This window comes from Vulpes lagopus, chromosome 13, assembly GCF_018345385.1.
Source record: "Vulpes lagopus strain Blue_001 chromosome 13, ASM1834538v1, whole genome shotgun sequence".
Classification (NCBI taxonomy): Eukaryota; Metazoa; Chordata; class Mammalia; order Carnivora; family Canidae; genus Vulpes; species Vulpes lagopus.
The window spans coordinates 17786632-17904382 of NC_054836.1; the positions used below are offsets into that span (position 1 = coordinate 17786632).

General features: G+C 39.5%; 4 protein-coding genes across 5 annotated transcripts; 1 reads left to right on the top strand and 3 right to left on the bottom strand.

Annotated features, from left to right (window-relative positions):
* Positions 1–6692: 6692 nt before the first annotated feature.
* Positions 6693–54698, bottom strand: PEX1 (peroxisomal biogenesis factor 1). 2 transcript variants are annotated; one of them, XM_041727881.1, is made up of 24 exons: positions 54356–54693; positions 49957–50100; positions 46854–46937; positions 46327–46441; positions 45510–46231; positions 43971–44090; positions 40361–40484; positions 40037–40137; positions 39107–39189; positions 37594–37726; positions 32580–32676; positions 31793–31963; positions 30278–30432; positions 18498–18687; positions 18133–18299; positions 16587–16721; positions 15473–15537; positions 12671–12813; positions 12488–12591; positions 11523–11699; positions 10250–10480; positions 9096–9293; positions 8677–8807; positions 6693–7007 (listed from the first exon to the last, which is right to left on the bottom strand). In XM_041727881.1, the coding sequence occupies exons 1-24, from the start codon at positions 54482–54484 to the stop codon at positions 6923–6925; spliced, it is 3804 nt and encodes a 1267-aa protein (XP_041583815.1). In that variant the 5' UTR covers positions 54485–54693; the 3' UTR covers positions 6693–6922. The 2 variants fall into 2 exon arrangements, with proteins under 2 accessions (XP_041583815.1, XP_041583816.1); XM_041727882.1 differs by lacking the exons at positions 6693–7007; positions 8677–8807; positions 9096–9293 and having other exon boundaries at positions 10269–10418; positions 54356–54698.
* Positions 54699–54846: 148 nt separating this feature from the next.
* RBM48 (RNA binding motif protein 48) lies at positions 54847–62944 on the top strand. The gene is made up of 5 exons (XM_041728184.1): positions 54847–54970; positions 55980–56170; positions 58194–58339; positions 60030–60598; positions 61948–62944. Exons 1-5 carry the CDS (start codon positions 54860–54862, stop codon positions 62032–62034), a joined length of 1104 nt encoding a protein of 367 aa, XP_041584118.1. The 5' UTR covers positions 54847–54859; the 3' UTR covers positions 62035–62944.
* Positions 62945–67241: 4297 nt separating this feature from the next.
* Positions 67242–82868, bottom strand: LOC121475027 (EF-hand calcium-binding domain-containing protein 1-like). The gene is made up of 4 exons (XM_041728161.1): positions 82510–82868; positions 72960–73115; positions 69975–70079; positions 67242–67411 (listed from the first exon to the last, which is right to left on the bottom strand). Exons 1-4 carry the CDS (start codon positions 82565–82567, stop codon positions 67242–67244), a joined length of 489 nt encoding a protein of 162 aa, XP_041584095.1. The 5' UTR covers positions 82568–82868.
* A 3046-nt stretch (positions 82869–85914) lies between these two features.
* On the bottom strand, positions 85915–108411 carry FAM133B (family with sequence similarity 133 member B). Its single transcript, XM_041728107.1, has 11 exons — positions 108253–108411; positions 100686–100783; positions 98774–98852; positions 97614–97688; positions 97445–97477; positions 96953–97015; positions 96306–96398; positions 94986–95036; positions 93264–93356; positions 90893–90940; positions 85915–87493 (listed from the first exon to the last, which is right to left on the bottom strand). Exons 1-11 carry the CDS (start codon positions 108274–108276, stop codon positions 87407–87409), a joined length of 744 nt encoding a protein of 247 aa, XP_041584041.1. The 5' UTR covers positions 108277–108411; the 3' UTR covers positions 85915–87406.
* Positions 108412–117751: the final 9340 nt, after the last annotated feature.

Consider the following 117751-nt stretch of genomic DNA (forward strand, 5'->3'; position numbering starts at 1 on the left):
TCCAATCCTCTCATCCTTTGTCAGATCCCAACATGGCCTGGGAAGTGAGTAGGTCAAACTTGAAGGAGGAGCCTCAGGCAACAGAAGAACTACAATATTTGGCTTTTTCATGTGATCCCTGAAAAATACTTGTGGAGATAGATTATGAGGGTAGATGATAGACTCAGTAGGGAAGAACATAAATATTGGTTAGGGTGAATGTATTCACTTAACTTTGTTGTGATTAATGCACTTGATTTTTTTTTTTTAATTCGGTGTGCTGCTTCAGCATCTGAGAATATTCTAATGATTCCATGGTTGGGTAGCTGGAACCCAGATTCAATGACTCACACTGAATAAAGTTGATGATGCAGGCAGGCTGAGTCCAAGGCCCCAGAGGGAGGTCCTGCAGGACTAGTCATGATGGTCCTTGGCTTCACACAGGATAGAGATCAAATGTGAGCCAGAGAAAGTGAAAATGAAGTTTACGGAATAGTATATGTGACAGGAAGAGCATAGCAGATGGAGTGTCTGGGAGGAAAGGAAAGGAGAATGAGACTGTCACTTAGTGTTGGGAGTTCATATTGGAGAGGAGTCTAAGGTGCATGTTCCTCTGGGAATCCAGGGTAGTGCCCCTCCCCCCCCCCAAAGGCAGGTGTCAGGTGAACAATCGGTGTTATTCCATAAATTACTAAAGGTGGGGTGTTGATGCCTGCATCAGCAGAAGTTTGTCTGAAGCTAATGTCTTGGGACATACTTGGCAACCAGATCTTCTTAGATGTCATCAGGTATTTGGAGCCTTGGACAAAACTCAGAGAAGGGTTTTCTTGTTTCCTTATTGAAGTGGAAACATGGCTTCTTGGGCTTATTCAGAGGCAAAATATGGAACATGAAACAATGGGGCCTAGCAGAAAAAGAGCAGAGACAGAGCCTTTCTAAAATAGAGTCCCAAAAAATAAAAAAATAAAAAATAAATAAAATGGAGTCCCTTCAGCTTTCCTACCTCATCTCCCTGCTGTGGGATTTTTATCTTCCTCATTCTTAAGGGGATGTTGAAGAGCCAAGGTCTCCTCTTCTGTAGCCTCTTCAAGTTGAAAGCAATGGCAGACCGTGCCTATTGGGAGGCATAAAAATCCAGAGCTATCTGACTAAATGAAGGGCTTCTGGTTGTAGGTTGTCTCACCTGGAGCAGCAAATGAGGCCTCATCCTATGAATAGGATATCTAGGTTTGGAGGCCATGGAGCAACAGTAGCATCCACAGCAAGGGAAAAATTCCTGCTGTAATTACTATTAATGTTTTCTAGACAGTGAACCCAACCAGAGATACCTTTAAGTTTTACCTCCATGGGCCTACTGCAGGGTGACTGACAAAGGGTTAATAACCCTCCCATATTCTTTAAAAAAAAAAAAAAAAAAGGGATCCCTGGGTGGCGCAGCGGTTTGGCGCCTGCCTTTGGCCCAGGGCGTGATCCTGGAGACCCGGGATCGAATCCCACGTCAGGCTCCCGGTGCATGGAGCCTGCTTCTCCTCCCTCTGCCTGTGTCTCTGCCTCTCTCTCTCTCTGTGACTATCATAAATAAAATAAAATAAAATTCTTTAAAAAAAAAAATAACCCTCCCATATTTTAAGAACATCTTAATCAGAGGCTGATGCCTTTTTGAGCCTCTAGCCTCCAGCCTTATAGGATACTGTCTTTCCCAAGGCCATTGAACATTTGCAGGCGATAACTCCGGGAGAGACCTTTTCAGCCATACCAGGAGTTTCTGTTTCCTATGGTGGGCTTTACCTTAGTGAGGATGTGGGGAGGGATTTCATCAGTTATAGTGTTTTCTCCTCCCAAGTCAAAGTGGCTCACACTGTGTGTTTTTCATCTTCTTTCAACTCTAAAGTTCCCAAAGCGTAGCTTGAAGTTTAAAAAGCAAACTCTTTCCACCATGGGGACACACAGGGCATTCAGGCACCAGGAGGAAATCCTGTGAAGGCCAAAGAGCCCAATCTGCACGTCCAAGGGAAGGGAGCCACCCTACTTGTGGCTGTCCACGTGCTCCCGTTGTAATACAGGATTGTGGAGTCAGACACCCGCAGTGTTGGAGCCAGATAGTGAGTGGCTCCTGCGTCAAGTAAAAACTCAATCTTGATTCCTGGAGCAAAGATGGATAAAGGTGGAGCACCTCTGAATATGAAGGAGGAGTCATTGGATCAGAACGGGCTCAGCAGGACTGGTCTTTGCATCTGAAGTCTCAGCCGATGCAGGGTCCCCCTTGTTGGGGGGAGGGGCCCCTACATGGAGGGGCTCATCCAGTCTATCAGATTTTTTTGGCGAAGATGAGCTGGGCACATTCTACAATTTTTAATTCTTACAATTCTTAAAATTTTGGGCAATTCCAAAATTTTTAATTTTGGGTCTTTGAGGGTGCTAAGTGGCTCAGTCGGTTAAGCATCTGCCTTCAGCTCAGGTCATGATCCTGGAGTCCTGGGATCGAGCCCCACATCCGGCTCCCTGCTCAGTGGGGAGTTTGCTTCTCCCTCTGCCGTTCCTCCTGGCTCATGCTCTCCCCATTCCCTCTGAAAATCTTAAAGAAAATTTTAGGGTCTTGATAGAGTGCCATAAAGGCCATTGCATTTATTTCCTCTCATTTACCCAACAAGTCAAGCTGTAAGACAGTATAATTTAAGGGCCCTTCCTTTTTTTTTTTTTTTAAAGTATTTTATTTATTCATGAGAGACCAGAGAGAGAGATAGAGATAGAGAGGCAGAGACACAGGCAGAGGGAGAAGCAGGCTCCATGCAGGGAGCCAGATGTGGGACTTGATCCCAGGACTCCAGGATCACGCCCTGGGCTGAAGGTGGGGCCAAACTGCTGAGCCAACCAGGCTGCCCTTAAGGGCCCATTCTTGGTCTAGTAGTTGATACTGAAGCCAAGTTTCATTGCAGTACGATATTAATTTCTCTTTAAATTGCCCAATTTAAACTTTGTTCGAGCCTCTAGGAGGCACCCTAGGGGAGAGTCCTTGGGGACGCTCAGAGCTGCACCCATGTAGGACCAGATTGCATGTGGGGATTGTTAAATGACGCTGGGGTTTCCCTTAGTAGCACGAGACCCAGATTTTGCATGCTTTCATTTTCCTACCTTCTTCCTTCTTCCAAGTATAAAGTGACGGCAATAGCGGTTTGCATTGCTAAGGTTTTAGATGAAGTCTGCTGGATAATTATCCTGAAATTAACTGTAAGTGGGCAAAGTTGGACTTGATAGTCCAGAATAGGGAATCTGGCAAAGTAGAAGTTTTTAAAAGGCACTTAAGGAGAACCTGGGTGTGTAGTTGGTTAAGCATCCAACTCTTGGTTTCTGCTCAGGTCATGATCTCAGGGTTGTGAGATGGAGCCCCGCGTCAGGCTCTGCACTCAGTGGGGTCTGCTTGAGATTCTCTCTCCCTCTCCCCTCTCCATCTCCCCCACATATGAGTGAATGAATCATGTCTAACTCACCAATTTACTACTACCCATGGCCCCCAAAATAGTGGAGGTGTCAGAAAGTACTTCAATAACGTCTTTTTTTTTCTAAAGATTTTATTTACTTATTCATAGAGATACAGAGAGATGCAGAGACACAGGCAGAGGAAGAAGCAGGCTCCACGCAGGGAGCCCGACGTGGGACTCGATCCGGGGTCTCTAGGATCACACCTCGGGCTGCAGGCGGCGCTAAACTGCGGCACCCCCAGGGCTGCCCTCAATAAGGTCTTAAATACAGTGTGTATTTGTTAGGATTGATCCTGGCTATAATAGGAACCCTTCTCAGAGAAGTAAACAAGACAGGAGTCCAGCATAAAAAAAATCTAGGCATAGGCTATCCAGGGCTGGTGTATCACCTCAGTGATGCCATTCGGGAAACAGGCTGTTTTCATGCTCTGTCATCAGTCACCTATGGTTTTCACTCTCACATTTGCAAGATGGTTGCTGCATCTCCAGACACTATGCCCTCACTTCAGGAAGAAAGCCCACCCAAGGATTTTTACTTACCTCTGCTCTCTCTCTAGAACTATGTCACACAGCCATCATGGCTTTAATGGAGATGTGACTCAGTAATTCACTTTCCAAGGAGCATAGGAAGGCAAGGGAGAGAGTGTTGCAATGGTTGTTGAATGAGTCTGTTTGTAGAGACTGATAATTGATGGGAGATGCAATGGATAGGGAGACATTACAATAGAAATGGGCTCTCTGATTTTGGTGGGGATGAATGGATCCTGGCATAACACAGGCCAGGTGGTTGTGGCTACCATAACTAGCAGACAGTGCATTTGTTACAAGGGTCTGACCTGCAGGGTTCTTTGGTGTTGCCAACTAATTGTGGCGTCCTTAAGAACAAAATAGACAAATTGATTTTTATAGTTTAAAATTTTTCCTGTCAATAAACAAAGGTCTGATGTGAGCGGTCACAATAATGTCATGGCCCCTCCCCCAGTTCTCAGGTATAGGTCTGACACAGAATGAAGCAGCCAGGTGTCCAGTGAAAAGAGCCCTGAAATAATATCCAAAGTACTTGCTATGGACCTTGCTGCTTCTAAGTCTTCCCCAAAGGACCCAAAGCCACTGACTAGACCATTCTCCAGATGTCCTGAGAAGTAACCAGACATTCTGGGCATTCTGAGAGATACTGGTTCTGCACTGATGTTAACTCCTGGTGATCCAGAACTCCACTGTGACCTATCCGTCAAAGTGAAGGCATTGCTGCTATACTCAGGGGATAGCCCTGACAATCAGTGGAGACAGAAAATCCTCCAAAGAGCAGATTTTGAGCAGCATGTCTCTTCTGTTTTGTCAGGAGGCAGAGATGTCTGATATAAAAATCCATGCTGATCCAGTCAGTGGCTAACAACCAGGTGATCAGAGATTTAAAGAGCATGAATAGAGAACTGGCCATGAGGAGGCCCAGGGGAAAACTATGGCCAGAGTTCTTGGAATGTGCTCAGAGAATAAGAATGTGCATGATCTAAGTGAATGTTCAAAGTCCTCAGTGCTTTTAATAATCAGGAGTTCTAGGTATCTTCTCTACAGATGTCTACCAGCTTTCATCTCCAGCCCCCTGATGCTTAATAGATTCATAAACTGTGGCCACAGTGAGAGGGATGGGGGGGGTGTCTGTGTCATCCGTACAATGTGGATTTCCCCTCATCAAGGCTGACATAACTTTCACCCTGACGGCTCACTTGTTAGCGGTAGTGACCAACCATGTGGGAGTACATCCTAGAGGTTCTAGCTCAGGCCTCGTGACAGGTTGATTACATGTGTCCCTCTTCTATCAGAAAGGAGACAGCAATTTGCCCTCCCTAGAAGGGATACATTCTGGATTTGGATTTGCTTTTCTTCCAAATTTCTGCTGATACCATATTTCAAGGACTTACTAACATGCTTTGATGTCACTGTGCTATCCCATATGACCCTTGCTTTCCAATCACAAAATTCACATTAAAGAGAAGCTGGTGGGCTTAATATAAACACTCATCACCCTGAGGCAGCTGGCTTTCTAGGGAGACTGCTCTTTGTGAGGTTGGAATAGATACAGTACATGTAGTAAATCAGGGCCCATGGCCACAGTGAAGGAAGCATCTGGGAACTAAAGGGTAAGGGGGGGATAGCATTTCAAAGCTAATACCTAAGTGACCCCAAATCTCTGCCTCTATCCCCTGTGATTTGCTGACTGAGAGGCAAACAAAGGAGAAATGCAAGAGGAACACAGTGGTGACTGTGGTTGGAAGGCAGTCGGGGCTGTTTTTTTTTTTTTTTTAATTTTTTTTTTAAATTTTTTATTTATTTATGATAGTCACAGAGAGAGAGAGAGAGGCAGAGACACAGGCGGAGGGAGAAGCAGGCTCCAGGCACTGGGAGCCTGATGTGGGATTTGATCCTGGGTCTCCAGGATCGCGCCCTGGGCCAAAGGCAGGCGCCAAACCGCTGCGCCACCCAGGGATCCCCAGTCGGGGCTGTTATGGTGCTGGCTGGGTGAACACAGTCTTGTTGCTACACAGTGAAGGATGAGAGAAGTATGGATGGGACCTGGTGATAATACTGAGTATAGTAAGAGTTAATGGAAGATCTCTGTGATAATTGGAAGCCAGTGGCTCAGATGGGAAGGAAGGGTTAGATCATCTCTCCTTCAACAGGACTCCAATCCACTGTGGTGCTGGCTGAACTCAAACACAGCCTAACAGGAGAGAGAAGTCAAAAATACCAGCCGCAGCCTCAGGATTAGCTGCAGAAAGGTTACTAGTTGCCGCCTGTACATTTTTCTTTGCTGTTTCATGAATTTATATACTTCACCTAAACTTTCTCCCTTTTCCTTGCCCCTTATTGCACTACTCCACTTGGTTTGTGTTGATGGTGGCTGACTTTACACTTAGTTCACAGACTAGAGAACATTAGATAACATCATGATGGAGCAGGGTAGGAATGGACATCATTCAAGATCCTGGCATTGGAGATGGATATAGAATATTAGAGGGATATAATCCTATTTCTGGTTGAGGCAATAATTACATTTATTTGAATTGTGTGTGAAGTCTACATGTTCTGCTAGAAGAATAGATCTTTCTAAATGGTCAAAGTTGCTAAACACAATATTTGTCAAATGCAAGGAGGATGCTGAATATGTGAGCTCTAAGAAATGTATTTTCTTCAGATGAGAAAAAAATTAGTTACATCATTTGGTCAATATTATTTCACTAAGGATTTAATTTAGATTTATAGGAAATAAGATACAGAATCTGTTATAAATATCCCAATTCTACCATATGAATTTCAAGTAATCCTGATTATTACATAACCAGAGGTTTACCAGTCTGTGATTTTCTTTTTAACAAATTAAGTTAATCTATAAATTTATAGACACCATTTTTACTGTTAAATCATGGGAACAAGACAGAAAAAAACAAAATCACAAGCCTAATTTATGCTAGAGTTACTTTCTGTCCAGGTCGAAACATTGTTCCACTTTGATTTTTTCTCTTCTTTGGATTTTGAAAGTTTTCATACCTTAAAAAAATGACAGATATTTAATACATGTAGGTGCCAAAATTACAAAAGACAGAATTGTTTGTAAATAATATATTTTAACTAGGAAAAAACTGTAACAGAAATTAGAGTTCTTTATTTTTGAGCATTCCAATTCATAAGAGCAAAGGAGATAAAGAGACAAGTTAGAAAAGAGAAAATCCACATGGCAGTGATATTTTTAAAAATATTTTTAAACAAGATTTTTCTCCAAGTACACTGGCCAAGTTTAGACCAAGTTTAGAGAGGGATGATTATGCCCAGTGTTTTTGAAGGTGGTAGCAAAATGGGCCTTCTCAATATACTATTGTACAGTATTTCTGGAAGGCAATAAGCCTTGCCAGAATGTGAGTGTCCTGCGATGCCACAATTCCATCTCAGCCTCGGGCAGCTGAGGCTCTGTGCAAACATTCAGCTCCAAGGATGTTCATTAGCACATTGGTGTAACACTAAACACCTGGAAACAACTTAAAATGTCCAAATATTGGAAATTGTGGCATGGTCATACTATAAAATGACATTAAAAACAATGTAACATTTAAAATGTGAAAATTCAAGATGTATAGGGGCTGTTATACAGCACTAGTGCAGAGTGGCTTATGGAAAAAAAAAGCATACCAATATATGCTTTGGGAAGGGTGAGAATAAGGGAAATTTGTTTTCAGATTTTTCCATAATAAGGACATAAACATACGAACTTATTGGGGAGCAAAATACGCCACACCAAAATGTGCCACTCTGGCATGCAGACTATTTGGAGCTGAGGGGAATCAAGACCTAGCAGACTTGGGGAAAAGCCTTTTATCTCCCTTAACTACCCGAGATGAATTTAGGGGTCTCTCCTGGTACAGGTTCCCTATTAGCAGAGATGACTTTTTTTTTTTTCTTCCTTTGGAGCAGGGCAGACATCTGCTCTCTTATCCTCCATGTGAGGCCCCAGGACCCTGTCCCTTTCCACAGCTCAGTATGGCATCGAAACCTTACCACCTGACCAACTTAGCATTTCCTACTGCAGGGGAACCCCTGTATGCAGGACATTACTTTTCTCCTGTTACTGTCTCTTGTCAATTAACTATTAGACCAGCCAAACAACACAGGAGGGAAGAAGGGAAAATTCTCCTGCCCTTACACTGTACATACACAGGCCCACCGTAAGTACTGTGAAATTAGACAAGAAAGAGTTGTGACTTCTAAAGCCCAGGAATAAACATTTCTTGCATTGAAGTAAGTTAAATCCTTGACCTAGAATGGTCTCCAATCTATGGGGTCTAGAGACAACTGCAAGAAGGCTCTAAATCCAATGTGGGTGAACCACAGTCCACCAGTGGATAAATCCAAATGTATTTAAAAGAAAGCAAAACAAGTATATTTTTCAGAATGGTTTTGGCAAACTACGTTGTAATTATTTCGAGCTTTTAAGAAGCTTTTAAAGTTAAATCAGTTCATTATAAATAATTCAAATACAGTCAAGTGAACTGGCTAATGAAAACTCATTTTTTACTTCAACACTCTTGAAGTTTTGGGGTGTTTCCACGCACAGCTATTGTTTTGAAGGGGCCTTTTGTATGTTCAAAATCAATAAATTTAAAAGTTTAAGTGAAGAACTGTTGCCTCTAACACCTATGCTTCTGAATTTGAATCCGGTACTTACAGTTCAGCAAAATTCTTCCAGTCATCTTCGCTAATGGATGGCCTTGTGTGACTCAGAGCAGCCATTAAATGAGACTGGCTAATAGCCAGACTGGCTTTGACTGGGCCTGGCTGGTGAAGGGAGTCCTCCTCCTTAAACAAAAAGGGAAACACAAAGTTAACCTAGGGCTGCCATGAGGAAAAGCAGCAGCCCATGTGTTGTTTCTAGCCATCACTTTTTTCAAGAGGCCACACATTCCCTATCTCTAAGAGCACTAAAAACTGGTCCGAAGCACAATGCACATGACAATTTGATCCATGTGTTTCAGTCCCTTCTTTATAAACAGAGCTCATTTGCTAACCAAAAGACACCTCAAGAAAGGAGGAAGAAGTTTCACAGTCATTACAATGATCATGGGGGTGGGGAGAGGAAAGCCGTACTCCGCTCTGGCTCTGGTATCGGCCTTTGATGACACTGACGTCGGCCCGCAGCTGCTCTCTCTGTTCCTGGGTAAGTTCTTGGTAACCCTCCTGGGAAGCTGTTCTCAACACTGGAGGCCGGGAAGATGACTGCTCTTTCCCAGCAACTCCGGAAAAGTCCTGCGTTGTGGAGCTTGGTGCAGACAGGCACTGTGGGCTCTGCAGGGTCAAGTGTAGTAAGGAGAGCAGGGAGGAAGAGAGCGGGAGAGAAGTGTATGTTTATCAAGGATTAAAATAAAAATCTGAAGTAGTAAAAACCTTAACATCAACAAGTGTACATTTGAATTCATTGAAATGAAGCTATGTTCATCCTCTGTGTGCCCCAGTATGAAAACTGCCACAAGGTTTTTTTTTAATCCTTTTTTTTAAATCTACCAAACTAATGCCCTTGGGGTAGGTTCCAAATGTGCCTTATTCTTAGTTTTCTGCAGAGTTATACCGTAAGGTTTTGGAACAGCTGCAGAGAAGTTAAGAAACAGACATAAAGACTAGAACTAAAACAACAGCTTACTATTCCTGGGAATAAAAACGATTCACTTTTAGATTAAAAACCTGAATAAAGCAAATGTGCAAAAACCAAAAACATAACACACGTAAAAATGTTACACATACTGATAAAGTGAACCACTGTTAATTTTGGGAGGATTGGTGTTAAATGGTGTTCTAATTTAGAAAAGCAAGGATATTGGCCATATGAATCTCAACATATTCCTTGTTGCATTGGTGCAACAAGGTGATGGGGACATTACATCATGGTAATGGGGACATTACATCAACTTTCTCATTATCTTCAATTATCCTCATATCAGAGTTTAATATAAAATCGATCTGCTGCTAACGGTGTTTTAAAACCACTAAGGAAGGGTGAGAAACCCCCAAGATACCAAAGGTCCTCACCAGCCCCGCCTACCCTGGCTCCCTCAGGCTGCCAGCTCTATTCCCATTTCTTACCAAGGGATAAAATGACTAATCAGAGCAAGGAAAACCAGACTACTTTTGACGAACCAACCAGCCAGTGCACAGGTGGGGCTGGTCAGGAGAGAGATCACCATCCAGCTCCACACCAACCCACAGCTTTACTATCAGAACTGCACAATGGCGACCGCACAAGATACCAAGTCAGAAGAGGTTCCGTTTCCAAGTTCTGATTCATAAGAGCTTCCAAAGTAGAGCCGGTACATATTGAATTTCGATTCATCTGGAAGCATCTCGGACATCTCTAGAGAAACAAGGGACTGCTCCAAGCCACATTCCCCATCTCCCGCTGAATCGTCAGAGCCACTGCTGTGGTTAAGGAAAACCATTGAAGACAGACTCAGGTCACTATCAGAGCTAGAACTTCCATCCTAAAACACACAAAGGGACAGCAGCTGTAACAATCTAAATAATCTACGGCTCTGAAATGAACACCACAGAGAGCATTCTAACGGACCAGTCCAAGAGGCATTTTTCAAAAAAGCTCTTCTGTCATTTCTGAACAGGGTTCTTGTCCACCCTGTGTCCTCTATGATCCCCTCAGATCCCCAGCTGTCTGGGGCAGATGGCAAAGGTGTCACAGCTCTCCCACACACAGGAGACCAGCAGTTTTGTGAGCTAGCCACCACCTAAATGCTTTTTGTCCAAATGCTGTACGAGCCGCTGTTAATATGACTCTGTGACAAAGTACACTGCTATCATGTAACATGTCCAGAGAGAACCCTGGAAAGCCTCTCCAACAACACAGCATGGGAGCAGAGGGCCTGACACCAACCAGTATCCAGGAAACATGCACAGAGCCAAACTTTGGCTCTTGAGGCACATAATAAAATGTTGATTATTATCATCTCCCAAAAACTCTAACAAAGCTAGGATTCAAACCTCTGGATTTTATTTGTATGAATCTATCTTTCAACTATGAAACGATGAATCAGCCATGTGATGCTTTATCATCACAGTATTTTATAAATAAATATATTTTCTGTTAGTGAAGAGGGTGGAGATTCAGTGGTTTGCCAAAAGAAATAGCAAAAACTCGACAGTATCTGATTTAGGAATGGCAGGCCCTGTGAGAATCTCCAACAAAATGGAGGGGAGAGGAGTACACAGGAAAACCTTTCCTAGAACACATAATGTCTTTAATGTAGCGGAAGTCAAATTATCTGCTGCAAAAATTAAAATACCATCTTGAGAGGGAAAGAGGAAAAAGGCTGATGTTAGCTGTGGGGCACAGAAAGTGTGAGATAAACCTAGGATACCCTGTACCTAGTTCTTTCAGGACGAAGTGACCAAAGAATGATGGGGACATATCAGAAGACACAGAAGCCATCCACAAGTGGCTCCTAGGGGCCAGTTCCGGGACTATTTAAGCTTCAAAATAAATACTTTGCTCGATCCCCTGACAGAACTTACTTGCAGCCCACAGGACAGCAGCCGCCCATGTAAGGCCTCTAACTGGGCATTGTAAAGTAAAGCTTTCAGATCAGCTCCCGTGAAGGAGTTGGTTACTGACGCCACATGCTGGAGGTCCACATCATCTGCCAGAGGTAGAGAGTCACTGAGAACGTTTAAAATTTCAAGACGGGACACCTGAAGGGAGAAAAACCAATTGACTTAGCAAATAAAACAAAGTTAAATATTATTTCAAATTATATATTTAATTTATTTATTTATTTATTTTTTTACAAATTAACTCTCTCTCTAATAAGCTTTATAACCTGAAAAACGTACCCCCATCTACTAACTATCCTCTGGAGCTTTTTCCCTAACAGAACAGACCTAGGAAAATGAATGAAAATTAACATTCCTAACCCTTCGGTGTAAATCCTTTCCTACTCAGACTGTGTTTATTTTCTAGATTTTGGCAAATGCGCCAAGGAAGTGTCTCAAAGAAAAAAAAATTAATAGCTATAAGTGACAAATTTATACCTTTGAGTATTCATTTGTCTATTTGTTCTTTCACTCATTTATTCATTAGTTTCTACATTTGGGGACAAGAGCTGGGACAACACAGACTAGGAACGGTGAAAATCTTAACCTTTAGGTAACCTGCTTAGATGCTCGCTAGTCATAAGCTTGACTCTTAGTCTTGCCACGATAAGGAGGTGTGTGATCTTTGGACACAGGGAATGTGGACATGTGATACTTTAAGTTTCCTTCCCTTTTTTGCAACTGGCCAAGAGGGAAAGACTACAAAGTTTTCAGACTTGCAGGGAAATGGCTGGGCTTTACATCTAACCATGCCATGACCTAACTGTGACGAAGGCCTTGCCTAAAGCTGGTTTTCTAAGGACAACTTTTATTACCAGGAAGAAGTAAAGTTCACAAGAGTGTAGCATTTGTGGGGTTTTAAGAGATTCTAAGTATGAAATTATCACCTGATCAGGAGGAGGACAGTATACACATTTATCAAGTCGGCCAGGCCTAAGCAGGGCGGGGTCGATCAAGTCAGGGCGACTAGTAGCAGCCAACACATAAACACCTGTGGGGGAAAAAATATTCTTTACTAAATCCTGGTGAAACCTGTTACGATAAGAGATTTCTGCATTTACAGTTATTACCCTGTAAGCCTTCTACCCCATCCAACTGAGTCAGCAACTGGTTAACCACGCGATCTGTAACTCCTGTATTATCGTGGCCTCTTCGAGGAGCAATAGATTCAAATTCATCAAAGAAAAGAATGCAGGGCTTGGCCGCCTGCGCTCTGGGAAAAAACAAACAATATTTCATATTTGAATAGGGCTTCAGAGTTTGCAAAGGAATTATATATATCTATGTACATATGTATCTGTGCATACACATATATGTGTGTATTTATGTATTTATTTAAGTCTTCACAGCAAACCCTTAAGGAAGGTAAAGCATATGTAATTATCTTTGTTTTCAGTAAACTGGGTCTTAGACAAGTCAAGATATTGGCCTAAGATTCATGCATTCCAGACAGGGACTAAAACAAAAACCAGAGTCTTATTCAATCAATGAAATGTTTCTTTGATTCTTATTGTAAGTAAACCTTTTTTATATGCTTATTAGCCACCTTTACTTCTTTTGTGAAATACTTATTCATGTCTGTAATCCATTTAAAATTTGGCAAGCTCATTTTTTTCATATATTATAAGGGATCTCCATAAAATATTTTAGTTCTGTATATTACCTTTCTCTAAACTTTTAATTTTATTTAATAATTGTTCTAATTAAAAACAAATTCCATCTCTGGTAACAGGATGGACCAGATGTCTGAAAAATCACCCTAACAGAAAATACCTGTCACACTGATTGAAAAAGAACGCAACACATATTTTATGAAACACACTGCACAGAAAACAAATCCAGGGCCCACAAGGAACTGGAATTACCTGCTCCTTGAAAGTCTGGCAAAAGTCTCAAATAACCAGCTGGGTCTGATTGATTTTTGTGAAGATTTTTAACTAGTGATTCGAATTGTTTTCTAATTCTTTCTCAGATGGTTTCTTCTGTGCTTGATTTTAGTAGGTTATATTTTTGTCTATGTCACCTGTTTCAAGTGTATTCGCATGAAGTTTATATTATTATTTCATAATATTCCCTTACCATTTTCTACATTTCTGGTATATCTTTAGTCATGTACCCTTTTTTATCTCTAATATTACTTAGTCATGCTTGCTTTCTCCTTGATCAATCTTGCTGGAGATCTAGTAGTTTTACCAGGCTTTCAAAAATTACTTGGGTTTGTGAGCTTCTCTACTGAATTATTTTCTAGTTTATTAAATTTTGCCCTTTATTATTATTTTTTTTAGTTTAGAAATCCATCTCATGAAATGAAGAAATATAATCTTTTTAAGGCTATCAATTTTCCTTGAAATAAATTTTGCAGCATCTCACAATTTTAATAGCATTTTCTTTCTTTCTTTCTTTTTTTTTTTTTAAGATTTATTTATTCATGAGAGACAGAGAGAGAGAGAGAGAGAGAGAGGCAGAGACACAGGCAGAAGGAGGAGCAGGCTCTATGCAGGGAGCCCGACCTGGGACTCGATCCCGATCCCGGGTTTCCAGGATCACGCCCCGGGCCGAAGGCGGCGCTAAACCATTAAGCCACCAGGGCTGCCCAGCATTTTCATTAATATTTAGTACTCAGGATTTTCCATTATGATCTCTTCCTGAACCCATGAATTATTTAGAAGAGTTTTATTTTTAAATATCTAAACATATGAGAGGGAATTATTTTTCTGTTATTTATTTTAACTTGTCAGGGAATAGTCTGTATAGATATTATTTCTCTGAAAAAGTTACTGGTTCCTATGTATGGCCCATATGGCCAATTTTCAAAAATATCCAGGTGTGCTTAAAAAAGACTATTTTCCAGTTGTTGGGTACGTGTTCTACATATGCTTAGATCAGTCTTGATGACGTTTAAATCTTCTAAATTTTTACTGTTATTTTTTTTAACCTCAATATAATTACATACGGAGAACTATGTGAAAATCTTCTATGAAGGTAGATTTATCAATTTCTCCTTGCAGTTCTATCAATTTTTGCCTTCAATAAGATAGTTTCAAAATATTTAATACACACAATTTTAGAATTGTAATATCTTTGTGGTAATGTGTCATCATGTGGTGACTGCATTTATCTGTAAGAATGCCTTCCTGGGAATGTTCTGTTTCTTAAACTGGGTGGTAGATATTCAAGAGTTCATTTTACTTAAAAAAAAAAAAAAAAAAAAGAATGCAGTTAAGAGAATGTCCATATATTGGGATTCCTGGGTGGCGCAGCGGTTTGGCGCTGCCTTTGGCCCAGGGCGCGATCCTGGAGACCCGGGATCGAATCCCACGCCGGGCTCCCGGTGCATGGAGCCTGCTTCTCCCTCTGCCTGTGTCTCTGCCTCTCTCTCTCTATCATAAATAACTAAAAAAATAAAAAAAAAAAAAATAGAAAAAAAAATTTAAAGAGAATGTCCATACATCTTATAATGAAATTTTAGAATGACACAAAGTAGTTTTTGAATTTAAATATCTTACTTTCATTCTTAACTATTAGCTTCTGTATTTGGCATATTTGGCATTTCTGTATAAATGCCATTATAAAGGAAAACTATTTCTCTCTTCTATAAATTAACACCGCATGTTGCTGACTTAATTAAACTGGATAATTATGTGTTTCATATTACTGAGATTCCTTTGAATAACCACTTAGGATTTACTTTCAGCATTTTGTGAATATTATAAATATTAAATTTTGGAAATATTTGGTGATATAATCCTCACTTATGAAAACATTAGTTCTCCAAAAAAACAACAGACCAAAAACCACTGTTAAATCATAGTGTTTGCCTAAAAAAAAAATCATAGTGTTTGTTACTTAAAAAGAAGTCATAGGGAACCAACCTAATAAAAATATCCCGAACCGCTTGTTCACTTGCTCCAATGTATTTGCTGAGTAACTCTGGCCCCTATCAGGTAAAATAAAATTAAGTTAGAATTGAGATCAAATTATTTAAAAACAAAATCCTGAGTCATGCAGTCACCATGAAACAGTTTGGCAGTTCCTCAAAAAGTCACACATAGAGTTATCATATGCCCCAGCAACTATACTGCTAGGTATATATTCAAGAGAAATGAAAACATGTCCAAACAGAAATGTGTACACAAATGTTTACAGCAACATTATGTATCAGAGCCAAAAGGTGGAAATGACCCAAATATCCACCAATGATGAGTGGCTAAAAACCTGACATACCCACAAAATGAAATATCATTCAGCTTTACAAATAACTGAAGTACTGGGGCGCTTAGTAGCTTAGTTAGGCGTCCGACCCTTGATTTCAGCTCAGGGTCATGATCTCAAGATTGTGAGATTAAAATCGCCACTGGGTGCTGTGTTCAGCGTGGAGCATGCTTGAAATTTTCTCTCCCTCTGCTCCTCCCCCTTGTGTGCACGTGCATACTCTCTAAAAGAAAATCTTAAAAAAATACAAAAAATAAAAAGAATTTAAGTAGTGACACTTGCTACTATCTGGACAAACTCTGAAGACGTGCTAAGTAAAAGCAGCCAGTCACAAAGACATGACACACTACATGATTCCTTTTATGTGAAATGTCCAGAACAGGAAAAACCCGAGACAGAAAGCACATTAGTGGCTGTCAGGGGCTAGGGGGACAGGAAATAAGATGAAAACGTTTTCTGTTTTTTTTTTTTTTTTTAAGATTTTATTTATTCATGAGAGATACAGAGAGAGGCAGAGACAGGCAGAGGGAGAGGCAGACTCCCTGTGAGGAGCCCGATGCAGGACTCGATCCCCAGACCCCAGGATCATGACCTGAGCCGAAGGCAGATGCCCAACCACTGAGCCACCCAGGTGCCCCGAAAAAGTTTTGAAATAAGAGAGAAGTAGTGGCTACATAGCATTGTGAATGCATTATGTGTCACTGATTTGTATACACTTTATGATGTAAATTTACCTCCATAAAAAAAGAGAAAAAAGATAAATGCAAGACGTACCTTGACACTAATGAAATTCATTCCACTCTCTCGGGCAATTACTCCAGCTAGTAAGGTCTTCCCTGTTCCAGGAGGACCATACAACAGTACCCCCGTTCTCTGTCGTATGGGCAAGTTTGCAAACAGTTCTGGGTACTGAAAAATACAACAGTATGACAAAGAGCTCGAATCTAAAAAAATGACTATGCAGCAAAGTCACGGTACAGAAAGAATTCAGACAGTAGAACTGCCACCTTTACTAACAGAGTAATGACAGAAAATAAAATTCCCACTCAATAAATGAGTTCAAAGAAACTATGGTTGACTTTTTACCAAATGAACCATACAATACATTCTTCATAAAGTGTCTATTAACTGCCTCTGAACTTCTATGTTTTCCTATTTTATTATTTTTTTTCCTGTTTTAAAAAATAATATAAAAATACATTAAGAAAATAAAAACCAATCTTTTAATAAGTATACCGCCTTCCCCTTGAATGCTGCACAGGGCAACAGAGGATAGCTATGTATATTCAAATATACTCAAAAAAAGAAAAATAAAAGAGAAGCATGTATAATGATAACAGTAAGCTCTCCCCAGAGCCTCTGTGCTGAGCAAGCAACTGACTGCTTCTAATTACTGGAGAGCAAGAGGACTTTGTGAACTGGTGAGCCAAACATCAGGCTAATGTCAGCAATATCCTGGTCTCTTCTGTAAGGTATGCCTACTCAGTTCCCCCTGCTGACAAAATTCTAACCCCATCTCTCTCTCCATTCTAATCTGGAGAGGCCCCAAAGTCAGCCATTCTGCAGAGAGCCTCGGTGCATCTGGATTCCAATGCCCAAACCCAGCATTTGGAGTCATGATCCTGCTGGCAAGTGCTTCCATCCCTACATTCTCTCAGGCTTTAACCTGCAGTCCCAGGACCACTGGCCACGGTTTCCAGGACTTGCCATTTAGTCACATATAACTGAGGTCCTTATTCACCCATATCTCAGCTCTTTGCATGGGCAGTTCATCTCATGCAATAATCCTTACCTCTCAGATTTATGGTTCAAATGCACTACCACCTAGATTGCACCTTCTGATCTTCTGAACAATCTACTGCTGCCGCCTGTATCCTGCCACCTGCCTGGTCTATGCTGCCTGCTAACTCCGTCTCTCTAGGATTGGGACCCAGAGTCTGGAATCTGACCTAATCCCTCAGTTCTGTGGACCTAGATGACTCCTCCAGCTTATTACTACCCATTTCTGTTCAAATCCCAGCAGTCAGTTCATTCTGCTTTAGTACAATCTGAATGGTTCAAGCAAAACACAAGAATTATACAATCCACATCAAAACAGACATACTGTAAATACCACCCCAACTTTCTAAGTTATGTACAGGTAAGGAGTCTATGAAATACTTTTTAAAAATCTGTTAGAATACCAAAAATAGTGCTGGTATTTATTTGGTAATTCAGTAGATATTTGAATCAAACTGAGATTAGGCAAGCCAACACACAAAGCTATTTCAGTGGTTCTTCTGGAAGCAGGTGCTTGATTTTTTTTTTTTTTTTAAAGTACCTTGGCAGGTAACTGGATAGTATCCCAGAGTATCTGTCGAACTTCATGTAATCCACCAATCTTATCCCAGCCCAGGTCCCTTGGTTTATGCAAGTTGACATTTCGCAGAGAGGCAGGAATAAATCCTTGGAGAGCCTTTTGGAAATCCAACGTTGTTAAAACTAATTCTGTTTAAAAATAAACACAACTTCTTTTGGTAGTCTTATCTATATATGCATCTTCAAAATACTCTATCATCTAAGCTAGAGATGATTTTCTCCTCACTTGCTTATCTGAATACTAAAATAGAACATTTTAAGTCTTACTACATTAACTTTCTCTGCAATGAAAATATTTCAAACTTTGAATTTAATAAGAACACATACCTTCTCTGGTGGTTATCCTCTGATGAGAGAGATGAGAATGAATGGCTCGATCCACGAGCACTGTAAAATCTCTAGCCACAAACCCTTCAGTTTCTTTAGCTATACGTTTGAGGTCAAGGTTAGTGAACCGATTTATATCACAGTCCAGTTTATTTTTTATTACACTATGCAGAATTTCACATCTTTGCTCCTAAAAAAAAAATTCAATTTCTAATTTTACTCAAATGTAAACTTTAGTACATATATTTCCAGAAAAATCAGGTGGATATGATCTACAGTGACAGAAAGTACTGGTGGTTGTCGGCAGGCTGGAGTGGGGGAGGGAAAGATTGCAAAGGAGCACCAGGAAACTGGGGAGTGATGGAAATGTTTGCTACCTTACTTGTGGTAATGGTTTCATGGTATATATATATATATATATATATATATATATTAAATGGTATATACAGTATACAATATATACATGTTAAAACTGATCAAATTGTATAAATACCAACTCTGTGGTCTTTGATTATGCCTCAAAAAAGCTGTAAAAAAAAAATCACATTGATAACTGATTGCCCTGTCCAGTAAAAGCCTTTTTAGTAACATCTGGTTCCTTTAAGAGTGGTTTTTGTTGTTGCTCTTATAAAACTTATTTCTAAAAAGATAATCGAGGGTGCCTGGGTGGCTCAGTCAGTTGGACATCCAACTCTTGATTTCTGCTCATCTTGATCTCAGGGTCATGAGTTCAAGACCCGTGCTGGGCTCAGCATGGAACCTACTTGAAAAGTAAATAGACAGATGGATATTCAATGACCAATACCACTACCATTCTGTTATACTTACAACCAGGTTTAATACTTTCATTCTTCAATAACAATTAATTTACACAGGGTCTGAATATTTAGGGTAAGAATTTTAAAGGGGAGCCTGGGTGCTCAGTCAGGTAAGTGTTGCACTCTTGATTTTGGCTCAGGTTATGATCTAACAGTTGTGAGATATAGCCCCATGTCAGGCTCTGTGCTCAGCATGGAGTCTGCTTGAAATTCTCTCTCCCTGTCTTTCTGCCATTCCCCCAGCTTGTGTGTGCTCTTTCTCTCTCTCAAAATAAATAAACAAGATTAAAAAAAAAAAGAATTTTAAAAAAGATATTAAAATGTGCTTGTCTATCCTGGAACATACTTCTTTGAGCTCACTGCCTCTAAAACCTTCATGAACATGAATCCCCATAGGGGGCAATAGGCTATCTGTGCTTGCGATATTGTAATTTATGATTAAGAAAAAAAAAAAAAAAATATATATATATGGTTTTCATCCCTGTTTCTGGCCCAGATCTCCTAAAACCATTAGAATTTCTTAAGTTATAAGAGTGATAAAGGTGTCTTGGTATTCACACCCTTTCCAACACAGTAGAGTTTATGTTAATGAGGTGACTTACAGAAAGCATCTAAGGATGGGGGCTGGCTGCCAGGAAACCACCCATGAAGAAAGGGTTGAAACCTGCAGTCCCACACTTTGACTTCTGGGAAGGAGAAAAGGGCTGAAGGTTCAATCAATTGCAAAAGGCCAAAGATTTAATCAATCATGCCTATATAATGAAACCTCCACAAATACCTAAAAAGTGAACCAGAAAGCTTCTGTGTGCCATCGTGCTGGGCAGTAAACTTCACAAGCACAGAGGCTGCTTTTTAAGAACAGAATCTCACCTATGTATCTCTTCATCTGGCTGTTGATTTGTATCTTTCAATATCCTCTGTAATAAACTAGTAATCTACTGAGTAAACTAGCTTTCTTAGTTCTGTGAGCTACTCTAACAAATCAGTCAAAGCCAAGCAGGGGGTTGTGGAAACTCTCATTTACAGCTAGTCCATCAGAAGCACAGATAACAAGCTGGACTTGCAACTGGCAATTGATGTAGAAAGCAGTCTAAAGGATTGAGCTCTTAACCTGCGGAATCTGAGGCTGAGTAGACAGCAGAATTAAGTTGAATTCTAGCACACCCATCTGGTGTCTTGAGAATTGCTTGGCAATGTGAAGGAAAAACCCACACATTAGAATTGAGTACTAAAATCATAATGGGTAAAGAATACTGGTGCTGGTAAAGAAACAAAAAGTCAAATTTAAAAAAAAAAATCTATTTGGATAAAAAAGGATAAAGACCATATGAGCATCTCAACAGATGCAGAAAAAGCATTTGACAAAGTACAGCATCCATTCATGATAAAAACTTTCTGCAAAGTACTTCTAAGAGGGAACATACTTCAACATAATAAAGGCCTTACAGGAGGAGGGGCAAGATGGCGGAAGAGCAGGGTCCCCAAATCACCTGTCCCCACCAAATTACCTAGATAACCTTCAAATTATCCTGAAAATCTACGAATTCGGCCTGAGACTTAAAGAGAGACCAGCTGGAACGCTACAGTGAGAAGAGTTCGCGCTTCTATCAAGGTAGGAAGACGGGGGAAAAGAAATAAACAAAAGGCCTCCAAGGGGGAGGGGCCCCGCGAGTGTCCCCAGGACAGGAGAGCCCCGTCCCGGAGGAGCAGGAGCTGCACCAACCTTCCCGGGCGGAAAGGGGCCCGCAGGGAGTTAGAGCAGGACCCAGGAGGGCGGGGATGCCCTCGGGCTCCCTGGGACACTAACAGGGACCTGCGCCCCAGGGAGAGCGCCCCGAGCTCCCTAAGGGCTGCAGCGCGCACACATTGACCTGGGAGCAGATCGGAGGGGCTCGGGCGGCGGCTCCGCGGAGAGGGCTGCGCGGCTCCCGGAGCAGCTCGGAGGGGCTCGGGCGGAGGCTCTGTGGAGAGGCGGCTGTGCGGCCCGGAGGGCGAATCCAACAGCGCAGACCGGGAGCACAGGGCACCGGGACTCCCCGGCCTCCCCAAGATCCGGCCAAGATCCGCCCCTCCACCCCCCGCCCCAGGCAGAGGCCGGGAGGGCCCAGGACAGCAAGGACGCTCCTGCCCGGAGCTGAGCAGATCAGCGGCCCCGCCCCGGAGCCTCCAGGCCCCTGCAGACGGAGAGCTCCAGAGTTACTGCGGGAGCTGAATCCAGGTTTCCAGAGCTGGCACAGCCACTGGGGTTGTTCCTCCAGGGGCCTCACGGGGTAAACAGCCCCCACTGAGCCCTGTACCAGGCAGGGGGCAGAGCAGCATCCCCAAGTGCTAACACCTGAAAATCAGCACAACAGGCCCCTCCCACAGAAGACCAGCTAGATGTACAAGTTCCAGGGGAAGTCAAGGGACTTAAAGTATACAGAATCAGAAGATACTCCCCCGTGTTTTTTTTTTTTTTTTCTTTTTGATTTCTGATTGCTTCCCCCACCCTTTTTTTTTTCCACCTTTCTTTTTCTTTCTCTTTTTTTTTCTTTTTTCCTTTTTTCTTCCTTTTTTCTTTTCTTTTTCTCTTTTCTTTCCTTCTCTCTCTTTTTCTCCTTTTCCCAATACAACTTGTTTTTGGCCACTCCGCACTGAGCAAAATGACTAGAAGGAAAACCTCACCTCAAAAGAAAGAATCAGAAACAGTCCTCTCTCCCACAGAGTTACAAAATCTGGATTACAATTCAATGTCAGAAAGCCAATTCAGAAGCACTATTATACAGTTACTGGTGGCTCTAGAAAAAAGCATAAAGGACTCAAGAGACTTCATGACTGCAGAATGTAGATCCAATCAGGCAGAAATTAAAAATCAATTAAATGAGATGCAATCCAAACTAGAAGTCCTAATGACAAGGGTTAACGAGGTGGAAGAACGAGTGAGTGACATAGAAGACAAGTTGATGGCAAAGAGGGAAACTGAGGAAAAAAGAGACAGACAATTAAGAGACCATGAAGACAGATTAAGGGAAATAAACGACAGCCTGAGGAAGAAAAAGCTACGTTTAATTGGGGTTCCCGAGGACGCCGAAAGGGACAGAGGGCCAGAATATGTATTTGAACAAATCCTAGCTGAAAACTTTCCGAATCTGGGAAGGGAAACAGGCATTCAGATCCAGAAAATAGAGAGATCCCCCCCTAAAATCAATAAAAACCGTCCAACACCTCGACATTTAATAGTGAAGCTTGCAAATTCCAAAGATAAAGAGAAGATCCTTAAAGCAGCAAGAGACAAGAAATCCCTGACTTTTATGGGGAGGAATATTAGGGTAACAGCAGACCTCTCCACAGAGACCTGGCAGGCCAGAAAGGGCTGGCAGGATATATTCAGGGTCCTAAATGAGAAGAACATGCAACCAAGAATACTTTATCCAGCAAGGCTCTCATTGAAAATGGAAGGAGAGATAAAGAGCTTCCAAGACAGGCAGGAATTGAAAGAATATGTAACCTCCAAACCAGCTCTGCAAGAAATTTTAAGGGGGACTCTTAAAATTCCCCTTTAAGAAGTTCAGTGGAACAATCCACAAAAACAAGGACTGAATAGATATCATGATGACACTAAACTCATATCTGTCAATAGTAACTCTGAACGTGAACGGGCTTAATGACCCCATCAAAAGGCACAGGGTTTGAGACTGGATAAAAAAGCAGGACCCATCTATTTGCTGTCTACAAGAGACTCATTTTAGACAGAAGAACACCTACAACCTGAAAATAAAACGTTGGAGAACCATTTACCATTTAAATGGTCCTCAAAAGAAAGCAGGGGTAGCCATCCTTATATCAGATAAACTAAAATTTATCCCAAAGACTGTAGTGAGAGATGAAGAGGGACATTATCTCATGCTTAAAGGATCTATCCAACAAGAGGACTTAACAATCCTCAATATATATGCCCCGAATGTGGGAGCTGCCAAATATTTAAACCAATTAATAAGCAAAGTGAAGAAATACTTAGATAATAATACACTTATACTTGGTGACTTCAATCTAGCTCTTTCTACCCTCGATAGGTCTTCTAAGCACAACATCTCCAAAGAAACGAGAGCTTTAAATGATACACTGGACCAGATGGATTTCACAGATACCTACAGAACTTTACATCCAAACTCAACTGAATACACATTCTTCTCAAGTGCACATGGAACTTTCTCCAGAATAGACCACATACTGGGTCACAAATCGGGTCTGAACCGATACCAAAAGATTGGGATCGTCCCCTGCATATTCTCAGACCATAATGCCTTGAAATTAGAACTAAATCACAAGAAGTTTGGAAGGACCTCAAACACGTGGAGGTTAAGGACCATTCTGCTAAAAGATGAAAGGGTCAACCAGGAAATTAAGGAAAATTAAAAAGATTCATGGAAAGTAATGAGAATGAAGATACAACCGTTCAAAATCTTTGGGATGCACCAAAAGCAGTCCTAAGGGGGAAATACATCACAATACAAGCATCCATTCAAAAACTGGAAAGAACTCAAATACGAAAGCTAACTTTACACATAAAGGAGCTAGAGAAAAAACAGCAGATGGACCCTACGCCCAGCAGAAGAAGAGAGTTAATTGAAATTCGAGCAGAACTCAACGAAATCGAGACCAGAAGAACTGTGGAACAGATTAACAGAACCAGGAGTTGGTTCTTTGAAAGAATTAATAAAATAGATAAACCATTAGCCAACCTTATTAAAAAGGAGAGAGAGAAGACTCAAATTAATAAAATCATGAATGAGAAAGGAGAGATCACTACCAACACCAAGGAAATACAAACGATTTTAAAAACATATTATGAACAGCTCTATGCCAAAAAATTAGGCAATCTAGAAGAAATGGACGCATTCCTGAAAAGCCACAAACTACCAAAACTGGAACAGGAAGAAATAAAAAATCTGCCCGGCCAATAACCAGGGAGGAAATTGAAGCAGTCATCAAAAACCTCCCAAGACACAAGAGTCCAGGGCCAGATGGCTTCCCAGGGGAATTCTATCAAACGTTTAAAGAAGAAATCATACCTATTCTACTAAAGCTGTTTGGAAAGATAGAAAGAGATGGAGTACTTCCAAATTCGTTCTATGAGGCCAGCATCACCTTAATTCCGAAACCAGACAAAGACCCCACCAAAAAGGAGAATTACAGACCAATATCCCTGATGAACATGGATGCAAAAATTCTCAACAAGATACTAGCCAATAGGATCCAACAACACATTAAGAAAATTATTCACCATGACCAAGTAGGATTTATCCCCGGGACACAAGGCTGGTTCAATACTCGTAAAACAATCAATGTGATTCATCATATCAGCAAGAGAAAAACCAAGAACCATATGATCCTCTCATTAGATGCAGAGAAAGCATTTGACAAAATACAGCATCCATTCCTGATCAAAACTCTTCAGAGTGTAGGGATAGAGGGAACTTTCCTCGACATCTTAAAAGCCATCTACGAAAAGCCCACAGCAAACATCATTCTCAATGGGAGCCTTTCCCCTAAGATCAGGAACAAGACAGGGATGTCCACTCTCACCACTGCTGTTCAACATAGTTCTGGAAGTCCTCGCCTCAGCAATCAGACAACAAAAAGACATTAAAGGCATTCAAATTGGCAAAGAAGAAGTCAAACTCTCCCTCTTTGCCGATGACATGATACTCTACATAGAAAACCCAAAAGCCTCCACCCCAAGATTGCTAGAACTCATACAGCAATTTGGTAGCGTGGCAGGATACAAAATCAATGCCCAGAAATCAATGGCATTTCCATACACTAACAATGAGACTGAAGAAAGAGAAATTAAGGAGTCAATCCATTTACAATTGCACCCAAAAGCATAAGATACCTAGGAATAAACCTAACCAAAGAGGTAAAGGATCTATACCCTAAAAACTATAGAACACTTCTGAAAGAAACTGAGGAAGACACAAAGAGATGGAAAAATATTCCATGCTCATGGATTGGCAGAATTAATATTGTGAAAATGTCAATGTTACCCAGGGCAATTTACACGTTTAATGCAATCCCTATCAAAATACCATGGACTTTCTTCAGAGAGTTAGAACAAATTATTTTAAGATTTGTGTGGAATCAGAAAAGACCCCGAATAGCCAGGGGAATTTTAAAAAAGAAAACCATAGCTGGGGGCATCACAATGCCAGATTTCAGGTTGTACTACAAAGCTGTGGTCATCAAGACAGTGTGGTACTGGCACAAAAACAGACACATAGATCAATGGAACAGAATAGAGAACCCAGAAGTGGACCCTGAACTTTATGGTCAACTAATATTCGATAAAGGAGGAAAGACTATCCATTGGAAGAAAGACAGTCTCTTCAATAAATGGTGCTGGGAAAATTGGACATCCACATGCAGAAGAATGAAACTAGACCACTCTCTTACACCATACACAAAGATAAACTCAAAATGGATGAAAGATCTAAATGTGAGACAAGATTCCATCAAAATCCTAGAGGAGAACACAGGCAACACCCTTTTTTTTTTTAATTTTTTATTTATTTATGATAGTCACACAGAGAGAGAGAGAGAGAGAGGCAGGGACACAGGCAGAAGGAGAAGCAGGCTCCATGCACCGGGAGCCCGATGTGGGATTCGATCCCGGGTCTCCAGGATCGCGCCCTGGGCCAAAGGCAGGCGCCAAACCGCTGCGCCACCCAGGGATCCCGCAACACCCTTTTTTAACTCAGCCACAGTAACTTCTTGCAAGATACATACACGAAGGCAAAAGAAACAAAAGCAAAAATGAACTATTGGGACTTCATCAAGATAAGAAGCTTTTGCACAGCAAAGGATACAGTCAACAAAACTCAAAGACAACCTACAGAATGGGAGAAGATATTTGCAAATGACATATCAGATAAAGGGCTAGTTTCCAAGATCTATAAAGAACTTATTACACTCAACACCAAAGAAACAAACAATCCAATCATGAAATGGGCAAAAGACATGAAGAGAAATCTCACAGAGGAAGACATGGACATGGCCAACACGCACATGAGAAAATGCTCTGCATCACTTGCCATCAGGGAAATACAAATCAAAACCACAATGAGATACCACCTCACACCAGTGAGAATGGGAAAATTAAGAAGGCAGGAAACCACAAATGTTGGAGAGGATGCGGAGAAAAGGGAACCCTCTTACACTGTTGGTGGGAATGTGAACTGGTGCAGCCACTCTGGAAAACCGTGTGGAGATTCCTCAAAGAGTTAAAAATAGACCTGCCCTACGACCCAGCAATTGCACTGCTGGGGATTTACCCCAAAGATTCAGATGCAATGAAACGACGGGAAACCTGCACCCGGATGTTTCTAGCAGCAATGTCCACAATAGCCAAATTGTGGAAGGAGCCTCGGTGTCCATCAAAAGATGAATGGATAAAGAAGATGCGGTTTATGTATACAATGGAATATTACTCAGCCATTAGAAACGACAAATACCCACCATTTGCTTCAACGTGGATGGAACTGGAGGGTATTATGCTGAGTGAAGTAAGTCAATCGGAGAAGGACAAACAGTGTATGTCCTCATTCATTTGGGGAATATAAATAATAGTGAAAGGGAATAGAAGGGAAAGGAGAAGAAATGTGTGGAAAATATCAGAAAAGGAGACAGAACATAAAGACTCCTAACTCTGGGAAACGAACTAGGGGTGGTGGAAGGGGAGGAGGGCGGGGGGTGGGGGTGAGTGGGTGACGGGCATTGAGGGGGACACTTGTCGGGATGAGCACTGGGTGTTATTCTGTATGTTGGTAAATTGAACACCAATAAAAATTCATTTATTAAAAAAATAAAATAAAGGCCTTATATCAGTATTTGAAAAGCCCATGGTGAACATCACACTCAATGAAAGACTGAGAGCTTTTCCCCTAAGGCCAGGAACAAGATAGGGATGTTCACCCTCACCACTTTAATTCAACATAGTACTAGATGTTCTAGCCCAGCAATCAGACAACAATATCCAACAACATCCAAATTGGTAAAGAAGTAAAACTTTCACTATTTGCAGATGACAATGATACTATAAAGAAAACCCTAAAGATGCCATCAAAATTTACTAGAATCGATGAATGAATTCAATAAAGTCACAGTATACAAAACTAACATATACAAATTTGATTTGAATACAGTAATAATAAAGCAACAGAAAGTGAAATTAAGAAAACGATCCCATTCACAATTGCACCAAAACCAATAAAATATCTATGAATAATCCTAACCAAAGAGGTAAAAGACTGAAAACTATAAAATATTGATTAAAAAATTCAAGACGATGCAAAGAAATGGAAAGACATTCCATCCTCATGGGTTGGAATTACAAATATTGTTAAAATGTCTATAGTACCCAAAGCAATCTACACATTTAACACAATCCCTATCAAAATATCAGCAGCATTTTTCACAAAACTAGAATGATTCTAAAATTTGTATGGAACCACAAAAGACCCTACATGGCCAAAGCAATGTCGAAAAAGAAAAGCAAAGCTGGAGGCATCACAATTCCAGATTTTAAGCAATATTACTAAGTGGTAGTAACTAAAACAGTATGGTCTGGCATAAAAATAGACACACAGATCAATGCAATAGAACAGAAAACCCATAAATAAACCCACAATTATATGGCCAATTAATCTTTGACAAAGGAGGAATGAATATCCAATGGAAAAAAGACAGTCTCCTTCAACAATTGGTGTTGGGAAAACTGCACACACACATGCAAAAGAATTAAACTGGACCACTTTCTTTCATCATATGCAAAAATAAACTCAAAATGGACTGAAAACCTAAATGTGATACCTAAAACCATAAAAATCCTTAAAGAAAAAAAAATCCTTAGAGCAAAGGCAGTAATTTTGCTGATGTCGTTCTATGCTATATGCTTCTACATGTATCTCCCTAGAGAAGGGAAATAAAAGCAAAAATAAACTTTTGGGACTACATCAAAATAAAAAGCTTCTGCACAGTGAAGGAAACAATCAACAAAATTAAAAGGCAACCTACTGAATGGGAGAAGATATTTGCAAATAACACATCTGATAAAGAGTTAGTATCCAAAATATATAAAGGATAGAACTCAATACCCCAAAAACAAATAATTCAATTAAAAAATGGGCAGAGGGCAGCCCTGGTGGCGCACCGGTTTAGCGCTGCCTGCAGTTCAGGGTGTAATCCTGGAGACCCTGGATCGAGTCCCATGTCAGGCTCTCTGTATGATGCCTGCTTCTCCTTCTGCCTGTGTCTCTGCCTCTCTGTCTCTATGAATAAATAAATAAAACCTTTTAAAAAAAATGGGCAGAAGGGGCACCTGCATGGCCCAGTCCATTAAGCATCTGCTTTCAGCTCAGGTCATGATCCCAGGGTTCTGGGATCAAGCCCCACATTGGACTCCCTGCTCAGTGGGGAGTCTGCTTCTCTCTCTCCCTCTGCTGCTCCCCCTGCTTGTGCTCTTCTCGCTGTCAAATAATTAAAATATTTTAAAAAATGGGCAGAAGACATGAACACACATTTCTAAGACATACATGTGGGAAACAGACACATGAAAAGATGCCCAACATCACTCATCATCAGGGAAATGCAAATCAAAACTGCAATGAGGTATCGCCTCACACCTGAGAAAAAGTATTGACAAGGATGTGAAGAAAAGGAACCCTCTTGCACTGTTGGTGGGAATGAAAACTGGTGCAACCACTGTGGAAAACTACCATTTTTTGGAAGTTCTTCAAAAAACTAAAAGTAGAACTACCCTATGATCCAGTGATCACACTACTCTGTATTTACCCCTGAAAAACAAAAACACTAGTTCAAAGGGATACATGCACCCCTATGTTTATGGCAGCATTATTTATAATAGTTGAATTATGGAAGCAGCCCAAGTGCCCATCAACAGATGGATAAATATGTGGTGTATACACACACACACACACACACACACACACACACACACACACAGAAACATAACTCAGCCATAAGAAAGAATGAAATTTTGCCATTTGCAACAATATGGATAGAGGTAGAGAGTATAATGCTAAGCAAAATACATCAGAGAAAGGCAAATATCATATGATTTCATTCATACATGGAATTTAAGAAACAAAACAAATGAACAAAGGGAAAAAAAGAGAGACAAACCAAGAAATACTCTTAACTACAGAGAAAAAACTGAGGGTTACAAGAGGGAAGGTGGGGGGGGATGAGTGAAATACGTGACAGGTACACTTATGATGAAAAAATACATATATTCATAAATCTATTTGCATTTCTCAATAAATGCTCTTTCTTATTAAAAAGAAATGTTTAAGAAAGCTAACTGTGTAATGGATGTGCTCTATTAACTTGATTGTGGTAAATACTTCACAATGTATATATAAATTATATTGTACACTTTAAATATACACAACTTTGTCAATCACACCGCAATAAACTGAAAAAAATTCTAATGTCCATGATGTATTTACAGATTTCACCAATGGGAAATGAAGCAGTTTAGAATTTGTTTTTGTTTTTTTTTTCCTTTTGGATGGAATAACAAAATTTTAGTAATTAAAAAAAAATGTTTTCCAAAAACCCTTGCAAAGAGCATAGTAACATTTCAGATTGTTATAAAGGGAAACTGTGCATCTAAGCACAAAATGCACCAAATGTCACCTTTTAAATATTTGTAAGTATAAGTTTAAGGCCATAAATCATTAATAAAATTAAAAAACGAGGGGAGCCTGGGTGGCTCAGTCAGTTGGGTGTCCAACTCTTGATCTCAGCTCAGGTCTTGATCTCAGGGTCATGAGTTCAAGCCCTGCAGTGGCTCCACACCTACTATAAATAAATGTAATTTATTAAATACATAAATAAAATAAAATTGAAAAATGGTTTATATAAAGAGGGACACATCTCAACAATCTTCACAAGTAGTATTACCTGATTAGGCGGTTGAATATGTTGGACACACTGAAATATGTGAATTCCTTGAGCGGAGACAAGCCAAGGATGCAGAGAATGTTGAGACTGGCTTGTGGCAATCACTGCAACCAAACTTCCCATGGAAATAAACTCTTTCATCATATCACTCAAAGCTAGAATTAAGCAATACAGCATAAAAGCTTAGTGACTAGAAACAGATTTAAAAATTATATAGTCATTAAAAACAATGATAACCTAAAGTCGAGCTTTTAGGTGGAGTACAAAGTCCCACTCACTGCCACTGATTGAGGACCTAATATCAGCCCCACTCTAACCAAGTACTGTCAACTGAGTCTATACACTCAAAACAATGCCTCAGTGGTTTAGGGTTAGGACAAACAGGAGTCTCTGAAATAAACACAGGAGGGTGATAAAATTCCGTATCGTGCTCTGATTAGGCAAAACACAGTTCCTATTCCTATGAATTCCTGAACAATCTCCTTCCACCCTAGGTCTTGGCAGGTTTGGTTGTTAGGGTCAGAACTGAAACGGGCATTAATAATGTATATCTGTGTCCCGACCTAGAAATTTGCAGCATTCCATTAAACACTACACAATTTTGCAGATCCTACAGGATTCAAACTGTGAGACAAACATGAGTTTCTAATAATGCAAGGCACGGCAGTTGCATTTCCTATCTGTTCCAGCTCTCGAGAAGCTTCAGGCAGCTTACCTGCTGTCTAGCACTCTACCCCAGCTCTCTCTGTGAATTCTAAACTCCAGTTGTGTATTCACTAACATACCACCATTTCTCCTAGCTCTGTGCCTTTGCCTGGGGATCACACTTTCTTTGCTTCTTCATTAACATGAAGCCGCTTCATGCTAACTTCTACTCCTCCATCAAAATTCAGAGAATTTCAGTCATCAACTTCCCACCAAAAGCTTTCTCTGTTACTCCTTACCTGCCCCTCACAGGTCCCTGAGGGTGTGCTCCTATGGTGCCCTGTGTACACTTCTGGCAAAACATATCCCACCACCTCCTAGTTGTGCCACCTTGGTCAAATTACTTAATCTTTGAACTTCCATTTATTCATCCATAAAAACACAATATTTGCACATAGAGTACAAAAACAGACCCTAGCCCAGGAAAGGCACTCAACACATGGTTGCTACCATTATTACTCTCAGTATTGTCCTAAAACTGTCTACTTTTCTTTCCGGTCCTAGACTTTGAGGATACAGGCTGTGCATAAGCATTAGACAAATATTTGTCAAATGAACAAAGCCAGAGTAAATCTGCACAATAAAGCAATTTCTAATAAGCATATGAGAAGGAAAAGACTCCAAAAGACAAATCATGATGTTGCAGAATTTTCACACTGCTCCTATCTACCAATTTTACTAACATGGAAGCCTCAAAAGCAACACGTAACAGCATTTTCTGAAGAAGGTAGATTTTATCATGAAGACTAAAATGGTCATCTAACCAAAGAAAAAAAGGCCCACAGCCTCAGGTGGACGTGTCACCATTACCATGTGCAAGCCGCTGGCTTTGCACAGCCTCAGGGCCATGCTCATGCTCTGGAGCAGCAGGCACACCCACAATGAGGTCGAGGTCATCCAGCAGAATCACAGAAGGCTGCCTCCATGTCGCCTCGGAGAAAGCCAGCTCCACAGTTTTCTGTATGTTTTCAAGCCTTTTTCCTTAATATGCAAGAAATAAAACGGGTTTTAATGTTAATTCAAGGTTGGTAAGTTCAGGCTGCCTATTGAGAGCATTAGAAAAGCTCAATATTGATTTAACTATGAAACTTTGAGTCCTATTCTGTTAATATACCAATCACTAAAATTTATTAATCACTACCCTTGGTTACCATTTTTAACCAAATAGAGGATAATATAAGCATTAAAGACCTAAAAAGTACCAAAGTGTATATGGTAAATTATACTTCTTCTCTTCGCTGTCCATGGCCACCCTCTCCCCATCCCCCTGACCCCCAAGATTCTGCAGCAGTGCAAGGATCCTTTGTACCCATAGAATATACCTTAGATATGAATTTTCTCAGAATGGTCTAAGTTGGCATTTCCAGGAATAGAGTCTACAGAGTTTTGGCTAGGAAAAAAAAAGGAGGAGGCCTCCATCAAGTATGGAGAGTTTAAAAAGTTTTGCTAAAAATATTAGAAAGCCAAAGATGTATAATTTCAATAACAGAAAAATTAAAGAAAAATTAGGTATGTTAGATTAACAGCATTAAATAACATTTCTGTCTTTCTAGCAAAAAAAGGGGGGGGGTTATGTAGAGTATTATCATATTCATACCTCGTAAAGCTTTACAGCCAACCACCTCCACGTGGGCATCCAATGTGTCAGATGCTTCTTTACAGATTGCCTTGGCTAAAGTTGATTTTCCACTGCCCTAAAAAACAATTGCTTCATAAGCAATATATCCAATCAAAGAAATAGCTTCTGTTACTATGGCAATCACCAAGACTCAGCCTCACCAATCAAGTATACACCACACAGTGTCCTATGTCAGTTATATCTCAATAAAGCCAGGGGTAAAAGAAAACAACAACAACAAAAAACCACCTCACATCCCTGGACCTCTAGGATCATTTATGGTGGGTAACATTTGGTATAAAGTAAAGTAATAGGAAGGAGTGAAAACCTGGACTCAGTAAGTTTTAAGAGCACTGCAGGATAAGTGGGAAGGAATTAGTTCCTAAATATGTATTCAAGTCTATAAAAACAAAATGAAACAAAAATAAATTAAAAAATAAAATTAAAAAAACCAAAACTCATAATATTCTGCAAAGAAACCAGGAGGCTCCAGTTTCCTAGCCTGAATAGAAGGATTCTAGTAGTATAGAAACAGAGGCAAGGTTAACAGACAACCCAATCTCAGGAATATTAGCCCCCCAAAAAGGGGCATTTCCCACTCCAATTCCAATCTCAGTTGGCACTGATGCTAAAAATAATAAATTGCTTTGAGAAAGTAAAAAATGTATATACCAGTCTAGCTGCTATGTGAGAAATGCAGGTGTTACTAAAATATGGCTTTTCTTTTAAGCTGTTAGAAGCTAGATGTATCTGATGTTTGTTACAGGGCATAGATAGAAAATAAACATCTCATTTATTTTTACAATTTGTTAAAAAAATCATTAATACTTAAATCTTTTACCTTTAAAACAGGCAATGCTCCGTTACTTACTAGAAGGGAATAATGTGAACATTAAATACATTTTCTAGAGAAGTGAAACCTACTCCTATTTAATTTCAATTATTTTTAATGGAAAACATTTACTACTCACTTCCCTATTATCTTAAATTAGCTGTAATTTTAATTCAGTTTCTTGGTCATTTACAGTGTTACTGTGACCACCAATTAGTGAACCATGTAGCCCTCAGCGGCCCTTAAGGTGGATAGAACTGCTTATTTTTATATTAAGTGGCTCCAGACTATAGGGTTTGACCCAATGTGTTTTTTTTCTAGTAAAGCTTTATTTTTTCCCTGGTTTATAAAATAATATGCAGAAAATACAAAATAAATACTTAGCAGAGAAAGGTAAAACATTTTGTCATGATGATAACCACAGTCAATTGTTTCGATGTATCATCCTTCCAGACACCCGACACACATTTTATGTAAACTTATGAAGATTTATGTGAGTTCATGACAAATCACTGTCCTCTTTATCAACAAATATGGAGCCGCATCAACTGCCCAGCACGCTGCTGCTGTGGGATGTACTAGACTCTAACAGGTTCAATAAACCATCCAGATGTGTATTAGTGCTGTTTCCAATTTTAACTATTATAAGTAAAACTAAAATAAATATCCATACACTTGTTTACTTATTTGTCAGATTATACCTTCATAATCAATTTCTAGGAGTGGAATTACCATATCAAAAGGTACACATTTAAAATTCTGCTGAACTTGGGATGCCTGGGTGGCTCAGCGGTTGAGTGCCTGCCTTCGGCCCAGGGCAAGATCCTGGAGACCTGGGATCGAGTCCCACATCGGGCTCCTTGCATGGAGCCTGCTTCTCCCTCTGCCTGTGTCTCTGCCTCTCTCATGATTAAAAAAATAAAAAATAAAATAAAATTCTGCTGAACCTGTTATAATGTCCCCTAGAGAGGTTGAACATAGGTAGGTTTTTAGTTTTAATTTTTAACGATTTTTAAAAAATTATTTGCAATAGAGAGTGTAAGAGAGAAAACAAGCATGACCAGGAGAGGAGTAGAAAGAGAAGCAGACTCCCTGCTGATCAGGGAGCTAACGGGACTCGATCCCAGGACCCCAGGATCATGACCTGAGTTGAATGCAGACATTTAACCGACTGAGCCACCCAGGGGACCTATAGTTCTTTTACTTTAAGTTTTCTCCCTCAGTGTACTATTATTTCTTACTGTTGTTGCTTTGTCTAGCTTTAAGAGCCCTACACCAGTTCCAATATTTTTTTTTTTCAGCACCATGGGCTGGAAAAATAGCCAAGGTTGTTATACAAAGTCTGAAATTTGGCAGGTACTTAACAAATACTACCATCATTATAGCTTACAGAGTGTCATTTACATTTAAAGTCAATGGGCTCCAGACATCCCTGGCTGCCTCAGTCAATGGAGCATGCAACTCTTGATCTCAGGTTCATGAGTTCAAGCCCCATGTTGGATGTAGAGATTTCTTAAAAATAAAAATCTTTAGAAAATAAAAATTTAAAAAACCCTAAAGTCCATGCACTCCAAAGAATAAAGAAATTAAGGTGCTGAGATAGAGATCCTCTGTCATAGTCATTTTGCCTAGTTGAGGGCCTTTTCCTCACATAAAGTAATTCACATTTGTATAATAGCACTTTTCAGTTGACAAAGTGCTTTCACGTATATTATTTTCCTTAAGTGAGGTTACTCCTATGGAGGTAGGTAAGACACCAAAAACCTGCCTGAGGTCATGGCCCGTAAGTACATGACAGAGGTGGGACTCAAATCCAGGTCTTCTCTGCTTGTTCTTCCTATTAACCAGGCCACCCGTAGGTGAGATGAGAAGTCTGGTTTCTGAGTCAATACTGCTTTTTCCAAAAAAAAATACTCTACCATGATGATACAGTTTGAAATCTGACATAGCAAATCTAGAAACTACATACAATGCATATTAATTGTATATTTCACCAGCCTTCCATACCTGTGATAAATGCCACTTGATCACTGTATACAATTCTTTATATACACTGGTTGATTTGATTTGCTAATATTCTGTTGAAGACTTCTGCATCTATGTTCATGAGAGGTTGGTCTGTAGTCTTCTTGTCTCATAATGCCTTTGTCTGGTTTTGGATTAGGGTGATGCTGGCCTCACAGGATGATTAGGAAGCATTCATTTTGCATCTATCTTCTGAAACAGGTTGTAGAAAACTGATGTAATTTCTTTCTTATATATTTGATAGAATACACCAATGAACCTATCTGGGCCTAGTGCTTTGTTTTATGAGGCTATTAATTATTGATTCAATTTCTTTACTAGATAAAGATCTTTTTATATCATCTATTTCTTCTTGTGTGAGTTTTGAGAACTTGTGTCTTTCAAGGAATTGGTCCATTCATCTAAGATGGTTATCAAATTTGTGAACATAGAGTTGTCTATGACTATTACTACCTTATGATCCTTTTAATGTTTATGGGATCTATAGTGATGTCCTCTCTTTGATTTCTGATATTACTAATTTGTCTTTTTTTTTTTTTTCTTAGACTGGCTAGAGGCTTATCAATTTTATTGATCTTTTCAAAGCAGCAGCTTTTGATTTCACTTATTTTCTCATTTCACTGATTTCTGCTCTAATTCTTATTATTTCTTTCCTTCGGGTTACATTGGATTTCATTTGCTCTTCTTTTTCTAGTTTCCTATGGGGAAGCTTAGATTATTGGAGTAGTTGCCATATTTTAAGTAAGAATCAGACAGAAGAAAGCAACTGGGCTCATTATTGGAAGAAAAGAGTTATTTTACTAGAGTTGAAAGTGAATGGAATTGGAAAAGCCTTAAAAATTTTGAAATGAATACAAGAAACAAGGACTCATAAAGACCACACAGTACCCCTGAAAACAATACTGCATTGGCAGAGAATAAAACCGTAAGCCCTTTAAGAGGGCAGGAAAACTCCAGCAAAACTGATGAAGATTAAAAAGAGAAAAGACACAAATCACGAAGATCAGGAAATGACACAACAGATTCCACAGCCATTCCGAGGATAATAAAAAGAATACTATCAACAACTTTATGCTCATAAATTTGACAACTTAGGAGAAGTAAACTGATTCCTTGAAATTACAAACTACTAAATATCTGCCAAGATAAAATACATAATTAAGGAAATTTAACTTTATAATTAAAAAGTTGAAGGTGAAGAAATCTCCATGCCCAGATAGTTTCACTGGAGATTTTACCAAACATTAAAGGAATAATGAACACCAATTTTAGATAATCTCTTCCAGAAAACAGAACAGGAAGGAATACTTCTCAACTCATTTTATGAGGCCAGAATTACCCTGATAGCAAAACTAGACAAAGACAATACAAAATCAGAAAACTACAGGCTAATTTTGCTCATGAATTTAGATGTAAAAATCTTCAACAGAATATTAGCAAACTGAATGAGTGAATGAATATTAGCAAACAATGGACTGCGTGTCTGGCTCAGTCAGAAAAGCCTGGAACTCTTGATCTCGGGATTGTGATTTCAAACACCATGTTGGTTGTACAGTTTACATAAATGAATAAATGGATGAATGAATTAATTAATTTTAAAAACTGGGGCGTATGAGTGGCTCAGTGGGTTAAGTGTCCGACTCTTGGTTTTGGCTCAGGTCATAATCTCAGGGTTGTGACACTGATTCCCATGTTGGGCTCCCCACTATGTGGGAAGTCTCCTTCTCTCCTTCTGCCATGTCCCCCATTCATATTTCTCTCCCTCAAATAATCCTTAAAAAACCCCAAGACTTAAAAAAAAAAAAGACTATTAGCAAACAAACTCAGTAATGTATACAAAGAATAACACACCACAACCAAGTGGAATTTATTACAGATATGCAAGGCTGGTTCAACATTTGAAAATCAATTAACCCTATCAATATCCTAAAACACAAAAATCATACTTGTTATCAATTGGTACAGAAAAAAAAAAGGCAGGGAGCATGTCACCTTATTCATCGCCACTTTCTAAATTTCCAAAGTAAATAAAGCCTTCCTATACCTTGTATTAACAACCCTATATGACAGATGATCAAAACCCAAAGAGAGAAAAATAAAAGTGATTAGTGAAATGTGCTCATTTTAACCACATACCTTTCCTCCTGTGAATAAAAGGGCTCCATTTCTAAGTCCCGCCACTAGGGACATCAGCTGTCGAGACAAAGGGCGTCCCAGGAGGCTATGGGTGATGTGTTCCAGGGAAGATACACCTAAGGAATTCACTCCTCTGCAAAATATATACATTGTTGCAGGATAAAACACGAAGCAGGATAAAATCCAGTTGTAAAAAATTCTGAAACTTTCCTTCCCAGGCTAGTTAATGATTTTTAAAAAGAGTAAAATGTGGAAATTTTCCCTTACTTCAAAGTATACTGGATTAATGCCAAATCTGAGTTACATCTTTTAAAATTAGTTTTCCTAATTTCAAACCTGTTCAGTAACCAGAAGTTTTGTGTTAACAGGACATCTTAAGAAATTTGTCTTAACACACAAACATTCCTCTCAAAATGAATTTTGGTTTGTTAATCAACATAATCACAAATGAGTATGTCTGAAGTATTAGAATAATTGAAGACTTATTTCCTCTTAAAACTTTAACCTTTGAAATCCAGTTTCAATTTGTAGATTATACAGCACGAACATCAACCTACTTCCTGACTCTAGCACTTTATTTCTGATAATAAATATAAATTCCTAAAATCGGAGTCTGAAAAGATTTTACTTTCAACATGAACAGTATGCTGTATTTAAACACTGTTACTTTATGGTTTAATCTCTTTACTAGAACATTGATAGTGATATGATTACAGGAAATCCAATCACTACACTACAACTACTAAAAGCTTTGGTGAAGAATTCTAAGATGTAATGTTTATATGTGATTCTCATATTGCATAAGAGATAAAGAAATTAAAAGAAGGTTCTTTTCCGATTTGTTTGGTTTTAAAGTTGCGGAAAACACAAATAATCCCAATTAGTACATTAATAAGATAGTTGAAGGAATAACTTAATTTGAAATATTTTTAAAAAAAAATTTTTTTTTAAATTTATTTATGATAGTCACACAGAGAGAAAGAGAGAGACAGAGACATAGGCAGAGGGAGAAGCAGGCTCCACGCACCAGGAGCCCGACGTGGGACTCGATCCCAGGTCTCCAGGATCGCGCCCTGGGCCAAAGGCAGGCGCCAAACCGCTGCGCCACCCAGGGATCCCTATTTGAAATATTTTTAAACACTCAAGTGTTTTTGGATTTAATTTTTAAAATAAATGTATTTAAAAAATAAAATAAAATAAATGTATTAACTCTAAGAATTACTGTTTTATTCAAGCACATATCATCCAAGTCCTATCCAGTTCTTCCTTCTCATAAATCAAATCTCAAAGCAAAATTTCTAATAAGCTTCAGACTTTTATGTAGTTATCTAAGAAGACAAGGCAAATTACTAAGTGGGGTGTGAAAATAAAAACAATCCTTGAAACAGTATCTACTAATGATTAAGATTAGTCAATGGCATTAACATCTACTTTAATGTTTACACATAAAAATCCTGTCAGAGATCATGTCAAACATGACTGTAAACATACTTGTTTGGCTGTAACTTCTTACCCCAAGCAGTTCAGCTTTAAAAAAGGAAGAATAAAGTCAATTTCCTCACTGTTTTCTTCTTTTACCATAGGATCTAGAAGGACCTACAGTAGCAAGGAAAAATCAGTTTTACATTTCAAAGTTACATCTTTGGCCTGTTTTTCTCAGGTCCCAGGAAACTGAATTATAGATTCTGTTACACAGAGAGAAAAAGCACATTGTACATGCAAGATCATTACTTAAAATAGCCTTGACAACAGTAATTTACTCAACCAAGGAACATAAATATTTATAGTCAACAAAGAGTAAAGAATGTCATCTCTTCCATACAGTTTACAGATACACCTTTATTTGCAATTTTGATTTGTGTCCTATTTACTCTTCATGATTCTTATATTTCCATCTCCTCTGAATGGCATTCCTTCAATTTTATCTCAAAAGTAGAGAGGCCAAATGTCTAGTTCCCAACCATTCAAATTCTAAAACGACTAGAGCATCTTCAATTCTATAACAAGAAGAGGGAATATCCTAACTAAAACATAATATTCTAAAAAGAGTTGTAAAATCCTTCTAGAAGAAAAATGATCTGATATTTGTGAAGAGTTGAGAATTCAAGAACTGCCAAAAAAAAAAAGAACTGCCAAAATAATATGGGTTATCGTTCTAATACTAAAATAATTTGAAATCATGATCCACTTGCCAGTTAACACAATCAATTCCATTCTTGAAACTTAATTGTGCATTGATTTTAAGTTTAGGGTAGATCAAATTGTTTAGAGAAGTTAAAGAGACTATATAATAAAATATTTTAAATCAAGTTATTCCTTACTCTTATCAATCATGTTTCTAATACACTTTTAAGGTGCAAAGTCTTACAGGTAAACTCATACTTTATTATCAATTCAATGTGACAAATATTATCTCATTAAATATTCAATAGTATGTGATTACTTGTATTGTGGTCTTCCGCAGCAGATTGGTACTCAACAAAAAAATGTTTTCTTTGTCTTTTTCCCAAGAATGAACTACATTTAGAGAAAACTCCTTTAACCCTATCAAAAAAAAAAAGTAATAAATGTAGAGTTAGCACTGAAACCGAGATGAAATAATTTAAGATTTAAATTTATTTAAGTTTAAATAAAGGCATTCTTCTATAGTAAAATCTACCGTTTACTTATCATTATGTTTCCTGTTCACACATATTACAGTCGGAAAAACAATGAAAAACTTTATGACTTCTTCAATAGGAAAAATATCAAAATAAAATTTACCCACCATCTTTCATTCTCAGCTTAATATGTTCTTCCTCTGATATTATCAAAGGAAGTGTGGTAGTAGTACACTGCTGTAGCCATGAAGAGAACACAGTTTTTACTTCTTCTTCACTTACATCTTTAGGCTGCCAGAGAAAAGGGAAGAACAATAATGAATTATCCTACTACCTAACTGCATGTTAACATCCTTAGCTTAATATCTTATCTTGCTAATAATATATAAACCTGGATACAGCTGATGGACCTTAAACTAGCCTCTTAAACTCTGAGCCTTGCTCACCTCATGTGAGAACTGTAAGATGGTGTCATTAGTAGGAAACTAGTCAATTACGTAAATCACAGTATATACCCAATCTGCACCAGTTTGGCACATATGCTAGTAGTTCAAGATGCAACCAGCCTAGCACGACCATTTATTATCTGTGTGACGGTGGGCAAATTAATAAAACTCTCTGAACCTCAGTTTTTATAACAAATAAACATTTATCAGAAGTGGTGAAGTTTTAAACCCTCCTTATCTCATGACCAATGATACACATACCATAATTTGGCTCACTGGGTAACCATTCCAATCCATTCTCCCTTGCCTCCCTGCATTAGAGGTGGGGAAAAAAAAAAGCTTAATTCCCAGCCTGGGAGAGGGAGGGACGGAGAGAGAGGGGGAGAGGGGGAGAGAAAAGGGGAGAGGGGGAGGCGCAGGGAGAGGGAGAGAGAGAATGAGAATATGAATATGCACGTATGTGTGCCTGCAATCAGTAATCGTTGGGAAGGGCTACTCTTCCTAATTAAAAGGTAGAGAAACCTTGCAAGAAGGCTTTTGCTTTGTGCCTTCTGCTGCCAAGAATGCATATGTGATGCCTATTAGTACAGTGCATGCTTTGCATCTCAGAGGAAGAAAGTTACAGGCTAATGATGGCAGCTAGACCAAAGGAGCCTAGATCCCTGATTAACCACCTATGAGTGCCTCCAAACTTCTCTGTACATGAGAAAAATAAATTCTTTATAAGTTCATTTTCTTTTCTGTTAAGCAGGCCACAGTGCTGAGATACTAAGTACAATGTTAATAAACTGTTCCAAAGGTATGAAGAGATTCTAAGAAAAACACTATTAATTTTTAAAGTTTTTAAAATCAGAATTGTTTTTAAAACCCACTTGAAGCTAAAAACGGGATTAACCAAAAATTCATGTAGGGAAAATAATATCTGCCTAGGAAAGTAAAAACCTCTTCATTCCACCATTTCTCAACTGGTCCATTTCTGTTCTCTCTTCATCCAGAGTCAAGCTTAGCTCTGTTGATTAAGTTCAGTTTAGAACCTGATCACTAGAAAAAGCAGGCTAAACTAAGTACAGGCATTGCTCTTGCATTCTTAAAGATGACAAATAGTCTGTTACTTCCTTGGGTATTACTGGGCAATGGGATTAAAGACCTAAAGGAAGGGTGCCTGGCTCGCTCAGTCAGGAGAGCAAGTTACTCTTGTTCTCTGGGTCCTGAGTTGAGCCCCACGTGCAAGGTAGAGTTTACTTAAAAAAAAAAAAAAAAAAGGGATCCCTGGGTGGCGCAGCGGTTTGGCGCCCGCCTTTGGCCCAGGGCGCGATCCTGGAGACCCGGGATCGAATCCCACATCAGGCTCCCAGTGCATGGAGCCTGCTTCTCCCTCTGCCTGTGTCTCTGCCTCTCTCTCTCTCTGTATGACTATCATAAATAAATAAATAAAAATTAAAAAAAAAAAATCAAAATGTGAAGAACCAAACATTCTTATGTCCTAAGACATATAATCAGCCCAGAGAAACCTGCCAATGTCTTGAAGCTTCCATTAAAATATGCAACTTGGGGGCACCTGGGTGGCTCAGTGGTTGAGCATCTGCCTTTAGCTCGGGTTGTGATCCCAGGGTCCTGGGATCGAGACCCACATTAGGCTCCTCATGGGAACCTGCTTCTCTCTCCACCTATGTCTCTGCCTCTTTCTGTCTCTCATGAATAAATAAATAAAAATCTTTAAAAAAAAAAAAGGCAATTCTGTAGTAATATCCTATTACTGAGACAAAAAAAGTCTAACGACTAGGGGCCACATGTTTTTGTACATGAGACCTATTTTTTTTCATGAGACCTAATTTTTGAAAAATACCAAGATTAACTCAAAAGTTGAAAGTAGAAATCACTGTGCACCATTCTGCCATGTGTTAAATGTTCAGTTACATACTGTTATGGAAATGGCATTTATTTGTTTTCCTCTTCTCTAGTACATAATATAAGCTATCTTATCTGGGGGTCTCATTAGCTAGAAAGTTCTGTTAAAATGGTTCTTCCATGATATTATAACCATTATGATCTGAAAGATTCAAAAATACCATCTGAATTATCAGAGAAGGATAAAATCATGTTTGAAACTTTTAAAACCTCTAACACAATAATTTCCTGTGTGGTAGTTCTCAGAGAACTGGTAAACTAAACTGGCACAGGTGACAATACCCTGTTAATGAGCAGTCTGGCATTTTCAGGCTGCAGTATGAAACAATATAGGGGAATTTTTTTTAATTACATAGATGTAGAAAAAAATATCTATCTTTTAAAAACCAAATTATTGGAGTGCCTGGCTGGTTCAGACAGTGGAGCATGAAACGCTTGATCTTGGGGTCATGAATTCAAGCCCCATGTTGGGCACAGAGCTTATTTAATTAAAAAAAAGCCAAATTATCCATATTTGCATTGGCACAATATAATTTGTGTGTTGCTTACTAAAGACTTTTTGGTTTCTGAAAAAGCTAAATAGAATTACCTTAAGATCCAGCAACTCAGGATGCCTAAGTGGTTCTAGCGTCCAACTTTTGATGCGGGCTCAGGTCATGACCTCAGGGTCATGAGACTGCCTCAAGCTCCATGCTGGGCATGGAACCTGCTTAAGATTCTCTCTCCCTCTCCTCCACCCCCAAATCCCCTCCTTTCTCTTTAAAAAAAAAAAAAAAAAAAGGCAACTCAACTCCTAGGTATATACGCAAAAGAATTGAAAGCAGGGATTCGACAGATACTTACACTAATGTCCATAAGAGCATTATTCACAATAGCGAAAAAGGTGGAAACAACCTTAAAGGTCCATGAACAGATGAACGGACAAACAAAACATGGTATATGCATACAATGGAATATTATTTAGCCACAAATAGGAATGAATACATTTTACCACTTAGATGAGCCTTAAAAACAAGTGAAATATACCAGATGCACAGGACAAAATATTACAGGATTCCACTTATATGAAATATCTAGAATAAACAAATTCAGAGACAGAATATAGATTACAGGTTACCAGGAGCTGGGAAAGAAGGGTAATGGGACATTATTACTTAATGAGCAGTTTCTGTTTGGGGGCTGGAAAAGTTTTAGGAATAGTCAGTGGTTACTGCACATTATGAATGTAACTAATGCCGCTGAACTATACACTTAGAAATGGTTAAAACAGCATTTCGTTATATGCATTTTACCACAATAAAATAAAACAAAGACTTCTTTGCCCTCCTAGCCAAAAGGAATACAATTTTCTTTATCACTTGGCTGAAGCAACTAGAAATTTTACAAGACATGTAAAACAGCTATAACATAAATTTGAACTCACTAAGTTTTCTCTAGGTTGTAACTTTAGAGATCTTGGAATTTTAGGGGTAATTTCCACTGGAGTTATTCTGACTACTGCATGCATTTCTATATTTAGTCTCTTTCTCAGGTCATCTGGAATCTGAAATTTAAAAATAAATAAAAATATAAATATGTGCAAAACTTGATTTAAAATATCCCACAGCATGTTGTTATTAACTTCTACGAATTCAGGTAAATTAATCGAAGTTATCAGGATTCAGAGTAACCAGATAGATATTCAGGCACTGCCGTATCACAAACATTTCAATTTTTCCCCTTCATTTCTTTTCACACCCTCTTCAGAATGAGATCCCTCGATTTTGATCTCTCAAGTGGAGCCTGCGTGAGTACTGGATGGCACCTGCATCCAGTACTGCCACTCCTCAGTGCCCACGGCTGCCTATCTTTAAAATGGACTGGGAAGTGTGGACCCCTTGCTCTCTTATATGCTCTCTATGCCTTTACCTGGCACTTCTTCACCCTGTCTTCACCCCATGGTTTCAAGGAAAAAGATGGTATTCCCACCAAATGGCAGAACCATTAATAGAAAAGAGAAGTCCTATAGAGTTCGGGTTTAGACATTTTTATTCTGAAGATGGAGCAGGATCTCCAAAAACTAAGGAGTCTAGAACTAACAGAAAATAATGAGCTGATGGGCCAGAATGTTAGAAAATGACATAAGCCAGAGAGATTAAAAATTTCTAAGCTGCCAGCACAGACGTCATAGGTGAAACCATCAATAATAGGAATCTACAAAGGAGAACCCCTTCCTTTCCTATTTTTCCTCCCTGTCCTAATAATTTCCTCCGTTTATCACCATGAAGCCTCACTTCACAACGGCTCAAATTAAGTTCAAATAAAACAGACTGGTGACCACATAAAGTGTGCAGGAGTATCTGAGGCCAGGCTGGGGCAGTGGAACACTTGCTTGCTGTGTCTCCCCCCCCCCCCCCCCACCAGGCCCACGGTTACAGAGGCGGTGCAGCAGGCTACGCTGCTTTTGGGTACACTCCAATCCGGGGCCCACCTCACACTGCGGTCTCTCTCTATCCGGGCATTCCCCCCCCACCCCCCTCCTCCAGCGAGACCTTCCTCTGCTTTCAGGAACTGGGAAGCAAACCTCCTGCAGGTACTAAAGACGCCAGGCTTCGTAAGGCACCCACGCTAAGCGCCAACTTGAGTAGGCCCGCCCGCTGTGAATCCCAGCTGTACTTCTTATGAAACCTCAGGCAAGTAAAATAACAAAAAAACAAAACACCTCAGGCAAGTAACCGTGAGCACCCTGGGCCTATTCCTAAGTTTACAGCTGTCCAAGTTTACTCAACCAGAAAACACGCAATCTTTACCCACACAAGGACTTTACCTTGCAATCAGGAATATGTCCCTGCCTGGACTTTAGATACTCCTTCTTAATATACTGACTTTCAAATTGTATATAAAATGTTATTCTAATTCATAATTTGGAGAATTTCAAGGATAATGAAATTACTTTCTCCCTAATAATCAATTTTATACTAACCCAGACTTTCCCAAGATGAAGAGCTTCTACAGTTTTGGTGTATTTTATGGCATTCTTCAATTCCTCAAGTCCATTCCAGATGACTTGTAGCACACAGGCCTTAGCTTCTTGACTGTAATCTGAGGTGCCTGGTTCTTGATCTAGTGGTTCTGGCATTGGCTTCTCTTTTTCAGGTGACAGGACATTTTGCTTTGTTTTACTTTGCTGTTGCTTTGGAGAAAGTATCTTAATTAGCTTTCCATAGGTCACAGTAAAGCTGGGCACCACATCAAAATATTCCTGGTCCCATGGAAATATGTGAACAGCATAGTGTTTGTGAAACTCTGAAGTTGCCGTTACATTATGCACACTAGGAGGCTGCGATTTGCACACTCTGAAAATATTGTCTAGAGGAACAACTTTGGACTGCATGTTTTTGAATGCATTCATTTCAGTTAAACCCCAGGACAGCTCCAGTTTCTTCTCAGACCCAAAAGAAAAAATGCTTCCTATCAGAGTCCATAAGCTTGGCATGGATGGTGAGTCAGCTGTAGCCTCTGAATCTGTTTTATTAGACCCAGTAACTGTCAATCCTTTTTGGTCTTCTCCAAAATTATTAAATTTCCCATGTGCATCATCTGCTTTGGAAAATGTATTCTCCTTGGCTTGGCGGGTCTTTGGCAGAATAAGGAGTTTAGTGTCAGTTTCCAGCCTTCCATAGGCAGCAGTTGGCATTAGTGCAACTGGGTGGAAAACAAAGTTCATTAGTACATGCTCACCTCTGCTGTGGATTCAAGGCCATGGTGTAGAACACAATGGAAAATATAACAGCACCTACCAATTTGGATAAATATGTAAGTTTGTTGATCAACCCAAACAGGAAAAATGGCTTTTGGAAAAACTATTCGAATTTGATCCAGAAGATGCTGTTCAAGGGAAGTGGCATGCAGCTCCTATAACCAACAAACAAAAATATCTATTCACTTTACCTTTTGTCATTCCGTGTCTGGTAAGGAAATCACAATTCATTCTCAGAACTTGAACCAACTCAGAATATAGAACTTAGCTCAGACAAGAGAAATCTAAAGACACTGATATTTTGGTTCCCAGTTATGGGATGAGGAAGTCACAGGGATAAAAGGTACAGCATAGGAAATGTAGTCAATGGTATTGTGAGTGTTGTCTGGTGACAGTTGGCAGCTACACTTGTGGTGAGCACAGCATAAGGTATGGAGACAATTGAGTCACTATATTGTACAACCTGAAACTAATGTTACATTGTATATCAGCTATACTTCAACATAAACAACTGCACAGTAATAGTTTAACCTTAAATTGGGCTAGTTCTCATTGTGTTTTCTTTACCAGTATCTCCCAGTCATCTGCTGAGAGGGGTTCCACCTCAACCTGTTGACAGGATACCACATGGGAGCACAGCTTAAGAAACACCTAGAAAAAATAGAAAATATAAAACTACTTTTAAAAGACTTTTTTGTATCCCTAGGAAATAAGTTCTCTCTTTAGGTAAGCAGTTAAGTGTGAACAAGAAAGTATGTGTGCCTGCATGCATCGTGTAGATCTTCTTCGGACAAATATTAAGCACTTATTCTTAGCTAGGCCTTGATATACTCAATATTTTAGAAAAAACCGTCTCACAACTAATTATAGAAAGAGGGAAAATATCCTAGCACAACATGTTTTTTAAAAAATAAAGATAAGGGGGATCCCTGGGTGGCTCAGCGGTTTAGCACCGCCTTCAGCCCGGGGCGTGATCCTGGAGTTTTCAGGATCGAGTCCCACGTCGGGCTCCCTGCATGGAGCCTGCCTCTCTGTGTCTCTCTCATGAATAAATAAATTTAAAATCTTAAAAAAAAATAAAGATAAGGAGTGCCTGGGTGGCTCAGTCAGTTAAGCGCCCAACTCTTGATCTCAGTTCAGGTCTTTTAATTTTTATTTTTTAAAGATTTTATTTATTAATGAGAGACACAGAGAGAGGGGCAGACATAGGTAGAGAAGTAGGCTCCTTGCAGGGAGCTCAATGCGGGACTCGATCCTGAACCTCAGGATCAAACCCTGATGCTCAACCAGTGAGCCACCCAGGCATTCTGTCAGTTCAGGTCTTGATCTCAGGGTCGTGAGTTTGGCTTGAATGGGGCTCCCTGCTGGGTGTGGAGCCTCCTTTAATAAATAAATAAATAAACAAACAAACAAACAAACCACCATTAACAAAAGAAATGTAATTTAAACATGTTAGAAGAAACAAGGTCATCAAATCATGGCTTGATCTAGTATACACATACTCTACTATTTCTAGAGGTTTTACTACTGTTAGTTTTATAACAAACCTCAAGCCATGGTGCTTCTAGAAAAGTAAAGAAAAAAAAATGCAGAGACAGAGATCAGAGCCAGTTATTTAGGAGTATAAACATTCACAACTGAAAGTAAGGTAAAGCAGATGTGCCCTCACTCCAGCCTGTCGATGTATGTGAAATTCTAGTGTGTGTCAGAAGCTGGAATCTACCATCTTACTTTCTTCTGCTTTTCTTTGGCATTTCTGGGGATTGAGGATTAAAATCCATAGCTACTGAGTATTAAATGCTCCAGTGAACCAGCCCTTCCCTCTCTGCTTTTGCGGACTGGAGCAGAATTTCCCCAAACGCCTCACCCTCAGTGAATCTCCCCTCGGCATCTCCCATGTGCCCCACGTGGGCAGCACAAAGCAGCTGCAGCCCACCAAGCAGCTCTAGCCCCAGGTGAGCTGGACCACTCTGTTCCTGTTCTTTGGGAAATAGTGCCTTCATGGTATTACTACAATGTACAGAGGATCTGCAGACACTCAGGTAAAAGCTCACTCTGAAGCAAACAGGCATTAAAAACACACAAGACTATTCAGAGGCTGATGACAACAGCAAGGTCGGCAACAGGAAGAGGGTGTTTCCCATGAGGAAACAGAGACAACAGAGCTTTAACTGGCTATGCAATCCTGGGCGAAATGTTGTCTGTCCCCAGGTTTGGACAGCAAGGCACAAAAGTTAGTGATGTCCAGGGTCGCTGTGGGACTGAAGTTTTAAGATTCTACCAGAGAGGGATCCCTGGGTGGCTCAGTGGTTGAGCATCTGCTTGCGGCTCAGGGCATGATCCCAGAGTCCTGGGATCGAGTCCCACGTCGGGCTCCTTACGGGGAACTTGCTTCTCCCTCTGCCTGTGTCTCTGCCTCTCTCTCTCTGTGTCTCTCAGGAATAAATAAAATCTTCAAAAAAATAATAAATAAATAAATAAATAAAGATTCTACCAGAGATTTAGGGTAAGCAAAGGACTAATACTAGGCGTATGGAGTCTCACTAGTGGCCTATACTCATTATCAAAAACACGCATGAATAAAATTAATCTGTGTTCAAACAGTTAAAAAGATGAGGCACTTTTTGCATACTATTGTGGGAAACTGGTAATAGAACCCATCTATCAAAATTTTAAATGCAGAGTCCCCAGACTCTGCAATTCAATTTGTATTATTTCATTCTATGTATATGTAGAGATGTTCAATCCGTATTGTTTGTGATACATGGAAATGTATCTCTGATATATCTTGTGGAGAAAAATGGCAGAAAATGTGTATGATCCCATTCTTTAAACCCTAAAAGTATACTGAGATCCCAACATACAATACACACTCGTTCTGAGGCTGGGGTTAGAGAAAGAGAAAAACATCTTTTTACTTTCAATTGTAAAATATTTGTAATGAATATGTATTACTTCTGTAATTAAAAATATTTAGAAGGGAATAAATTGGTGAGTATAATAAAATGAAAACATAAATCTAAGTCCTTGGGGACACATGGGTGGCTCGGTTGGTTAAATGTCTGACTTCAGCTCTTGTCGTGATCCCAGGTCCTGGGATCAAGCCCTGCATTGGGCTCTCTGCTCTGCAAGGGGCCTGCTTCTCCCTCTCCCTTTGCCTGCTGCTCCCCCTGCCTGTTCTCTGTCAAATGAATAAATTTTAAAAATATTAAACAAAAATAAAGTATAAGCCTTCTAGCTTTGGGGATTTACAATCTAAGCATATTAAATTGATAGGCAAGACTAAAATAGAAAAATATTAACTCCTTTGTTGGATAGTTTTTTAAAAATCAAGTATGACCCTGGAAGATTAGAAGGTTTTGCAGAAACAAATGAAGTTCAATAACAGTAAGTAAAACTCAATAATTCATAAAGCAAAAATAATTGCATACAAACAGAATTAGGGAACCTGGAAAGTAAGTAAAATAGAACACAAAGTCAAATAGGGAGCAGACTAAAGATAATAAGTGAACAATAGCATATAGTTAACTTGAATATCCTGGACTGGTTATAGCAGCACAAAGTAAGGTGTCCTTTCATCTCCCTAAAAAACTTAATCTGAACTTTTTCTTTCCATTGCTGTGTTGTGTGACATTAGGAGAAAGTCACAGTCATCACATTTTGTACTCACCTGGTCCCCATTTGAAAGTCCAAGTTTCTGACCAACGTGTCTATTAATTTCAGCCACATTTTCGCCTTGATCACTAAAATGCCTGCCTTCCACCCAGCTCAGGAATGCAGGTTGGTGACCCCAGGCTACTTCTATAGCTTGATTCTATTTATTCAAAAAATAAGAAAGGAGGAGGGGAGAAGAAATTAGAAAGGAGGGATGAGAGTTTTTATCTTTTATGTGAATCCAGTAACGCATATAAACTATTACTGCAACCCACACTACAAAAAGGGTTCTATGGACAGGTGATAGCTCTCTGTTGTGCACATCAGAGCATTTAAAAAGCTATAATCATTTTCAATACCCAAAGCTGTTGATGCTGTGGGTGGAATCCGTGTCCTTGTATTCTTATGATTGCATTACAAATTCATTCAACCATTCCAAAATTCAAAATGGCAATAGGTAGCCAAAGAATTTACTTACACTTTGAGCTATATATATGTGTATACATATATATATATATATATATTTGAGTACTTATTCTGAATTAATGATTCAAAGAAGAAAACTGCACCAGAACATACCTCTGCAGTATTTTCTATAACAGTGAAAACAAAGATCTATTAATGGGGAAATTATTAAATAAGCTACAAATTTACTATTTTAGTAAAGCTATTTACCATTTAGAAATATACCATGATTAAAAATGTAATAGTATTTATTAGAGAATGTACACGGTAAAGCACAAAAATTACAAAAGCATAAAACAATTCCTGTTCCCAGAGTACTTACTGTTAATAGTTTATGTACACTTCCAGAAATTTTATATTACACAGCTTCTTAAATAATTTTGAAAGTTTTACAACTATGGAATTATAATACAAAAATCAAAATATAAAATGTATTCTCATTAAGATCAATTATTAAAATATGTTAAGTTTGTGGCTAAGGACTAAAAAAAACAAGATTTTCTATGATCAAAGAGTTACTAACTCATTACTGAAACCTTAAAAAATATGTAAACTTAAAAAAAAATATGTAAACTTGGAAAGAAAAAAGGAATTACTGATATTTCCTCCACAATAAGACAAGTACATGAACAATCTTGTCTATTTCTAGCCAATCCTGTTTTTGAGGCAAATTCTTTACATAGTTGTATATTATAGTCATGATTTAGTATTTTTCCAATTAATATTGTGTCATAAGCATTCACACACATATATCATTTTTTCAATAAAAAGAACACTTCATTAATAGCCATCAAAACTTACCATCTCAGGAAGTTTTTGTATTAAAATCATTTATATCAAAATAAATTCATCAAATTATTAAATATTAAATTCACTCATTTGCATCAAATTTTACTATCTCAAACTAGTTATAGGCCACTTACTGTTTCTTTAAATAGGAAAAAAAATCTCAAAATATGTTTGAGCAACTTCTGAGGCAATATAATGTACTTTAAATTAGCCATGTTATTAAAATGTTAAAACTTCGTATAGAAGAAACTCATCATGTATCACTTAGGTGTGTAATTTTTCTCACAATTCACAGGGTAGTCCAACTGCTCAAACTGACAAAACCTTTCCCCCAAGCAAAGTGTGATCAAGTATACAGAGCCCAGGATTTGGAGTCAAATTCCAAATTACTATGTCAGCTGTGTGCGAACTGAGATTATAAGGGTGAAGGTGACCAACCCACCAGGTGCTTTCCACACAGTTTCATCAGAGTCAGTGGCATATAATCCAGATCATCTATTTCATAAGAAGAAACTTTCAAAACTAGAGATGTTAAATAGGGAAATACAAAATGCGTCCCAAAGTATCAAAGAGGAGAACTCTACCAACTCACTGGAAAAAGGAAAATCAACTTTATTAAACAGGAAAAATACCTTAATTTTTCATTTGGTCAAAATGTCGTAACCAGCTCTACAGTCGGTCGTAATATATGTTCAGTTGGAGTTAGTACACTTTACAGACTATTGTGAGTCCACATTCATGTAAACTTCTTCCACCTGAACCACAGAACCTCGGGTAAAGAGAAGCAGCCAATAGACTGGAGAGACCGGTGCTCCTTTCCCAGGAGGCCAATCAACAAATGACTGACCACCTGCTTTTGCCCATACCTGCAGTATCTGTATCACCTGGAGGGAACTTTCCAGTGAAATCACAGGCTTTCAGGCCCTTGGACCAGCCAGATCCGAGGCCTGGGTTCTCCCTTGCTAACACAAAAGAAATGCTAAGTTTGTACCCGGCCATTTCTGGATGGAGATTTAGATTTGTCTGCATTCAGTGTGGCTGTGAACCCTCTCCCCATTTCAGCAATCACAGGAAGCACGGAGCCCAGCATACAGACAAAATAACGGAGTTAGAGCAATGGTTCTCAACTGGCGGTGATTTTTGTTCCCAGGAGACATCTGGCAACATGTGGAAACTTTTATTTTTTGGCTGTCACTACTGAAGAGGAGGTGTACTACTGGCATCTAGTGGGAAGAGGTCAAAGATATTGTTAAATATCTTAAATACTCACCACAGTCCCCCACAACAAAAAACTACCCAGCCTCAAGTGCCAAGATTCAAAAATCCTGGGTTAAAGCATCTACTGCGTATCCAGCCTCAAAATAAGTATTTGGATAAGCAAAAGATGATACTTGAAACATAGTATAGAGTACAAGAGGGATGTGTCACATAAACAGTGAAGTTTTGAAAAGGAGACAAATGTGATCAACTAAGAATTTGAAAGCCAGATGGAGGAGGTATAAGATTATGCTCAGCTTCTGAAGGCATGAAATGAAGAAAAGCGTTTTGGGGAGAAAGAATAGCATGAGTAAGAGTACAGAAGTAGGAAGGAGCTGGGTTATGAAAGAAACAGTGAGAAGGCCAGTCTGGATGCTGCAGAGTGAGAGACAAGAGGACAAATTAACTAGAAATGGTACCCTCCCTAGGACTGCTAGTTTCCTAACATGTCAAAGTACAGAAATGACCTAGAAGCCCCAGGTCCCTATCACCATTAACATTCTATGATTTTTTTTTTTTTAAATTTTTATTTATTTATGATAGTCACAGAGAGAGAGAGAGAGGCAGAGACACAGGCAGAGGGAGAAGCAGGCTCCATGCACCGGGAGCCTGACGTGGGATTCGATCCCGGGTCTCCAGGATCGCGCCCTGGGCCAAAGGCAGGCGCCAAACCGCTGCGCCACCCAGGGATCCCAACATTCTATGATTCTGTAACAGTGAGTCTCAGTTCCTTTGCATCCACTAGCCCAAAGATATTTTTATAATTACAGATGCCTGAAGCTCACTCACCAAGATTCTGATTCAACAGGTCTGAAAAAGGACCAGAACATTCCCATTTTTAAAAGCTTCAAGGTAAGCCTGACACAGGCCAGAAAACCACTCTTGTGACCCTCATCCCCTTACAGCATTACAGTATTATGTACTCCACACTTCAGCCCAAATAAAATAATTCAACACATTAGCTCCCAATTCATGACTTCCTGCTTTAATAATTCACCTATGCCTTCTAGTCCAATCATTCTGGGGGAGGGGGGGGGAATAATCTAGAAAAAAACAGTTCCAGAGAAGTAAGATGGAAAGATAGGGTACTTAAAACTATTGGAAGCTCTTAAATATCCCCCTCATGATTAGCCAGTTGTGGGTACCACGCATTCAGGATTTCTGAGGATTTCAAATATCCCATCCCTTTGCCTGCATAAACACAAACTCACAGACCACAGGTCTCTATCTCTAGCTATAAAAATGTGGCTGCTGTATTTCTGCCAGTAATTAATAAAAAAAGGACGACTGACGGCAGAGGCTCAAGTAATCCTACCTATATGTACTTGCAGGTATGCAGAGCTCTACCGCCCATCCCTGGCACACCCCGGACTGGGGGGAGCCTCTGGTTAGTGACCTACTCCGCATGGGGGCCGCGGTGCTCCGCTGTTAATCTACAGGGGCTCTGCACACCGAACCCGCCCCTCCCTCTGGAGTCCAGGACGGCAGTCGTGCAGGGATCTGGAAATCACTGCCAAGGGAAAACATTTTTCGAGATAAAAATAAAAATTAGCGACTTCCCGGGAGCTTTTCCAAACCGGAGTGAGGAATATTTCTGAACGCAGACGTAGACTATTAGGATGTTTGTAAGCACAGTCTCATCGAGTGAAAACACCTGGGACAGGGCAAGTTGAAGGCCCAGGGCTGCACGACCTGCCCCCGCCGGCCGTGCCCTCGAGGGCCCTCAGTCCGGCCTCTGAAGGCTCGGCGGCGACGGCGGAAAGGCAGCCCTTGCCACGCCGCTCGGGCGGGGGGGCCCCGAGGGTCGCCGCGTGCCTCAAAGGCCTCAGCCCCGTCCGCCCCCAGGCTGCTACCCAGGTGTCCCGAGTCTGGGCGGGGAGCCCCGTCCACGGGCGGCGCGGTACCTGCAGCAGGTGCAGCTGGGCCACGAGGCGCCGCGGCAAGTGGAGGAAGCAGTCGCGAGCGTTGGTGAAGACGACAGTCGCCGCCACCCCACCCCCGTCGGCACCCGCCAGGCGGTCGCCGCCCCACATCGTCCCGCGGCGAAGGCGCCCCCGCCGCAGCAGCCCGCTCCAGCCCGCTCCAGCCGACGCCCGCCGCGGGGCAGGCCGAGGGCGTCGGAGCCGGAGAAGATCGATCGGCCCCGCCCCCTGCGGCCACGCCCCCTCGCCGCGCGCCCGTACGAGGAGCGAGGGGCATGCAAGCTTCCCCCGCAGTCCGGGCCTCTCCGCCGCGCCGCCGGAGGGCGGCACCTCGCCCACCCAAGTCTCCCTCGCCGGAAACGATGCGGGCCGCCGTCGACTCTCCAGCCAATCCAGGCACGCCTTGGCCCATTCCCCTCCGTCATTGGGTGAGCGGGAGGGCGGCCCGGCGGATGTTGTCGTTTTGGCCGGAGCCAAGTAGGCAAGATGGCGTCGAGTGGCGGGGAGCTCGGGGGCGTATTCGATCACCACGTCCAGAGGGCTGTGTGCGACACGCGGGCCAAGTATCGGGAGGGGCGGCGGCCTCGCGCTGTCAAGGTAAAGTGACTTGGGTTTTCACTCGCTGTCCCCACGGCGTGATAGATGAAGGCTTGAGGGGCTGCGGGCCTGCCCACCAGGCATCGGAGGTGGGACGAGAGGCCGGCCCTCAGTTACCGGACGTTCTCACGAACTCCTCGGCTACCTGCTAGAACGTCAGCTCCGCAGGGACGGGGCTCTGCTTTATAGTCTTTGTATCTTCCGTGCTTACGTGGTAAGCGCTCAGTGAATCGTTCTCTCTCTAGTTGACTTCTCCTGAGCCAGCTTCCGGAAAATATGTCCATTGAAGATAGTCTGTGTTTTAATTAGAGGCCCTGACACGGAGGGGTGAATTTATTCTTTATTTTTTCTGCAGACCGGCTGAACAGAATGTTTCTTCTTTTCAGGGCTTTAAGGTTTTTTTTTTTTTTAATTTTAATTCTAGTATGGTTAACCTACAGCGTTATATTAGTTTCAGGTGTACTATATGATAATCAGCACCCCTCTGTACGTTATGTACAGACATATTTAGTGCTCATCATTGTAAATGTACTCTTTAATCCCCAGAGCTTTTTTTCTTTTTTTTTTAAATAGAAGATGTGTCTTAGGCTTATTTGGAAAATACATTTTTTAATTTAAATTCAGTTAGCCAACGTATAGTACACAGTTTCAGATGCAGGTGTTCAATAGTTTATCAGTTAGGTACACCACCGAGTGCTCATAACATCATGTGCCCTCCTTAGTACCCATCACGGAATTACCCCATCCCCACCCACCTCCCCTCCAGCAACCCTCAGTTTGTTTCCTAGAGTTAAGAGTCTCTCTTGGTGTTTCTCCCTCTCTGATGACTTCCCGTTCAGTTTTCCCTCCCTTAACTACGATCCTCTGCGCTGTTTCTTATATTCCATGTATTAGTGAACTGGAGAGTATTATGTTATTTGGTGAAATAAGTCAATCAGAGAAAGACAGGTATCACATGGGTTCAGTAATATGTGGAAAATACATTTTTATGTGTCTGCATTTCTTTTAGGTATATACAATCAATTTGGAATCTCGGTACTTGTTAATTCAAGGAGTTCCTGCGGTGGGAGCAATGAAGGAATTAGTTGAGCGATTTGCTCTATATGGTGCAATTGAACAGTATAACGCTTTAGATGAATACCCAGCAGAAGACTTTACGGAAGTTTATCTTATTAAATTTATGAATTTACAAAGTGCAAGGTAATGTGCAAGTTAAGCTTAAGTTTCATTTCCGCCATTCCCATTGCTATCACATTGGTCCCAGTTGTCCCTCGTTCATACCTGAATTACTGAGTAACGCTGTATTATTTTAATCTTACTCCAGTCTTTTTTTTTTTCTTTTTAAGATTTTACCCATTTATTCACGAGAGACACAGAGAGAGAGGCAGAGACGCAGGCAGAGGAAGTAGCAGGCTCCCTGCAGGGAGCAGGGCATGGGACTTGCTCCCAGGTCTCCAGGATCACGCCCTGGGCTGAAGGCAGGTGCTAAACCGCTGAGCCACCTGGGCTGCCCTATCTTAACTCCAGTCTTAAATGTCATTACCTTGCTTAACAATCTTCAGTCATATATAGTAGATTACAAAATGGGTTTGGATAAGTTTTCGAACTTCACTGCTTACTAACATCGTGACTTTGGACAACTCATTTAACCTCAACAAGCCTGTTTTTTTCTAGTCTCTGAAATCTGTATGGTAAAAGGACCTACTTTGAGGGTTGTGTGAGGATGGTATGAAATAATCCACGTAAAGGGGTAAAACAGTGCCTCCTGTTGTGAATGCAGTAAACATTATCTATTGAAGTTCTTTTTTTTTTTTTTTAAACCTGCTGGGATTTTTTTTTTTTTAAGGATTTTATTTATTTATTCATGAGAGACACAGAGAGAGAGAGGGGCAGAGATAAAGGCAGAGGGAGAAGCAGGCTCCATGCAGGGAGCCCGACATGGGACTCAATCCTGGTCTCCAGCCCCTGAGCTACCTGGGCTGTCCGCTATTGAAGTTCCTAATGTTATGCACCTATGTCAATTGACTCAGTCTTTTCCTGCCTTCTGCATAAATTCTGTGCTTCAATAAGGGTGAAATGCCTCATCTAGTTTTATGTTTACCCCATTCTTGTCACTAATTTGCTCCAATATCCATCCTTTGGCTATTACCATTCATACTTCCTTTTTCTCTCTCTCTCTTTTTTTTTTTTTAAATATTTTAATTACTGTATCCCCAGCATGCTCAAACTTACAGCACCAAGATCAAGTATCACATGGTCTACCGACTTAGCCAGTCAGGTGCCCCACCATTCACATTGTCCTTCCATACTCCAAATAGCACTTGCAGTCTGCCACAAAAGCACTTGATTTTTATAGGGTTATGTATTGTTCTCAGTTTGCTCCCTTATGTAATCTCACTTCCCCTAACCAACTTCACCTCATAGTTAGGGAAGCATATTTTCTAGAGTTTTTGCATCTCCCACAGCACATAATACGGTAGGTTGTGGAGTTCAGCATCTCAATTTGAATCATAGCTCCACAAACTAGTGTGAGCATGGCTAAATTATAAATCTCCTGAGGCCTCCTTAGGTCCTCATAGGGTTTTATGAAATCTTAATTCAGGTGAAGCACTTAGGGCACTGCCTGGTGTGTGATAAAATCTCAATAAGTATTTTTATCATTATCCCTGGACACACAAGTACTTAAATATTTATTGTAGTATAATGCTTAGTCAGTTACATATGTTTGATAAGTATTTGTTGAATATCGTCATGTAACTTTCTCATTGCTTATATATTCAATATTTACTCAATTATTGAAGATTTTACAGTTATAATATTATTTTTATTTGTGAATCCATTGTGCTGAAAAGGCTAAATTGGGTATGAGCTAACTCTTAAGGGACATTTAACACAGAGAAATCTCTATTTCGTGACCACAGATTGTGTACCTCAAGTTAACTATTGGCTCCTAAGTTGGTTAAAGGGAGTCTGGTTATGTGTGGATGACTTAGCTCAAAATCTGTTAGTAGTATAGAGCGAGGGGATGAAAGGCTTGAAGAGTATGCACTAGATCAGTAGAGTCAATACCATACACAAGTAGAACATCTTAACTCCCAAACCATAGGATGTATGTACACCTAGCAAAACCTGGACTTTTAGATCAATGCATTGTATACTATTTCAGCTTTCATCCTAAGTAGGTCAAGATTAATAAAACATGCTATCACATATTTCTGTTTAGGACAGCCAAGAGAAAAATGGATGAACAGAGTTTCTTTGGTGGATTGCTTCATGTATGCTATGCTCCAGAATTTGAAACAGTTGAAGAAACTAGAAAAAAGTTACAGGAGAGGAAGGCTTATATAGCAAGAACTACTAAAAATAAAGGTTTGTAAAGCCAGGTACTAAACATCTTTTATGTGTCAGGCACTCTGCGAGGTATATCATCATAGAGCCTCCCAGTCTAGTGGGAAGAGAGATAAATAATCACAATATTCATTAACTATAAACTGCAGGATTCTGTGCAGCACTCTCAAGTAATCTGGGCTGGAAAGGGAAAGGTGTTAGTTTGTGAAAAGAGTCCTACAGGATGAAAGAGATGGCTGAGTTTTGAAGGACAAGTAGACATTACTCAGAAGGGGAGATGGAAAGGTAAGCCAGGTAGCATGTTTAAAGAGCAGAGGAATAAGTAGGCATCATGTGTATGAAGGAACTACAAGTAGTACAGGGCAACCACAACATGGGCTGCTCCTAGAAATAAGAGTAGAAAAGAGGACAGGAACTGAATCATGAAGTGCCTTGTGTCTGTCCCATGCTGAGGAATTAAGGCTTGACATAAAGGCAGTGAGAAACAATTATGATTTGCAGACTAGTTACCTACTGCCAATCTAAAACTATTAAATGTGAAAAAGTCCCACTTTTGACCAGTAGCTGGCCAGATACACCATATGCCCCACTGAGTTTCCCTAGACATAAATTCCAGGTGCCTGGAATAGGGTCTCATGGGATTTGGTACAAGGATTGTAGGAACAGAGGACTCAGAATTGGACTAAAATAATGTGTGTGGTCTGAAATCTGAATAGTCCTGGAGGCTCAGATGACCAGTTTTCCACCCTTTAGTTGAAAGACCAAGTCAGTATCCACACAGTTATTGAATATGAGGAGTTTATGACTGGGGAAGTGGCCTGTGGCAGGAGTGAAGAGAAGTAAGGAGGGAAGACTCTTGGAAGACTTATTTGAAAATTTGGCAAGAGAACTGTTGAGAGCCCATGGTCATTAGTAGACCCTGAACTTTAACCCATGGGATATGTGAATAGTTCTAGGAAAACTTTATGGTTGTGTGGCAAATAAAATTACAAAATATGGGTCCAGCATACTGCCTCTTTAAAAAAAATTTTTTTTTTAAAGATTTTATTTATTTATTCATGATAGTCACACAGAGAGAGAGAGAGAGAGGCAGAGACACAGGCAGAGGGAGAAGCACGCTCCATGCACCGGGAGCCCGACATGGGATTCGATCCCGGGTCTCCAGGATCGCACCCTGGGCCAAAGGCAGGCGTCAAACCGCTGTGCCACCCAGGGATCCCTGCCTCCTTTAAAAATTAAACACAAACTAAGCAGCATGATACATTCATACAGTAGACTCCTCTGAAGCTGTGAAGAAAGAAGTATTCTATGTAATGACCAAGAAAAAATCTTTAAGATCTCTAAGATCTACAGTTAGGTGGAAAATGCAAAGGAACAAAGAAATGGATATTATGGAAAAAGAGAAGTTGGTGGGAGAAGGAAAAGTAAGACCTAGCTGGACAGATAAATAAGAAAGAATTGGGATTACTTATGGAGGAGTGGAAACCAGGAAGATGGGGAGCAAAGAAAGAATGACACTTGACACTAATATATTCTTTATCCTTTTTAGCTTTTAAATACAAGGTATTGCCTGCTTAAGAAATAAATTATTCAGGGTACCATTGTTAACATTTAAAGTAATGTTTGTTTTTAAAATTATACTTTTCTGAATGATGTAAACAGTAAAACATTTCTTTTTCTCTTATTTCACCTTTTAAATTATAATGTGAAGATCATTACATAACAAAGAAGAAACCGGTTACAGAGCTTAAAGACACAAAAGATTTCAGACAGAACTTCCATTCAGGGACATCTGGATTTCGTGCAGTCACTGTGAATACTTCTGCTGGCAACTCAGACCCTTGTCTTCCTTATTCTTGTGAATTGCCTTTATGTTATTTTTCCCCAAAATGTACATGTTCGTCAGGGGAACATATGGGTAAAGCATCCAACTTCTCTCAGGACAGTAGAAACCATGCTAAAACAATGGAGCATTGTATGCACAATGACTCTTTGCAGAAGATACAGATGAAACCTTTAAAAAATTCATTGGCCTTCTCTGGTGCACAAAAGGCTATTACTTCTTCAGAGGCAGTTGAGAGATTTATGCCTAGGACAACACAACTGCAGGAGCGGAAAAGAAGAAGAGAAGATGATCGTAAAATTGGAACTTTTCTTGAAACAAGCACAAGTAGTAATGAGGTTATGATTGGGCCTCTGTTACCAGACATACCTAAAGTGGACATGCATGACGACTCGTTGAATACCACAGCAAATTTAATTCGGAATAAACTTCAAGAGGTAAGATCATTTTTAAAAAACTATTTTAAGAGACCATCTGGTCATAGGACTAACAGCTAAATTGAGATTTGTGGCAGCTAAAGTATTGTCATTAATTTTTTTCATTTTCAGTTTTTTTTATGTGTTTTTCTACAGTTCTTTTGAATTAACTGAATTTGACTAACAGAAATGTATGTGCTTTGATGTCATTAATCCTTGCTTTAAACAATGTATTTCATATCATTCTAGCTCTAAACTATAAAAGCAGTGGTTTCAGTCAGTGAAGTTGGTCTGTGAGAATTGAGCCCAGGCCCTCCCTTTTTAAAGCTCCCTGGTTGGTTCTATTATGAGCCAAAGTACAGAACTGTTGTGTTGAAGGAAAATTACTACAACTTATTTCTTTCAAGTTATTGCTAATTACATCAAATTAAAGTGCTTTTTTCTTCTTTGATAAAGATAGCCATAGAAAAAGATGAGATTTCTAAAGACTAGCCACTACGGTCTGCATTTCAAAATGTCAGCTCCTTAAATAGAATACAGCTCGATTGTACTACTTAGGTAGTAATTTCTTTACATATTATTTATGTAATCATTTTACATTTCCCAAGCACAAATAAAAGAAAGCTAACATTTGAATTAGCTTTTGAAAGATACCTTTTTTATGGGCAAACCTTGTAGAAATCAAGCTGAGGGAGAAAGACCATTCTCTTAAACTTTAACTCTGAGGTTCAGAGAGTGCTTTTTGTGTAATTGTATGTATATTTTACAGAGTGATTAAGGGAGTCTGAGGTGGCTTAGTTTATGTGTATTTTTTTTTTACCTGAAAATTACTATCTCATTAAGGATGAGCTCCTATTTTATAATAACAAAAATCTATAAACGCAGTTTCCATGCTTAAGCCTCTTTTTAAAATTTTTAGTTTGTGCTGGCCCCCTTCCTTCCTTCAAATACAGCTGAACTGAGGCATAGATAGAGATGCATAGCGCTCTCAGCCAGAGCAGACTGTATTTTCAAGAAAAAAGTTGTTAGGTTCAATTCCTAAAAAGGAGACAGCAGAACAACAAAAATGAGAAATGCTTAAACACAACTTAATACAGATGCTAATAATAAAGGATTGTTATAGAAGAGTACATATTTATTTTTCTCCCTTCAAATTTTTTTTCTTGTTAAATGGCTTTAGAAATTTTACTCCCATCAGTGTTTGGACAGAAAACTTTGCTCTGTAGGCTATACCCTGAAATTGGACTCACGCTGCCTCCAATGTGATGGCAAGATTTGAACTACTAGATGTAGACCCTACCTCTTCCATTAGTTTATTTATTCCTGTGCTATAAGGAATAAATGTTGGTGGTTCTCTCTTTTTAAACTAGGTAATTTCATCTGTGCCAAAACCTCCAGAAGACAAGCTGGAAGATGTGCATTCAAGTCGTCCATTAAAACAAAGAAGAAGAATATAGATTGCCAGCAGCAAATTATGTTTCCTGAGGGACTATTTATTATTTTTAGCCTGTCATTTTAATTCTTGAAGAGGTTGTACTGCTGGAATTTTCTAATGCATTCCTCTTTATAATATCATTCAACCTACTTATTTAATAAAATTTCATCTTTTAAAATTAGTTTATTATGGACAAAATACATGCCAGCCAAATATATTCCTTAATAAAAGAAAACAACTTTTCCAGGAACTCCACCCAGTGATTCTGGTTACATCTTACTAGCTAGATAGAACTGGGCTCATGGCTGTTCCTAACTGGGGAGGTCTGGCATGGTAAATAAATGTTCAGGTTTTCTTTTTTCTTTTCTTTCTTTCTTTTTTTTTTTTTTTTTTTTTTTTTTAGGTTTTCAACTTCTGTGGTTGAGGAAGCAAGAAAAAAGAGGGTTGTAAAAGGCTTATTCACAGGATTTGCCTTAAGATTTGCCTTGTTGGCTAACTTAAAAAGTAAAATTAGTTTATCATTACTTATAGGTGTTGTTTTGATCATACTTAATATTACAGAAACTGTTCTTATTCTCACATTGCAGTAATTATAGGTAAATGAAGTGAAGCAAAGATAAAAACTTTACAATGCAAGTAAAGATAGGCAGTCAGGATCTGCTTCTGATTTTAATACAAGTATTGAGTAATTCACATTCAAAAACTAGAAGTCAGGATGTGTCTGAATGCCAGGGCTTCAAAATCAATACAATTCTGTAAAGTAAAAAAAGGTAAACTATTAGAACAAACTATTAGAAAATACTAACCACTCCCCTTAGCATACCCACATTGTTTTTCCTGTCAGGGAACCACATAATTGGAATTTGGAATAATTATGTTCACTCTTCCCGCCCCCCCCTTTTTTTTAAGTGATAAAAATAACTTTCAAATGGTGGTCTGTTCTTTTTTCTCTATACCTTGCCTAATGAATTGATTTTGAATATACCAGTTAAGAAAGTTCATCAGTTATGACCTACTGATTGAAATTTGCTGGGATGGCTCCAAGTGGTAGATGGTATTAAAAGAAGTTTTAGGCAAGGGGTTTGGCCTTACTTCCTTGTAAGGTAATTAGAGATTTTTCTTTGCTGAATTCCCAGGTAAAAGACACATTAGAGACCCAAGCATAGAATTGGAAAGAGCAAGTTACTGTCTAGAACACACTTCTCAGATGTTAAGATATTATAAATCTTCACCTCAGGGTCTTATTAAAATGCAAATTATGATAGTAGTGGCCAGGAACTGGTGGATTATAGGAATGCAGAATTGTTCACAGGTATAGAGTTTCAGTTTTACAAGATAAAAACAGAGTTCTGGAGATTGTACAACATAGTATACCTAACATTACTGAATTGTATGTTTATAATTGGTTAAGAGGGTAGTTTGTATTAGATCTATTTTATCACAATTAAAAATTCTAAGGGAGAATTTAAATTCTTTTTTTAAAAATTTAATTTATTTATTCATGAGAGACAGAGGCAGAGACACAGGCAGAGGGAGAAGCTGGCTCCATGCAGGGAGCCCGACGTGGGACTCGATCCCGGGTCTCCAGGATCACGCCCTGGACTGCAGGTGGCGCTAAGCCGCCGAGCCACCCAGGCTGCCCCCCAGAATTTAAATTCTTAAAGGGAGGAGCTACTCAGTGAGTTCTGTATTATTGAATGGATTTCTGTTTTTTTCAGGATCTTTTCAGTGACTGGAGGCTAGCTCTCGTGCCTCCCCACCCCCACCAACATGCACTATATTTGACCACAATGAGAGAGAGAAAGAAGAACCTTTGCTGTGTCAAGCATCAGAAGAAAGAGACAGAGAAAAGATTGAGTCATTTGGTTTGGGGTGTGCCCTGAGATTCTCCATTTCTCACAAGTTACTAGGTAGCACCATTGCTGCTTGTGCACAGCAAGGCCCTTGATAGCTGGGCTACTGAATTCTGGGAGCAACTGAAGAACTGTTGGTGTTCCAACAGAACCCCCATTCTTCCTTTCATACATTGCATTTTGCTAAAAATTTACAGGCAGAATCAGAATGTGGGAATAAGCTACACTCAGACAAGTTAGAGAAACAAGCTGAGATAACTCAGGAGAGCTTAACATGCAAGTTCATGCACAAAATCGCCATCCAAACTACTACAGAGAATAAAAAGTTTCTGTAGGTTCGCAAAGCAGTTGATCAATGGAAGAATTAAAATATTAATGTGTCAAATCAATTATTAGGCTGGCTCTTCTGGCTCAGAAAACTTTGGTCAAATTCATATATGAAAAACCATGAACATAGGGATCCCTGGGTGGCACAGCAGTTTGGCGCCTGCCTTTGGCCCAGGGCGCGATCCTGGGGACTCGGGATCGAATCCCACCGTCAGGCTCCTGGTGCATGGAGCCTGCTTCTCCCTCTGCCTATGTCTCTGCCTCTCTCTCTCTCTCACTGTGTGCCTATCATAAATAAATAAAAAAATAAAAAAATAAACCATGAACATAGATACTATAAAGTACTTCAAATGTGTCCAAGGTTTTTGAAAATTATTCTCATTGTTTGACAACATTTGGGTTGAAAGAGAACAAGTTTTGTCCTAGCATTTTATGGTTGGTACCTGCTGAGTATACTGTTCAGTGTTCTATTCCTTAAGCAAGCCAATATGTCCTAGTTTTCCTTGGGAAAATAACATTAACCTGCAATAAATCAGGAATTGTGCATGGCTAAAGAAGTTACAAGCTCAAAAAGTCTATTGAATATAATAAACAGTCACTATTGTTGGGCCCCAAAAGATGAGGATGGAGCCGAGACCCTTGTGGTTGTCTGAATGTCAGCATTGGTCCAAAGCCCCTACAGAGGTGAGTTGTCCAGCAAGTATTACTGTTTCCTTAAAATGTTCCCCATGGGATCCCTGGGTGGCGCAGCGGTTTGGCGCCTGCCTTTGGCCCAGGGCGCGATCCTGGAGACTCGGGATCGAGTCCCACGTCAGGCTCCCGGTGCATTGAGCCTGCTTCTCCCTCTGCCTATGTCTCTGCCTCTCTCTCTCTCACTGTGTGCCTATCATAAATAAATAAAAAAATAAAAATATAAAATGTTCCCTTAACCAATTTGAGCTGTTGGCACTCTACCTTTGCTTCTGGTAAACATGGTCCAAGCACTTCCAACAAAAGTTTATCTTTTTTTACTGCTTTTTCAAAGTCTGCAAAAGATATCTTGCCATCATTGTCATAATCCTAGAGAGGAAGATGATATCTTGATAAATGATAGGTTTTAATTTTGCCTGGAAAACTTTGCCAAGTACACTTTAGTGGGCCCTACTTCATAAATCAAAAGGTACTTATTTATCAGGGCTACTTGATACCTGTAATTCTATTTGGAATACCTGGTATTATGGGCTGAATGTGTCCCTCCTGCCATCAAATTCACATCTTAAAGCCCCTAGTAGGATGATTTTGGAAGTGGGGTCTTTGGGAGGCAATTAGATTTAGCTGTCTTGAAGGTGGAGCCCCTGTGACGTAACTGTCCTTATACGTGGAGCAAGACCAGAGTCCTTTCTGCCATGTGAGGACACACTGAAGTGGTGGCTGTCTGCAAGCCAAGAAGAGAACCCTCACCATGGAAGAGAATTGACGGGCACCTTATCTTGGACATTCCAGTTGCAGGATTTTTTTTTTTTTTTTTAAGCAATCTCTAGGGATGCCAGATTAGTTCAGTGGTTTAGCACCTGCCTTCGGCCCAGGGTATGATAAAATATTTAAAACAATCTCTACACCCAATGTGGAGCTTGAGCTTAAAACTTTGAGATCAAGATTTGCACGTTCTACCAACTGAGCTAGCCAGATAGATGCCCCCCCAGTCTCAGGAATTTGAGAGATAAATTCCTGTTTTAAGTCACCCAGTCTGGTATTTTCTTATAGCCGTCCAAGCAAACTAAGACACCTCAGTCCATAATATTTCCTTTCCAAAAAGAAGGGAGTGGGTTTAGTCCTGGGAAATACTCTCTCTCAAGAAGTTGACCTTCAGCCCTAAGCAGGAGCTAGTGAGTATTTCTTTAAATAGTTCTTTTTTTTTTTTTAAAGATTTTATTTATTTATGAGAGACACACAAAGACAGGCAGATACATAGCAAGAGGGAGGAGAAGCAGGCTCCATGCAAAGAGCCCGGTGCGGGACTCGATCCCTGGACTCAGATCACACCCTGAGCCAAAGGCGGACGCTCAACTGCTGAGCCACTCAGGTGTCCCTAGTGAGTATTTTTAATGGAAGAAGATACCCTGGAGTTTGTGTTAGCTAAATGTTAGACTCAGCAGCCCCCATCACCTATTTCCTTCCTGATCTGCAGAGTAATGGAGGTAAGCAGAGTCCAGGCTGCCTTAGAGTCATAAGTTTTCACTGATATCCAGGATAGGGTCATAGCAAGAAAAGGAAAATCCTTATGTCCATTAGAAAGTGGTACTATTGGTTTCATTGAAAGAATTCTGCACCCCATTTTCTAGTGTGCCTTGGGTAAAACTACTTAGCTTTCTCATCTATAAAATAAAGATAGTAATTTCTACAACATGGGGTTGTTGTGAGATTAAAATGAGTTCATGTATTAATGTTCTGTGAAGGGCCTGGCATATAGTAAGTACTCTATAAGGGACAACTATTTTAATATTGTTATTTTGTTATAATGGTGTTTAGATGGGTTGGAGGGGTAGGGTCATGAAGACAGATTAGAGTAGCATCCAATTTTAGAAGCATTTGCTGCACTGCCACCCACACATTAATGAGGTTTTACTGATAGTAAAATAATTTAAACTAGTTAACATTCATTTTGTGCAGTGATTCATTTAATCACCCAGTCATATCATAAGTATTCATTGAACATCCACTATCAGCTAGGCACTGTTCTAGGCAATGAATAGAGCAGAGAACAAAGAATCTCCTGCCCTCATAAAGGTAACTATAATTATAGAGGGCAGCCCAGGTGGCTCAGCGGTTTAGCGCCTCCTTCGGCCCAGGGCGTGATCCTGGAGTCCCAGGATAGAGTCCCATGTCGGGCTCCCTGCATGGAGCCTGCTTCTCCCTCTGCCTGTGTCTCTGCCTCTCTCTTTCTCTTTCTCTCTCTCTCTCTGTCTCTCATGAATAAATAAATAAAATCTTTAAAAAAATTATAGAGTGAAATAAATCATTTATGTGTCTAGCTTTCTCCAACATCTGCTTGATTGGATAATAATAAGTTCTAGGTTTTCATTTGTACCATTTTCTTCAGTGTTATATCTACCAACTCTTTTATTCCTTCATCAGTCTCTTCCTCAGATGACTGTTGGTGCAGACTGTTCTTCAACATGTCAAATATCTCTTCTTGAGAAATGTAACCATCACCGTTCAAATAGTAAACTTCAAAACAGACTGTCCAAAGCACAAGAAATGTAAAGACTTGGGTAAGAACAGTTAAAATATCACTAGTCTTCTCCTTAGTTATTTCAATACCTAGTTTTTAAAAAGATAAAAACAACTTCTACAACCTACAATTATTGGTCCATATGATAGATTTTAAAATAAAGTACTCTTTATTATACTTCCTTCCACAAGATTAAATATCCCTTGGGATGTGGATTTTGAAATTGAGAGTTTAAAAATATTATGAAACTTGAAACCATGAAAATCCCAGAAAAGAATATAGGAACAAGGCTCCTTGACATGGGTCTTGGTAATGATTTCATGGCTCTAACACCAAAAGCACAAGCAACAAAATAAAAAACAAGCGGGCCAAAAATAAATAAATAAATAAAAGACACACACACAAAAAAACAAATGGGAATACATCAAACTAAAAAGTTTATGTACAGAAAAGAAAACCATCAACAAATGAAAAGACAGCCTATGGAATGGGAAAAAATACTTGCAAATCAGATAAGGTGTTAATATCCAAAAGATATAAAGAACTCCTACAACTCAATAGCAAAACAAAACCAACCCACTTTAAAAATAGGCAAAGGACTGGAAATAAATATATTACATTATCTTAGTTGGTGACTTCTTATTTCTGGAATACTTTGAAATCAAGGAGTTTAATTTAGGTACTTGAAACTATAAACAAATAATACCTTCTGTATTCAAAGAGATACCATCAATTCCAACTTGTAAATATTAATAGTCTTTTTCCTCTTCTCTGTCCCCACTGTTATTTCCTAGATAACTTCAACAATCTCCTAAGAAACTCCCTTGCCTCTATCTAATTTTTTGTTATTTATTATAGTTGATTCACAACTATCCTCTAGAGAGTGTTGGGGAGAGGAAACTGATGTCTTTTCCTTAGTAAGATTCAACCTTAATGATATATACATTCAACTTACCTTATTAGCCTCATGTCTCGACATCAATTTTTCCCAACTCAACATAATCAAACATCCATGCCTTTATTCATACCGTTCCTAATACCTAGCATGGTCTTCTTTCTAGTTTCTTTCTGCTCAAGATTTACCAAGAACCAACTGAAAGGCTAGTTATTCTTTGAAAATGTCTTCTGATCCACCAGATCCCAGTGGAAAGAACTTTCTCAACACTCCCATGTAGTATTTTGAAAATACATAGATTTCTAAGTAATCACATTATATTGTGGTTATTAGTTTATATGTATTATGTGACCCAGAACTGAGCATCTCCTGTTGTAGAATGACTTCTTGGATCACAAATAAAAGAAGACTTTTATAGACTTCAAAAAAGTGTGATGAAACTACAATAAAGGAGATATATAAAAATATTTTTTAAGTAAACTCTACATCTGATGTGGGATTCAAACTCACAACCCAAAGATCGAGTTGCATGTTTTACTGACTAAGCCAGCCAGGCACCTATGAAGATAAATATTTAAACTTATGGTCATTCAATACATATATACACATGTACACATACATGCATGTGTGTGTGTACCTCAATATTATGATTCTCTTCTTACATAGAGTACAAAAACTAAGTATAAACTTCATCACATCACTGACAACATTTTTCAATATATTTGGGTAGTGAGTTTGTCATTCCCTGAGGGTCTGCCTATCTGCACTATCCAAAATGATCTCTCTCTCCCTGGAGAGTGTCTTCCATGACTTCCATCCATTCATTCATGCCACAGATGACCCTACTCAGGTACCAAAAATACAGTAGAGCAGGAGCTCTTCCAAACTTTGTATTCTAGTTAAATGTTTTTGCAAAAGAGTAGAACCAGGTATAAAATTCCAGATAATCAGATCAGCTGTGTCTTTTTGTTGAGTCTCTTTGATCCAGAGCATACATAAAGCACAACCTTGAGAAGTAGTATTTTTCCCGTTAACATATCCTGAAATGTCTATGAGACCTTTTTAGAAAGAGGGATTAGAGAAGGAAAATTCTTTGATAGTGTGATGCTTTAATCATGTATTGCCACAACAATTTACATCCACCAAAAACTTAGCAATTTATGCAAATTCCAACACTAGCGTATTGGTGTCTGATAGTTAATGTGTGTTTCATCTTGTTTTGCGTCAATCACTCCCAGTTATTTTCTTTGATTAAGAGATAGGAATGGCCTCACTGTGACTTATGCACTGGCCTGTATCAAGGCCCATTTTCAGCAGAGCCCAGAGGCAGCCACAAAATCATGGCCTTGCTGGCTGATTGCAGTTGGGCTCAAGCCCTGACCTTAACTTGCTGGTCTTCACTCTTGGCCTTAAGCCAAAGAGTGGTCATGGTGACATTTAGGCATTGCAGAACCAGTGAAGAAAATGTTTGAGGACCCTGGGTCTAGGGACTCTCCCATGAAACAGGCCACCCATTTCATGTTTTGATGTTTTTATAAAGCTGTCATGAACTATTTTTGAAATAGTTGCTGTAGAGAACATGGATTTTATATTTTTAAAAAATGTTTAAGCATTCACTAAATACAAAATTGACAATGCATATTACTGTCAGTAATAACATGTAGAAGAAATCTTACACTTAAGCTTTTCTTCAAAAGTCCCTCGAAGAAACACCGATAATCCTTTAACCCACTCTTTGGCATTTATGCAGTTATCATTGTCTTTGTCAAATGCAAAAAATACTGAAAGAAAAATATCATAGAAGCATATTGTAAAAAATATTAAAAAAAAAAGAAGCATATTGTATTTTACAACTATTTTATTTTATTTTAATATTTTATTTATTTATTTATTTAAAGAGAGAGAGAGCACGCATGAGTGGGTTGGGGGAGAGGCAGAGGGAGAAGCTGATTCCCCGTTGAGCAGGGAGCCTGATGCAGGGCCCCATCAGGAGACCCTGAGAGATCATGAGCTCAGCCGAAGGCAGATGCTTAACTGACTGAGCCACCCAGGCACCACACAGCTATTTTATAATTCAGAAGTATGTATATATCAAAAGATTTTCAAAACCTTCCTCAAAACAACAACAAAAACACACTGAAAACCTTTCCTCCCAAATTGAGGGGAAAAAAGGGTTTTGGCACAGTCTTTCTTACAAGAGTCAAAATTACTAGAAATATGTTTCCCACAGATTTTTATAGAAAAAAAGGAATAATTCTCCTCCAGGATCAATGATGAACTTCACTTGTGATATTTTGTACAGTTACTATGAGCCAAGAAGAGCAACATGGAGCTAATCAAGTGATGGTAATTTATACTAAAAAGAGTGGCAGGGGTTCCTGGGTGGCTCAGTCTGTTGAGTAGCCAACTCTTAATTTTGGCTCAAGTCATGGTCTCAGGTCCTGGGATCCAGCCCTGCATTGGATCTCTGCTCACTGGGGAGTTTGCTTGAGATTCTCTCTCCCTCTCCTGCTGTCCCTCCCCCTACTCACACTCTGTCTCTAAAATAAACAAATCATTTAAATAAATAAAAATAAAAAGAGTGGCAAAGGGGACACCTGGCTAGCTCAGTTGGTAGAGCATGTGGCTTTTGATCTTGAGGGGGTCATGAGTTCAAACTCCATGTTAAATGTAGAGATTACTTTAAGAAATAGTAATAATAGGGATGCCTGGGTGAGCATCTGCCTTTGGCTCAGGGCGTGATCCTGGGATTCGGGATTGAGTCCCACTTCAGGCTCCTTGCAGGGAGCCCGCTTCTCCCTCTGCCTATGTCCCTGCCTTTCTCTGTGTCTCTCATGAATAAATAAATCTTTGAAATGTTTATTAAATTAAATTTAAACAATAAAATAGTAATAATATAAATAAAATGCATTTGAAAAGAGTGGCAAAATTCTGTTCTAAACAGTATGTATAGGGCAGCCCCGGTGGTGCAGCGGTTTGGCGCCGCCTGCAGCCTGGTCTGTGATCCTGGAGACCCGGGATCGAGTCCCACATCAGGCTCCCTGCATAGAGCCTGCTTCTCCCTCTGTCTGTGTCTCTGCCCCTCTCTCTCTGTGCCTATGAATAAATAAATAAAAAATCTTTAAAAAAAAACCCAGTATGTATAATACCTAAAGATAATTTACTAAATAACATATTATTTTTAAAATTACCAATGAAATCTTGGTATTATTATATAGAAGATAAAATGTTACTCTTTTAGGGGTAATGTTAATTATTTTTATTATGATTATGGTTTCAAGGTATATACCTATGTCAAAACATCAAATTGAACACTAAAAATTTGTTAGTGAAACTGGATCACATTAGATAATTTCCTATTTTATTTTTTTAAAGATTTTATTTATTTATTCATGAGAGACAGAGAGAGAGAGAGAGAGGCAGAGACACAGGCAGAGGGAGAAGCAGGCTCCTCTCAGGGAGCCCAAGCAGGACTCAATACCAGGACCACGGGACCACGACGTGAGCCAAAGGCAGACGCGCCACCACTGAGCCATCCAGGTGCCCCTAATTTCCTATTTTAAATATAAGATCCTCTACTTTTTTCAGTTTAATGAGTAATTATCATTTTTGGTACTAATACAGTATTTTTATGAGGAAAGAGTAGTCATTTAGTAGTTTACATGTCTACAGCATATGAATCCAAAGACTTCATGAGTAAAAAGTCATATGCTTAACTTAAAAAAAAAAAAACTAATACTGGCAACTTACTTACTGGTTATTTCTCAAGATGGTACAGCTATGAGATAAAACATTCTGAGTGAGTTTTGATTAAAAACCATCCTCACGGGATGCCTGGGTGGCTCAGCATCCCTCACGGGATGTTGGGTGTCTGCCTTTGACTTGGGGCATGATCCTGGGGTCCGAGATTGGGTCCCACAATGGGCTCCTGTGGGAAGCCTGCTTCTCCCTTTGCCTGTGTCTCTGCCTCTCTCTCTCTCTCTCTCTCTCTCTCTCTCTCTCTCATAAATAGATAAATAAAATCTTTTTTAAAAATCCTCACAATCAGATCAACTTTTATTTTATATTGGCAGCCTTATCAGAATTAAGTCCATCTAGTTTGGCATGGAAAAACTCAAGGGGGATCCCTGGGTGGCTCAGTGGTTTGGCACCTGCCTTCGGCTCAGGGCGTGATCCTGGAGTCCCGCGTTGGGCTCCTTGCATGGAGCCTGCTTCTCTCTCTGCCTCTCTCTCTCTCTGTCTATCATGAATAAATGAATAAAATCTTTAAAAAAAAGAGAGAGAGAAAAACTCAAGGGGCACCTAGGTGGCTCAGTTGGTTGAACATCTAACTCGACTTTTGGCTCAGGACATGATCTGGGAGGTGTAGGATCAGCTCCCCAGCCCCCAGAGGAACTCTGTGCTCAGGAATGGGTTCCTGCTCAGCTCAGAGTCCACTTGTCCCCCTCCCTGCCCTCTGCCCCTCCCTCAACTTGCACCAAATAAATAAACTTTAAAAAAATTCAAAGTCTTTGATGACAACTGAACACACATACATATATAAAAATTTGCCATATATAATTTTGTCATTACAAATAGATATTTGCCACATATTAATATGTACACCATATATATATATTGCCTTCTCAGCTTGGTCCATTTCAATTTCTTAAGACTCTTACCCCTATTCATTAGCATATCATCAGTCATTCCAAATACGCTGTGCAGGATCGCTCGAAATGCATTACGATCTAGTCCAAAGTTATTAAGTCTTACATTAGCTCTTTCCACCAAGCTGTGAAAAAGTCTTATGAGACACTCTACTTCACTTTTTTTGACTGTAAAATAAAAATACAAATATATACAGCTTAGACTTAGTGAGTACTCCAATCTAATAAAAAAATATTTTACTAAGCAGCTATTTTGTTCCTATGGTGCTAGATGCCCTAGCAATGAAAAAGTATGACATGACTTGTTACTTAATGGCTTACACAATTAAAACAGGCATCCCCTAGAAGTCTCATAAGATAGCATGTAAATGGAAAATCATGTAACATAGCAGTCACCACTATAGACATGTAAAGAAAGAGAAATCAGTGTGGGAAAGAGGAGTTGGGTCACTATCATGGGAGCAGACTTTTAACAGAGATTTGAAGGATGCATATTATTTATGCAGGAAGAAATGTGTTGGAGGTAGTAAAATAGAGAATTCCAGGGAGAGAAAACATGGGTAAAGGGAAGAAGTGAATTGTGGTTGGGTTTGGACATGCTCTATTGGGAGCACAACAACTGGAGAAATGAAACAAGATTGAAGAGAATGGGCTAATGGCAGAGAAAATTATCCTTTATACTTGACTTTAACCACATAGAATTGAACTGCAGATCCACTTAAAGATGATTTAAAAAAATACATAGTGCAGGGCTGTAAATGTATTTTCTCTTATGATTTTCTTTATTTTGGGGAAAGGGGGGGAGTGAGGAGAGGGAGAGGGAGAGAATCTTTAACAGGCTTCACCCCCAGAGCAGTGCCGGATATCACAACCTGAGCTAAAAGCAAGAGTTGGAGGCTGAACCGATTGAGCCACCCAAGTGCCCCATTCTCTTATGATTTTCTTCTTAATAATAGTACTTTTTAAATTTTATTTATTTATTCATGAGACACACAGAGAGAGGCAGAGGGAGAAGTAGGCTCCCCATGAAGCAGAGAGCCTAATGTGGGATTTGATCCCAGGAACCCAGGAATATGACCTGAGCTGAAGGCAGATGCTTAATGAACTCTGCCACGCAGGCATCCCTCTCTTATGATTTCCTTAATAATATTTTCTTTTCTTTACCTTACTTTAAGATTACAGTATATAATACATAAAATGTATGAAATATGTTAATTGATTTTATAATTAAGGTCAGTAGTAGGCTATTGTCAGTAAAGGTTTTAAAAGCTCAAACATGGATTTTCAACTGTGTGTATACTATAACTAATATAGTATAACTAATATAGTTTAGCACCAACTATAACTAATATAACTATTGGTGCTTGTATCCTACAGGTCGTCCAAGGTCAGCTGCATTTTACTGAAGCAGTGTTTCTCATGGACCACTTCTGGACCATCTGTATGAGAGAATCAATCCCCTCTTCATTGTTTAATCCAGATTCCCATGTCTTGCCCCAGACCTACCAAGTCAAAATCGCTAACATCAGGCTCAGGAATTAGCTTTTAAACAAGAGCTCTGTTGATTCTTCTAGGCCCTATGGATTGAGAAGTGGTTAGGAAAATTCATCTGGCAAAATTACATTGAAGGGGAAAACTGGAAGCATAGAAGCCAGGCTTGGAGTGATAGGGCTTTGGTTAGGGAGGTGGAGATGAGGTCAGAAAGTGGAAAGGGACTTGGAATGTTAGAGAAAATCAGGACTTGGAGACTAATTTTCTAACAGAAATTTCCAATATTCTTACACCCGAATTTCACTCTAGATTTAGGAAAAGGGTATTTTGAAAGAAGTGAATGGGTGATTCTAATGCATTGTCAGGACCGAGAATTAAGGGATTAGATTTAGGGGGGCTGGGGTACTGAAGTGCCAGATTCCACTTCTGTTTCTAAATTAGAACAGCAGACTTAGATGAGTCATAAAGCTTCCTTATGGCTCAGAGTCCTCACCTATGAAAACTGGGTATTGTCCTAGATGATCTTTGAGATTCATTCAGTTTCTAAAAGCCCATTTCTATGAATCATAGATTATTTGAAAGAACCAGAAGAGTTAGGAAGGAAACCTGGTTACTATTTTTTCTCTTCCACCCCTTCCCCCGTTTTTTCTTTTTATAAGGAAAGTAGGGAGAAATATTTTAGATGCTATCTTTGAGATGATTTTAACTCACCCAATTGAAATCAATGATAACACATAGCACATACACAGTTTACAACATTAGGGTTTCTACAATGGTCAGAATGATTTGGTTCTTAGGGGAATGGCTGATAAATCTGAAGAATAAGCAATTACAAAGGTACCTACTGTTTTATGAACTAAATTAGATTTCCAGGCTCCACAATATAACTATAAGCCCTGAAATACAACATAAAGATCATTTTTATCCATCCAAAAAGCATTTATTAAGAGCCTCCTGTGAACCAGGCAATGAATACACCATGCTTCCTGCCCACAAAGTTGTTATACTTCGGCGAAGATATTAAAAAAAAAAAAGGAGGGGGGATGCCTGGGTGGCTCAGAGGTTAGCCTGATCCTGGAGTCCTGGGATCGGGTCCCACATCGGACTCCCTGCGTGGAGCCTGCTTCTCTCTCTGCCTGTGTCTCTGCCTTTCTCTGTGTCTCTCATGAATAAATAAATAAAATCTTAAAAAAAAAAAAGGTGCCACAAGGTATTACAAGCACTATGATTGATGGTGTTTGGCCATGACCCAAAGAAAGGAATAATCAACTGGGGAGGGAGTAGGAAATTAAGAAAGGTCCCGAGATGTCACTTGAGCTAAGACCTGCCAAAGGTAAGCATTTGCCAGAGGAGGCAGCTTTGAGGTATGTTCCGAGTTAGCTGCAAATGGTTTGGTGTAGCTAAGTGGCAGATTTGACTTTATGGAGAATGAGGAGTTTCTGAAACATTTTGGCTGGCAAGTTAATAGGATCATATTTGCACTTAACGGAGATCACTTTGGCAGTACATTGTTGAAACTACCTTGTGGGACACCTGGGTGGCTCAGCGGTTGAGCGTTTGCCTTTGACTCAGGACATGATCCCAGAGTCCCGGGATCGAGTCCCACATTGGGATTCCTGCATGGAGCCTGCTTCTCCCTCTGCCTGTTTCTCTGCCTCTCTCTCTCTGAGTATCTCATGAATAAACAAAATCTTAAAAAAAAAAAAAAAAAACTACCTTGTGAATGGGTGAGTCCAGATATGACAACACTGTCTTCCCAATCCATCCCCCATGCTCTTTGTACAATGACTTTGATATTCCTTTTTTTTTTCTAAAGACTTTATTTATTTATTCATGAAAGATGCAGAGAGAGAGAGAGAGAGGCAGTCACAGGCAGAGGGAGAAGCAGGCTCCATACAGGGAGCCTGGCATGAGACTCGATCCTGGGTCTTCAGGATCACGCCCGGGCCGAAGGCAGGTGCTAAACCGCTGAACCACCCAGGGATTCCTGACTTTGATATTCCTGAGAAATGGGGGTCTCTCCTTTACTTGAAACTAGGAGGGGGCAGGGTGTGTGTGTATGACTGTTTCAACCAGTAGAGCTCAGTGGAAATGAAGCAATATGGACTTCAAGGCTAGATCACATAAGGGGATGCAGCAGCTCGGAGGACAAAAACTTGTTGTATTCTCCTTCTTTTCTTTGGAATACGAAGAACAAAGCAGCTCAGGTGTGGATGCAATATAAGGAGTGCAGAGTATGTTAATGATCGCCTGAAAGTACTCCTGCTCAATTCTGAGGGAGAGAATTATCATTGGAGTGGAAATGTTAGCACCAACAATGTGAAAATGGATCCCTGAGGAAAGGGATGTTGTAAGAGTCAGGAGCTAAAAAAAAAAAAAAAAAAAAAAAAAGAGTCAGGAGCTGCTCTGAGTCAAATATTAACAAGTCATTCAAGACAGCTAGTAAGGGTTTTAGGCACAATCTTCAGCAGGTAATAACTTTTTCTGAGTTTTATCCATGTAAGCTCACATTTCATTATATCTAAAGACCTCACTCATGATGTCAAGGAACCATTGTTAATGATATTTGGGAGATCATAGGTAATGAGAATGGTGAGGTACTAGAGATTGGCCCGTGTTACTTATTTTGGAATAATCTTAGATTTACATAAGAGAAGCAAAGATGAGAGTTTGCATAAAATCTTCACTGTCTTTCCTTGTTAACACCTTACAGAACGATGGTACATTTGTCAAAACAAATACACTAACATTGGCACATTATTATTAAACTATAGATTTTACCACACTTTCCCCACAAATGTCCTTTATTGGCGGGTTCCAGAATCCAAGCCGGGATATGCTTGGTTGTCATGTCTCTTCCAATTTGTGAGTTTTCAGTCTTTCGTAACCTTGAGTTTTTATTTTGCATAATGTTCCTCAGTTGTTTGCCTAAGTTTTTCTCACGATTAGACTGTAGTTAGGGGTTTTGGGGAAGGATACTAGAGATAGGTTGCTGTTCTTCTCACATGTCAGGGGGATACATATTAACAAGGTTAACTGTTGATAACTTTGATCACTTGGTTAAGCTAGTCTACAGGATTCTCCACTCTAGTTACCATTTTCCCTTTCCACAATCTATTCTTTAGAAGCCAGCTGCTCAAGTGAAATGAATTCCACTTCTTGGGAAGGAGTATCTATATTATTATTTGGAGTTCCTTCTCCTGAAAGGAAGAGGTGTTTCCTCATTTACTTACTCAATTATTTATGTCAGTATGGGGTGTGTGTGTGTCACATACACTCATTTTATAATAATTGTTAATTTTCTTGCTCAAATAGTTCATTTTGGACACTGGGAACTTTTGAATGGTTTCTTGTATGTTTCACATAGCATAATCCATTGGCTTTTTCATCTCTTTGGTGAAATTAGTTGGACCTCCAATTTATAGTCACTCAGAAATGAAGGTAACAACTTAGACTTGTGATGGGCATCTGAAGTAGGAGAGTCTTGTGGAACTGAACCTATGGGATCTGATGCCATCTCAGGGAGTGTCAGGATTAAGAAATTGCTGGAATGTCACAGAAAATTGCTTGCTGGGGAAAAAACCATATGGTTGGGAGACCAGAAGTGTAGGTGTGGTAGTAATGTCAGAGTAAAAGAGAAAAAGAGGTGTAGTGTACGTTTTCCTTTACACTCTGTGCAGCTATTTCTTCAAGGAATCCTCATTCTTTTTTATTGGAGATTGATATTTAGACACCAAGGTCTAGGCACTAGGTGTGCTTGTTTTTACTGGGATATTAATATTTCTAAGCCCAATATATAATGAGGGGGGCAGAATATTTCTAAGCCCTCTCAGCAAACATTGCTAGAAAATATGTCTGTATACTAACCTACGTATGCATACATACTGGCACATGTTATGTCTCACAAATAAAGTGAAAGGCAAATACTGGACTACTGGATTTATAGGTGGTCCTGGGCTAAGTCCCAGAAGAGATAATCAATTGTATTAGAAATTCATGAACACTCAGGGGCTCATGAATTCATAAGGATAAATCATACTAGATTTAACTTATTTCCTCCTTTTGGTAGGACCACTCCTACTGAATCAGAGAAATGCAGATTACAAAGTATTTGGATTTTAGCAAGGCATACGACAAAAATTTCTTATTCTTACATGAATTATCTACTCAGTATCCAGTAGTGCCAAGCACAAGAGTAGGCTTTCAAATGAATGTTTGCTAAATAAATGATGGCCCCTTATAAATAGCAGAGGTAAAGGAATATACTGATGAGTCAGAATCCAAAGTAACATCTTGATGCCAAAATAATCACTTGAATCAAACAATATGAAATTATTGGGAAGCTTTAAAATTCTTCACTTAGCTTTAAAAAACTTTTATTCTACGTTAAGTGTAAAAAAAAGTGGCTAAACAACATATGTGTGAAGACTGGGTCAATTCCTAACTCGCCATCAGTCAAGCTGGGATTGCTATTAGGCTTACAGAACTGAAGTTTCATGAAACTAAGAATGTAAAATGTGTTGGCTAATTGAATTTTAAATTAAAAAAATAAATTCTAAGGGAAGACATCACCATGTAGTTAGCAATAGTATTCAAGATCCTAAAGAAAAAAGTACAATTTCCCTGGGCTTAAAGCACTAGGAAAGGCAGTAGGCAGTTGAAACTCCTGTATATTGTTTCTGAATGTTTTGAAGGCTCAAGAGAAAAAAAAACCACCAATGTGAGAAATAAAACCAAGACAATAAATTAGCTAGGTTTCAAATTCCAGAGACCCAAGAAAGCAAAGATTTAATTAAATACAAATACACACAAAACCAGATTGCCAAGGATGTGTGAATATGCAACTTAATGTATAAATTTAGAACAATAGAAGATTGAACCCATAAGTATAAGAACAAAAAGAAATGAAGTTTCACTTGGAAAAGACAATTTTGATTAGGAACTCTTAAACTTAAAAAAAAACTTAAAAAAAAAAAAGGAATTCTTAAACTTCAGTGTGTCTTAAGAGTACATGGAGTGAGGGATCCCTGCGTGGTGCAGCGGTTTAGCGCCTGCCTTTGGCCCAGGGCGCGATCCTGGAGACCTGGGATCGAATCCCACGTCGGGCTCCCGGTGCATGGAGCCTGCTTCTCCCTCTGCCTGTGTCTCTGCCTCTCTCTCTCTCTCTGTGTGACTATCATAAATAAATACAAAAAAAAATTAAAAAAAAGAAAAAGAGTACATGGAGTGAATGATCTGGATGCTTAGCCCCACTTGCTGATTTTTAAAATGTACTTAGGGTGGTACCCAGGAATCTACATTTTCAATATGAATCTTTGGGTGATTCTAATGGTGGAGATACTCCCACCATACTATGAGTAAGAGGTACAGAGCCAAGATCAACTACAGAATTTGTGGGCCCAAAGCAAAGAAAACATGGGTCCTTCACTCACAGTCTGTGTTGACACAGCATTAAACTAAGCATGGGGCCCTGTGACAATCCATAGGCTGCAACCCATGATTAATTATGCCCTGATGTAATGATCCTCCACCCCCACTAGATTAAACGTCTTAAAAATTCTAGTTAATTTTAATTTACATTTACATTTATTTATTTAAAAAGATTTGAGAGAGAGAGATAGCAAGAGAGAGCATGAGCAGGGGGCAGAGAGGGAGAAGCAGGCTCCCTGGGAGCAGGGAGCCCAATGTGGGTCTCGATTAGATCCCAGAACCCTGAGATCATGACCAGAACCACAGGCAGGCACTTAACCAACTGAGCCACCCAGGTGCCCCCCTCTTTTAAAATAATTTTAATTTACATTTAAATAGGGATCCCTGGGTGGTGCAGCGGTTTGGCGCCTGCCTTTGGCCCAGGGCGTGATCCTGGAGACCCGGAGTCGAATCCCACATCGGGCTCCTGGTGCGTGGAGCCTGCTTCTCCCTCTGCCTATGTCTCTGCCTCTCTCTCTCTGTGACTATCATAAATAAATAAAAAAAATTACATTTAAATAGCCACACACATACTTTAAAAAATGGGGCGCCTGGCTGGTTGGTTAGAGCAATGACTCTTCATGTCAGGGTCATGAGTTCAAGCCCCATCTTGGGTGTAGAAATTACCTAAATTAAAAAAAAAAAAAAGCCACACATAGCTAGTGGTTACTATACTGGGCAATGCAGCTCTAGCTCCATATTTTATTCCAGCCAGCTGCCTCAAGACAGTCCCTTCCTGAGAAAAGGAGGCCAACACAGCACTCATTGTTAACCCTCCCCATGCCTATGAAGAACCAAATTCCAGGACTTGGCTGGCTCAGCTTGGTAAAGCATTTGACTCTTGATCTCGGGGTTGTGAATTCAAGCCCCATGTTAGGTGTAGAAATTACTTAAAAATCTTCAAACAACAAAAAAAGAACAACAACAAAAAAAGTCATGAGAGGCCAATGTCTACCCTTGTCTCAACTGAAGGACCCAATAACTGAGCCAAATTCAACTTTTTTTTTTTCTTTAAGATTTTATTTATTCATGAGAGACACACAGAGAGTGAGAGGCAGAGACACAGGCAGAGGGAGAAGCAGGCTCCATTCAAGGAGCCCTACGTGGGACTCGATCCCGGGTCTCCAGGATCACACCCTGGGCTGCAGGCGGCACTAAACTGCTGCGCCACCAGGGCTGCCCCAAATTCAACTTTCATTCTGTACTTACTATGGCACAGTTGTATACATACATACATAAAAGTTGTATACATACAAAATGACCATAAGACTCTATAATTTGAGAAATAAAGATTGAGTGTAGGCTCTGACATCACCTGTTCTAGTCCTGCCCCCACCAGAAAAGTCCACTGAAATTTTAGACAATCTAAGACTTGGGTTTCCTCATTTGAAAACATGGAAAATATCACCTACCTCACTGGGCTTGTTCTGAGAATTGAAGATGAACACAAACCATTTAGCACAGCAACTTCCCAATGAAGAGCCCAATAAACATGAGTTGTTAGTAATCGGCATGTAAAATAGGAATCTGGTTACACTGGTGAATAGCTATAGCCTGAACTTTTGTTTCTAACTTAGCATCAAAGCTTTGGAAAGGAATGCAACTCATTCCTCTTTTCAAATAATTGTTAGGTATCTTCTTTGTAGGAGACTATATGGAATACGGATCAGTCTAGTATTACGTGTTCAAAACCGAGACTTTCAGAAAATTGCTTTCAAATAACATGTTATGGTACTGAATACACATTTAGATAGCAGACATTAATGAAAACAGTTTCTCCAGAATGGGGAGAGGAGTTAGATTTTTAAAGTCCGCAAAATTTCCTTTTGAATGTCATAAAACTCAAGATACTGTTAAGAAAACAGCAAATAACAGAAGATATTACATCCAACATTGGTTACACCTGCCAGATGAATTTTAAGGGTTGTCTAACAGCAGGATTAGAAAAACAGACCTTAGAAGGGCCTGAGGAACTCATTGCTTAAATTACAACTGGAGTAAGAAAAAATAGATCACAAGTGAACTTACACGAGCCCTACACTTAAAATATTTTAATCAGGTGTCCTAAAACATATTTGTGTATGTGGAAAGAGTCATATAAGGACTTCTAGGACAGCATAAGTGCTAAAGGACTATCTGTCAACCAAGTACTGATTATGATACAGTCTGAAATATGATGAGACTCAAACTTTAAAGGTTTACTCTGACCAGTTCCCTGAGTTTTCTGGCACAAAAACTCCCCATAGAGGCAGGGGATTGACAGCTATAGATCTTTTAGATGTTGAAGAAATAGCACATTGCAAGTGCTATTAAATTTAATATAACAGATTTGGGGGGGAGGGGGTTCCTTGCCCTGACCTTAAAAAGGAATTGCTTTGTCTCTTGGGTATGACAACAAGCAATCCTGACTGAGAATCCTGAGATCGTCCTTAGACTTTGAGAAAATTGCTTTTATTTTTTTAAATGGCGAGAATATTAGAAATGAGAGGAACTCTATTTTGGGAGTTACAAAGAACTTGTTAATGTCCAATAGGTCTGTCAATTTTTCTATTTTATGGAATAAAGGTGTTCAGGCAGTGTTGGATGTCTAGTCAGTACTTACAGTTCTTGACAGTATTACTGATGGATTCCACCAGTTTCTTCATAGTCTTCTGGTCCATGCTAAGTGTGGCTTCAACACACTGCAGAATTCTGACACCCTAGTTCCACCCTGCGTGTCCTGGGTTGCCACTGATTCCACAGTTCACTACTCTACGCCCAAAGAATGTGACCATGGCAACATTCCAGCAACCAAACACAGAAGGTTCTCAAGTGATTGGAAAAATATGCAGCAAGGTTGTTACCACCCAATATAAACGCAGTAATTCATTAATGTTATTGTGATTTGAAATATCTACAGCAATTCCAACATTTATGGCTTTTGTAGGGATAACCACCACTTTATTTTTTTAAAAAATTTTATTTATTTATGATAGTCACAGAGAGAGAGAGAGAGAGAGAGAGGCAGAGACACAGGCAGAGGGAGAAGCAGGCTCCATGCACCGGGAACCCGACGTGGGACTCGATCCTGTGTCTCCAGGATCGCGCCCTGGGCCAAAGGCAGGCGCTAAACCGCTGTGCCACCCAGGGATCCCTAACCACCACTTTAGATGGTACTTCATATTACTGTCATTTATTTTTCCTTAGCACAAACTGTATGGTTGAAAATGTTTCCTTCCTATCTGAATACCTAATTGAGAATTAAGTAAGATTATCAAGGCTTTATTTTAATACCGAAATAAAACATTTTTTCCAGGCTATAAATAGCTCCTTCAAAGTTTATAACCTCCTTTAAAAACTCTAACTAATGGGTACCTGAGTGGCTCAGTCAGTTGGGTGTCCAGCTATTGGTTTCACCTCAGGTCATGATCTTGGGGTTGTGGGATCGAGCCCTGCGATGGGTTCCATACTTGGTGGGAAGTTCAGATTCTTTCTCTTTGCCCCTCCCCTTGCTCATGCATGCTCTCTCTCTACACCTAATAAATTCTTTTTAAAAAGTTAAAAAATAAAAACTCTACTAGTACTCTCTCATGATCACCAAAGAGAGACTTCAGTCTGGGAGGTCCTAGAGAAATGTAAAGCCACACTTGTACCCCTCACTGACTGGTAAGAAAGCATGCTGAGACCATGCAAAAAGTGGCCAAAACAAAAACTGTTCTAACTCTTGTTTACTGCCCAATCCTAATACAGAGAACAAACATCTCCTAGTCTACGTTTGCTAACTTTCACCATGGTAACTTTCACTGATTTTTAGAATTTAGGACACTATATTCGTACAAATTTTAAATAAGAGTTTTAAAATAAAGCAAATACAACTGGGACAAAAAAGCTTTTCTGAACTTTTCTTTAGGAAATACCAGATGAGGGATCCCTGGTATTTTCTTCATACCAGGCACAGTGGTTTGGCGCCTGCCTTTGGCCCAGGGCGCGATCCTGGAGACCCGGGATCGAATCCCACATTAGGCTCCCGGTGCATGGAGCCTGCTTCTCCCTCTGCCTGTGTCTCTGCTTCTCTCTCTCTCTCTGTGACTATAATACATAAATAAAAATTAAAAAAAAAAAAAAAAAAGGAAATACCAGATGAATGTTCATTGAATTTTAGTTGAATACCAGCAATGTTTTAAAAGAGTGAAACCTGTCACTTTAAGTTTTAAGAGTAACGGTCTCCATTTCTCTGAGGCTAGTCTACTGTTCTTCATCAAATGAAAGAATATTAGACAGCAGGCTTTTAGCATACCTTGACTGAAGCAATACATCTACCCTTTGGATAAACTAAATTCAGGACACTCTTATGGTATTTAAAACACTTAACTAGGGATGCCGGGGTGGCTCAGCAGTTGGGTGTCTGCCTTCGGCTCAGTGCGTGATTCCCGGATCCGAGATGGAGTCCTGCATCGGGCTCCCTGCATGGAGCCTACTTCTCCCTCTGCCTGTGTCTCTGCCTCTCTCTCTCTCTGTCTCTTATGAATAAATAAAATCTTAAAAAAAAATAATTAAAAAAAAAACACCTAACTATACTAAAGGGCAACTACATGAATTCAAAACAACCAGATAAAGAAAGTACTGGTATAAATTCAATATTTTGATTCAGACACTCATCAATTTTGTTGCAGTTACCTTGGCATTATCCAAATAACATGCCCTGTGTTTATAAAATTGGTGTAAAATTAATCAGGAAAAAGGGTGGTTTGGTGGGAGGAGGAAGTATGAGATTTGCACATAATATCACTTAATTAAATTTTCTTCCCATACCTTATTAAAAAGAAGACTGTTAAGGCTACCATCAGAGGAAGAAAGGGGAACCCTCTTACACTGCTGGTGGGAATGCAAGCTGGTGCAACCACTTTGGAAAACATTATGGAGGTTTCTCAAAATATTAAAAATAGAGCTACCCTACAACCCAGCAACTGCACTACTGGGTATTTACCCAAAACATACAGAGGTAGTGAAATGAAGGGGCACCTGCACCCCAATGTTCATAGCAACAATGTCCACAAAAGCCAAACTTTGGAAAGGGCCCAGATTTCCATCGACAGATGAATGGATAAAGAAGCTGTGGTAAATATATACAATGGAATATTAACTCAGCCATCAAAAAAAAAAATCTTTCCATCTGCTACAACGTGGATGGAACTAGATAGAGAGCATTACGCTAAGTGAAATAAAGTCAATCAGAGAAAGATAATTATCATACGATCTCACTCATATGTGGAATTTAAGAAACAAAACAGAGGAGCATAGGGGAAAGAAGGGAAAAAATAAAACAAGATGAAATCAGAGAGGGAGATAAACCCTAAGAGACTCTTAATTATAGGAAACTGGGGTTGCTGGAGGGGAAGGGGTAACCGGATGAGGGCATTAAAGAGGACACTTGATGTAATGAGCACTAGTGTTACATACAACTAATGAATCACAGAACTCTACCTCTGAAACTAATAATACATTATATGTTAACTGAACTAAAAAAAAAAAAAAAAAAAAAAAAAAAGGCTACTAGCAGAGGAACAATGAGAAAAATGTTTTCCAGACAGTCAACATAGTCTGGAAAGAATACAATTTTTTTGTCAGGTCACCTTCTTCCTCAGTTTAGTAACAGTTGCTTCTAATGGGACATAATCATCATGTACTGGGCCAGTTTACAAAGGAACACTTCTAAGTTCATACCAAAACTCATCACCAAATAACCTGATAAACTTGTCTTTTAGCACTTTTGTGAACAATCTTAAGAAACTTCCTTTTGGATAAAAAATGTCCCTCAAACTTGCTGTGTACTCAAGAGTATATAGATATCTTTTATTAGGAAAAAGAGTATGAAGCTTTAAGCATAAAATTTAAGGAAGCTTACCGGGAAATATATTTTTACAGCTAAAAACTTGGGGACATGTCTTATCCACTTACCACCTAGCAGTGTTTCTTGATTTTTAGAACTTTACTTGGGACTTAAAGGAAGCTGATAAGAACACAGCTATTTTTAAGTAAAATAGCTATTTATTCAGCCTCTTGTCATGCCAAAATGTTTTGTGCATATATCACTATAATTAGCACACCCTCTGTAACAGGCAAAATTGTACATCAAATTATATTTCATGTTACCTGATTATATAAAAATGTAAAGTGAAAATGATTTATCAATTCCTTTTAACATTACTAGTAAACAATTCAGCAGTAGATATGAGGCACAAAATCTTAGTAAAATATGACACAGGAAGAGCAATAATGTAATTCTCACTTAACTTGTCATCATTTGTTATGAATATACAAAGACAAATTTCTAAAATGTTATATTTACTAAGATTCTGGCAATAGCTTTATGTAACAAGACACAGCATACCAGGCCTGCCACTCAATTGTTTATGGTTAAGTCTCAGCTTCAATATGAAGCTGTTAAAAAAAAAAAAAAATCAAAAGCTTGCTTTGTTTACATGCTAAGTATCTTGGCAAGTATGCCATTAAACACAGTAAGGAATTTAAGATAGCAAGAATAGAGAATTAATAAAAGCTAAACATTGCAGCCTAAACAAAATTCTTACAAAAATAAAATAACTATCACTGGTTACATAAAATTTTCCTGACTGGTTAAAACTTAACAGTATAAAACATGCATTTTAAATCTTTAGCTATCAAGTTCAAAAAGTACCAGTGTCTATTTTAAATGATTCTTCTCCAAAGCCAAAGTTGTAGTCAAAATTAATTCAAATGTTATAACACATTCTAATGCTAAAAAACATTCAGTATTATTGAAGTGGAGGTAAATCCCAGAGCTTCTGGAGCTCTGTCATGCTGCAAAGGGCTGTTTCTCTGGTTCACTCAAAGCAGCAAACGACAAAGTCCAAAGATGTCTAGGGGCAAGATGGCTATACCCAGCTCTGACCTCCCCATGAAGCATGGCTACTATGTCCACAAAAATAGGATGTGTGAGGATAAAAGGCACACTATTCTGCTAGCTAAAGAGATAGCAAACCAACCCCCAACCCTAAAAGCTCCTTCCCCAGGTAAATAAAAGTATATAAGGGGAAAAAATTAAAATACATTTATCTACAGAATAAGGATTTTGAAGTATCAATGTGATCCCTATTTCAAAAATGTTAACTAGAATTATCTGGTCATTGCTAATTACATCTTAGTGATGTATCCAGATTCGATTTCTTTTGATTTATCAATAGATACTTCTAGTCAAAAATATTAACTTTATCCCCAAATATCTTAACCACTAGCACAACTGCAATGTATTATCTCCCCGAGTTGTTAAGCACTGGAAGAGAAAAAAATAGATGTTCAAGCAGCAGGCAACAATTATGGCCCTTTCACACAGCGGCACCCGAGTGGCTACTGAATAGTCCAGGAATAATTCTAAAAACAAGAAAATTCATGCATTTTAGTAATTATGTCATAATTTTCACAGTTGAAATTTCCTTAGACATTGCACTTTCTTTATAAGGGAATCCTGATTTTCCTTAATGTTACGGTGAGTCAGGACTTGAACTAGCAGCCTTCTTTTTCTTCTTCTTACTGTGTTTCTTATGCTTCTTTTTCTTTTTTGTTTTTTCCTGTAAAAATAGTTCCCGGTTAGACATTTCTGCAGGAAAGTACACAAATTAAAAACAACTTTACCACGGTCCTTTTAAACTACTATATAATTATTTCAAACAATCTAGACAACAAGGGAACTACTCAGAATATTTTTAAAAAGTCTCAATAATCAATAATATGAGGACAAAAAGATAAAAACTCTAAGTCGTTAGCACAAAAATGTAGCTTTTAAACAAAATTTCCTGTAGAAAATAAATTCTATGAATAATAATATAGATATTATTAATATCAATAATACAACTGCTGTATTATATATTATCAATATCAATAATACAACTGCTGTATTATATATTATATAATTTCTTATATAATTTTTAAAGGTGAAGTAATTGTAGTTACTACAAAGAAATCCTCACATCACAGCAAAATACAATTGCTTTTTTATATGACAGTTTTTGGCGAACAGGTATGTTATACCTGGCATTTTTTTTTTTTAATTTTATTTATTTATGATAGGCACACAGTGAGAGAGAGAGAAAGGCAGAGACACAGGCAGAGGGAGAAGCAGGCTCCATGCACCGGGAGCCCGATGTGGGATTCGATCCCGGGTCTCCAGGATCGCGCCCTGGGCCAAAGGCAGGCGCCAAACCGCTGCGCCACCCAGGGATCCCTATACCTGGCATTTTTTAAATAAACAGAAACACAAATTATGTCCTGCCTAAACTGAGCACTATTGTTATTATTAAATTAACAATTAAAACCAACCAAACAACTAACTGGTAACAAAATATTGATGTGCAGCTGAAAAGTCTACTTAGCTTTTAGGTAAAATAAATGCTTTTTCTTTTTAAAAAACTTTTATGTAAGCCCTAAGCCCAATGTGGGGCTTGAACTCACAAACCCAAGATCAAGAGTCTCATACTCTACTGACTGAGCCAGCCAGGCACTCAGATGCTTAATTTTTAGAAGCCTAGAAAAAGTAGTCAAATTGTGACTGGATAAAGAGAGCTACAATTTTGCTGAACTCTGACTCTTGTGTTACTTTTTCTTAAGAGGATAGTTGACTACACTCTTTTAAAACTACTTTTCTTCTTGACTTCCACGACACCTCTGTCTGCTGTTTTCTTCTACTGCAAAGACCCCTTCAACTCCTGTGCTGGTTCTTTTTTCTCTGCTTGACCTTTCAGGGCTTCCTTCCTTCCCTTTCCACATGCTCTCTCAGACCCCATGCTTTAAATAGCACTTACATACCAAATCTTCATATCTAGTCCTATGCTCTGAACTCAAGACTGAGAGGTCTACCTGGTTACCAAGCAGGTCTATCTAAAATTACCATAAACAATGCTCAAATCTCCTTAGTAAACGGCACCTCTAATTCATCCTTTTACTTTAGGCAAAGAATCTAAGCTATGTTTGACTCTGCTTTCTGCTTTAACTTCACTCTTTACATCCAAAGGAGCAAGCAAGCAAGCCCTACCGTCTAAGCCCACAACATATTTCAAATCCATCAGACTAGTCCATCTCCATTACTATCAATGTATACAAACAACACCATTCCTCACCTATGTCCACTCAACCTCCTCTGCCAAAGCATTCTAAAAATGTAAAGTTAAGACAGGTCACTTCTTTGTTTAAAATACTCATAATATCTTCCCAGAACATTCTGATGAAAACCCAAACATCTTGCTTATGATATGGCCTCTGCTTATATCCCAACCTCACTGTACGTTATTCCTTTTTTAATTTTCATTTATTTTTATTTTAAAAAATATTTTATTTACTTATTCATGAGAGACACAGAGAGAGAGAGGGGCCGAGACACAGGCAGAGGGAGAAGCAGGCCCCATGCAGGTAGCCCAATGCGGGACTCGATCCTGGGACTCCAGGATCATGCCCTGGGCTGAAGGCAGGTGCTAAACTATTGAGCCACCCAGAGATCCCCGTTATTCCTCTTTTTTTAAAAAAAATATTTTATTTATTTATTCATGAGAGACACAGAGGGGGGTGGTTAGAGACATAGGCAGAGGGAGAAGCAGGCTCTATGCAAGAAGCCCGATGTGGGACTCAATCCTGGGACTCCAGGATTATGCTCTGAGCTAAAGGCAGAAGCTTAACTGTTAAGTCACCAGGTGTCCCTGTTATTCCTCTTTACCTACTAGGTATAAGCTACGCTTACCCTTTCAGTTCCTCAAACAAATCAAGCTCATTCCTACCACAGGTCCTTAGCTCTTTTCTCTGCCTAGGATATTCTTCCTTTGATCTTCACATGATTGGTTCTTTCTGATAAATCCTATTTCAGCTTAATTTTACTTCCCCAGAGAAGCTTTCCCTCTCTAAAGTCACTCTCACATGTCAACCTTTTACCTATCCTATTCCATTGTAACAGCACTACCAACACCAACAGTGCCTGCACAGAGATGCTTAATAAACACATGCTGGCTGAATGCATGAAACAGTGTAGCATGTAGGTATAAATTAGAATTATCCAAAATTAATTAGTATTATGTCTTAATCTGAATCATCTAAAGACCAAAGCAGTCTTCACCCAAATTATTTTTCCATTCAAAAAGCCTCTTAAATGTCACCTTCATCTTAAAGTATCTAGAATGTTACTTCTGAGTCATACATTACCAGGTGAATCTATCAGAGAAGGACCCTCATTTTAAGAGCAAGAGAAATTCTGAAAAGGGGAAGTTACCCCCAAACCTACAAAAGATGCCATTCTCATTTTTCTTTTACCCGTTCCTAAGAAAATGCCTTCAAAGGCCATCACCCACACTTAGTGCTCCTAAATTGCTTTAATGATATGGTCTGCAATTACTCTGATATCCATTATCCACATTCCCTAGGTTGGTCTGCTGAAAAGATATCACTTCCATTTTCTTTCCTCTTCCTTCTTTCTCCTTTCATACCTCTCCATCTGCATAAGAGCAGAGCTGGCTTTAGAAATGGTCAAAAGAATCATCTTTATTATTGAAACATTTATATTGTCACATTCTTGCTTATTTCTCATTGCAGCCTGTGCTAAGAGAGGCTGCTTCTGCTAATGTTACCAGGTTTGTCCAACCTGAAAGTAATTACTATTGAGGATGGAGGGCATTACCATACCTAATATTTCATATTATAGCTTAAAATAGCCAAACAAAAGTTCAAGTTTACTGAATATGGAGTAAAATAAAATGAAATACTGAATAAAATACTGAAATGGGAAACAGATGTTTCCTACCAGATCATTCTTCCTTTCTCCTGAGCCAATTTAATTTGCTAAAGCACATTAGGTAAAGTTGAATACCATACTTTTTCCTGATGAATATTTATTTGGCCTCAGTATATCAAGTTGTGCTTTACCATGATTCACCTTATATCAAACAGAAGAGCTACACTATTGTCATGTAAAAAATATAAGTGATACTTGCTATTACTTTTTCTCGTTCTTCACTGCTTTTCTTCTTTTTTGCTCGTACCTAAAAAGTTTGAATTTTTGTTGAGAAGACAAATATGTAACTTGTACTCAAGACATTTTTTAAATTCCCTACCGTACACCTTACATCTTTAAAATTTATGTGTAAAAAACATTTTGATGATCAAATGCTATTTTAAATACCTTGTTATACTTTAAACTCCTGTTTATATAATGACAAGTCAATGCGAAACATAAAGGAAAGAAAATTAAGATTTCTAGAGGGCTTCTCTTAGGTTCCCTTTCAGCACAAAAAAAAAAAAAAAAAAAAAAAGGCAGTTAGGAACAGTGGGTAAAAAGCATGAGCTCTGAAATAAAACAGACCAAGCTCTGAATCCTACCTCTGCTATGTATTATCCTCAGTTTCATCATCTGTAAAATCGAGATAATATCCATCCTCCAGGGGAAGTGCATGGAATAAGTTAAGTATTTCTCTTACTCTTTGGTGTTTAAATGGTAGCTATATGCATGGTGTACTCAGTATTAACCAACTGATTAAAATCCTTTTAAGTAACATTTATTACCCCATTACTGGGCAGCCTGGGTGTCTCAGCGGTTTGGCGCCACCTGCAGCCCAGAACATGATCCTGGAGACTCAGGATCGAGTCCCGGGTCGGGCTCCCTGCATGGGGCCTGCTTCTCCCTCTGCCTGTGTCTCTGCCCCCCTCTCTCTCTCTCTCTCTCTCTCTCTCTCTCTGTCTCTCATGAATAAATAAATAAAATCTTAAAAAAAAAGTTTTATTACCCCATTATTATTTTATATTAATCTTTTGAAGTGTACATTGATTTAAGACTAAACTGAAAGTTCCTAAAGCTTATGCATATTTAATGTTAAGTCCAAGTGTAATATATATTAAGATTAGTGCTCTAGAGGAACTTAAGAAATTACTGTTTTTTGTTGTTATTCTTGTAACAATGACTGGGGATGGTAGTAGTTATGACTGCAACCAATATAGCCAGCTTGACAGGGGATGCTGTCATGTGGCGTCCAAGACCACCTTGACAGGACTTTTAGACAGCCTGCCAGACATTCCATGTAATAAATCCATTTATAGTACAGAAGCTAATTTTTTAAAAAGATTTTGTTTATTCATGAGAGACACATAGAGAGAGAGAGGTATAGACACAGGCAGAGGAAGAATCAGGCTCCATGCAGGTAGCCTGATGCGGGACTCGATCCCAGGACTCTGGGATCATGCCCTGAGCCAAAGGCAGATGCTCAACCACTGAACCACCCAGGTGTCTCTACAAAGCTAAATTTATTGTGATATGAACACAAAGTATTTTGTACAGGGTTTTAAGATACAATGAGTGTCCCAGAAATGCAAAATCATAGAAATACAGGGAAGACTGTATTTTGTTTCATTCATTCAGAGGTTCACTGAGAATTGTTCATCATTTTGGAAAATGTCATTGATGACAATACCACTGTACAGTTTTAGAAAGGCATATGTAATGTACCGCTACAGCTTGAATTTTGTTGCCTTAAGATTTTATGTCTTCCAGGTATCACACTCAAGCATTTAAGCACTGAAACACAATTCAGTAAAATCATATACTAATATTTTATTATATTTCTTTTTAAATTTTTAAGGGGATATTAGTATAAAATGTGTAGATTATGTACATTATATACACTCCAGTTTCAATTCAATTCACTTCCATTTCAATTTCATTTCAGGGGGCATTATAAAATATTGCTACAAAAGAGGGGGGCAATAGGTCCTATTTTACAAATGAGGAAACCAAGACTGAGAGAAATACTTTAAAGATGATGACTTACAGACCTAAAATTAACTAAGAATGGACTCTTATTCTAATAGAGTTCAAAAAAATCTAAGATAGGAACATCAGAGCTGAAAAGGACTATAGAGACTACCTAATTGTACTTCCTAACTTTATAGATAGGAAAAGAGACCACACCAACATTTCTGATCTACTTCATTGCCATTCTACTCCCTTACTAGTAGTAGTCCCAAACAGAAACAAGGGACTGCTGGGTTTCAATACACTACATACCAAAAAGCATATGTCATGTAATCAAAATACCAGTATACTAAAAAGTAAATATTAGAAGAATAAAAGTAATATAGCTCAAAGTAGAGATTTGTAAATATGGATAATTATTATATTAGTTATATAATCATCCTCTAGAAAATGAAAAACCCATTCTGAAATGGAACAACTTCCATTTCTATTTCATTGTACAAATACAAGAGGAGTAAACTGAATATTCATGAAGTATTTCTTTCTACTGACTTGTATTTATTAAAAACAAATAATTAAACATTTTAAAGTGAAGAAAATGGATTCGATCATATACTTACCTCCTCAATATAATCTGATTCTGATAAAGACTCAGATGATAATGGTTTATCTTCAGGATACATCTTTCTTTTTTTGCTGAGTCCTTTAATGTCCTAAGAAAAATAAATACACGTGTAGGCAAACTGGATTTAAACAATAAAAAATAACAAAATAAACACACATATCTTGATCAAATAGATGTAAGACCACGTCACACAAATTTTATTATTAATAATTTTTCAATTATCACAAAATTATCTCATTTTCATCTTAGATATGTCTAAAATTGATGACATTTACCATCTTTAATTCCAATAAAATAACGCTTTTATTAGATAACCTGAAAGGAAATAACTACATGTCCACTGAGATGTAATATCTTCCTTATTTTCTTTCTTTTTAAAAACAGTATTTATTTAAGTAACATGTACACCCAACCTGAAGCTCAAACTCATGACCATGAAATCAAGTCACATGCTCTTCCTATTGAGCCAGCCAGGGACTACCCTATTTTCTTATTTGCTTTTAATTTTAATTTTTATTTGTTAAAGATTTTATTTATAGGGGATCCCTGGGTGGCTCAGTGGTCTAGCGCTTGCCTTTGGCCCAGGGCATGATCCTGGAGTCCCGGGATCGAGTCCCGCGTCAGGCTCCTGGCATGGAGCCTGCTTCTCCCTCCTCCTGTGTCTCTGCCTCTCTCTCTCTCTATATGTCTATCATAAATAATAAATAAAACAAAATATTAAAAAAAAAGATTTTATTTATTTATTCATGAGAGCCACAGAAAGAGAGGTAGAGACACAGGCAGAGAGGAGAGAAGCAGGCACCATGCCAGGAGCCGGACGTGGGACTCGATCCCAGGAATCTGGGATCAGGCCCTGAGCCAAAGGCAGACGCTCAACTGCTGAGCCACCCAGGCGTCCCTTATTTGTTTTTAAATATTTTATTTAGGGCAGTATGAGTGGCTCAGTGGATTAGCGCTGCCTTCAGCCCAGGGTGTGATCCTGGAGTCCCGGGATTGAGTCCCACATCGGGCTTCCTGCGTGGAACCTGCTTCTCTCTCTGCCTGTGTCTCTGCCTTTCTCTCTCTCTCTCTCTCTCATGAATAAATAAAGTCTTTTTTTTTTTAAGACTTTATTTATTTATTTGACAGAAAGAACCAGAGAGCACAATGATGGGAATAGCAGAGGGAGCAAGAGAAGCAGGCTCCCCACTGAGCAGGGAGCCTGATGTGGGGCTCAAGCCCAGGACCCTGGGATCATGACCTGAGCTGAAGGCAGATGCTTAACCAACTGAGCCACTCAGGCACCCTCCTTTTCTTTAATTATACATTATAGAACTATAAAGAGTCATAAGAAACCATACAGATAGTGAGTCATAAGAAACCAAACAGTAAAGAGTCATAAGAAACCACAGATAGTGTAGGGGGCACCTGGGTGGCTCAGTGGTTGAGCTCCCCCTGTGGAGAGCCTGCTTCTCCTCTGCCTATATCTCTCTCATAAATAAAATCTTTAATAAATAAATAAATAAATAAATAAAATAAAATAAAACTCTGTAGGAATAGTTTTCTGATCTTTTAACCTTTGACAATGAATTTAAAAATTCCCTTAAATCAACACAAAATGCTGTAAGCAAAGGAAACAAATTTCTCAAGTTAAAAGGAAGAACACATTATTGTTAACTTCGAAAAGCAAATGAAATACTGTATGACAGACTAAAGGTTAATATAAAATTATAATTACCTTTTCTTTCTCATTTGCATCCTTTGACTTCTTTTTCTTTTTTAAACTATCCTATACAAACACATATATACATATCAATTTTAAATGTAAAAGAGCATAAGGACAAAAACAGCAAAAAAGTGATTTGCTCTATGACTAAAAAAAGTTATTTCAATACCAGAATTTTATTCTGAAAATAAAGGAGAAATGTATGTTGCATATAATATGTGCTTGTAAGGAAATGAGGCTTCTTCCTTTATCTGCCTGTATTATCAAATCTCTATATACCTAAAATGACAATATCTGTAATAACCACATGGTTTCTTTTAAAATAAGACCTAATGCCATTTACCTATTTTTGCCTGTCGTGGTCATATGCAGTGAGGTTCTAATTTACACTGTCCTCAGACATCCACTAATCTGATTTTACTGATTCTACTCTCCCTATAAGGAGGAGAGGTAAGAATTTCTGCTTTTGATTCTTTCGGTCCTAGCCATTAACCACCTGAGCCTGCCGTATCCATAAAGTGGATGAGGGTTGTTGAGAGGATTGATGATTGATTTAATATGTCAAGTGCTTAGAACTGTGCCTAACACAGTAGGTATTTGATAAAGCTTAGCTATCAGTATCATTAGATTGGATCTTAAAAGACAAAGAGAAAACCAACATTTACTGAATACTTTCTAGATGCCGGGCGTTTTGTCAGAAGAAATCATACTAGGACAAGTAGAGATCTGCTCCCAAACCAGACAGCTATTTTGTTCTCCTGGGAACCTATGATAGTGTTTATCAAACTGAGGTCCAAGGACACCCCTATATCAGAATCATAGAGGACATCTGTTAAAAATGTAGATTTCTGAGCCTAAGCAGACTTACTAAATCAGACTCTCAAGATGAGGCCCAGGAATCTACAATTTTATTTCAACCTGCATGTATTTCTTATTACCTCGGACGTTTGAGAGCCAATTATGTTTCACAAATCTGGACAGCACAGAGCAGATTTACGTGTAACGGAAAGAACACTGGGCCAGATAATGGAGTATGTGTTTTTCTCTGAATTCTCACTTCTTTATGAAAGTGGGAAAAATAATATCTGCCATGCTTATTATAAAGCTGCCATGCAAATGCTGAGACATGGAGGCATATGTGGAGGTATGAGAACAATACAATGCCATATGTAAGATATTATTAATATATCAATTACGTGGCACAGTATATCAAAGTACAAAAAATAGCATCTAATTTCTAAACTGAGAGTAATTTAAGACAGGATGACTTAAAAGAAAAACTTAATTAAATATGTTTGCTATACAGAATGTTGCTAATTTGAGTAATTTTACCTTACTGTCCGATTCAGTTTCTGACATGGAGCTTTCAGAAGACTTATGTGAACGGTTCTTCTTTTTCTTTTTCCTTTTCCCTTGTTTTTTATCCTATATAAAACATTTTTAAAAACATTTGCTTTCGGTTTTAAAAATATAATTGATGCATTTTATTAATATCATACCTTTATCAATGAACACATCTTAAATGAAAGAATCAGCTTGTAAATTCATGTTTTACTTAATAATTTTTTTAAGGTAAACTTTATGCCCATTGTGGGGGTTCGAGCTCATGATCCCAAAATCAAGAGTCACACGCTCCACTGAGTGAGCTAGATACTCTTTTTAATAAGTAATGGTTAAAATGTAATTTATACTAACCTTCCTGTTTTATAAAAAAAAGAAGTCAAGTAATATGAGTCACATGTAACCTGTAGCATTTAGTCAAACAGTATTTTAGCTTTTTAACTCCATTTCACAGAATTTCATAGAAAATATTTTTAAGAGATTAAGACAAATGTAGGAACCTAAATATATATATACATATATATTAATATTTAAATATCTAGTTATTTATTCATGTCAGTGCTCTCAGTTATGGATAATTAACCAAAACATGGAAGTCAACATTTCTAACAGATATTCCATAATGGATTTCCACTTACCTCATCGTCAGAATCCGAAGAACTGCTGGAAGAATCAGAGCTTGATGAAGAAGAAGATGAATACTTGACCAAGCACAAAACAATTAAAGCTTGTGAGATGCAGGAATTTTTTTCTTATCACTAAGTCTTTCAAATACTCAACAAAAGCTATCTAGCGTCTGAGAGATATATCTGAGACTTAAATATCAAAATGTTTTATGTCACAGTCTCTTAAACACACGAAAAAGGCTCAACAAGGTAACAACAGATAAACCAATGGTAGTCAATTTCCACCCCCCCCCCGCCCCGACAGCAACAGAGGAATTACTAGGTTATTAGGAATTTGGTACTTTTCTTTATACTGCTAATTGAACAAAACCCACTCGTAACTATCAAAGGACTTCAAGGCTCCTTGAATCATTTACAGTTACCATACAGATCATATAAATCATTCTTACTTTTCTTGTAGGCTCTTAATTGTAACATTTAGAAGAATGGAAAACTTTTGCTCACCCTACCAGATTTCTTCTTTTCTTTTTTCTTTCTCTAAAAGTAAACAAATAGAAGTACAAATCTAAATAAGTTGGTGTGAGCTTTTAAAATTATCTACTGATAGTAGTACACAGATTATGAAAACACAAATGTGACATTAAGAACTGCATTAAGCTCAAAAAAGTATTACCTGTCTTTTTTTGGATGAGCTCTCACTTCCACTTAATAATTTCTCCCTGTGTTTTTCTAGTTCTTTCTTCCAGTTCTGCAAAAAGGTTATAAACACCATCAGAAGCTATCTATCCGGGATCCCTGGGTGGCGCAGCGGTTTGGCGCCTGCCTTTGGCCCAGGGCGCGATCCTGGAGACCCGGGATCGAATCCCACATCAGGCTCCCAGTGCATGGAGCCTGCTTCTCCCTCTGCCTGTGTCTCTGCCTCTCTCTCTCTCTCTCTGTGACTATCATAAATAAATAAAAATTAAAAAAAAAAAAAAAAAAAAAAAAGAAGCTATCTATCCCCTCCAATACACCTGATAGACAGCCACTAACGTCCCTCTCTTCTCTACTACCTCTCACCATCTCAGCCTCTTAGCACAAGGAAAAGGTACTCCAGGTGCCAGAACCCTGTCACCAAAGGACCCTTTACTAGCTCTTTTCTTTCATTCTCTCTTGAAATAGAGAGCGAGAGCGCGCTTATGTAAGCAAGCAAGCAAGCAGGGAGGGATTGGGGGGGGCGGGGGGGACAGGAACAATGATACTCCTAGCTGAGCCTGGAGCCTGACATGGGGCTCCATCCCATGATACTGAGATCATGACCTGAGCTGAAATCAAGAATCGGCTGCTTAACTGACTGAGCCATCGAGGCACCGCCCACTAGCTCTTTTCAAAGATATTAAAGAGTGGGAATTCTCCACTGTATATTGAGAGGACTAGGTATTATCACTGAGGCTGAGAACTTTTTTTTTTTTAACAAAGATGATTAGATTCTCTTTCCAGATAGTATCTATCTATCCATATATTTTTTAAGTTTTAAGTAATCTCTCTACCCAACATGGGGCTCAAACTCATAACCCTGAGTCCAAAAGTTGCTTGCTCTACCAGCTAAGCCAGCAAGACAACCCTGAATTAATCTATATTGTAGCTGAAATACTACATACATGTTTATAATCAAAACAGGCAAACATCATGATATTCCCAGGGAAATATGGGGGCATGGGAAGACAAAGAGAAAACCTAATACTTAGAAAACCTAAGATGACATACATTACTATAATACAGTTTTCCTTTTTATTTTAAAGAAATCATACATTTGGGGTGCCTATTTTTTTCAAACAGGTACTATTTACAAACCTCATTCATTTTTTCTTCAAATTCAGCCAATGCCTTGGAGCCTTTCTTCTTCTTTTCTAGTTGTTCTTTCACTTCTTCCCTTAAAAAATAGAATATACAAATAAGTTTTCAAGCAGTTCAAATGAGAGATGGATGCTTATAAACAAAACAAAACTCTCCTAAATAAAATTTTCTTAATATCCTAATAAACCTCCATTTCAGTGTTGATACATTAAAAATTTTTTTCACATCCTTGTAAATCAATTATCATTAATACAGTCTGTCAGATACCACTGAGGTATCATTTCTTTTCTAAGCATGGATTATAAAAGCTAACACACCAAACATCTGAGCACTTAAGGTAAGTGGCACTGTTTTTAATACATTTTCCTTTAATCCTCATAATAATCCTGTGAGAAAACACAGTATTATTACCCCAATTTTACAGATAAAAAAGAGAAGCTTGAGGAAGGTAAGAAATCTGCCTAGGGTCCCAAAGCTAGCAGTTTCAGTGTTAGGGTGAGCTAATGTCTATTTAAACTACTCTATTTTATTACTAAAATTCTATTTATAATGTATCTCACATACTATACAGAAAAGGGGTGACATAGCATGCCTGACTGTTTATTCTCAGAAAGGCCTGCTTAAATTTGGCTCTGGCTGGCATCTGGGAACTTGGATTTTGGAAAGGTCCTTACCATTTCCTCCTAAGAGTGGCTCACTGTGCCAGTCTGAACAAATACTACCGTTTAGGCTGAGCACCTGCATTCTTTCTGGGAGTCTGGAATTTTGGCACTTGACAGGCAGAGGCTGACAGGTCCCAGTAAAAACCCCGGGCACACGAGTCTCTAATGAACTCCCCTGGCTGGCAACATCTCATATGTGTTAAGACAACTCATGGTGAGGGGATTAAGTGTGTCCTATGTGACTCCATAGGAGAAGAAACCCTGGATATCTAAGCCTACTCTCCCCCAGACTTCACCTCATGCATCCTTTCCCTTTGCTGATTGTGGCTGGTACCCTTTGTAATAAATCTTACCCAAGAGTACATCTATCTGGGAGCCCTTCTAGCAAATTGCCTAAGAGTTGTCTTAGGGGAACTCTGACACACACATAATATACTTGCTTGAGCATTTTCTTAAAGTTCATTTCTTCTCTCCAATTTTAAAGGTAACACATATTTTGTTTTGGGATAATCTTCTGGTATGCGGCAATAGTCAACAATAGCACTCATGAATACTCTAAGAGGTAGACAGGGCTTACTATCTATTTAACCCAAAGGAAAGATTCCCTGTTATATGTAAGCACAACTTTCAACTATAGTTGCCCAGCTTTTAGGGGCACTTAGAATGATTATGAAGCTAACAACTGTGAAGTTTGTCATAAGTTATCTTAGGAATTTCACATTTAATAAGACATACTAAAAAATAATAAGGCCAGTGCTGTCATGCTTCATTTACAAATGATCAGAGCTACTCAATGAGAGCAAATAAAAACCCAAAAAACAATTTAAAACAGAAATTTTACTATGGGAAATTCTAACTTATTGAAAAGCCACCAGATAAGAATAGAAACATGACCTAACATTATCCTTCCTAACATCTAGTTACATCTCAATGAAAGGCAAAATTAGTCAAACCTACCATTTTAAATAGCTTAAAACACTGCAAGGTTAAGGTCTCCTTAGGGGATAGAGAAGATACCGATATGAAAAAGATAACTGGTAGCTCTTTAACTACACAGGATGTGGGTTCTCAAACATTTGCTTTACACTGATGTATGATGCATGTGTTTCATACATTGAAAAGAAAGCACCTATGAATATCACTTCAAAAAATTATATATGTGACAATTGCTTTGCAAGGACTAAAAGTTGTAACAGTAACCTTTAAAAAGTTTATGAAAATAAATGTCTAAATTGTTTCACTAATACCAGGTAGGCCTTGGTCGGTTTAGATAATCTTGGATCGTTGGCCCCGAAGACTGGATTGGACCCCTTGATCTGGCCATTGCTATTGGGTTCATATAGGCCTTGAGGAAAGAACAAAAATTAACACAATTAAAAAAAATAAAAAATGTAAATGCTCATTTACTCACCAAGCATTCCTTATTTTAAATGCATAGTATACCTAACTAAGCATGAATACTTTGACTAACCAAATTTTCATTACAAAAAATAAATTTTATGCTCTACTAAGCCTCACAAGTTTGGGAGATGAGTAATACCGCTATTTCATAGAAAAAAAATTCTTTTTCACCAGAGATTTAATGAAAATAATAATGATACTTCTTTCTTACTGTAAGATGACTTTATAATGTTTTCTCCTAAAGCTCAATAACCCTGTAAGGCTGATAACATTATGCTCATTAGCAGATGAAGAAACTCAGTTGCAAAGAAGTTAAAGGTCTAACTTTAAACTCATTGTTTATTCTACTATATCTTTAGTCTCAGGAAATAGTATGCCATACTGATGGCAATTTTATTTGCCAATTGTTAATACCAAAAATCAAATTATGCACAGACAGCAAAAGAAAAAACAGATAAATAGGACTTTATCAAAATTAAAACATTTGTGTATCAAAGAACACTACCAAAAGAGCAAAAAGACAATCCACAGAATGGGGAAAGTATTTGTAACTCATCCATCTGATATGAAATTAATATCCAGAATGCATAAAGAAATCCTACAACTCAAGAGCAAACACCCAATTAAAAAAGGTTCAATGGACTTGAATAAACAACTCTCCAAAAAAGATATTCAAATGTCCAATAGCACATAAAGAGATTTTTTTTTTTAAATTTAAATTCAGTTGAGATGTTCAACTCACTAGTGATTGGGGAGATGCAAATCAAACTACAATGAGATGCCACCTTGCATCCATTAAGAGGACTATTATCAAAAACAGAAAATAAAAAGTGCTGTCAAAAATACGGAGAAATTGGAGCCTTTACACATTGCAGGTGAGAACAGAAAAGTTGTTTTTCTCATAAAGTTCAATACAGAATGACCATATACAACCCAGCAATTCCATCTCTAAGTGGAATTGAAAAATAATTGAAAACAGGGACTCAAACAGATACTTGTACACTCATGTTCATAGCAGCATTATTCACAATAGCCAAAAGGTGGAAACAGTCCAAATATCCATCTACTGATGAATGGATAAACAAGATGTGGCATATACATACAATGGAATACTATTCAGCCTCAGAAAGAAATGGAATTCGGGCGCCTGGATGGCTAAGTTAGTTAAGCATGCAATTCTTGATACCAGCTCAGGTCATGATCTCAGGGTCATGAGACCCAGCCCCACGTTCAGTTTCATGCTAGGCATGAAGCCTGCTTAAGATTCTCTCTCCTCTCTTTCTGCCCCTCCACTTAAAAAAGAAGAAAAAAGAAATGAAAATCTTAAATATCTTAAATAGCCTACAATGTAGGTGAACCTTGGAACATGCTAAGTGAAACAATCTAGACACAAAAGCCAAATATTATATGATTCAATTTCTATGAGGTACTTAGAATAAGCCAATTCATACAAAGATTTTATTTATTTGAGAAAGAGAGAAAGAACGAGAGAGCACGAGCTGTGTGGGAGAAAAGGGAGAAGCAGACTCCCTGCTGAGCAAGGCCTTGGGATCATGACCTGAGTTGAAGGTAGATGGTTAACTAACTGAGCCACCCAGGACCACTCTTCCACTTTTTAAATGAAAAAGAATTGTGGTTGAAGATGTCTACTATCCAGGTTGATTTTAAGGCCTTAAACCGAATACTTAATGTTCCCAAAGAACTGAAAGGATATTAATGTATTTGTTGCATTTAACAAAACCTGTGAAAATGAACAGTATTTCCCAAATAACAAATGAGTTCTAGATTTCCAGATTTCTCCAGCAGAGCAAACAATATAAACTATTATAAACAACACATACTGAGAACTACTTCCATTCAACTGGACACTGCTGAGTTAATTACTTGGGAAGAAAAAAAATCCATTAACATTATTTTCTTACAGGCAGGAATTAATGCTAGACCTCTTAATGTCAGGGATTTTTACAGAACCAGGACTAGATGTGAGTATCAAATGCAACTCTCTTTAGAGAGAGGCATATAGTGCCATTTTTTACATCAACTGTTATGTTCTCAAATATTTCATTCAACTGTCTCTGCCAAGAATTTCACTCAGTTCATGCGGAAATATGACAACCAATGAAGGCTGCAATACAGGAGTTGTTGGTTCAAGTAATGACACTGACAATCATATTAACCAAAAGCAAGTACAATGTGCAAAGCCAAGTTCATCATTTTTATTTTTTAAATTTTTATTATTTTTAAAGGTTTTATTTATTCATGAGAGACACACAGACAGAGGTAGAGACATAGGCAGAGGGTGAGGCAGGGTTCCTGCGGGGAGCCTGATGTGGGACTTGATCCCAGGGCCTTGGGATCACAACCTGAGCCAAAGGCAGATGCTCAACCACTGAGCCACCCAGGTGCCCCAAGTTCATGATTTTTAAAACAGGAAATACCTATCATCTTTTCATTTCTTTGATACCATGTCATAATTTTAGCAGCAGTTAGGTATAAATCATAAGTTTAAAACTGTAAAAACTATTTCCAAAGAATGCAAATATAGACAAGGATATTCAAAACTAAATTACTAAAATAGGGAAAACTGGAAACTCCCAAAGAGCCATCAAACTGAGATACATTATAAAGTATACCCTCAAAATGAAATACTATGCAGCCACTAAAATGAGAAAGATCTACAGTTACTGATATGGAAAGATGTCCAATATTTCTCAAATGAAAAGCAAAAGCAAGTTTTCAAAAAATAAGATACCATTTTAATAACAGCTATAAATTTCTTAAAAATCCAGATGTACCAAAATGTATAGGGAGATGTTCTCTTCTATCATTTCATACACTTGAGAGATTAAAAAAAACCAAACTCATTACCTTTATAAAGAAAAACAAAAAAAATTACAAACATTATCATAATATTAAACGAAATAAAAATTCAACCATAATACTGCCACTCCAATTCAGAGAGCTGAACTGTCTTCAAGAAAAATTCACGAAGAGGGCAGCCCAGGTGGCTCAGCGGTTTAGCACCACCTTCAGCCCAGGGTGTGATCCTAGAGACCGGGGATCGAGTCCCACGTTGGCTGGCTGCATGGAGTCTGCTTCTCCCTCTGCCTATGTCTCTGCCTTTCTCTGTGTCTCCCATGAATAAATAAAATATTAAAAAAATTCACAAAGTACAGGGGTAACTTTTCACTCTAATTAAAAAAAAAAATCTGGGGTGCCTGGCTGGCTTAATCAATAGAGCATGCTACTCTTGATTCTGGGGTCATGAGTTTAAGCCTCATGTTGGGTGAAGAGCCTACTTAAAAAAAAAAAAAAATCCTAACACATTTACCATGTTTTACAGTCTTCAAATATTCTAGCATGTATTTTAAAGGTACATCAACATTTTTATGTGCTTTAATGTCTACTGTGAAACTGCTTCCCCAAAGCACATAATCAGTCTGTCTTACAATTCACTTCAGAAGAAAATTAAATAGTAAAGTAGTATATTCACATACTAAAGCTATTAATTATAGACAACTTTTTTAAAGATTTTATTTACCTACTTAATGTATTTATTAAAGATCTTATTTATTTATTCAAGAGAGACACACAGAGAGAGAGAGAGGCAGAGACACAGGCAGAGGGAGAAGCAGGCCCCATGCAGGGAGCCCAATGTGGGACTCGATCCTAGGACCCCAGGATCACCGCCTGAGCCAAAGGCAGACGCTCAACCGCTGTGCCACCCAGGCATCCCTTCATTTATTTATTTGACAGAGAGAGAGAGCGAGAGAGCGCGCACACAAGCAGGGCACGGGAGAGGGAGGAGCAGGCTTGATACAAGGATCCTAGAACCAGGACCCAAGCTGAAGGCAGATGCTTACTCTAACCAACTAAGCCACTGAGGGACCCCAGCTACAGACAACTTATGGTACAATCACATGAGCCACTATTGTCTATGCATTAAGGTTTAACTTTCAAGCTTTTTGGCTGAAACATTATCCTTAGTCTGCTTAAGCATATTCCAAATATCTCAATTATTTCAATTGTAATAGCAATATATAAGTGTATCTTATGCTCATTATCATTAAGCAAAAATGCTTTTTACTGTGCACATAGAAAGGTTTTTTTTTTTTTAAAAAAGGATTTATTTTCTTATAAAGATAAGACCTTTTCACTTATTATGTATCAGTATGAAAAACAAATGTTCTTAACATTAAGGGGTACGTGGTTAGGCATCAGTTAAAATACAGAAATTGTGCAATTTCTTGAACTCTCTATGACTTAATCACTTTAAATACCGTGATCTTATAAATCAAACACTCCTTATTCATATGTAGTGAGAAACTGCTACATGAGTTTGAGTAACAGAAAACAATCTCTTTTGAAACTCAGGATACTGGGGCACCCAGCTGGTTGTCAGTGGAGCATGCAACTCTTGATCTTGGGGTTGCCAGTTCAAACTCCACGTTGGGTGTAGAGAGTACTTAAAAATAAAATCTTAAAGGGACACCTGGGTGGCTCAGCGCGTGATCCCAGATTCCAGGGTTCGAGTCCCATATTGGGCTCCTTGCATGGAGCCTGCTTCTCTCTCTGCCTATGTCTCTGCCTCTCTCTCTTTGAGTCTCTCATGAATAAATAAATAAAATCTTAAAATAAAATAAAATCTTAGAAAAGGCAACTTAGGATAGCAAATTGGGCTCAAGGGAATATGTAAGTGGGCAGTACTGAAAAGAGTGATGCAAGAACAAAGTATGCAGAACTTCATTTGTTACTTTGATTACCTATTTTTATCTAGAGGATACATCTGTTTTAGAGGGCACAGAGTTAACAATAAAGAACATGATGGAACTTCTGGAAAACAATGGGGACAAAGGGTGGCTATCATGAATTTAAGAGCCTTTTACAAATCTTGAGAACTAAAATGTTCAGGTTAAAAAAAAAACTGTTCAAGAATATACAATATATATATAAAAAAAGAATATACAATATACAATACCCTGATGTAAAGAATTGACTTCAGATGAAAATGATGCGTCAAGTTAGGTTCATCAATTGTAACACTACAAAAAAAAAATTGTAACAACACACCACTCTAGAGCAGCTTTGAAAGTAGGGGAGGCTGGGCATGACTGCTAACATGGGAACCTTCTGTACTCACTGCTCCATTTTGCTGTGAATCCAAAACTGCTCTAAAAAGCCAAGTCTATTTAAAAAAAAGATGTTTTTTTTTAAAGTAATCTCTATACCCAACCTGCGGCTTGAATTTAAACCCCTGAGCTCAAGAGTAGCTTGCTCTGCAGGCACCACAAAGTCAAGTCTTTAAATAAAACAAATAAACAAACAACAAAGCTTTCAACTTGGATTTTGAGTTTTTTAGAAAGCAATTCTATCATCTTTACAACTATGCTTTTACCATCAATGGAAGAAGGGAAAAAATGCCATTATTTTCAGAGGCAAATAATTTTATTTAAAACTAAGAGTTATGATGTACTGAACTAAGTATCAGCTGACCCAAGTTTTGGTCCCAGTTTAAGCAGTTCCATCTCCTCCTCCATGCAATGAGGAGAGTAAATGTGACAATCTGTCTTCTAACTCTTGATTTCATGTTTTCATTCCCACAACCTTTCAAATGCAAGTAAAAAATGTTACCAGAACACTCTGTGCGATGACAACATACTGGGTAATAAGTAGAGCCCAGAGTTATTATCAAAATGTTCTTGTAAATGAAGCTAATTTGAGAAGTTTCAAAGGCTTTAAAGGGATGTGGATACCAACACTTCTCCCCGGTAAAAAAACAAACAAACATCTTAGGCCTCTGTATGAAACTGTATCCAAGGTCTGATGATTTCTAAACATTCAAATCCTCAGTCATTAAAGAATCAAAACACTCAACACCTCAAACCTAAGGATGCTCGGGCACAACACCATTTCAACTCTATGAAGAATCAGGATACCACAAGGTCTGACCTACAATCAGGAAAGCAGGAGAAAAGAATATTCCTTAACATTGTAATCGAGGTGGGATTTCCCGGGGGGAGGGGGGGGCTCAGCGGTTTAGCACCTGCCTTCAGCCCAGGGCCTGATCCTGGAGACCCAGGATCGAGTCCCACGTCGGGCTCCCTGCATGGAGCCTGCTTCTCCCTCTGCCTGTGTCTCTGCCTCTCTGTCTCTCATGAATAAATAAATAAAATATTTTTAAAAAATCCTTTAAACCGGACGCCTGGGTGGCTCAGAGGTTGAGCATCTGCCTTCGGCCCAGGGCCTGATCCTGGAGACCCAGGATCGAGTCCCACGTCGGGCTCCCTGCATGGAGCCTGCTTCTCCCTCTGCCTGTGTTTCTGCCTCTTTCTCTGTGTATCTCATGAATCAATAAATAAAATCTTTAAAAAAAGGGAAAAAAAGATCAACCCAGGAACTGTAAAGCGGCAACCTAAGCTTCCTGCTAATCCCCTGATGCTTCCCGCCGATCCAGTCGGTGATTCATAATGTGGACTTCCCAAACCAACCTAGTGGCCATCCAGAACGCCTTCCTCCCATCTCCTCCTGCCCAAAGCACCTTCCCTTTTGAATGCCTCGAGAACCGCGGCTCTCCATCCTTCGGCATTCCTTATTCCTTCTGCTGTGACTTATTCCTGTGTCTCTTTCATCTCCTTCACTAGAACAACAACTTTCAGGCCAAGCACTCCCCGGCCATTTGCCTTTTGCGGCTCCAACTAATCTGCAAAGTTGTGGATTAACAGTGACGCCCCGTTACAGATGGAGACGCTGAGGCTCAGAGAAGAAAAAGCAACTTGTCTTGGGCGCCCGACTCCCGAGGGCTCAAAACTGACCTTCCAGTTTATGCCTGCCTCCAAGGACCGCTGTCTGCGCCCCTCATTCCGACACAGGGCCTACGAGGTGCCAGGCAGTGCCGGGAGCTGAGAACACGACTCCGAGCGCTAGGCTCCAGGGCCCTGGTCCTCGCGCCGGAGTCTGCGGGCCGCTAACCCTGGGCGCGCTGGGGCGGGGGGGGGGGGCGCCCGAGGCCTCCGCCTCCGGCCCCTGCGTGCGCACCACGGGGCGCGGGGCGGGGTGGCGACCCCGAGGAGAGGGCGCGTCGCGGCTCTCCGGGGCCTCACACCGGGGCACCGCTCGCCCGTGTGCGGCAGGGAAGGGAGCCGGGGGGCACTGCCAGGGGTGCGGCGCGGTCGACCGAAGCAGGGGCGCTGGAGGCAGGAGGAGGAGGAGGGAGGAGAGCGCGGGGCCCCACGGCGCCAACTGCGCGCGCGGCGCACGCGCGTCTCGGGCCGGCGGGGACGGGGGGCGCTGGGCGGCCCGGCTCGGGGTCCGTGCGCCGCCGCGGACCCCCAGGCCCCGTGGGGAGGAGCAAGGGGCGCCGCTCTCCTCCCCGGGCCCCGCGTCGCGCCGCCGTTTCGCCCGCCGGGTACTCACCACCCGATTGTCCCGCTTCCCCATGGTGCAGGGCCGACCGCGCAGCCGGACGCCGACGGAGAGCGGCCCACAGAGCGGCCGGAGGGGGCCCGCCGCAGCTCCCGCGGCCGACTCCGCGCCCTGCCCGCAGAGAGGCGCCGCGCAGGCCGGGCGGCCGCGGCCGGCCACAGCGCCACCTGCCGCTGCGGAGGAGAGGCGGGCGCCGGCCCGCCCCGCGCTCCCGGCGGCCTCCCGGCGGCCTGGCCTCCCTCCCGGCGCCCCAGCCCGCGGCCGCGTCGCCCAGGCGGCGCTCTCTGTGGGCCCCGCGCCGGCGTGCGCCCTCCCACGCCCGGGTGCGCCCGCATCCTCCGGCCCCGGGCTGCGGCCGCCGCGCCGACGCTTCCTGTGCGCTTCGCCTAGCGCGCGTGCTGGCGGCACCGGACGACCCGACAGGCGCGTTCCCTCCGCGGAGCCCCGCAGGTGCTGGGACGAGATGGAGCCCTCGCGGCTGCTGCCGGAGAAATGGCTCCTTACGGTCCGTGCCATCCATTCACCTCCGGTGCGCCTATTTCACACTAATTGTTGAACATGTACTTTGTGCAGTTCACTGACGAGGGACTGGAAGCTGGATATGGTTCGGGACACAAAGATGGTTAAGACCAGCCCTGTTGGGACGCCCGCGCGGCTCAGTGGTTGAGCGTTTCCCTTTGGCTCAGGGAGTGATCCCCGGGGTCGTGGGATCGAGTCCCGCGTCGCGCTCGCCGCGGGGAACCTGCTTCTCCCTCTGCCTGTGTCTCTGCCTCTCTCTCTGTCTCTCGTGAATGAATGAATGAATGAATGAATGATCTGAAGAAGAAGAAGAAGAAGAAGAAGAAGAAGACGACAGCAGCCCTGCCTTCAAGGGGCTGCCTATCTAGGATCCCTGGGAGGCCCAGCGGTTTAGCCTTCAGCCCGCCTTCACCCCAGGGCGTGATCCTGGAGACCCAGGATCGAGCCCCACGTGGGGCCCCCTGCATGGAGCCTGCTCCTCCCTCTGCCTGTGTCTCTGCCTCTCTCTCTCTCTCTGTGTATCTCATGAATAAATAAATAAAAATCTTTTTAAAAATGTACGATGCTTAGGCATTTAAAAAAAAAAGCTTTATTTATTTGTTTGAGAGAGAGAGAGAGAGTAGGGGAGGGGCAGAGGGAGAGAATCTTCAAGTACACTCCTTGGCTGAGAATGGAGCCTGAGGTGGGCCTCGATCTCCCGACCCATGAGATCATGACCTGAGCTGGAGCCAAGTCAGACTCTTAACCGACTAAACCACCCAGGCGCCCCTGCAGGCAAAGTTTTTGAACAAAGTAATAATAACATGAGCGTTGATAAAAGGTAGACCTTTAAATAATGATGGTCTAATTATAACAATGGTAATAATAATTATTATTCTGATGTAGGGATTTTCAACTTGAAAATCCCTTTTAACTCAGAGGGCATATTTAAGTACATTTGGACCGACTTGGACCTGTATCCAAATTTAATAATATAGTTAACTATTATATATGTTTCATTGTTATTGTGTGGGTATATAAGAATTTCAACAATAGTGACACAGAAACCCAATTCACAAACCCAATCGTTTGTTGTTTGAGTGGGCATATTGCTAGACTGCAAATGGAAGCAAGGAGCTTCCATGTTTGAACACATAGCCGTTGTGATTATTCGAATAAGTTAACCAAGAAAGCAAAAGACGGGAAATAGGGTAAATATCCATTACAAGGGAAATGGTTAAATTAAGTATGGTACATCCATGCAGTGGCAAAATACCCAGGTATTTAGAAAGCGATATCCAGCTATATGTGTTGATACAGAAGAATGGCCACTATACAAAATTAAGAGAATTTTAGAAGAATATATAGACTACGAGAGCACGTGTGTTAACAAGAAGATATATTGGTTGAACCTCATGAAATTGTTTATATTCAGCAATTTCTAATCTATAAGAATGGCAATTTCATAAAAAAAAGAATGGCAATTTCATATGGTTTAACTTATGACATATGTATACTTGGATATGTTTAGGAAAACTTTCAAAAAGTTTACACACTAAACTCTTCCTGGTGGTTACTTTATAATAATAGTATTAGTGAGCTGAAGGGGGAGCATATTAATTTTTATTTTTCACCACATAGCTTTCTTTTTGGACTTATTTTATTACAAAACTGCTCAACTATTCAATTCTCCTTTTTCTGAGTCCATGCTCACCATGTCAGTTATGAATGGAATGTTACCTCCACAGAGAGAAAACAGTGACCAGTAAACACGATTATCTCGCGCTCTACACAGGTATATTTCTCACTGTAAAAAATATAAAGAGGATATATTTGTATATATTTTTTACATTTATCATGCCATGAATTCATAGGGAATGGGTTCCAGTAGCTCAGGCTCCTTTCCATTGATTCTCACAAAGTGTGTATCTCTGAGTGGAGCAGGCTGGCACTTCAGCTGAACCCGTACCTTTGTTTTCCTTCTTTTCCTGATCATTTTCCTTCACATGCTTCAGGAGGCTATCTTGGCTCTTTGCATGCTCGTTATGCTCAACATGTACATTAATTCTGTTGGCAAGAGTCTTGCCCTTAACTTGTTTGTTTACAACAGCGTCAACAGCATGCTGGGTAACATTGTAGACTCTTCCAATTTTGCCATGGTCACATTCATGGGGCATTCCTTTTTGAACAATGCCATTTTCCTGATGTCTATAATATCACCTTTCTTATGGATTGGCATGTATGTGGCTGAAAGAACCACTCTGTGTTTTCTAAAAAGGCCTAGAGAACGTACTGTGGGTGCCTCTCCTCTTTCACTTTGTATTGGTCATTTTGGCAAACGACAGGAAGATGGCAGTTCCGGCTGAAAGGGAGCCATTCCCTTTAATTATATTTCCTTTTGTAAACCTGTGTTTCAGGGCTATGACTGAGCAGAGGCAGTAGAAATTACCAAGCACAGTGAGTCAGTAAGGAAAATTCCTGATGTTCATTAGAGCTTCCACAACTCAATGCATTATAGTTTTGCTGTAATTCTCCTCTTGTTCCGTCTCTATTCAGGTGACTCTCAAGCTATAAAAGTTCTTCTCCAATCATTTTAGGTTGGCTTTTGTTAGCAATGAAAGAGAACACCTTTAATTAAAACAAACTTGATTGAGGTATAGCTTACATATAATAAAATTCGCCAGTTTAAAATGTACAGTTTGTTGAGTTTTGATAAATGCAGTCATGTAAGTACCACTACAGTCAAAATGCAGAACATTTTAATTTCTCTAAGAAGTTCCTTTGTGACTTCTTGTAATTAATCCCCTTCCCTGTCTCCCAGCCTGGGAGACCGATCTATTTTCTGTCACTGTAGCTTTGCCTTTTCTAGAATTTCATATAAATGCCATTAACTAAGAGGTATAATTTTGTGTCTGATTTCTTCCACTTATCTGGATACTTTTGAGATTCGCCTGTGTTGTGTGTAGCAACAGCTGTTCCTTTTCTTTTTAAAAAAATATTTTTTATTCATTTATTCATGAGAGACACAGAGACAGAAGCAGAGACATAGGCAGAGGGAGAAGCAAGCTCTCTGTGGGGAGCCCAATGCGGGACTGGATCCCAGGACCCTGGGATCACGACCTGAGCTGAAAGCAGATGCTCAACCGCTGAGCCACCCAGGGGTCCCAACAACTATTCCTTTTCGTTGCTGAGTAGCATCCCACTTTATTTATAAATCACAATTTGCTTCTTCATTGACATTGTGATGGACATTTGGATTGGTTCCAGTTTTTGCCTATTATGAATAAGATGCTATGAACATTCATATGTAAGTATGTGCACATATATTTTCATTTTCTTTGAGTAAATACCTATCAGTGGGGTTGCTGGATTGAATTATAAGTGTATATTTAACTCCCAACTCTTTCCAAAACGGTATCCTGTATTGTTTTTGCATTAATAAGATCAGTGGTGAAAGTTTCAGTTGTTCATGGCCTCACCAATACTTGGTGTTGCCAAATTTAAGCATTTTAGCCATTCTAGTGATATCTCATTAGAGTTTTAATTTGCAATTCCCTAATGACTAATGCAGTTGTTCATCTTTCCAGGTACTTATTTTATTTATCTTTTTTGGTGAAGATTTATTTATTTATTTATTTATTTATTTATTTATTTATTTAATTATATTTATGTATATTTTTTAATTGGAGTTCAATTTGCCAACATATAGCATAACACCCAGTGCTCATCCCGTCAAGTGTCCCCCTCAGTGCCCGTCACCCAGTTACCCCAACCCCCCACCCACCTCCCTTTCTTTGGTGAAGTTTTATTTCAAATCTTTTGCTCACATTGGGCTCCCTGCATGGAGCCTGCTTCTCTCTCAGCTTGTGTCTCTGCCTCTCTCTTTCTCTGGGTCTTTCATGAATAAATAAGTAAAATCTTCTTTAAAAATTTACTTTTTTTTTTTTTTTGAGAGAGAGAGAGAGAGAGAGAGAGAGAGAGGAACTGGAGGGAGGAGCAGAGGGAAAGGGAGAAGCAGACTCCCCACTGAGCAGGGAGCAGGATGTGAGGCTCAATCCCAGGATTCTGGGATCCTGACCTGAGCCGAAGGCACATACTTAACCAACTGAGCCATTCAGGCACCCCCAGAAGTTTTAAATTTTGATGAAGTACCATTATCAGTATTTTCTATTTGTATCCTAAGAAATTTTTGCTTAACCCAAAGTCACAAAGATTTTCTCCTATCTTTTCTTCTGCAAGTTTTTTTTGGTTTAGCTTTTATGTTTAGACCCATGATCCATTTTGAAATAATTATTTTTCATAGTGGGAATAAGGGTCAGGATTCATTTTTGTATCCATATGGATAACTAATTTCTTCGGAACTGTTTGTTGAAAAGATTGTACTTTCCCCCATTGAATTCCTCTATTAGTTTGCTAGGGCCACCAAAACAAAGTATCACCCATAGGTGGCTTAAGCAACAGAAATTTATTTTCTTACAGTTCTGGAGGCTAGAAGTCTGGAATCAAGGTGTCAGCAGGGCCATGATCCCTGTGAAGGCTCTAGGGAAGAATCCCTCCTTACTCCTTTTAGCTTCTGGTGGCCCCAAGCATTCCTTGACTTGGGACAGCTTAATTCCAATCTCTGCCTCTGTCTTCATATGGCCATCTTTTCTATATCTCTGTGTGCACCCTCTTCTTTTAAGTATGATTAATTCATTGGATTTAGGGCCCACCCTAATCCAGTATGACTTCACTCATTTTCTCATGCTACTGTAATTGGTATTTTTAAATTCTGGTTTACAATTTTCATTTTAAAGTAGATAGAAATAGGGACACCTGGGTGGCTCAGCAGTTGAGCATCTGACTTCAGCTCAGGGTGTGATCCTGGAGTCCTGGGATCGAGTCCCCCATTGGGCTCCCTGCGAGGAGCCTGCTTCTCCCTCTGTCTGTGTCTCTGCCACTTTCTGTGTCTCTCATGAATAAAAAAATAAAATCCTAAAAAAAAATAAAGTAGATAGAAATATAATTTTAAAAGAAATATTGCCCTTATAATCTTCTGGCCTTGTTAAATTAATTTGCTCTAGTAATTTTTAAAAATATTTATTTATTTATTATTTATTTTAGAGAGAGACAGCATGTAAGAGAGAGCAGGGGGAGGGGCAGAAAGAGAGGGATAGAGAGAATTCCAAGCCGCCTCCCCACTGAGTGTGGAGCTGCTCTTTGGCTTCATGGCTAAGCTTCTTGAACAAGTTGTCTGCATTCTCTCTCTACTCCCTAGATGTTGTATTTTTTAAAGTTATTTTGTGGTCAACATGTTAGCATTTCATTTCACCAGTTACATATAAATTTGGTCACTGGAAACTCATTCACTTATTCATTCAACACTATTGAACTTCCGCTTAGTTTCAGGTACCTCTAGACCCTAGAGCATATAATCATATTTCTTTCTTTCTTTTTTTTTTTAAGATTTATTTATTTAATTAATTAATTAATTAATTATTTATTTATTCATGAGGGACACAGAGAGAGAGAGGGAGGCAGAGACACAGGCAGGGGGAGAAGCAGGCTCCATGCAGGGAGCCCCACATGGGACTCAATCCTGGGTCTCCAGGATCATACCCTGGGCCGAGGGTGGTGCTAAACCACTGAGCCACCCGGGCTACCCTTCTTCCTTTTTTTAAAGATTTATTTATTTATTTTAGAGAGAGAGAGCAAGAGCATGAGCAGGGGGAGGGGCAGAGGCAGAGGGAGAGGGAGAGCCTCTTAAGCAGATTCCCCACTGGGCACACAGCTCCACATCAACCCCCCCCACCAGGCTCAAATCTTATGATCCTGAGAGCATGTGAGCCGAAACCAAGAGTTGGCTGCTCAACTGACAGCCAGCCATCCAGGCACCCCAATCACATTCCTTTCCTATGTGTTGTATGCAACCTTATTTTAGGAGTGTTTGCAGCTGACACCACCATCTACTTCTTCTGACTTGGAGAGAATGACCTGAGGAAATAAGGTATTATGTATTTGTAGGGCATGTCAGAATATTTGGCACTTGGGGGATGGCTCTTTGAATGTTAATTGCCTCCCTTCTCCTCTTGAGAGTGCCATTTTTGCTGGACCTACAGCTTAATAACACTGTATCACAGTGAAATCCACAGGCAGGAGGGAGGGTCTGTTATCACAAACCATCACTCCTGACACTTCTGCCTCTTTGCGTCAGATACTGTTTGAAAGCTGAGGCTGGTAGATGTTGAGTGAATATGAGTAAACTTGACTCTAGCAGCTTTCTGAATACACTGTCATTTTCCACTGAGGAATCCTGCAGATTGCAGGAAGTACAGGATTTAGAATAATGGATCCCATTCTAAGAGCTCATGTCTCCTCTATGCTGATATCGTACTTCTCGAAAATGCTTTGCAGGAGAGTGAATTGTAATTGTCCTGTGCAGTTACTGAAGTCATAAAATGCCTTTGAAGTCATCTATGTTGTTTAATAAAAAATTCAAATTTTGCATTCTATTCCATAATGTCTTAATTTTTTTTTTTTTTAAGTGTCTTTCTGGACAGTCTGGGAGGCTCAGGGGTTTAGTGCCACCTTCGGCCCGGGGCGTGATCCTGGAGACCGGGGATCGAGTCCCATGTCAGGTTCCCTGCATGGAGCCTGCTTCTCCCTCTGCCTGTGTCTCTGCCTCTCTCTCTCTCTCTCTCTCTCTCTCCCCCTCCCCCTCTCTCTGGGTCTCATGAATAAATAAAATCTAAAAAAATAAAAAATGTCTTTCTTTAATGAAAAACATTTTTCTTTTTTAAGCAAAATTGAGGCTTGAGGAAAGTAGATCTTTTTATCTGTAGCTTTGTACTCTCCCCTGTATATTCCAGGTTTCTGAGAATCCCCATTCGCAAGGTGCAGGCTCCACTGTCAGTTTGTATCCACACTTCAATAAGGACACCTCTCTTGCATTTAGCTTTTCAAAGCCTTGAAATTACAGTGCAGGGCAGTGGCCTCAAGCTATAGTACTGAGAGAGGAGACAGGGAGCTATATTAGGACTTCCGCTACAATTGATAGAAATTTACCTGAGCTACCCAAGTTAAATGGAGGAAAAAAAAATAAAGCTAGAGACAGACTTCATTATATGGGGAGTTTCTGAGCCTGGGGAAGAGGATTCAGAAGGTTGTCTGGATTCAGTCTCTGCCCATTACCATCTCTTTCCTTGGGTCAGCACCCCATGATCCTCTGTGTACACGGGGAGAAATACAGCTCTCCACACTCTGGATTTACAGGTAGCGCTCGCAGACACGTAAGAGATGGGTGCAGTCTCTGCATCCCACATTCCACATGTCCCACATTCCATGGGGTACTATGGTTGCATCATCTGTCAAAACCAGAAAAGGAGACTTTGGAAACAAATATGACCTCCTAGGGCCCAGCCCTTTCGAGAGTTGTTCCCTAGGGAGCAGGTAAACTGGGCTGACACTTAAAAGGGCAAAAGGCCTTCGGGCTTTTAATGGAATGAAGTTCTAAGTGAGTATAAGCAGAGATAACTAGAGATTAATTGAAGGATCTTTCTGCATGCTGCTTTGAAGTAAACGATCCAGTCAAACCTGATTGTAGATGCCCATGGTTTGTGGAAATATGTGTAGTTACGAGGGACTTCTTAAGCTATAAACTTTTAATTTCTTAAACAAATTTTTTTGAAGTTTTATTAATCCTCTTGCTCTTTTGTCTGAGCCAGCCAGGTGCGCCTGCAAACTTTAAATTTCTTGGTAAAGATCATATTCTTGACTTTCTATATTATCCCTCCTGAATATTTCATGTAAATTTTTAAAATTTAGATGCAATTTAGGGCCTGTTAAACAAAATTAAGGCGAATCCTAATGAGTTCCCAGGGAATTCTGGAGGACTTACTTTATTAAAAAATATCTGATATCAGAGCGCCTGGGTGGCTCAGTAGGTGAAATGACCAACTTTTTTTTTTTTTTAAAGATTTTATTTATTTATGAGAGACACAGAGAGCGAGCGAGAGAGAGAGAGAGAGAGAGGCAGAGACACAGGCATAAGGAGAAGCAGGCTCCATGCAGGGAGCCTGATGTGGGACTTGATCCGGGGTCTCCAGCATCAGGCCCTGGACTGAAGGCAGCGCTAAACCGCTGAGCCACCGGGCTGCCCCGAAATGACCAACTCTTGATTTCAGCTCAGGTCATGAACTCAGGGTCCTAGGATCAAGCCCTGTGTGTTGGGCTGTGCACTCAGTGGGGAATCTGCTGGAGATTCTCTCTCCCTCTGTCCCTCTCTGCCACCTTGCACGTGCTCTCTCTCTAAAATAAATAAATCTTATAAAAACTACCTGATATCATACACAAAGAGGGGAATGTTCAGACAGCAACACTTTTGATGTGTTGTGTAGTATCTCAGTAGCTGCTTCATCTAGCTCTTTGGATCAGTATGAAAGCGGTTAGACAAGAGCACACATTAATAGAAACTGTCTTCCTTGTTAACACCCTTCAGTAGTCCAAATTCTTTTATATTATATAAAATATTAAACCCTTATCAACATTATCTCCAGACTCCTTCACATACCCACCCCCCCCTTACTAATTCTCTTCTAACAATAAATCACAGCCTATTAGTGAGAGGGGTTGTGAAATCAGTTTAGTGGGTTGCCACCAGTATTTTCAAAGAGTGTAGGACATGTGGGGCATTCAGTATCATTTTGTGAAATTTCAGTTCTCGGCACATACATGTGTGCATCAGGGTGTGCGCGTGCACGTGTGCACCAGATCATTCGGTAAGGCTGGATTTCTTTCTGTAGGTTATGATCCGGATGTTAATAGCCACTGCCCCAGGGGTGGCCTCACGAATTGTACTGCTTGCTCTTACATAACTGCATGCCTTTGCACGTGCAAAGTATTTCTGCTTGTATGCTTGGGAGACACTGATTTTTGGTTTTGAGTCCACTCAAGCCTCCCTTCCAATGTGAATCCTTTGCTCATTGCTAGGTTATCCGCAGTTGGTTACACAAAC

Bases quoted from the DNA above. Each gene is read 5' to 3' on its own strand.
- PEX1 (XM_041727881.1), bottom strand. From the start codon at position 54,484: ATGTGGGGCGGCGACCGCCTGGCGGGTGCCGACGGGGGTGGGGTGGCG. The intron at 44,091-45,509 runs GTTAGTATAAAA...TTTAAATTTCAG, and splicing joins TTCATCTTGGGAAAGTCTGG to ATTCCAGATGACCTGAGAAA. The intron at 12,814-15,472 runs GTTGGTTCCCTA...GTTTTTTCCCAG, and splicing joins GTTCGGGATATTTTTATTAG to AGCGCAGGCGGCCAAGCCCT.
- RBM48 (XM_041728184.1), top strand. From the start codon at position 54,860: ATGGCGTCGAGTGGCGGGGAGCTCGGGGGCGTATTCGATCACCACGTC. The intron at 56,171-58,193 runs GTAATGTGCAAG...ATTTCTGTTTAG, and splicing joins ATGAATTTACAAAGTGCAAG to GACAGCCAAGAGAAAAATGG. The intron at 60,599-61,947 runs GTAAGATCATTT...TTTTTAAACTAG, and splicing joins TTCGGAATAAACTTCAAGAG to GTAATTTCATCTGTGCCAAA.
- LOC121475027 (XM_041728161.1), bottom strand. From the start codon at position 82,567: ATGGACCAGAAGACTATGAAGAAACTGGTGGAATCCATCAGTAATACT. The intron at 73,116-82,509 runs GTAAGTACTGAC...TTTATTTTACAG, and splicing joins CAGTAATACTGTCAAGAACT to TCAAAAAAAGTGAAGTAGAG. The intron at 67,412-69,974 runs GTAAGATTTCTT...TGCTTTGGACAG, and splicing joins TTTTGAAGAAAAGCTTAAGT to TCTGTTTTGAAGTTTACTAT.
- FAM133B (XM_041728107.1), bottom strand. From the start codon at position 108,276: ATGGGGAAGCGGGACAATCGGGTG. The intron at 97,478-97,613 runs GTAATACTTTTT...GTTTACTTTTAG, and splicing joins GCTCATCCAAAAAAAGACAG to AGAAAGAAAAAAGAAAAGAA. The intron at 87,494-90,892 runs GCAAGTATCACT...CTATTTTTACAG, and splicing joins AAGAACGAGAAAAAGTAATA to GAAAAAACAAAAAAGAAAAA.